Raw genomic sequence first — 131,303 nt, 5'->3', positions numbered from 1 at the left:
CTGGAGAACAGTATTGATATGTGCAAGTTTCAAAAAAAGCAAAGAATTTGTCACATTTTACCAGAATATAAAGCCTAAAGAAAACCTATATTGTTTCCATTTCATGCAATTATACAGCCTTAAAAGCGTGCTGTGGTTTATTTGAATATTTTCCTCAATTGAAATGCAACATTGCTTCCAGGCGCCTCTGGGGCACAAATACAGAACATATACAGTAAATGTGAAGTGTGGAAAATGCGATGTGCAACTTTGACGCAACCTGAGCCAAGAGAAAAACGTGGAACATCAGCATTAAATTGGCGAAGCGAACTTCAACTGCACCTTTTTTTTAAACTCGAGTGTAGTTTTAAAACCATGCAGCGTTCCGACGTGTGTCCTGGTGAAATTACAGCCCAGCAGAGGTATTTCTCACACATCCAGGAGATCCTGGAAATCTCCCCTCCCCTGTGGTTTCCTGCAGCTCACTCTGATCCACTCCAATTTGGCAGAGGAGATGAGGGAAGCCATCAGTGTGTATGATGAGCTACTGTCTCGGTTACATTTCCTCTGCCCCTCTTCTTCCAGCTGCTTTAGCCCTCCGTGCCTCGTATTATTCGAGTGGGACTGGGAGGATTTTCCGGCAGCGTGAATCTTGTGTTACTGGATCCTCGCTGCTGAAACTCCTGCCGCAGACAGGCCGTGAGTCTGACACATCACTTATCTACAGGACTATCACATTTCTCATTCTCCATGTCAACTGCCTCGACGTCCGCTCCTGAATTTGCACTGTTGTAATAGTGTGTGTGTGTGCTCAATACATTTCCCAGTCCAGATTGTTTAACATGTTTATTTCAGGTGATGCATCACATCCATTATGTATCTGGACTGTTTGTGCAATGCATAAAAAGAGCAGTTTGCAGTGTGTGTGTGTGTGTGTGTGTGTGTGTGTGTGTGTGTGTGTGTGTGTGTGTGTGTGTGTGTGTGTGTGTGTGTGTGTGCGCAAAAGATTGGCCACACAGGGCAGATTCTACATTTGTTGATTTCCAAAGTGAATAAAAGCCGCATGCAGCTCAACACATTAAAAAAATTACCTTAAATGTTAATGCACTTGCATTTTGAATTTAATCAACTTAAATTAGCTTAAAATTCTAAGTAATGAGCTATAAATCAATCTTTATATAGATCTCAACATCTGACTTAAATAGACCAATGGTTGAGGAAGTACGCAAATATTTGACTTGAGCAAAAGTAAATTGAAAATAGATAAACATGTACTGAAGTAAAAGTACCACATTAATTGAGTACTTTAGTCAAATTAAGTACTTGCGTTCAATATTTTTCACATCTTTTCTATGTAACTTTTAATAAAAGTACTTGCAGAGTGTAGCCTGTTCCTAAATGCAACAGTCTACTGCACCATCATGGCTGAGTCTTGGTTGTTTTCTCTCCCAAATCCATTTGAAATGTTTCTTCACCAGTGATGCTGCTGCCGCTGCTGCAGGAGGCGGAGTCTAATGTTAACTGCCCACTCTGATTGGACCAGTGGACCACTTCCTCTTTCATTATCGATTGACTTTAAAACATATACTATAAAAACTACAGTGGAGTATAAAGTAAAGATATTTGCTGATATAAGTACTTTTGTTTTTCTTAAAGTACAGTAATGAAGAAAATGTGCTTTACACACCGCTACTAAAATGGACCAAATCGAATCACATAAATTTCACAAAAGTCAGAGGCTGTGCTCAGCGTCCTTATTCTATTATTACTATATTTGGCTCCTGCCTGTGTTATAATAAATAAAATACTACAATAAGCTGCCTGCACTGTGGATGTTCACCTGCTTTGGTTTCTCCCAACACTTTTCTGTCCATCTGTATTTTAAAACGACACAAATGTCAAAATGTCAGAATCTTGTCTCCATTCAATTTTGAATTAATGTTTTGTTAGTGTTTTGGCTTTGTTGCTGAATATGTTATTTATGTCATATAAAGACATTTAAAAAGTAACACGAGGGAAAGCAAAAAGGGAAGTAATGTGTTGATTAACACTATGTCAACTGATTCACATTAATTCAAAATTATGTGGCGCTGTGCCTTTTTGTTTACATACAGCTACGGCCATATTTCATCAAGCTTTACCCTCATAGTTTGGCTATAGAGGTCTAGTTGAGAGGACACACACACAAACACACACACAGCTCACTGTGTCTGGTCTCATTTATGCAGACCCTTCCTCCTCCTGTGTGGCAGAGGGATGATGGAGATGTGGGAGGCAGAGCTTCTATTCTGGGGACTGAGTTAAGCTCAGTATTCGCTTTGCCTCTCTCTCTCTCCCTCTCCCTCTCTCTCTCTCGATCTCCCTTCGAACCTCGACTGGAAATGGTGCCATTCGCTATGTGCCCATTCCCCAGTGTCCCCTGAAGCACCTCCAGATGTATTCAGCTTCCATTTGTCATTCCTGGAAATGTGGTGGCGTCAGCAGTTGTGTCTCAACCTCCACCCATGGCAACACAGCTCCACTACAAGGGGTTCCAGTCGGGCCTGAGGTCACCCTACTCCCTTATTACAGTTTTAGATCTTCCACATGATGGATAATGATGTCGTTGCCCTATTTAGTCTGCTGGGGTAACCACGCTTCAGTCAGATCTGTTATCCACACTGATGCAGCTAATACCAGACAGGAACTTACCAAACAGAATTCCCATTTTAACTTGTTTTCTAGTTTTAACTATTGAGTTAATATGTGCAATCTGATTAATGATAGCATGAAAAATTAATTCGGTTAACAATGGGTCCTTTCTTTTGTCATCGTCATGCGAGTGAACCGGGAGGTACTACACCACAATGTGCATTTTCAGCCACCACATATCTAAACTGGTGAAATAGAAATATCTTCTGGTATTTTAGTGATTTTGATACAGATCCAGTTTACGCTGGTACTTCCTGCCTCAGCTTTTATTTGTCACCAAACCAACTGTCAGATGAATGACGTTACGCTCACATCAGTTCATAAGGTCACTGCTGAAACTCCAGTCCGACAAAACATGTCCAAACCAGTAAACCGGATTCAAACTGCTCAACACTTTCCCACCCACGGCAGGTAAAGAGGACCAGGAGCTTCAGGGCTCAGACTCTTTCCTGTGCCAGGCCCACAGAGTTGTTTAATGTGGAGTGACAATGCAATTATATTGACACTTGTGTTTAATGTGGTCACAAGTGTTCGAGATGGACTTGGTCCGACTGTGTCTGATATGCTGTATAGTGACCATGTGTAAATACAGAGACTAGGTAACTCTCAGAAGGAAATTAATTAATCACATCCTCTTTGGAGACAAATAAACAGATGATTATTTCCCTTCTGTATCAATCACCACATTAGAAATAAGAAATAAGGCACACATGAAGTAACATAACACAAACAAAGAGAAACCAACAGATATACACTGCCAGTGGTTATATGTTAAGTGAATATTATATATTCACACAATCACGAACTATAATTAAATAAATATCTTTCATTACGGGGGAAAAGGTAAATGACATGTATGGATATACGTGGCAGAAAACACATCTGAATTCTTGGAATAAAAACTTAAGACACATCATCCCTGAAGCCTTCAGCCAATCAGATCAGAGGTGTGTCATCACAGAGGTGCAGCTCACGCCCATGATGTTTTAAGGTCATGTGACCTGATGACGTTTTGCAGCGCTGTTTGAGGTCGGACAAAAATTCTAACCATCATGCATTGTGTCAGGACCAGCATATTGTTAATGCGTTTGTTAATTTTTAGAATTATTTTAAAACTTGCTTTACAGGATGATTCAGTAATAATAGTTGGTGACTTGACGGCTCTATAGGTCAAAGATCGGCACACAGCATCTGCTCTGGGTTTGTGTTTGACCAAACAACCCCCAGTAGCCTCCCTGTTGGTAGTTTATCATAATAGATATTCCTAAAGTTTGTTAGTTTGTATGCTGACCTATTCTTTACTCCGAGTGCTGAGAGACTAGTTTGCATTCTCTCTGCCTCTCATCTAACCGACAGACAACCTCACAATGACGGAAGAAAAAAACAAGTCACAAACATTTGAAGTTGAAATTTCCTCCAGAAGACGCAGTTCCCTTTGCTTAACTCATCAGAATTCTGCTCCTGAAAGAAAGATGTGACTTGTATGGAGGGATTAGTGCATAATGCAGCATCACAGCAGCTGGTGAGAGGATGTCGAGGCCTCTGGTAACTTGTTGAGCAGCAACAGTCCCCATTTGAAACTGAGCTGACAGCTCTGCTCTCTCGCCTCGTAGCTACAACACTCGGCGACAGAAACACAAAGACCCGGCAGGCAGCGTACACTGACGGCCATCTAATAAATTAAACTCAATTAATTACCACGTGTAGCATAATTCTGGAGTTTAACAAAGGTCTTTGTGGTAGATGTATGCATTACAACAATTATTCATTTTGATGAGCGGGGATTATAAACGAGGCAATTAACACGCTGTCAGATTGGAGGAGACGGAGCAGCGCTGCTCATTCTGCAAATCCTAGTTTTTTCGCCTGTAAACGTCAGACTTCAGTGCAGCGGCGCCCGAGTTCAGGCTGTCAGAGCGGGAGGGCTGAGGGTCAGCAGCGCTCCGGAGCGACCGGGACACCAGTGTCTCCCACAGTGGACAGTTGACCCCATCAAAAAACACAGAGCAGCCGAGTTAAAGGGGAAACACTTCGTCCTTCCATCCCCTCAGGTTAACCTGATTTAACTCAACAGACAAGACAGTCACACACACACACACACACACACACACACAAGCTGCCAGCAAGTTAAGTCCCCAGGCGAGAGCTGGGGCTGCGGAGAGGGGGAACACATTAGCCTAATAAGGGCCATCTGGTGGCCATTCATTAACTTGACCATCCTTGAAGTCCCCGACCCAAAATGTCATTTTTCACTTTGCAGAGGAATTCGTTAGGTGATGAGAAGAACTTGAGCCAAGTTACCAAAGATGGGAAATGTGAGTTAAAACAGGAAGATGAAGAAAAAAAAGAGAGAGGGATCATGAGTGAGGCCAGAAAGGGGAAGTTAATTAGAAGATATTGTGGGAGAATCAAAGCAGCAGTGACAGTGATGTGTACGGACCTTCTCCTTCTTCATCATACACACTTGTTTAACAAGGGAGGCAACGTTTGATCATTCTTATTTATTCTCTTAAAAAGGAAAAATAAAGACAGTATTTGTACACAGTTCATGGTTAAATGTACGAGAGAAGACCCAAGGCATCTCATATGCATAAATTAATTAATAAAACTGCTAGAGATTAGCAAAGAGGAAACAAACAAACTTGGTTCTGCTCCCCAGAACCAAGTAGACTGGAAATAATGCAACAAAGCTTTGTTTTGGGTTTAAAGACTAGATACTGACAGATACCTGCAGTTGTACAGACTGGTCTGACATCCATGATGAGTGCTTTGTAAAAGAGCACACGCTCACACTCGTGAGCGGAAAAGCTCTCCTGCTGCAGGGGGTTTGCACGGCTTTAATCAAGCCGTCTGATTAGACACGTGCACGGAGAAGCACCTCTCCGTCTCACACCAAAAACACTCCACAAGGTCGTATGCAAATGAGCCCACCGTTTCTCACTGTCCTGGATTCTTTCAAGTGGTAATGGGACTGATTTGTTGTGTTTTTTTTTTTCTAAACCTTGGTGCCGAGTGCTCGTTGCTCAAATGATTTTTGCTCTGCAGTTCCCACAGATCAGCAGCAGCCAGACAAATGTGTTGTTATTTCAAACAGCCATTTCTATCTGTGTTCAAGGTTGTTGTGAATTTATAGAACCATCTTTGGCACATTAGGGGACACAGACAGGTTTTTTGAGAATGACACCACTTTGGTGCCTCATGGAGGTTAAATGTTGCACATCATTTATGTACATGCTGTACATCTTTCTCATCTGCATTTGCTTAACAATATAACAATATTTGGCTCTGTACAGTACAGACCCAGTGTCACAAGTGGGCTTAGCCTCTGCAGATGTGTACCCACCCTTGTTTAAGCTTTATGTATATCTATAGAAAAAAAGAAAAAGAAAAAAATGATTGGCTGAGATACGTTTCATGGCTGTTTCAGAACGACGACTATGGCTATAGTTGTTTCAAAACCATATCTCTCTTGTAACTGCTAAGGCTCATTAAAACACCCATAAAGTTTATACTGTCCTCTGCTTTCACTGTGGGTGTTTCACTTCTGCAAAGTGAGCATTGCCTGATTGGGCTGACGTGTGCACATTTACAATCAACGGCAATCCGCGATTTTTATTTTAAGAAAAAAATGTGCCCCCCCTCACAATTTTGAAGCACCACAGAGTCACTTCAACCTGGTGCCAGGACTGGTACGGTATGGTTATGTTGCTCACAGCTGCATTGGCAGAAAGACTGGAGGTGATACAATTCTGTGTACGAAAAAAAAAAGAGTAAGATCTGTGAGGCCCTGATTCGTTAACTACGGGGCCCCTGCATCGTTTCATAAAATAAACACAGCAAAAGAGAAGCCATTGTGAACAAATAATCATTCCAACAGTACAATTCAGGGAGATTGAGTAGAATGGTTACCAGGCAACACAGACAAGAGTGGAAAGCCCGTTTAAAGACTCGACATTACAGTGGTGTCATTGCCTTGATGTCATTTCAAGCATTTCAGTTTCCCTCATTAATTTCGATTTTCCTCTTTTCTGTCCATCTCCTTCCACCAATCAGCCGCGCTCAGTCCACGGTAAGTATTTTACGACATCTTCGCACGTGGCTCAGCCAATCAGGAACCGTTTTATAATGAGGCCTTTTCAATCGTGGTCTCATTGATACGAAGTAAAGGCTTTGTCACATCAGGCCAGAACTTCTTGCATAACTTTCTTTATATTGTCTCCAACACACAAGCCTTTACATTGGTTGTATTGTTTTTCTCCTTGAGACAGGAAACGATAACCGTCATCACAGTATAGGCTCAGATATATTTATATCTTCATCACTGCAGTCACACCGAACCAAAGCTGTGCAAACATGCCATGCATAATTATTGTCTCTCACACACACACACACACACACACACACACACACACACCTGTTTGTGTCCTTGGGGATACGTGACAGCAAAGCAGGTATTTTCTCCTGCTCCTTAATGAAGCTCTTCCTAGGCAACAAACCAGGGTACCAACTGCATTCGCTCATCAGTGGAGACCAGACGAAGCAGAAGGACGCGAGTTTCAGGAAACAAAAAGATTGGGTGTGTTCTCTCCTTATTCTCTTTTTTTTAACGATGGGTTTCAGATGTTCAAAGATAACGTGACTGTGTTACAAACGCTTCCCGCAACGTGGCTCTGAGACGAGCTTCTAACACATTAATATTTTTACTTTGGAGCAGAGTCGCACAGCCCTCACGCTCAGTGTGTCTCCACTTGTCTCATGAAGCTGCCCTGTTGTTCAGTATTGATGCTAACATTAGATGGTCTGACGCAGATTGAATGTGGCTCGCTAAAGGGCACTCTTAGTTCCTGTAGATGAGAGGCAACGAGGGAGGTTTTCATTCACACTCCCCGGTTGTAGCTGCCGAGCTGCCAACCGCCACTCTGTGCGTTCCAAACCCTGGAGGTTACCCAGCGGTCCAGTTGCCAGCCCGAGGAACTTTCGGCCCCGTCTGTGTCTCGATCGTCCAATAAACGGCTTTTGTTTGATCCGTTGCCAGAGCCTTTGCAGAGATATTCCCATTAGCATGGCTGGACCACAGTGTGTCTGATTATCTCATCCTCATTAGAGCTGCGGGGATGCCAACATACTATTTACAGCACCAAAGATGCCCTTTTGTTTTCCCAAATTAAAACGGGAAGATGCAGGAATTTGGGCTCAGGACGGCACAGATGACCATCTTGGCCCTTATTTTTAGTTTGCAGGCAACATGAGGCGCCGCTCTCTCCCCCAGGCCGTCATCCTTTTACTCACATTTCCCTCTACATGGTGTACCTGCAGAAAACATCAAAGATGGCAGGAATTAGCCCGCCTCTTTGAAGGTGAACAATACTGGAGCGATGCTAATTCTCTAACCTCCGTCTCCTGCTCTATACAGTCAAAGAAACTTCAAATGAAAATGTCAGAATCTGCCAAGTGTGGCCTCATTTTCCTCTGAAAGAATCCAAAAATGAAAAACAATAAAACAGGGGATTATTTTGCAAACCCTGCCCTACATATGCAACTATTACTATGACTGACAAGTTCGCTTCAGTGACTGATTTTTAATTTGCAATTCAACAGCGAGTCCAGGAGCCGCTGTCTCTCCTCAGTGTCGAGAACAAAAGCCAAACTGTGTGAGCCTCGTGTGTGACGCTCCTCTTGCACAGCAGGTGTTTTGCCATCGGCACGGCACTGGAGCTTCTATTTCTGATGAGACAGCTGTCTCTGGTCTTATTAGTGCAACACAGACCGTGAACGGCCATGTGACTTGACTTCATGTGGATGAAAACCTGTTGCACCAACAGAAATCCCCCCTGAGTGATGCTAACACGACAGAGAGGTCTCTTTTTACATGTTTGACAATTTATGTCAAACATGTTTTACAAAAAGGGAACTTTTCTGCGTTTGGGCCTCTCGTCCACAGGAAAACAGCTTTTAAAGAAGGAGAGGAGTAAATTATCCATACGGCACTATATCGTGTTCTGAACTCATGCGAAACAATGATCTATATGCTGGCGCCATGCGAGTTATTCTACATGGGAATCATGGCACATGTGGACATTGCCAAGTTATATTATGTTTGTTAAAGACTAAAAAGGCACGAAGACAAAACTTGCTCTTTTTTGTGCAATGTTTTATCCCAGTTAGTTTAGTTTCTGTCCAAATTTGTAAAACTGACACCAAGTTGCAGTGAGTAAATACACTTGACCTCTTTTAGAGGTATTTTCTATTCCTCTTCACTCAGACAGATATGATTTATATCATGATTCTCTTGCAATTTATCGATTATCGCAGAATCACTGTATCGTGATATTATCATTATCGCATTACCCTGTGATAACCACTCCTAGTAAAATGTAAATAATGACATCACAACTAATTTCGGACTAGTCCACTGTTGCTTTGTGTAATGAGCATGTGCCAGAAACAACAATGACAGCTATGTGTTTCTATATGTTTGGTTAGTACTACTTTGTTTAATTACAGGTTTGCTGCAAAATGTATCAATGCAAAACATTCATCGACATTCACAGGCATCTGCCTCGCCCAGTATTACTTGGACAACAGTGTTCTTCTCTGATATTTGACGGCTTGTTGGTGCAGACATTATTGCCACCTAGTGGCCTGGGTTGGTTGTTTAAGCATTTATCGTCATTTGTGTTCTTGTCTGGACGGAGCTATTTTGTAAAAAAGCCGTGTGGACCGAGATTTTTATTAGATTTTTTCAATGGAGGAAAAAAACCCCTAAAAACTCATCCTCAGTTGGTAGACAACGCCTTATTGGCACAAATTTGATTCTGACGATGAAGTTTCCATTTGCTTTAGAAGCCCTGTGATCAGGACACAACTTGTTTTTACACACACACACACACACACACACACACACACACACACACACATCTGTGGAAAATGGCCAGTGTGTTGCGCACCCATGGCAGAGAGCACATGACATAGAAAAAGCTGTTAATTCAATTCCCACCACTTTTGCTTTATTTTTAACATTGACAAGAGGATTGAGTGAAGTGTGATGATGTGAGACTGATTCACCTCATCTGTTCTCACAAAGCTTCACAGTCTAAATCCTTACAGGGCAGATGTTCTGCTCCTAAAAGCAGAAACACCAGTGACGTGCATTTCTCACTGAATCTTAAATAAAACATCTCAACGTTAAAACTTTTGGCAACAAGAACCTCGGATGGCAACATTTCACTTATTGCCCACACCCACATGAAATCAACACACTTTCACTGTGACATGATGAAGAAGTCTGCTGGACACAGTGTGAGGCCTTTTAAAGGCTCCAACCACACAGGTGTCTCCACCTTTGCCTGATTACACACACACACACACACACACACACACACACACACACACACAGGTGGCTTTCATCATCAGGAATCATGTTGGTTGTTAGGACCTGATGCAACAAATGCTCCAGTACTCTGCATTGAAGACACAATGAAATATAAATGTATTGATAAACCTTCCTGTTCCATTAGGAAGAGTCACTTCAGTCAAACTAACCCAAGAGAACAGAGAATTATGTGCTGTTTATCATTGGTCATAATTATAATGACCAGCACAAAGAAAAAGAAGAAATTAATTAAATGAATAAGATCGATCTCCTTGCAGTAACAGCATCTCAACATGAGAGTTCTCCAGGGGAGTTTATTTTTGGTTCCTGACATTAAGTTTCTGGTGTATGAACAGTCGCTCCATCTCCAGTTCACAACACACAAATTCAAGCAGGTTTTAATTTTTTTTACAGCAGCTCTGTTGCGAGGTGACAGCAGTAAGTGCGGGACAAGCTAGTGATGTAAATCATAGAAATCCTCCATAGAGCGTCTCATTTTGGTTTGGCCTTCACCTACTTCTCGATCTACCAAGGCCACCTACTTAGTGGGCTGCGTTTACTGCATTCTCCAAAGGAGGCGGACCCTGAATTGGGAATTGGGGATTGGGGATTGTTTGATATCCATCCTGTTGCAATTGATTTGGGGCAGATGTGAACACGCTAAGTGCCGGTGCTCTCGAGTGGTTGATGGTAGGTGACGATTCTTACCTGATCTGGAGTGATGCATTTTGGTTTGCTTTTTCTTGTTGTGAAAAGAAAACGCTTCAACTCTGACTGAACTGTTGCAACCAAAGCAAACAAACTGTGTGAAAACACCTTGAGTGCAGAACAGAACCACTTCATGTTACTAGTGACGCATTCGTTTTATCCCCTGAGACAAGTCAGAGCTTGTGCTGTGACATTTGTAGGAAAATCCAATGATCAATTGTTATATCTCATCCTTTATATGTGTATACATGTATATACTGTAACGTACATGTATATGTGGTGTCTTTATGAAAAAAAGCACAATGGTTATTAATATATTTCACTATACAAACAATTGGAGAATAATTTTTTTCCGTGACTCAGTTTATTGGCACATCGGATGGAGCTGGTCTCTGTTTCTCAGCTGAACTGTAATCAATCAAGAGTATCAATTAAAACAACTGTGCAGGAAATGGGGAGCTGAATGCGTATCACATCCCACTGCACAAATTGTGGTGTCTGTTATTGCATCGCAAAGTCTAGAGAGGAGATTGATCGACCCATGAAAACCGTCTATATTTATTTACCATGTCTCCAGAGACGGAGCGGTAAGTATTTATCATAATATCAAATGCTGCAGTCTTCAATAATATGTATCTGATTTAACCCAAGTTCATGGTTTGTTGTCCTCTCCACTTTGTATGTGCGGCTATAACATTACCAGAGCGTCTCAGACAGCTCAGCGCGTGAATGGGATTATTCCTCAGTCCTGTTGTAATTCCATTCAGAGGATTACCAGTTCCACAGGGCGGCAGTTTCCAGTTACAGGTGCATCCACGGCCTCGGAGAGGGTTGTCGACGCCCACGTGACGGAGGCTGATGGCGGTTCCGTGTTTGACATCCTTCAACCACGATGGGATTCTTGCTCTTCATTTGAACATTTCTCCGCACGCAGCAGGAGAGGCATCATGTGTCAAAGTGTTTTGACGTAGCCGGGAAAAAAAAGTATGACGGGGAAAAGTTCGATTCCCGATGGCTCAACTCCGCACAACGGCGCGGCACCTTCCACTTCGACAAGATGTCACCCCCTCAAGTCTGGCTTCTCCTTCACTTTGTCTCCCGTGTGCCGTCTCACTCTGCCGACATGACGGGTCCCAGCGCAGAGGAAACACACTCTACCAACATTACGTGCATCACAAGATAATGACAGTGTCTTTTTTTCAGGTCTGCACAGATACGGCCCTGGATTTAAACCTTAGTACAAACACCTCTAAACATCGACACTGCTACATCAATTATAGTCTAAAGGTTTCTTCTGTAAACATCACGATAACAGTTCCACACCCGGCAGGAACTGACTGACGTGTCCCCCTGGGAAAAAAGAAAGGATACAACACCAGTATGTTGCAGTTGTATGTGAAGATCTGCGATGTGTGACTCTTAATCACCAGCAGGGAGACACATTACCCCGGCAACATTCCTGTGGAAAACTCTCAGGTGTCCCGATCTCCAAAGGAATCTAACCCTTTGAAAAATGGAGCCTTGAAAGTATTCATTAGTTTGCCAAGCACCGAGATTATCCTGCTAATGCCGGAGTGATTTAAAAAAGGAAAAGATGTGGGCCACAGGAAAAAAAAAACTCTTACCTTATCAAAGGGAATATTTGTAAAGGGAAAAAATCGGAGTGTTTGAGTGGAGCTGTGTGCAGGCCCCTTGCTGAGTAGCAGCTTTAGCATCCATTAACCGGCGTAGTACTGTATGTCTGGTTTCAGAGCAGAGAGAATTCAGGGGGAGAAAAAAAAAGCACCGGCCACTCAGCACCCACTGTCAGAAAAAAGAAACACTGATCGATAAGTGCTGTGTGCGGTTCAATAAGTGCATTGATCATCACACAAACAAACACATCACAACCATAGCGGGAATAAGAGTGCCGGGGCAAGGTCAATACCTCTCAACCCGACCTAATGCGAGTCTGCTGGGGCTTGTTTCCACTCGTTCCTCCCACACAGGATCAGACGAGTACAAGGCTCAGAGTTCAGTGTGTTGAAACCTTTTCTATTGAATGTTTTCTTCAGAACATTTTAAATGCTTAATCACACAATGATTAATAGCTCCTAAAGGGAACTTATAAGGATCATATTCAGGTTCGTCATCTTAATTTGGGTTATTACTTGAAAAGGTTTAACTTGAACTTAGACACTAAACCTTTCTAACTTTCTGACTCACGGTAGATTAAGGATAATGATGTCTATACAAAACCTATTTTTATATCAAGGAAAGTGAGGAAACATGGTAACTCCACAACAAAATAATGTAACGAAGGTGGATGGATAGAAATCTCTGACATTTACTTGCTGGCAGCATCAGATGGCGACTTGACTCATGCACAAATAGGAAAATCCCCAGGATTCACTGCAGGAGTGTGTTTACGGCTCAGAGCTGGTTCACGGAGACGAGAAAAACCAACAGCTTTCACTGAATGTAAATGTAAAACACCACGCTCCACCTCAAAGTGTGCAGCTGTTGATTTCTGGAGAACTTCTGACTTCACAATCACTTTTTTTTATGTGTCGGACAAGGATGGAGCTGTGCCCTTCAGCTACGGTGGCCTGTGAGTGACACAGATGTGTGATATTACCGGACACTTCCAGTTAAATACAACATGGATCCAAAGACACAGGTTCAATTCCCTCGTAGCTGAAACGCCTTTGTTGAGTCATTGTACCCTGACAAATAAAGTCCACACTGTTTTTGCTACGGGTGGAATTTAAAAAATAACACACACTGGCCTTTTAAAGACTTTTCATCAGTCATTTTCACAAAGCACAAATTCACAGGGAGATAATCCAGTGGCGGTTGTTTCGTGGGTCAGCCGACAGCTGCTGGAGGTGAGGTATCTAGGATGAAGTCCTCTCCCCGAACGGCGCCAACTCTATTTTAATTCTCCACGCAGCGTGGTGCGTTGACACCTGGGCCGAACACGCAGTTAAAATTAGGGCCGCTGTAGGGGACCTTGACAAACTAGTGACTTTGAGTCCGACACTTCTCTCACACACACAACAGAGCTGCTTCACTTTGTGTTCGTCATCTGCATCTTTAAACTGGTCTTAAATGTGACACAGTGATTGTAGCGCTTTTAAATTCATTTTAATGTCAGAAACTATAATGGATTCTTAAAATATATAACATGAATTATGCATAGATATTATATATATATATTTAATGCATAAGATTAAGTTAATTTTCTTTTATATCAGGTTGCCTTAAAAAAGCTGAAATCAGCTAATATAGCTAACTCTGGATCATTTATAGCATTTTGACTGTTAATTACTGAGTACAAATGAAATAATAACATGCTAAGCATCAGATAATAGAAATACCATAATAATATAAAGTATTTTGTTCTTTTATTTAATTCAGAATAATTCTCGACAGCAAATAAGCATAAATCACACAAAGTAGCTCATTTAAAATAAATAGAATATATATTGTTAGAATGTATCCCAGCACAATAAAGACAGTCTTTTATTTTCATTAATAGTTAAAACGCTACAGTTCACTGAGGTTTCCTAAAAATATGAAGAGTTAAATATCTTCCTGGGATTTGGATGCGATCTGGTGGCTCTGGATCAGACGCAGCACAAGAATAAATGAAGAATTTCTTTGGCATCTCGGAGCGGCTTGGCGAGGAAACAGAAATCTTTCAATCCCGTCATCCTTTTAGCTCCGTTCCCTCCAGAAATAAGAAAATGAAGATGTACAAAACGGAGAGTTTGAAAAAGTCCATTTGTTTTCTCTGCTTAATATTGCACATAACAACAGAGCGGTTTCAATTTACTCTCATCCCTTTATTCCAAATGAACAGTTATTGGTGCTGTAACTTCTTTCCCCTTCCTCAGAGTCAAACTTTGAGAGCAGCAGAAATCTGTTCAGCCGGAATTGGGCCTGAATATTTCAGGTTATGGATGAACTGTTGAGTGTCTGACAAGACCCACTATATAAACTTTGAACACGGGCTCTCTGGGAGACATCGATAGTCGTAAATATTTAATTCAGTGCCTCCGACAATGCGCGGCATTGAAACAAATCTTCACCAGATTGAATTCAAGATAAATAGCACGGGAATATCACTGCAGACTTTTAAGCAGTCATTTTGTCAGCGTGGCCTTGCCGCGGAGGGGGTTTGGTTCCACTGATCACATATTAGTTTATCTCGTGTGTCAGCGTTTCAGCAGCAGCACATTATAACACAATGTGAAGACAATACAACACAGTATGTGAAGACACAAACTAAGATTTCTATTCAGTGTCATTGTATCTTTCCCCTTTAGAAAGTCACGGGAGAGCAAGCGTCGGAGGCTGTAAATGGAATTTCAATCGTCTGGTTTAATATCATTAATAGTCCTGCAGATAGCTTCACTCATCAGGACCAAAGGAATCACTGCACACACACTCCCTATGCTTTACTTGATTGAAAGAAAATGTAAAGTAAACTAAATTTGATTTGCTTTACTAAATGTAATTTAAATAAAAAACATTTTAATTTAGTTCAACTCAATGTGTTGATCCTGTTTCTTTAATAACTTTAATTTAATGAGCAGCATGGGAGTCAAAACTAGAAATCATCATTAATTGCTCACCATTCAATTGAAATCAGTAAAACTTATTAATCATATTTAAATTGGGTTACTGACAAAAGATAATTCCACTACATTTCTATCTGATGTTTAATAGTGCAAACGTAACATTACTCAGCAGGGAGGTAATGTTAGTGAGCACGATTACATACAAACTACTGAAAGGATTTCCACACAACGTGGTGGGTACGGGTCAGGAAAGAGCCAAAATACAGTTTGGTGTGGATCCAGGAATGTTTTTCGCTTTCTAAAATTTTTAACGAGATTGGTTTTTTTGTCAACATTTTCAGAGATTTCTCAGAGAATAATTCATGGCTCTTGATGGGAAAAAAACACTCAGGCATGTTTGGGGGACTGATATTCATGAACGTGAGTAATTTGGTGCAGATCCAAATAAAAATCCAGATCTAGTGAATTTAAATGTGGTTTCATAAGGAGACTGTTGAGACTTTGCAGATGTATACACATCAGTGCCATTCTAGTCATTAGATGTTCCCTGGAAAGGGTTATGTCATTTGTTAAAATTATAATTAGATTTGTGCGTTAAGTATATTGATTCCTTTTAATTTATTGCTGGGTAAATATTCCATATATGCTGTAAGCAGTAAATTATTGTCTTTATGCTCACTGACAGCACAACTGTAAATGATACTAAACTGTGTGAGAAAATCATAAAGGAAATTAATGGATATTTATTCAAACATTGATCCATTAATTCAAACATAAGCAGAGACAAAATCGATCGGCAGAAACAGAACATCACAAGACTCCTTGAATCAAGTGCATGAAGTAGAGTACCTACCTGTGATCGACACATGACCCACACCGTTTTGTTTTTAAACTTTTATTCACTTAAATTCTCGTGTTAAAGCAAGAACAAAACATTTATAATGTCCTTTGGTGGGATTTTATTACACTTTATTAATACTGTATATGTAAACTGATATTCTTTGATGCCAGCACGTTGCCAATACAAAGGAAAATCAACTGCACAACGAAAAAGAAATGATAACAAATAAAGTCAGGGGATGAAAGAAATGGGCAGAAAAAATAAATAAAAATAAACTAAAACGACTGCTTCTGCATGTGGACGACTTAAATAGATACATTAAAGGTTGCCTTTTTTCAATCACAGTTCGGCAAAGATACAAAAGGACTACATGACTCTTTTTTTGTTTGCTCTGTGGAGAAAAGAACTTGCAAATACACTGATGTTTTTTTTCTATGCACTTCCTGTCTGCTCAGGTGAAAACTACCCTCGGACCATGATCGCAGGGAGCGTGGCGGCTCTAAGGTCGGGAAAAAGAATCAAGACACCTTTTACTGGACTATCTTTTTTTAAGAGGGGAGAGGAGGGCAGGGGCAGGGGGGCTTCTTACACATGTGCATCACTAACATCGGACAAAAGAATTCTTTCAACCAACAAGGGTTTACAGAGTAACGTTCACGAAAGCACAAGTCAGTGGCAGCATGGTGAGGGGGCTGGGCATCAGAGGGTGGGGGGGGATGAACAGGAGGGAGGATGAGATAGAGTTCAAAGGAGAGACAGAAAGCTAGAGGGGGCTCGACGGTGGAGGTGGGGGGGGGGGCGAGGTTTCTTTTTGTGTCACAGAGTGGCAGTCCGGACAGATTCCCTTCTATCCACAATGCACTGACAGCAAAGAATGTGTCCCGTGTTTCCTGCTCTCTCAGTCTCGTCCGAAGCATCACCGCTGTAGTTCGGCGAAGGTCATCCCTGGAGGGCGTGAGGGTGAGAGGAGATCGGCGTCCACTGCCGGCTCGTGCGGAAGCTGATTGGTCGCAGCTTAAGTTGCCGTGGCAATAACAGCAGAAGCGAACTGCTAGTCCATCGCCTCAGTTGTCCCCTCCTCGAACTAGAAGGAGCTCAAGAACCTGGTATGGCTTAGAGGAGGAAGGTGGGTGGGTTGGAGAGGTGAGGTGAGGGGGGGAGGGGGGGTGATAATTGTTCTTTGCTCATTTAACTCTTTTCAGGCAAACGCTCGGTCCCTCTATAATCTTTTTTTTATAATAATATCTGGCATCTATAGTTCATTTCTATATTATCTTTGAAAATGAAATGAAAAGTCTTTGCACTTGTCGGTCTGGCACATTCCCTTTTTCGTCAGCGCAAGTGTCCGCTGAGTCTGGCGGCGGAGAAAGCTCGGTACGGTACAGTCCAGAAAGCTCATGGTTGTTCTTGTTTAATGGTGGTTGGTTATTTGAAAAGGGAGGCTGGGGGAGGTGGGCGGGTTGAGGTGGAGGGGCTGGGGACTGTATCGCTCCCACCAGGTCATGGGTCTCTTCAGAGCATGGCGGCCTCGCCCAGCAGCACCGAGCCCAGCAGCAGCAGCAGCAGCAGCCTGAAGGCCGACGGAGGCGTCAGCGGGGCCTGGCCTGAATCGGGGCCCCTGCAGCCCCCCAGCTCCGAACTGCAGCGGGACTTCTCACACAGCAGGCCGCTGTAGGTTGCGGGGCAGTTGCAGCGGACGTTGTTGACACACACGCCGCCGTTTTGGCAGCGCAGGAGCTCGTTGTCGCACACCCGGGCTGCGGCGGGGGGGGGGGAGCAAATGTGAAGACAGGAGAGAGGGGTGAGCGACAAACATGCAGAAGAGCTGTTGGTGACGCTTTACTTGAAATGTATCAGAGGCGTATAATTAGAGTTCATACTCAAATCATCACTGTGAAGAAACTGGGAACTGTCACATGAACTGATTCTCGTATTCAAAGTTTTTCTTCAAGTAAAGTGCCACCTCATTTTAGTCTCTTCTATTACAAAGTCCTAAAGGAATAGTTTAACATCTGCCTCCTCACCTTAATCCTGAGATTGTGACGTTCAGACTGATTCATTCTCGCACCTGTGAGCTAAATATGAAGCTGGAGCCAGGGGCATGTTAGCTTAGCTTAACATAAAGACTGAAAACGGGGATGAACCGCTAGCTTGGCTCTGTCCCCTACTGCAGCAGCACCTCAATGCTCACCAGTTAACACAAACATTTCATTTATTTAAACCAAATGTGCCAAGAAAATATAAATAAACTAAATAAAACCTCTGAAAAACATTGACTGTATAAAAATGGACGATACATCTCAACTCCTTCCAAAATCTCCCGGATACAAACGTCGCCATCTTGCGTATTTGGAGCTAGAGTTAGGAATTGAGTCGTGGTAGCTCTGCCCTGCCGATACACACGCTCGACCAATCACGAGTCAGTCTCAGCTGTCAACCATGATGTTTCAACCTGTTTTTATAGCATCAAATAACTAATCAAAATCAAACTTATATAGAAATAAAATAATAAACTCTTGGACAGACATCACTGTGATGATAACTGGAATTACCAAATTTCTTTCATTTAACATGTACTTTTTAATGTGGTAAATGTACCAATCACCAACATGGAGGAGGCAAGATTTATGAGCTATACTGCAGCCAGCCACTAGGTGACCATCGAGACGCTTTAGCTTTACTTTTGGGGAGAAGTCGTTTCATCCTCCTTTATATACATTTAAAATGTGACACCTGGAAAACAAGAGATAATGTGTTAGTCAGTGAGAAGTAGAGGTGCTGCCCCCTAGCTGCAGCTTCTGGATTAGGACACAGATGTGAGGGTTGTATTTGTTTGAACTCTCAAAATTCCAAATGAATCCTTGAATGCAAATTGTGTAAAATACTAAATTTAGAAGTTCCTGATGCACACAGCAAACTGCAACAGGTTTAAATTGTATATATTATAATATATAATATATATATAATATAATATATTCATCGGTAACACAAACTCTGTCGTGCATGCATCACACTGTAATTACACCTGGTGAAGTCAGGTTAGTGATGTCTGTGCAAACTTTTATCTACAAGCATTTTCATTTTCATTGTCTACTGAGACCAACTCATGAAACATCACCTCCACACACGCTGTCCTCAGAGGGCTCTTCTATCACACCTCCTATTCTAGTTTGAGCCCTCTGTGCTTTGAACATGTGAATTTAACACCACCTTATATTTAGAGTGTGCACATTTCCTCTAACATTATGACATGCGACTGAACGTTATGGCACCTGACATTTAAACAGATACAATTCTCTGTAAAACCCCTTGTAGACACCACTAACAATTTCAACCCATCTCTTGCATGTAATCATTCTGTCTGTAACATGAGTACATTTCAGTAATTCCCCTTTTCTAATCAAGAAAACTTAATTTCACGAGACATAAATCTACACTTTCCTCAAAGCCTGTGAGGCTCCCCCCCCCCCAAAAAAAACAACAACACTGACTTTCGACAAACTGAACGTCAGGTGAAAATTGGTGTATATTTAGAGCCGGGACACCGAGGCCACTCTATTCCCGGCGGAGGCAAGCTGTCAAGCAAGCTGGAGGCAAACAAAGCAGCGCCGCACAAACTAATAACCAGCAGAGACAAATAAACAGTGATAAACACTGAGGCCACTTCTGCCCATTTTCAGCCCTTTATGGGAGTGGAAAACAATGTGGTGAGCAATCTATGAACTCTATGGGACATAAATATCACAACAACAAATAGCAGGCCCCTCTCCTAATACCCCAGAATTGGATGCATGCTGTCTCCCAGGAGTAGCCAAATAGGGCTTTGATAGGAGGCTCGTTAAGAAACATTGACTCTGCGAATCCTATTTGTGCCACGTCTGGTTAGTCGCAGAAAACAGGGTGCTGCTGTTTGGCTCAGTGAGTTCTCGCTTCAGGCCACAGCTCCCCATTTACCACGCACAACGAAAACTTTGTCCCCTTTTCCCCTCTTCCGGCTGACATATCAATTTCACCAGCAAGTCGACCGCTGCGCAAAAGCTAAAGTAACGACTCAATAAATAAGCTTCTCTCCGTGGAAAGTCTGATGAGGGAACAGATAAACTTGGGTCATAAAATGTCCCCTTCAAGATAACAAAGAAGAAGAATCAAGTGTGTTAATTGAGGCTTTGATGTGGGTCAGAAACTCCTTTAATTTGACGGTGGCCTTCGCATTTTTTCTGTGTTTTCGAAAATTCATCATAAGCTTGAAATGTGCAACAGGCGAGAGGCTGAGAGACACAGAAGCCATGTTCAAGTTGTGATAGTTTGATCCAGTGGTGGTCCTAGGGTTTGTCTAAATCAGGGGCCATAAAGGGGCCACCATTTACACAGAGGGGCCACTTATATGTCAAACATCCATGCGCAATTCCTGATCTTGAAGGTGCACACTTAAGTCATACCTGGTTTTACTTTAAGCTGGGGTGACCCCTGGACCTACCACTTGGATCTCCCGCTGCTTTGATCGGAGATACTGGATAATGTGCAGCATTCCACTTCACCCCAGAATAAAGGTGAGGCGCCACGATGAGACTCCGGCCTGCACTTGGTTTGGTTCCCACCATGCTCGGGATGACATTTAGAGGATAACACCATCGGCTAACAATAGCAGTGAGGGATCGCTACCTTCAGCAGCATGGACGTTCTCCTCAGATTGCATTTAGCCTCAATTTTGAACTGGTTCACTGTGTTCCAGAAAGTAGGCTAAGCCCAAGTACACAAAAAATGCGTATTTCCTCAAGAACTGGAAAGACAGATACAGATTTAAAGGAAGGACTAATTTTCTTCTGACTCTCATCAGCCTCCCGATGAGGTCGTTAGCTTGACGAGTAGTATACTTACACCATAGACTACATATAGAGAAGGACACCAATGGACTTCCTCCCACTATCCGGTAATGAAGCCAAAATATCCTTGATAGTAGCACTGCATTCTTATGCTAGTGACATAATTTGGAGCGAGTCGCAATTTGAGAATGGAGTCGTGGAATCAAACACCATGCGCTCAAACAATCGTGGATTAGTCTCAGCTGTCAATCATGGCGTTTCACCTCCTTTTTATAGCATCAAATAACTAATTAATACCAAAATTACTGTAAAAACCAGCACTTGAACAAATATCAGTGTAATAAGAACTACCTAAAATGACCACTATATTTCCACTAACATGGAGGAGGTGGGTTTTATGACCTATACTGCAGCCAACCACCAAGGGGCGATGGAGATGCTTTGGCGTCACTTTCGTGGAGCTGTCGTGTCCTTCTTTAGATGCAGTCTATGGTTTACACAGAGATACTGAGAGAGACATTTCATTTGAAGCCGAGCCATCTGCACGATGCTCAACACTGCCAGACTCTACAGAACAGTTTCAGGTAACAGCAAACCCCTGCAGCGTTATGTCGGCTGCTGAAACCGAGATATTGATTATTTCAAAATGAGCACCGCAAACAAGATGCGTCAGAGATGTCACCTCAGTAAGATTAAGGATGCTGTGGCACTTTGAAGGGATAAGTGCAGCCCTATGCATCGTGGGGATTGATCGGCTCCTCATGCTGTTCCTCATGATTGGCTCTAGCTCTTTTGAGGAGCGGGGACCATTGCTGTTAAAAGCCTGAACAGTCAGTCGGACTAAGAATAATTATCATGAGGGCTCTGCACCTTCATCTCCAATAAACAATCTCTCCACATGTAAACAGAGCCCACACAAATGACAAGCTTTCTTGCGTTTGCTTTTGATATGAGTGATAATATTTAGAGAGGGGGACTGATGGACGAGGTCCCTGTCTGGGATGTGATGTGTTTGACGAGAGATCCGAGTTTTAATTGCATCCTTCACTCTGCATGCAGAGAAGGGTCTTGACCAGGCGTTTGAACACCACAGCAGCAAGTGAAGGTCGAGACTGCACAGTTTTCAAAACTTCTTCTGCCGTGGAACAACTGAGCCGGAGAATCTTCTCGGGAAACGTTGTCTTATAAACTTGAAGGTGTTGAAAACAAACTTCGGGTCCACTTGGAGCTTCTTTTTTTTTAATTCATGAGGAAAGCTGACTTTTAACAGCCAAAACAACATTTTAAGAAATCCACGTTAGATGCGAAATTCTCGTCTCTCCACCGCAGCCTCAGTAGAGTTTTTAAACCCAATGCAGCAGCAGCACCAAAACACCACACTGTTCCCCTTCTGTTTCTCGCTTTCTCGACACATTTACAGCACAGAGCGTGTCCTTGTGTTGGCGTTGCTGCAAAGAGTTGCTGAAAAAAGTAGATTAAGGAAGAAGTGAGTTCATCAAGAGAGTAAATGAGATCTTCAGTTTAAGATGGGACCTTTCAGGAGTTGCAGTTTTACTGAAACCTCTTATGCTACACTCACCACTCAGTTTGAGAATGCCTCAACTCTGCTATGAATACTTCTGGCGTCCCCGCTCCTCCGGAGTTTTAGAGCCGCTAAAATGGACTTCGGGTCTTTTCGGTAATGATGTAGCCTTCTCTGATTCGTCAGGCTTCTATCACATGAGCCCCTTTCTGGGAGAAACTGGCCTTAGCCTCAGCTACCAGTGTAGAAGACAACATTATCAATTACAAGTGGTGCTGATCCTGATGTGTTTGCTAACAGCTGTTGTGCAGTAGAATTCTGCGTTTTACAATCTATTATTATCTATCTATCTATTATTCAAGCAATGCCCAGCATGTGGGTGGTTATACGTGATATTAGTATAGACAGGGATTAAAACGTATACCGAGCCCCTTTATAATATCGAGCCCAAACTTTTGTGTGGACAGAGATTGTTTTAGTTGGAAAATGCTGTTTTCCAACTAAAACTTGTAGTAAATGTAGCCTTAGATCTCACCACACGGAGTCTGAGCACTTCACTCAACAACGTAGTCATGATCCACACTCACTCTAACACATAGAAACCACTGATCCAGAATGTTCTTCCATCTGTTGACTCAGCGCTGTATGAAAACACATATTTTTCCTCCATTTGTTACTTGTAATCTTTTAATTACAGCTGTTACCCGGGTCGACGTTCTCAGCGTTTCACGTGCTAATTCCTCGCGGTTTGTACGTACCCTTCATTAATGATAAGGTGACGTTCGATGTGAGCTGTGCAAACTTATGTCTTCACACCCGCTCGAGCACATGCTGACTGTGTATTCACACCACACGGGCTGAATATATTTGTGCATTTTAATAAACACCCATCTCTGTCAGGCGCCACGAAAATAAACAGATTATTCATTTTGTGCTGAATTTACATCATAATGTGGAGCTGCTTTCCGATCATTTAAAAAACAAGCAGGTTTTAATGGTTGATGATGTTATATTTCATCAAGCCGATGAATTCTAGACATTCATACTAATGCTGTAATTTAGTCTTTGATGAAGCTGTGGTGTCTGTCGCTATTAGATGAGAGAAGTCGTGTCTTTGGTGTTTCTTTTTTTTCTGTGTACGATGGAAAACCACAGCATAGCAGCAGCTTCTGACCTTTCCAAGTTGGATTAATGAATTGATCAATATCCTATAATCAATATTCAATTCTATATAAACAGCTGTCTGATTGAAGCGGCTTTACGCCAGTTGGTTTAGTAACTTCACAATTACTCTGATTTCACTAAGAGCTAATTCATTTAAGTTTAATGCAAATTTCTACCACGTAGAAATCCTCAAACTAAATTATGGTTTGTCTTAAGATTTTCAATAATCACACAATAAAAAGCTGCAGATTTGGATCACTGAAAATAAAAAGAAAAGACCGTCCATGGCCAAGTAGTTCCTCTTTTTTTCATTTTCCGGCTAAGCTTAGAAATAAAACTAGAGATGAGTCCCACAGCTTTATGCCACGTTACAGGATTGTATTCAGGACGCCTTTGTTCGCTGGGACAGAGATTAATGTTGAGCTACAGGAGGCAGGCACAAAGGTGTCACCACCTTGTGGAGAAGCTCTGTAGATCTCAATTAACCTGATCATGGTTGGTCAATTAGAAGCAATTAGCAGCTTGTCTGGCAATAAGTTCTGCGAGCATTTTGAACCAGCACAAGACAAGTGAGAGCAGTGCAAATAATTTGAGTAATTTATACCTAAACTGCTCGTGCAATAGTGGCGGATCAAGTATTTTTCTCAATCGGGCGCCATGAAGGGGCCACATTTTACACAAAGGTCCAACATATGGTAAGGTAATGGTAAGGTGCACATGTAAGTCATTCCTTGTTTACTGTTAGCTCTTTAGCTTTTAGAAACCCACACGTCATTGAACATATTTCGAAAATTGTTCCTTGTTCAAGCACATTGTGTTCTTCAAAAAAGCTAAGAAATAAAAAGTCTTAACCAATTGTCATATGTATTGTTAGCATTGTTAGTGAGTGATTCGTTCATTAAAAAAAAAAAGATTAATGACAGGAAAGAGGGACTTTAGGGAGCATTCAGATTTCCGCTGCACCCCTGGATCCGCCCCCTGCCATTAAGAATAACCAGTGTTTGTGACGCTGGTTTCACGTCTTCAAAGGTCAAGGGGTTCTTTCTCGAACTTGTCAGAGAGGAAGTAATCACCTCGTCGTGAGACGTGCACTTTATTTCCTGTAGGTTTTGTCATTGAGGTTTGAAGCAAACAATGACAAATTGGTGACATTTGAAGAAAGCAAAAAAAACAAAAAACTAGACCAGGCATTGCATGCATTGCACAATGACCAGGGGGAAATAAAGAAGGTAGACTAATAAATGGAGTGAAACTCAAAATGACCTGCATTCCCCTTCAAACAAATGTTGGTGTTGGATGACATTGTCCTGCTGAGGACTAGAGCGAGCGGGTGATGGCTACTCAAACAGATCACACGCAGCGTGTCCAGCGGTCAATATTGACTCAGCTGTTGTGTTGCTGATGTGCGACATGGCTGAATAACTGAGCAGCATGCACGTCCCGCCAGGCCGTTGTTTTTCTCCTTTGCTCTCGGTATTGATAATAAAGCGGGGGTCAGTTAGTGAATCCAATGGAGTGTGTTGGGTTAGTTCATGGTGCGGGTCTGTATTTGTAAAGGCAGTCCTGCGCATGTGCAGCACACACGTCCAGGTGAAGCTCAGGAGTCACACAGAGAGATAAAAGATGAGAGGGAGAGCAGAGAGAGACAGAGCTGGAGGGGGAGCACAGGCGGGAGCTGCGTGGGGAGTTTTTTTTTTTTTTGCGGTTCTACTTACATTTGCAGCCATCGTCCCACAAATAGCCGGGTAGACACTCCTGACACTTGGGCCCTGTAGTGCCCTCCTTACATATACAAAATCCTGTGCCATTACAGCGATCACTGACTGAGCCAAAGGGATTACAATTACACTCTGGAAAAACAAGACACACACATACACACAGGCTGGATACAGGGCGGTGCTTTTGACTTTCCTCCACACAGTGCGGACCGCAGTCCTTCGAGCTCGACTAGAAGCTTTTAACTGGTAACAAATGTGAATAGATTTAAAAAATGCTACCATTTCAACCTTAATGGAGACAGAATGAGACAAGAATGAAGTTGATTCTAGATGCATGAACACATTGTTATCATTTCAGTCTGTACAGAATTAATTTTACTCTTATGTGGATATAAACATCGTGCAATGAGCAAATATGCCAAGCATTTATCAGTAGCTTTGAATTATGGTGGATATAATGAGCTAATCTGCACATGCGTTTCCTGAAATCTGATTCATCCATACAGACAGAGAGAGGAAGATGGAAAGAAGAGAGGGAATGTGATGAGCTTGTGTCAGATCAATGGTGGCAAATGACACAAAGACAAGGGTGAAGGTTTTGTGGGAATGAGAATGCAGAACATTGAAATGGGCATTGTTGTTATCCATCTTACTTCCCGTCTACGAATTTGATATATCTTTCTAATGCCTCTTTAGCATTAATCGTTCCTCACTGTGATTAGTTTGGATATCCTTTAAAAAAGCTACTCAAAAAAAACCCAACCTATCAAGTCCCTAGTTACCTACGCTCGACTGACCTTCCAGCTTTCCACGGCGACTGAAGCACTCTGCAGTCAAGTGACACCTATTTTGACAGCCCCTGACCATCACATCACACCTTCTGCGGCAGCACTGGCTGCACGTGGCTGCGCCCCAGTGGCATCCAGGGGTCAGGCGAGAGGAGAGAGGCGACGGCGGGTGACAAACGGAGGGGGGGTGGTTGGGGGTGTGGGTCGGTGACAGAGAGGCAGGGTGACGGCGAGTTTGGCACGAGGTAACGCCTCGGTGACTTCTAACGCCTTCCGACGGGTTTCAGCTGCTACTCCCGAGGCCACTTCATGTATATGACATGTGCACTTGTGTGGCACCTCGGACTGTGGCGGTGTGACTTCGCCGCGACATTTCTCTCAGAACTGTTGTCGCCTGTCAGACCACCACCCCCCACCCCCTCCTCCACCTCCACCCCCAAGGACTCACATATGCACATGGCACTGAGTGCTCCGAGCTCGCACTCCACATGCCAGCTAAAGAATCCAACGGAGGGAGAACCAAACTATTGCCTCAGGAGCTATGTGGGAATGCAATTTTTCCCACATAAGAAAAACAGACGATGAATGCCTGCATAAAGGTCATGGACAAAATAACGGAAACACCTGATGAAAATGGCCTTACATTTTTTTATTCCTTCCATTGTATCGATAACGAATTAGTTATCTGTCATCGTATGTGTCTGTTTTTACAGAGGCTGAAAGGTAAACTTAAATGATTATCTTAATCGTATATATGAGCATTTAAATGATTAAAATTGTAATACTTTTCTCACAAATGATACAGATACTTAAGGGATGACATTTCTGAGAGATATGAGTATAAAGACAAGAAGAAGAAAGAATCAGCAGGTTTCTGTGTGAGACACTTTTCAGTTCTGGTGCGAAAACAAAAGAGATGGAACCTGTGAAATAGTTAGTTTCAGTAACAGTAACAGTAACTGTTTCCCCCAGGTTCCATCTCTTTATGCTACTGTTTTCCATAGTTTAGGTGTTTTCATTAGTCTGTGCACATACTCTATTATTCTATCTGCTAATCAGAATCATTCTGGCTTCAAATCAATGCTCGTCTTATTGTATTAGATCCTGGCTAGAAGCTAGAAACCAACTGCAGAGTACAGTAAGTACAAGCTAACTACAAAATACTGCATCAAGCCCAAATTTCATTCTGCAGAAATTTATATTCGTACCTGAAAGAAAGACTGACAACCAGTTTCAAGTTCCTGTGTGTCTGACTAAAGCTGAGAGACTAGAGTCCTCCATAAAACACTCATTCTGACAGGGGAGGAGAGGAGGTTAATGAGTGACACCGTCGAGCTGAAGAGGCAGAAGAGGACGATGTGGAGACCACTGAGAGACATGGAGGTGGGAGGGCGCACAGGTGATGGAGCGATGGGGGGTGAAATGCAACACTTTCTCTGGTGACAAATCATAGACAGGAGGTGAGGTGGCGAAAGTGTTCATGTGAAAGCAGGGTGGCGGTGAAAGGGGCCCGAGTGGGGGACTGACCTATGCACACATTTTCATCGTCCAGTTCTGCCGAGGCATTGCGGTAGTAGCCCGGCTTGCATAGCTGGCAGTGCTGGCCCCTAGTGTTGTGCTTACAGCTCACGCAAATGACGGTGTTTAGCACCTCGATGTAGCTGCATCGGTTGGAGTGGCCGAAGCATTCGCAGTCTTGCAAAGAGAGAGGGAGGTGTGAAGGGGGGGGGGAGGAGAACAGAGACAGAGAGACGCGGTAGGGAGTGTAGAAACTGCTGCTGTTGTTGCTGGGAGTGCTACGGCGGTAGGGTTAGCAAGAAACTTGAGCGAGGCGCGATGGCATGCAAGGTTTAAAATGGAGGCTGCGTCGTGAGGGAGGAGATGTCGGGTAAGGGATGAGAGGGGTTCATGTTTAATCCGGCATGGACACAGCCAGAGTCGGAAAAAGGCATCACACAAAAAAGCAGAGCGTTAGTAGGACTAACGGGTCACATCACTTCAAACACACCACAACACGAGGCGAGGGAGACTCCGAAATGATGGCACAGAGACACGGTCACGTCGGGAGCACCACACAGCGTAAGGCGGGTCAAACCATGAATGAAATGGATCTTTCAGCTCAGGGAATAGGCTGTGGGAAAACCCAGTTTTTTATCTGTGTTCCTGAGCTGATCATCGTCTGGTTTGAAGTGATGAGAGAGGATGAGATGAAACTTTTAATCCTGATTCATGTCACAAACCCGTGGAAGGAAATGCCTGATAAGTTTCAAGTCCAAGAAACCCTTAACTTGTCAAACAGAAGCGTTTAAAGTAGCTACGGAGTTTTTTTTTTTAAAGGCTCGTCGCAACTTCTCGGGACAGCGGTCAGTAAAGGCAAGTGAGCGTGTGCTGAGTTGCAGTTGGGAAGAGTGTGTCATTGCCCGCTATGCAGTGTTATGTCATGCTAAATTAGAAATATGGAGTTGTGGCTGGACTGCAAAACCTCACGCTGCACTCCATGATAGTCACTGACAGGCCTGCCCTAAGGGATGCAGGATGGGAGGGGGCAGCCCCAGCTCCGCTCTCTTCAAGTGAGGATCAGTCTGCCACGCTGAGTGACCACTGACACCATGTGTCACGGCGCAGACAGATGTGACCCTTAAGCCTTCGCTGGCAGCCGCTTGGACACAAAGCCCACTCACGGATCCAGAATAGATGGGGCTTTGGTCCAAGGGATTGTGGTTATTAAGGATCTGTATTGAGGTCAGGTCTGGCCACTAACAGTCCGACAAGGCTCGGAAATGAAGGAGCAGCACGTCTAGTCCACTCTACCTTTCACCTGAAGCAGAGAGTCTGACTGTAAGCTATCTGCATTAGATACCTCAGTCTCACAAGACAAATAATCTCTCCTTTCCAGAAATAGGCTAAGGTCATAAATCATGCACGCACGGGGAATAAAAAAGTCTTGAGTCTTAGAAACACATTCCCCCAAAAATAGTTGTGGGCTCAAACACCCACTTCATTTGCCTTGAAAAAGATATGATTCCGGGGGACTTTTATAGTGTTTAGAGACGATTCCACAGACGAATGGATCCTCTGCGTGCCCTCGACAGAGAGAACCATCAGTCCAGCACTGAGCTGAGGATACGGATGCAGAGTGCTCTTGCATTGGGTTGGTGCTGCAGGGTTAGGGGGCTTACAGTTAAACAGAAACATCAGTTCACACAGTGAGAAGGCTTGGGGGATCATCTTTGGGGTGGGGGGGGGGGTCATTGTGTTCAATGAATTCCAGAGCTCCTACCTCGCTTGCTGTTTGCAACGTGGACAGAAGGGGCAGTGGACAATGCAACTTGAGGAGCTACTAGACAAATTAAAGAAGAAACAAACAACATAAAAAAACATGATATTGCAAATTCAACACAAAACATGTATTGTGAAAGAATTAAGAATACGGAGCATCGTGTTTGATAATAAATGTAACTGTAAAAAAAAAGAAAGAAAGAAAAAATAAATAAACATACGCAATAATGATGAATGATGGCATTGGGAAATAAAGAGTGACATTGCCAAGTGAAGTTGGCTGCGTGGAGCAGCATCTGCTACAAATGCCTCAGATGACGAACAATTCAAATATTTTGGTTCCTCTTTTATGCTTCGTTTCATTTACAAGTGCTTTGTATAATTTAAAAGCCTCTGTGTGTTTCCCCCAGACAGAAACTGTCCCCTGACAAGCTACTCTCCACCTCGGGGGAGGCCGGCCAAGAATTTTCACCCTATAAATTTGTGCAGAGGAGCGTGGAAGTAAGGAAGCTGGCTCACAGTGAACACATCTATCCCTCCATTCCTTTCCGGACACATAACAAACAGTGGGAAAAAAGAAATAACAGGCTTAGCCTCTGCCATTGTGCCGGGTGACATAAGCTCCTGATACATTCACCAAGTGCGCTTGGCTGCGGCCATGGGAACACAGAGCCCAGTGGTTGTGCGCTAGTTGTTTGCGAGGTGGCTGCACATCACATCCGCAAGATGGAAGAAGCTAACCTGACACCACTCTGCATAAAACCAACGTGAAACGTCTCCCGCTTCTCCTCCTGATGCGCTCAGACAGGTTCGAATGTCTCGACACCTAATTCAAATCAAGTGCGTATGCGCCAATGTACAGAAGATAATGCACGCCATTACAGGAAGTGACAACGTGAGCGCACCCGTTAATACACAAGCATCCACTAAAGGAGCCCAAATAATCCTTTATCACGTGCCAGACAGGACAATACTACAGCCAAGATTAGAAAGGGGGGAGATGCTACCCACAAATACTCTTTACCAACAGTTACTTTTTTCTTTCTATATGAACACAATCTGTGGAAAAACATAATTGTTGCATAATCTTTGATGCCTACCTTCTTTTCGGTTAGCGACACCTAGGGATGACACATTCGGCCGAACTGCGTGCAATTGAGAGAAACCAGGAGTTATTCATGTGCGCTTGTGTGATGCACTTTACCTGTAAGTCTAAAGGGGGTGGAGGGGGGGGGACTACGTGGTAGTGGACACACACAACTGGAGACATGAACATGTCCAGCATGGCTCAAATCAGGAACTGAGGGAACATCAAGTACATAATGGGGCGGGGCTGACATGGACGAGCAACGAGAATGCATCCAAAGAGCCAGTAAAAGGACACTGGAGAGACGTTGTATGTAATTTGTGTGACGCACATGGGGCTTGCTGTGTATGTGCATGTTCATGGCAATGACGATGAGTGAAAAACTGAAGGAAACAAATAAAAGAGATAAAACCCCTTTTAAACTTAGTATTGAAGTCATGATTAATGCAAGCGGGTCTAAACTATGTATGGCAAATTAAGACTTTAGGGGGCATTTTGTTTAATTCATCACATCGACTATGTAATCAATATCTAATTACAGTGTATTACTGGTGGAGGAATAACAATGAATAAATAATGGCAGGTGTTGGGACTTGGAATGACGGACTGCTGTGGGCAGCATAACCTCATAATTACATACAAGTCGGTATTTCCGTGTCAGGGAAATACTTTGCGGTTTGGAAATGGAGAGGACTCAAGCAGAGGGAGGAATATGGATAAGTTTTCTCATCCTGCCCCTTCATCTCTTCACTTGATCTTTCTGTCCTTTCGCCACTGACTTCATTAATCATGCAATCGCGGGTAATTAACATCCAGCGGCGTCTTGGCAAGACGCCTATCAGCCGGAATATGACGGCTCGTAACGAGGCTGGTTTCAGAGATAATTCATTTTACACATGGAGAAATGCTTCTGACCTTTTTATTTACAGCACTGGAATCTAGTGTTACTTTAGCTTTGACTTTAGCATGGCCACACATTGATACCTAATATTAACAGTCTTTGGTTTGAAACTGAAACATAAGACTATCCCATAATCTCCTGTTTTATTCTTTTTTTTCAATATTTTATCTTCCCCCAGCTGAAACAACGCATCGGTGACAACTGTGGCGTCTCCAGTGGGTTAAAGTCAGCGGAGGCTCTTTGAAAATGACACATTAACAAATAGAGAGCTCAGGAAACAGGGCACAACACATCAGCGCTCACACTCCGGGCTCACAGCTGCAAACCTGTGAAGTGGTGTGTGTTCTTTTTTTAAACAACACGTTTGCATTTCTTTTGTTGTCGTCAAAAACAACATTACATTCAACGAGTGAATTGAGCATGAACGGCACTGCCTGGATCAATACAGTCTCATCTTTAGAGTAACTTCATTTTAATTATTCCATGTTGGCCATTGATTGGATGTAACACACATCTGGCTTCCATTAATTATTTGGATATGGAGAATGTTCAGGTAAGGCGAACTAAATGAGTGGTGATGGGCTTTAATCAATGTCATACCCATAATGAAATGCAATCTTACAGAGCCAGGGCTGCTTTGTGTTGTTTTTTTAAAATATTAATTTCCCTTTAATGGTCCACATTAGACAATTCTGCCTGGTTTAATAAACTTGAAATGGAATTGAGAAAAGTCAATAAGGAATTCAATTACCTTCCAACAACAACATGAAAAGTGCAGTGTCTAGTTTTTTTTAATTGTTTTGCTTTACATCTCGTCCATTTAACAACCTCAAGGACGTCCTCACCTTCTTTTTATGCACTTTATTCTCAGGTCTTTTAAGAACGTGGACGTGAACCGGGCTTGTGTTTGCACGGCAAACATCCTCACCCTCTTCAGCGAGTCGCTGTTTGGTTTTTAGTGAGAGAGACTGCTGTGACAGTACGGCCACTTGTGGGAACTCTAAATCCCTGTGGGACCATCCGGATGATAAGTGAAGACGTTGGTTTGTCGGAGTGTCCTTTATACATCGCCAACCCCCCCTCACCCAACACACACACACACACACACAGATTTATCAGCATGCGCACTCTCCCCATAAAAAGGATTTGAGGGTCAGCCTTTGGACATGATCTGGCCTGGCATTTGGATGGGACGAAGAGGAATCATGTGGATATGTATGCATGTACAAACAGCATGTATGAAGAGCATGCACACGCAGTCATACACACACACACACACATGCACACACACACGCACACACATTAAACTCAGGCCATGCTTGTGGTGGAGGTATAATTCCTTCAGTGTAAGGCAGTGGTGGTGGAGGCAAGCAGTTGGAGAACACCAGGGGGAGGAGGAGGAGGAGGAGGAGGAGGGAGGTTTTGTCTTCTCGGCCACGTGTCCATTTCTGATTCTCGACAAGGCAACAGACTCTACAGCCAGTGTTCACTTCCTGTGTCGGCCGCCACTCTAAAGCTTAAAGATTAAAAACCACCTGGGAACAATCTGTTTCCACCCCGCGTCTGTCACAGCACGTTGTGGGAAACTTGCCCAGCGATCATCTTAGCCCTTAAATGGTGAAAACAAGAGCAGTGTGTGTGTGTGTGTGTGTGTGTGATTCCAACGTGTCCCTTGGTAAAACACCTGAGCATAAACTTAATGTTGAGTGAAAGTAAGGCACTGGCATTGTTTTTACAAATATGAACATTAGCCACATAATAGAGCTTAAAAAACAGCTTGATGTGTTGTGAGATACACTTGTTCCTTTTTTTGCTGAGAGTTAGAGGGGAGGATCAAAACCACTGTCACGTGGAACAGGGAGACTGATACAGCTTGTCTCTTTTTCACACTTTGGTTCTTCTTTAGATTAAATAAACAAGATGTGATGAGTTTAACTGTGAGCTATAGATGTCCATGCATCCTTTATCTATACTGCTTGTCCTTTAAGGGTTGCAGAGGGAGCAGGATCCAATCCCAGCCAAGATTGGGTGTGAGATGGGGGTACACTCTGAACAGGTCACCAAAATATCACGAACAACCATTTACCATCTCACGTATATGATCAATTTAAAGTCTCCAATTAACCTAACCCCCAGTCTGCATGTCTTTTGCAGACATATGGAAACTCTACACATAAAGGCCCGGCCGATCCAGGATTCAAACTGGGTACCTGAGCTCCACCAGCATGCCAATCTTTATTTAGAGCCGAGCTAGAGCTGTACCTCCTGCTTTGAGCCTGTATGATAAGCTGACCCAACTGGCTCCTGGTCCCAGCTCTAGATTTAACACACAGATAGTGATCAGTCCTCTCAACTAACTCCCAGCAAGACACCGGATGTAGAGTTAAGCTAAATAGAAATTAACTTGAAAGTCTGTGGATTACAAATGTTGTGACTCTGACTCTGTTTTCAAATAATACTGCGTGTCTAAATCCATAGCTATTGCATTCAAGCAACAAATCTTTCAACTAATGTTTGGATGAGACCAGTGGACGTCCATGACTCACTAAAGGCTTAGAATAGATCTAGAGCCGACAGTTACGACTACAGGCAGCTTTGGTGTTTATCACCACTTAACAGGAAAGTTTATCACTGGGCAAGTTTATCAGAAACTTCTCTTTAACCAGCCGCTCTATGTGGGTCCAGTATTGGACAGGGAGGGGGTGACATGCCTGATCAATGTGGTGCCCCCGGGAAGCGAACAGACTCAGTGGGAGCAGCTGAGGAGAGTGGAGCCAGGCTGTGAATGCACTTTGACTTGTTCAATACAGTCGTGCGGTTCCTGCACCACACAGCCTTCCAGGCAGCGGTAACCTGAGTCATGGCACCTCTCTTCTTCCTCCTCCTCCTCTGGGGCTACTGGTTGACGAAGATAATACCAGCCGAGGCGCTCGCGGCTTATATTAAAATGACCTCCTGTGACATTATACTGCCAGAGAGGCCCTGGCACTTTAATAAAGTCTAGATGCCATTTATTTATAATGCATTGGGAGAGAGGTAAAAATAACAAATGGCATTCGGCATCCAGAGCCAGGCCAGTGTTATCTGGTTGAGTTGAGTCTGGATAAAGTAAATAACAATACAAAAATTTAAAAAATAAAAATACGTCCATACCATGAAATATTTCTTACACCCCCAACCCACAGCCCACCACAAAAGAGAAAAAGAAAAGGTTATTCCACCGTTGAGTGATTCTTCGCAGGATTATTGGAATCAGAAATGAACACTTGGCACAGAGTTGAGGAGGATGTATGGTGCAGGGTGGCACGATAGGCAAAGCAAAGCACCAAGCATTCATATAGATCCGTTGTAACTGTTTACTTACTAACTGGACCAATGTTATTAGGAATACCTGCAAGAGAGGAAGAGAAGAAGAATTACATTATAGGCATACAACTGTGTTACTGCAACATTTCCCCCTAGAAGTAAACTGTTGATCCCGATCCATCAGGATGAGCTGGAGACACCTGGAATAATTATTAATTATTCAAGCTTCACACTTTTTGTTTTATCCTGCTTTCTAACGTCTGCCTTGATATCTGTACTAGTAGAGCCATGAAAAGGTCACAAAGCAAATGGTAAACATGTCGCAAACTCATTCTGGGCTCACGACAAGTCACACTAGTGAACAGTAATAAAGCAAATCTGATTTAATTTTATGAAAGACATTGACTCTAGAATTGGTGCACAAAAAAAATTTGTTTGATCATGGATGTACCACGGCTTGATTGCTGAAAAACCAGATGAACACAACGTTTTCTTACTTTCCTCTGCACCATGGACTGTTTAGATCAAGCTCTGTACACAACTTGAAGCATGCAAACAATAAAAAGTGACAGTGCATTGTAGAACTGTTTGAGGACTCTCTAATGACAAAGAATAATTCTGAGGTTTCTCTGGAGCATTAGCACAGGCCAAGGAAACAGCCCATTCCAAACAGGCAGAACACCAGTGTTTTAGTAAAGTCGCACACTGCTTTCAGACGGCTCCCAGCACATCAGTCTCTCAAAAATGTGCTGCCAAAGACACATAATGCCGAATGCACACACACATATCAAATAGCATCGTAGATGGCAAACACGGCCCCTGACGCCAAAGGAAGACATGTCTTATCCTGCTGCCTGCCTGTCCCTCCATCAAGCAATCCCTTGTGCCAGACAGCCACTGAGCAGATAATACAGTCTGTCTCATCCCCATGGTGACCAGATCTCCCCCACACCAGGCAGCTGGCGGGCTGTTTGAGGAGGCTGAAACGTTCACGAGCCATCTGATCCAACTACCAACATCTTGGTTTGGGTCATATTTGGGTCTGTAAACGTGAATGGCACACTCACATTTGCGGTGACTTCACTTGTGTTAGAAAACACTGTGTATTTTTGGATAAGCCTTCGTTTTTCAGAGGAATTTGCTTCCAGGACATCAATGCCAGCTCCACTTTTTCCAATCATCCTTTTCCGCAGAAGCCCGCCCTCCCATTCCCTCTACCTCCTACCCTCAATACAGCAGTCTACCCACGAAAAACAAACAACCCCCTCGCTATAGGAGGGGAAGCCTTCTGGGCAGCAGGAGAAATGCACTGATGTAAACTGCAGAAGAAGAAATAAAATAAAAAAAGAGCCCACTCTTCCTTTGCTTACATCTGTCTCGTCACCAGCTCACCGCCAACCTACGGCGGAGGAAGCTGAGGAGGCGAGCAGGCATCTGTGTGGCCTTTCATCTAATGGAGCTATCACGCAATGTCTCCAAGTGCTCAGGGGGAACCTGAGGATTTCCTGAGTGTGTGTGTGTGTGTGTGTGTGTGTGTGTGTGTGTGTGTGTGTGTGTGTGTGTGTGTGAGAGTGTATGACAGTGCGCGTGGACTTTGATCAAACTCCTGTCATTCAATCACTCTCCCTCTGATCTCTGCCTGCCAGCCGTATTTAGGAGCCAAATCTGTGACCTGTCTGAGAGCAGTGAAGTACAGGAGGCTGCGCTGACACGCGGAGGCAGAGCATAATGGATGTCAAACCTCAAGGGGCTGAGCAGATGCTAACCAGGAGACAGGAAGGACAAGGACAAGGACAATCTGAATCGCAATCACCTTAATCACCGAGTGCAGTTTGATCTGGCAGCGTCGCTGTCACAACACGGACACACGGTGGAAACTAAAAACATTTCACACACATATTACCTGTGGCTTGACTATTGTGTTTTTAATAATACCAGCAATTGTTGCAATGGTGTTTTAATCTGATCTCGTTGGATTATTAATTTGCAGAGTGAATGGAAGAGCATCTGAAAATAATCATGATTCATGTTTTCATAGTCGGATCACTAATTAAAAGCATGCATGTCTTTGTGAAAGCTGATTAAAAGTGTAATTGCAATGAGTTCAGGTGACGAGCTCACATCTACAAATAAAAAGTCACTACAGTAAGAAGAATATGTAAATAACATAACTTTCACACTTTTTATTTTGGTTTAGACTTAACTGAGAAGTCCAAAGGTGAAAGCAGCCTATGTGAACATGCACTGCTGAACCAAACATACAATGACAAGTTGAAAATGTGAGACTGGAAGTGTTTTAGCCCTGGAAGTGAACTCTGCAGAAAAGAAAAGAAAAACTTAACCCAGAGCTTAAAAAGGGTCCAGTTAAGTAGCTGATAGAGGAATAATACACAGGCACCATCTACATCTCGTCTGGAAAACTATCAAGTGAACCACTACATTAAATAGAGAAGGATATATAACCAGAGAGAGGTGATTTAATCATGTTATTACCTTGCAAAACTCTGTGTCCATCACAGTTCATATAGAGAATATTCTTTATAACAGTGTTTATACAGAGAACACTATCATGAAGAGCTGCACAGTAGTGACTGTACATGACTGATGTTTGACCCATGAGTGACAGTGATGCACTGGAGGGGTGTGCACCTCCAATAAGACCATGTTCATATCAACATTGTGAAAAATCGACTTTCTTAAATTATTGAGAAATAGTTGCTGCATGTACTTACCTACAGTCCTCCATGTGGTGTGTTGATCTACTGCAGTATATTGACCATCATTTTCCTGATGTGAATATAATGTATTTGTTATATAAATTACGTTGTGGGCAAACAAGTGTTCCTTTAAAAAATGTCCCTTTGTTGAATTCGAGGTCAGATAACCGTTTCTCCTGAGTCGCGATCTGGGACACCAATTCCGTCCGTCGTAATTATCTGCTGCTTTATGAACTACCTGTGGGGTTCGAGCAGATGTCCGGGATCCCATGTTGGGTCATTCGATTAATTTCCAATCACCATCGTTTCCAATCCCGTTCACCTGCCTTGCCCCCGCCATTACGGGGCACGGCTGCAATCTAATTCTGTCCTATCGTACAGGAAGAGCATTAGGAGCCGCTTATATGACGGTGTGCTCCATTGATTTTTATGTTCAGCGATTCACTGAACATGATATGTGTGCATGTGGGGTCAGCACATGCCACACGCACAAATTTGACCATTAAAACACAGTAGAGGGCCTGAGTCACGGAAGCAGCGACTGATGTACAATAAATGTCACTTCACAGAGCAGCGCGGCCACAATTCCCACTGCTGCATGTCCATCCTTCACTGGTTCGGTTCCAGTTATGCTGTCAACCATCCAAGACCATCACTGTAACCTTGCTAATGGGTTATCAGAGAGCCATAGTGAAATGTTCTCCCATGGATCTATTGGCATACATCCCATTTCCTCTATGAACACGCTACTCTGTCATTTATTCAGCCCCAGTGTGTCCTTACATGTGCAGAAGGAAAGTTGAGAGCACATTCAGCTGCTGGTGTGGAAGTCAGTTTGTGTGTGTGTGTGTGTGTGTGTGTGTGTGTGTGTGTGTGTGTGTGTGATATGGGCATTATTACATTGTGTCGGTCACTATCCATTCTGTGTTGACCTTCGATGTGTCTCACCTGTTTGCCTTGGTGCTATACCTGGACTGCTCAGAAAAAGGGCTTATCTACTGAATTTCCACCGCAGGCAAAGTTGGTAATTACTTTCCCTGGCGACCGTCATTTTACAGCAATCCATCATCATCTGCAGCTCTTTGGCCGCGTGCAGCCCAGTGACGGTGACAGGCATTGCTAACTGGTTAGCTTCAGAAAAGGCGGCCAAAAACACAAGCGCGCGGTATGCAACCTGATTGAATTCCTCCAGAGTAAAATTACGGGGCTAGCCTTGCCGGAGTGCCCTGGCCGGCTCGCTTGCGCTCAATGTGTAGATCGGAATTGAAGGTGGCAAGTCTTAAAGTGCCCCGGAGCCGAGTTGGAAGGAGCACAGTTTGAGGTTTCAGGGATGGAATGAGGCGTGTACGTCGGAGGTGGCAGAAAATGTTGGGGAGAGGGAGGAGGGGGAAGGAAAAATCTGGAGATGGAAGAAACAAATATTTGAAAGAAAGATTACCGTCACAGCTGCACAGAGCCGAGATGTGGGAAAGACAGAGTAAACAAGCTCGGTCTCTGGGGTGGATGGGGGTGTTATGAGGGAGAGAGAGAGAATGTGAGCATGAAACGAAACCAAGAGATGGAGCGAGAACAGGCGGAGGCAGCGGAGGCAGGGAAGAAGAAGAAGAAGAAGAAGAAGAAGAAGAAGAAGAAGAAGAAGAAGAAGAAGAAGAAAAAGATGGTGGTATGGAAGGAGGGCAGAAGGAGCACCAGTGTAAGAGGATGCAAAACAACAGGCAGTGAATTTTACAGAGAACAAAAGGAGGAGAAATGGGATAAAATGTAAATTCAAGCATCCGTGGAAAAAGGAATAAAAGCAGAGAGGAGTGGGTGAAGGAGGAAGTGGAGATATGTGCACATATAAGGAATGTTTAAATGTTTATGTGTGAAGACGCATAAAGATGGAGCAGCAGCACAAGGCTCAATGTAATTATATTTAAAGGGCCATGTCTCTCAAAACAAATATTTTCTTTGTAATCAAGTGATGCTTAGAATAAATGGAACAATTCACCAGTTTAACTACAGTTATGTGCTTATAGATGCTTGTTTGATGCATTAGTTGCATCCGGGGCTCATTTAACAATCGCTCCATCGATATATGTAGTCATATGTTGCAAACAAATTCCCATGAAATCTGAATCTCGGTCACTGACACCATGAAGGGAACATATATGACAAACATATACTATAAAAACCATATGTGCATATGCAGTAGTGGTTGTTTGTGTTCACTCACAAAATAATGAGACCAGTTCCTTTGGGATTTGGTCCTCCCATTGAAATATACCTACTCTGCAAGAGGGATGATTAATCAGAAAAGGTTTATATTTGTGTACGTGCAGATGAGCGTGAGGCTATATACGTGTGTATGTGTGTTTGGTCACGTTTCCGTGCTGTGCTGTTCTGCTTGCTTGACATTGAGCTGCGTAATACTTAATTACTGGAAATACACAGTTTTTTAAAACTTCGGTAAATCTGTTTAAAAAATGGAAATTGACTCATTTCCCACAGTCAGAGTCTTTCTCTTTCGACATCACGAAACGCACTGAAAACAGACAACAGCACTCTTGCCAAATTAGTGCGTTTACCCAGGTGTCACTGCCGAAAAAAAGTGATTGTATCTATTCCCATTACAGACAAAAGCCAGATGTGATTTTTGTTTGTGGATTTTTTGACCAGTGGCAAAGGGGCTTAAGTGAACTCGCTAGTTTAAATTTTAGCAGCCAGGTAAACCCATTTCGATTGATTAGCCAAACAAGCCTGTCATGTTTGTGTCAAATCTCGACCTCGTCAGTCGACATGGTTCTTTGGCCTCTGAGGTCTCCAGTTTCTTCTCCATCAGCTTGTCAACCAAATGCACGTGTGGACATCTGTGAATTACGCGTCCCACCCATAGGGGGAGCAAATCCAGCATTGTGTCAATTTAACATACACTGCGCAAAGATGCTATTTGTGTTTGTGACTGTCAACTGCAGATGTGGCAATGCTATTTTCATCTGCAGGGGATATTGGGGCGTTTTCAGTGGGATGGAAGAGGAGGATGAGTGCTGATGTGGATCTTCTTTCCAGGCAGCCGATGAATCATTACGGTGAAATCCACTGCATGTCCACGCCTCTCACCGCTTTGATCACAGGAGATCCATAAACTCTACGGCTGGCTCCGGCTAAATCTGAGCAAGTGTTTCCTAATCCTGCCCTGACAAGGAAATCTATTCCTCTTATCAAGATACAAACAGAACTAATGAGGACAATTTCTCCCTGGAATGGATAGAGATGTAGGACGAGCGCTCCGAACTTCCCCCCCCGAACCTGGCACAGGCCTGGATCCACAGCCACTGAGGTTATTGCTGCCAAAGGAGGTTCGACCAGTTATTAAATCCGAGGGTTTGCTTACTTTTTCCAGCAGCGCAGTGAATGTTTAATGGCTCATGTTCAATAAAGACAGGAAAGATCATATTCTGTGTGTGTTGGCGGCTCGAGCACGCCGTGTTTGTCTGTTGCTTAGACAGAGATCGGATCACACTTTAACACAAATTAATGCAGAGAACCGGCTTATTGATTCAGATGCTTTTTTTTCTTGCCAGTGAAAATAACTTCACCGCTCCTGCCGCCACGCAAAGAAACGCCACAGCCATCAAATAGCTTCTCTCTTTCCGTTTGCACAATCTCAGCTTGTCTTTTACTGGCAATAGCTTTTTCATTTGCACTGATGTTTATCCTGGATGGAGTCGGGATGTGTCTTCAGCTGGAGGAACAGCTACAAAGTTGGCAATCTGCAGTGCGATTGGAAATGAATAATGCATGTCGGGCATGCAGCGAATCCAAGTTTTCTGTTTAGAAAAGAACACCCCACAAATTGGACATAATTAGCAATTACTTTACATTATATTACGTTCCTTGTTTCTGTGTTAGCTTGTTGCAGGAGCCGGATGTGCCCCAAGACTTTCACCCTTCCATGCATGACGCTGCTATTATTTTATTAATTTCTCACCGTCAACACGACCCAAACCCAACAATGTGTGTCAGTAATGTCAATAACAGTGTTGACAGAGTTTTTGTTTGATTGGGCAGCTCAGAATTGTTTGAACAGGTTGTGATCATCTGAGCCGTTTCCAGCAGGGAAGTTTATTTCTGCTCTCCTCTGATTAGTGTGACTGAGATCGACAGGACAGGAGCAGTGACCGATAACCGATGACCATCACAACCAAATATCATTTTAGTTTATTTCAACTGGGTTCAAACTTTTACTACCTCCGCTAAGGAGGTTATGTTTTCATCTGCATTTGTTTGTTTGTCTGTTAGTTTGCAGGATGATGGATTATCATGAAACTTGTTGGAAGAATGCAGGATGAGTCAGGGAAGAACCAAATTTTATTTTGGTGCAGATCCACATCAGGAACTTTTTTCCACTTTTCTTAACATTGCCAGATCAATATTTTCCTTCATTTCTCAGGAGAATAATTCACGTATCTGGAAAAATATAAAAACATAAAAAAAGAGGCATGTTTAGGGGACTAATTAATTTAAATGTGGTTTCATAATTTACATTCAAATTATTATTAGTGAACTCAGTGATTTAAAAAAAGGTCTAATGTGTTTTTATCTACCGTTATCCAAAAGGCAGTCGATTATTCTAGCAAATTCCCCTGGTGTGGGACTAATAAAGGATTATCTTTCAAATTATAACAACACAACACACACATATTTAAGCTCATATTTAACTATATAATTATATACAGATATGAATTAACTTTTATAATTGGGAGACTTCTGAACTCTGCACAGCCCCAACAGGAGTAAACAGTGCATCAGTTGAATCCACCTGGACTTGACTAACTTTGTCGAAAAACGAAGAACTCAAATTCTTCAAAATCCAGTTAACCACTTAAAGACGATACCATTTTCCCCCTTAATGTAACACAGCACTTCGGCTAATGTCCTAACTAGTACGTTACTTCTTTTCCAAAAATATTCTAAGTTACATGTAAATGACGTATTGCATCATGCACGTTACCCACAATGCCATGCCAATTGCAATAACTAAACTAAAAAATGTATCTTGTATATCTTGCGGTATTTAACTGAAAAATACAGCAAAGGTTAACAGTGCATTTTCACCGTTGGAAACAAACTTTTCAGATGCCCCCCTCCCCATCCGTCGTCAGCCCATATCTCCTTCAGCCTCCCTCAGCCCTACAGTGAAATGAACTGCCATGGTTAATTCTCAAACTGATCCCTCTCCTTTTGTCTCCACATCGGGAGGAAGCGAGCGTGAGTGAGCCGGTGAGGGGGAGGTGGGGCGAGAGAGGGAAAGCGAGAGAGACAGAGCCACCCCAGACGGCTGAGTTAGCTGTGACAGAGAGTGATGCCCACTTCTCCTCCTTCTATCTCTGCCATCCTTTTCTTTCTTTATCACTTTTTAAACCCCGCTTCTTCCTCTTCTTCTGCTCCCAACACGGCACCGCTGTAAAACGACATTTCGCCCCCCCCTCCAGATGATGATTCATCGATCTCCATATCGCATCAGACGACTTGATGGGCATAGTAAAAAGAAATTAAATCTTAATTAAATTTTCATCTTTGACAAATTTGTCTCTGCGGAGCTGCCATATGCTCCTCTGGGTTCGGGGGGGAAAACACTGAGGAGAAGGAGATTTTCGGATCGGGAATTGAATGAGCTTGAAAATTACACAACAGCACAAAGTGCATTTTTCTGTCAGGCTTGTGCATTTCTTTCTACTCTGGAGGGACAGCCTTGCATTCCTATAGATTTTTAGCAGAGTTATTACATTATGGATTTGCCCCCCCAAAAGACAAAGTACAATAATACAGTTTATACCAAGACTGTTTTCTCCTCACTTGCAGGGGGAGTGTGTGTGTGTGTCCTAGTGTCATTACGAATGTATGTGTGAGCATGCAGGTCTGGATGAGCACCTGAGTGTGTGTGTGTGTGTGTGTGTGTGTGTGTGTGTGTGTGTGTGTGTGTGTGTGTGTGTGTGTGTGTGTGTGTGTGTGTGTGTGTGTGTGTGTGTGTGTGTGTGTCTCTGTGTGTGTGTGTCACCTTTTTTAATAATGTGCTGTCAATCTGGGCTCTGGGGATGGCCATTTCACTAACCCTCCCTAACTCTCATAACGCGGCTCCTCCGGGAGGGAGAATAAGTCATCAGCCGGTGGCCGAGAGACCTCGAGCACCGGTAGGTAAAAAAAAAAACTGAAATCACAGTGGATGCAATAAGGAGGCAGGGCGGGATGAAACTGAGGGGGTTGAAGTGGTGTCTGGACACTTGAAACTCGTGGCCCTGCTGCAGATCACTCAGCTGGTGTATGGCAAGAACGCTGGCCGCTATGGAGCCTGTGTTAATGTGGTCTCGTAAGACATGATTACAAGTCTCGGATGGCGTTGAATGTTTTTTATGTTGAACATGAAAGATGCATATACCCACACACTTACTACTTCATTACTACTTCAACTACTTCAACGAGTGTTGCCATGTCTATGTGAGGTATTTGAGGTGGATCTCTGCTTGGCTCCTCACGTCAGCACCACAAAACTATGTAGAGGGTACTGGGCGGCGCTGTGTCCTTGTTTGCTTCATTCCTCAGGACAGCTGTTGCTTTTTTTTTTTTAACTGAATAAACTGAGACCCTAATTCAGTATATTTTACATTTTCAATGGCTTGAAAGGCAGGTTGATATACCACTATCGCAAACATCTGGCAGCATGCAAAACACATTTTCCTTTACTTATCTAAAATCTCTTTCAGGCTACGTCCACGCTAATCTTTTTTTTTAAGTTTTAAAATACATAACTTATGCCTTGTTTACATTCACACCACATCAGAGTTTTGGAAAAGAAAACGAGGGTTGTGTTTTAGTGGGCAGTTCCATCTCATTGTCACATGATATCTCTGGTTATTTCTCACCATTGCTACGTCCTGTGATTTGCATTTTATTTTATTGAGATTATTTCTAATACAGAGATTAACCGCTCATCTGGACTGATCTAAATACTGTTGAGAAATAAGATCAGCGTGGAAGCAGCCTGGGTTTTGAGGTAGTTTGCTCAAACAAGTGCTACATGTCTGATTCAAAGATTTCTGCACAAAATAGGAGGTGTGCATTCACAAGATGCGGTCATTGGCATAAACAAGGACCCGACACTGCCACATAAGACTACCAGGTCCTATGTGGTGGTGTCGGGTCATTGTTAAGAGTTTGGTCTGTTTGTGTGAAAACTTTGCCGTGTGTAGCAAGTCCTACTGTCAGAGATCAGCAGATAAAATCTGTGCTATTTAGCATTAGTGGAGAAAAAAATTGAGCAATTAAGAACAAATCTGTTATAATGACCCACATAGACAAAGGTTTTCACCAGTGCTGTAAAATGACAAAATTCCTGTGACGTCACCACAAGACATTAAAAAAAAAGGACTTGGCCCAATTCCTTCAGCTCAAGCTGGAGTAAGTAATCGGTTCTATCCCACATTAGCATTGCAGCTGCAGCTGGAGAACATTATTTATGAACACTAATACATTTAGCGTAGAAGTATAAAGCAAAGCTTGTGTCCCTCAAATAATAATGATGCAATATAATGCAGTCTGCTGCCAGATGAATGGAACTGTGTAAACATGGATGCAATGGAGAAGGTTGACCAGTGCTCCCAGTTCCCAGATGGCGATTGGGAACCCTACGTAGAGTTTGTGACATGCCTCCCATGCTGCAGTGGAAAGACCCTGGGGTCGAGGTTTGTTTCTACCAGGAGTGACAGACTGCCATCATGTAGCTACTTATGCACATTTTTCACCAAATCCTCTTAAATCCCAAATAATTTGTGAATCAACAAGTTTTGTTCCTCAGACTTGAAGTTTCAGCACATTCACTGCGCAGTAATATAATGTAAACTACATGTAACTGCCAAGTTTAAGTTTTTATCTGGGCAGGTTTACATCAATATGGAAAGAATTGTCAGGGGGAGGATACAGCTATTCAAACACAGAGCGCTCAGATATTTGCGTGATGCATGAAGATAAACACCATCATCCTGTTTAATATTTGTAAAATCCTCCACAGTCAGCTTTGGTCGTAGGTTCGCGATGGTTGTTCTGCTGAATGATGAAGTGGGTTGTGATGCTTTTTGCTGAATATTAACACAGAATATTCTTGTATAACTTTACATTCATCCTGTTGTTTCCATCAACAGAGGAATCATCACCTAAATACCACTGTGTCGGTTCCATTCGAGCCAGAATAGATAGCACCACTATGTTGGACAGATGAGGTGGCGGCTTTGTCTTATGAGATGCTTCTGCTTTTCTTTCCTTTTTCCATCATTTTGATAGAGGTTCATTTTTGTTTCATCAGTCCACAGACATTTGTTCCACTGTTTTCTTTCTGAGTGTTTGGGAACTGCAGCCTGGTCTTTCTGAGGATAACCAGGGTTTGTATCTTGTGGTGAATCCTCCGGGGCTCTGGAGTAAACATGTCTGCTCTGGAGAGCACTCTTGAAATCCTGAGCAGCCTTCAAGGTTTCTTTTCATCATAGAAAGGATTTTTCTGCTCATCCTTAAGACTTGTGCTCCTTGGTCAACTAATTTGTTTCATTTAATTCTTTTACTTTCCAGTTTGGTTTGAACTAATTTGGGCTAATTTTGGCAAACCTTCTTGAGCCTCTTTATCGTCTTCTTCACTTGCACGGTCACTTTGTCACTCTGAAAGAAAACTCCACCTCAAAGCTCTTTTCTTCATAAACTCATGTTGAAAGGACACATCTGCCTTTGAAACATTTAGCAGCCAATTACTTTTAAACCCTAACGATTTGGGCACCATGCGTTGAAAGAGCTTGACCCTGTTCTGATGGCAGTCCAATGGCCACACCAAGCAGAACTCTGGCGGTGAGGATGTTTCCTCACCTTGAAAGGGTTTGGGTGATTGGTAAGAGTGTCAGTGTGGCACCTTGTGGCCATGCGCAGAGAACAAGGTGCACAAGAGGGAGGAGAGGCGCAGACAGGACGGAGGTTCAAACACAAACTGAGACGTGTCATTGTGACTGCCTCGGCGTCTTCGGAGCGATGGCAAAAATGATCTCACTGGCTACGAGTGGATTTATTAAACACCACTCAAATTGATTTATATTCCACTTCCCCCGGTTCTTTTGGTCATGCACCTACATTGCAGGCGCACTTAAAATAGGGCCCTCAATCTCCCATCTTTCAATCAGCAGTCCTTTCAATATGTACACAGACCTACTCAAATGAAACTGAGACTTGGCACATTCATGTAGTATTCATTACTACTCACCTTCAGCATTCCTACTTCTACTGTGGCTGGTATGATTAAAAACTGCTACACTCACAATGATAGTTATTTTAATACAAGTTTTTACATTCCGAGTTTGTATAAGTCAGGATCGACATCCAAAAGTCCCTTTCCCAGATGAATACGAGTTATAAAAAACGTAAAATTGACAGAGTGAAATGAAAACCTTGATGCTGCGAATTCGCACTGGTCTTTTCAGTCAATGCGCCGACTTGACGTCATGGATGTTTTGTAGAGGATGTGATGATGGTAACGTAGAGTGAAGTCAGACACATGCACCTGCTGCTGCTGCAGATGCTACAGGGCAGCGTTTGCTAACACTTGTGTCGACACAGGAGTCAGAGAGGAAGACTCACAGATATAACAACCTTACTGCACCCGGCTATATGATGCTAACAAGTTAGAGCAGTGGTTCTCAAACTTGATCTGTCCGAGGCACACCTGTATTCTTATTCATGCAAAACCCTTTGGATCGTCCTTTTTTCACCTGCGTTTCTCTCTTTTCTTAAGTTGCTCTCTTCACACTGGCTGTCAATCAGGGTCTTCGATGTGTCACACACTAATAATTCCCACCATCTGACAACTGCACCAACAGCGAAACTTAGGGTTTTTGTAATGATTTTTTTAGGGTAAAGAATTTACCTCTGTATTGAGAAATTAGTGCATACAAATAGCTGGTACAATAAATAAATAAATAAAAAGTTATTCACAACTTTTTGTATCAGGGCTGCAGACTAACATTCAACATCGGTTGCACTAACTTTTTCACTTTCCCATATGCATTACTAATATATTTACTAGTGCTGGGTTCGATTCCATTTGATTTTTTCAAATATCTCTTTAATTAAGGATATTTCAATAATTTTGCCCGGATATGAAATAAATTCTCAGAGAACAAAAACTGTGCAAGGAAACCTCTGACTTTAAGTGTATGCTTTCGCTAAAAGGTGCTTATGAGCTTCCACCACTATTCTCTTTGCATATGCAATTTTCCTTTATTTTATTTTAATAAGTTAAACCTGTTTTATGAGGCTGAGCCCCAAACACCTCACCTGTATTACCTTCTTGTGTTGGATTTGGATGCATAGGCTTCCACAGATGACAAACCAAATATAGAAAAGTTAGATTCTCGTCCTTGCTTCTTTGTCGTTTATCCCTTTGAAACACTGTTAATAACTTCACGTCACTTTGAAATCTCACAACACAATATCTCACGATTAATGTTATTGTCAGAACTCTCAAACATGACAAGCTGCTGTTAATTGGGATTTAACTGTGATCACTTGTATATGCAGGTGTCTTTGTTAGTCAAAGTCACAATTTCATGGAAAATCTTTCTTTTTCATTTTGTCAGGATGTTGTATTTGTGTCTGTAAGACCCAAACTGATTAGTATTCCAGGTAACCCATCCTTATAATTACTCTGTGTGTGTGTGTACTCATTTTTGTTGCCTCTTTAGGACCTTTCCCAGCATAAACACTGACCATGTCAGGACCAGGAGACTTCATGGGGACCAAAGCTTGGTCCTAATGAGGCAAAACATCTTTTCTGAGGTCCTGGTTAATATTAGGTTTAACTTATGAATTCTGGTTCCATTAAGGTTAGAGTGAGGCACCAATTGGTCATGGTTAAGGTTTGTGTGTGGTACAGTTATGGTATACACTTTACTGCGGCTTGAAGACAAAAAGCTAATTCCCATAACGTAATTCTCACTGAGATTTACGTAACGTAAATGATGAATTCATAATTCATGGTAAGGTAATTCAGGTTTAGCTCAAGGAAAGGCTAAGGTTAGGTTTAGGTTAAAATTAAGCTTAGGTCAAGCCTAGGTTAAAGTTAGGCAAGTGGTGGTAATGTTTTAAGTTAAAGTAAGACTTCGGGAAATAAATGTAAAACAATTGAATGTGTGTGTGTGTGTGTGTGTGTGTGTGTGTGTGTGTGTGTGTGTGTGTGTGTGTGTGTGTGTGTGTGTGTGTGTGCGTGTGTGAGTGTGTGTGAGTGTGTGTGTGTGCACTCACAGATATTAGCTGTGCCCTTAGGGATGGGCAGGTAGGAGCCAGCACTCCAAGCTCGCCCCTGGTAATTCCTCTTGCAGCGGCCGCAGTCAGGCCCAGTGGTGTTGTGTTCACACTCGCAGCCCAACTTGTCTTTGTCATATACGCAGCTGATGGCATGAAGGTTGCACTTGCACCTGTCAAAGAGGGAGAGGGGCAGTCGGGAGGGGGGGGAGAGAAGAAAGGGAGGAGTTAAAAGAGCACAAGCACATGAACATGAGTGAATACTTCCAGCACGGAATGTAAAACAGAGAGCTTTTTTATTTTGTTGGACAATGCGGCTGAAGGGCAGCGTGTCCTTGAGTGGCAGCGGAACACAGTCTGAACGGCTGGCTGCTTCTTCCACTTCAAGAGGAGCCGGTTCAAAAAGGAGGCAGGCGATCGCAAGAGCAAGTCTGGCATCATTATTTTCTCCCTTTTTTTTCCTGTCTCCCCTCTCCACTCGGGAAGGTAGCTCAGTTTTAATTGTCCCACTGGAGAATGCATAATTGTGGTAAGGTCACAGTCAATGGGCGAAGGAAGATTGGAAGAGAGGGAGAGAGGGACAAAGGGGTGCAAGGGTAGGCTGGGAAAAAAATACAAGCCCGATTTAAATTGTGGAACAAGTACTGGTAGAATGGAGGCATTGAGGCTTGTACCTCTGCAAGCGAGGAACAGCTCTGTTTGCCAGAGGGCGGCAGGGAGCAACAGCACGTTCTCCAAGACAAATTAATATGAGATGAGAGCTCAGAAGCATATATTCAGTCTGGAAAAGAGGGGGCTCCCCGAAGGTGCACTAAATCCTCACTCACATCCCGCTCACCAGATCCTTCATATAACAATAAACTCAGCAAGTTCATTTTTTGCTGTGGCCGGATGAGTATTGAGGGGGAATCTGTCTGTTAAATGAATTTATGATCCTCGTGCTGCATAATGTACTCGGAGGAATACAGAGAACTTTGAGTTACTAGACTACCTGACTGAGTGTAGTAAATTAATAGTTTTTTTAAACAGGGGTAAACCCACTAAGGAAGGAGCTCGATTCCGTTCCCATTGCCAGTAGAAGAGTTTTCTTTTCTTTTTTCCCCCAGTATGTACGACATCATGATCAGCGCCACTGCATTGAGACGCATACTCCGCACAACAAGCTATTCCGCTCTTTTCTTACCACTCACACGTAGAGTTGATCTTTATAAAAACTTGGTGATTTAATATTCAGCATTGCTAAAAACGTTGCGCTTGTTGCATGTCATGTTCCCAGGATGTAAAAAAAACAATAAGTACATAAATGTTCATGGCTATTTACGGGGGAAACGCCCGGAAGTTCAATGCAAGTCATGACGTCACGCTGGCGTCTAGACTGCCAAAATCAAGAAGAAGAAATTAGAGCATTCACCCAGGTGCGATGTCATCACTGCTGATCGGAGCCGATAAGAACCTGCGTCTACTGAAGAGACATTTGACCTGAGACTGAATGCTGATCGTATCCATTCCCATTGCGGGCAAAATCCAGATGTTAGTGGGTTTTATGAAATGTGGTAAGATATACACCCACAACATCAGCACCGGGAGGCTGGATTCTCAAAGATAACCTTATTGTTTCCAAAGCATCCCCCTGAGGCACGATCCAACGCCGCTGCCAGCACCGGCTGAAACCTCAAATAAAGACTGGAAATCGGACTTCCAACAGGCATGACTCATCGCAGATAAATGGCTCTGTGGCTGTTTGTTTATTTTGAGAAAAAATGCTGAGAGGCCGACCAAATGGCGCTATTCAAGTCTGTGTGAAAGTGCCCTTTCATTCAGCTCCCTTTTTTGTATTTCTTGAACTGGGAGCCAGGTGAAAGGCATCTTGCATTCGTTCTTAAGGCGGACGGAGGGAGGGTGTTAGGGAGGGGGATGACAGAGATAGCCTGACGCTGGTGTTTGCCACCATCTCAGTGAGAAACTCTGGTGACAGCTGGCCTCTTTCACTCTACTCACCCTGCTTCACCACAGCTTAGCTTGATCCTCAATTTAATAAATTTAATTCATTAGGAGGAGAAGAACAATGTTAAACCAATCGCTGCTTCTTGACCTTGACACTCAAACCACTCAACCGCTGTTTGCCTCAGATTCTAAAGCTGTGTGCTGACTGGGTGAGTTAGAGTCTGTTAGCTGGTTTCATTTAAATCCTGTTTCAGGTCGATAACATACCTGGACTCGCAAAGCTCAGAGGTCATCAAATCTTTTAATCAAACCTTTGTCTCTCCTTGCTCTGCAATCTATTTGCAGAGTATTTAACATTCCTATGAGGCTTCATAATTTCTCCTGGCACTGATTCAACTACACAGTACTTATTAATACTCTACAGCCATTAAATAACATTCACAGCAGCACAGTTACTGTGATATTTTTAGGTTCGGCTTGTTTGCGGTTGTACCGGGAGTCTGAAGGATGGTTTATACCAATGTTGTCTCTGTGGAGGAAGTGGTGTGAAGCATTGTACCTCGTTGCAAGGGATGCAGCTGTGAGGAAGGCAGTTATAGTGTTGCTACGGTGTAAAGCAGCAGCACGTCCAGTCGACCAATCAGCAGCCAGACAGGCCTGTGAATGAGCAGTGAATGTGTGCACCATAGACTAGTTTGAAAAGATGGACGACTCGTTTCCACTTCCAAAATATCCAAGATATGAACTCTGCCATCGTGCACATTTGGAGCAAGGGCAGTTGCAATCAAGGGATGGAGCCATGGTGCTGAGGTCCCGCCGATTCACCCATTCGACCAATGAGGAGTCAGTCTCAGCTGTCAATCATCATGTATAACATCAAATAACTAATTAAAACCAAATTTACTGGAAACATGTGCACTTTGTGTGATAGGAACTACCTAAAATTGCAGAAACCAACTTTCAAACAAATTATTTCTTCATTTTGGCCCATGTCCCATTCACTAACATGGAGGAGGCGGAATTTATGACCTATACCAACCAACGGGTAGCCATCTAGACGTGGAGCAGTCATGTCGTCCATGTTTATACACAGTCTATGGTGTGCACCTCACATGTCCGGGGAATTCTTCTTTGATTTTTGCTGCACATTCAATTTTCAGGTTGTAGTAACACGTTGTAGCCACGGTAACCTTTTAAACAATTTGTCAACAAGTCAACAATAAATTCAAATCAATTCAAATTCCAAATCAAGTTGAGGATACAAACTGATTTGGATCACATACCCTGGTGAGAAGCCTGTAGTGCTGAGCAATAGGATTTCCAAAGCCAGAATGATGACACTGTTGTCGTGGTACACAGGGCTGCTAATATTACTGCCAAGAGATAATAAGGTTCTCACACAAAAATCTACACTTGTAACAGTAATAATAGTAATACTATAATAATACCACATTTTTCTGGATGCTCCCAGTGACTCCACTTTGAGCCCCACTAGAAGCACTAGACTTCATCAGCAATTACAATACAGTCCAGTCAACGCTGAGACCTGGAGGGACTGATCGAGTTAAAAGTGGTTTCAGTTGAGTCCATGAGCGGCTTAAATCAAGACAAGATTAGAATCAAGTCCCACACGGCCCCGTTCCGCAGACTTTCTTTTCTGGGTTATAAAGTCTGGCTTGTTAGTGTGTATATGTGTGTGTGTATATGAGTGTGTAAGAGAAGCGGGTAGGGGATGTGGCTGTGAAATGACTTCACACGGAGCCCTTTGCGGTTTAACCTTCAGCTTCTTTTAACATCGCCACCATTTTAATCACCTTCCAGAAACGATAGCAATGTCGACATAATGAGGGAGACCTCCAGCGAGGCCCGCGGGGTCCCGTGCCCACCAGCGCTGTTGTGCTGCCAATCAACCATGGAAATCAGGGGAGGCTCCCCGAGACGGAGCCAAGTAAACGGGCATTTAACAGCGTCTTCATAGGTTTCCCATTCCGACTATGTTGTGTCTCCGTTTCCTGCGGGGCCTGCTCGGTGGGTCGTCTCCCTCCGACTTCCATCAGTCTTTGTATCGTTCTCCTCATATCTCTCTCCTCCATCCACCTTTTAGTCTGTCATTTTAAACTCTGCTCCAGTATCTCCGACTCATAAATATTCATGGGGCTAAAGCATCTTTGTTTTTGTGTGGTGCTCTCAAAGTGATATTGCTCAAGGCATTATTGAGTGTGCCAGTCGCTGCCTGTGAGCTAAACGTCCTGATATGTATTCATAAAATTACCCAAGAGGCTATGAGCTTAAATTGCCGGAGTGGCAAAAAGAAAAAAAAAGAAAAAGAAACCTTGACTGAAGTTTTGATTCTATTTTGTCAGAGCGAAAGGAGCAAACATATTCTTCTACCTGACAAGAGTTGGAAGTTTTCCTTAAAGTGTGGGAGCCAGGCGATATTGTCTGGCGTAAATTTATTATTATTCTTTATCCTGGTGGAAATGCAAGCAGAGCGGTCCGCCGGGACTCGGCTTACCTGGAGCTCTGTGTCTATGACCTCTGCAGTAATGGGATTCTGATTGACGGGACATATTGTGCCTCGCCACTGATGATGGCAGCAGAAACAGACAAAAACAAGACACAACATAAAGCCTTGTGAAAAAACGCCCCTTTTCTTTTACGTCAGGTCAGCCATTATCGACAGGTTTCCACTCAGCTTTCCAGCATCGCTCCAAATGGCTCATTGTGACGTCAAAGCTAAACGTATCAGCCGCAAATTAATAGTAATTATCTGCAATCCAAGCCTGAAACATCCCCGGCGCACAAAGCTGCTGATCCCGACAAATTGAGCGCACTAAACTCAACATGGTCCTTAAGTGGGTTAACTAAGTGAAGCAATTAAATTTCAATCTAACGCCCAGGTGTTTTCATACGCAAGCCAATTGGGTCAGAACACTTTTATGTTAATAAACGCATTTTTTTTTTAGCTTGTGTCTGCTGTAAATGTGCAAAAACTCACCGGGGGTTAAAAGGGGCGGGCGGAAGGTGGTTCAGAGAACATGCTGGCTTAATTATATGTGAAGAAACAGTAACACAGGAGTGGGCTGGAAAAAGACCTTGAGGTGCCTGTGAGCATGTATGTGTGTGTGCGTGTGTGTGTGTGTGTTTGTGTACGCAGGTGGTTTGCTGAATGGATAATAATAACACAACGCCGACAATTTTAAGTACAATATATTTGTCCCATCTGATCACCCCAAACAAACACTCATGCGTTCTCACACACACTAGTTTACAAACACACACACACACACACACACACACACACACACACACACACACACACACACACACACACACACACACACACACACACACACACACACACACACACACACATCTGTAGCGATGCACACACCACTGGGCTCTTCCCCACTGACTCTCTTGCAGCTGCCATCTATATTGGTTTAAAACAGATCGGCCTGTCTGCTAACGTGTTGCCTGCTAATTACCTCCTCCTCTACCTTTTCCCTCCCGGGCCGCAGTGCATTGTGGGGGAAGTGGAAGGAGTGAGATCTCAGCACAAGCCCTCCTGGGATGTACACTCCATTCCACACACCCCCCCTTCTCCCCAAAAAAAGTAATTATATCCTTCTACCCCCGTCCCTCCTGCTCCTCCTCTCACTACACAGCAGACACTTAAAGAAAAGTGGAGGCAGAGTCTCGGTGTTAGTTTTCTCTTAAGTGTCGGCTTTTGGTTCAGTTGGTTAGCGTGAGGGAATAGATTTACTGAGACGCTGCATGGAGAGATAATACAGACTGATTCACTATCAATACATATACACAGTTTAATGTAAGAGGTCACATATTATAGTACGGATCTTAAAAACATGAAATATCCACCACCGTATTTTGTTACTGTACTTTTCATGTGTTTGTAGTTTAAGTTGATTTATTCTTTGGTACTTTTACTAAACTTCATATCAGCGAATATCTGCACTTTCCACTCCAAAATATCTACCTAATAAATTTGAGGCGACCAGCAGTCATTGGGGGCGGGGCAGTGTGGCGTTGAACGTCCTTGGGGAAATTACAGCAACTGATGGCCTCTAGGTCGAACTCGCTGCCAGATCATCATTTGTTTTTTTTATCCCACCACATTGGACTGACACAGGTATTCACTGGTGCTGATCTCTGTCATGGCAACTACATTTAAAGAATCACTTCCTACAGCAAAATGTCTTCAAAGTAAGAGCGCAACAATTGTTTTGTTGCTGCACTGCTTTATACTGAGTTGCATTGGAGAGCTTTTATTTTTAAAAGTTGTGAACTTGTGTGAAACATTCACAGTTATCACAGCTCAATTACTGCAGGTAACTTTTTACAGATTCAGAGAGGAAGCTGCAACCAGCATCACCACAGCAAAAACAAACAGCCCAGTTCAAATAGGCAGGTTTAGAACAGCACTAGTCTTTTTCAAATCATTGCATTAAATGTAAAGAAGGCAATTGATCCACTGATCCAATCAGAGTGGGCTGTTATCATTAGACCCCGCCTCCTTCAACAAGAGCAAAGAATGCCTGCATCAATCTATGATGAAGAAATACCTCAATGGATTGAGAAGACGCTGAGACACCACGTCAAGTAGAAAAGTCAATGTGGTACTTTTACTGAAGTAAAATGTTTGAGTACTTCCTACACATCTGTAAATAACGCGCAACCTTAACACAGACTGTTCCTGAGTGTTAAGCATCCACATGAGAACCTCCTCGTGAATTTGCAACTGTTACATGTTGGTCTGGTAAGAAAGAGAAAAAGGAAGAAAACCACTGAGAAGAGTCATGCTGTGTTTCTGCTATATGCATTTTTCTGTTTACATTTTGCAGCCACCTGCCAGTCAGTCCTCTCACCTTCAGTGCCGTTGTTATTTATTCATACAGCTGGCAACCAGACAGAGACAAACAGGAGAGGAAGACATTGCAGGAGACGATTCGAGGCCAGAATTGGCGACGCTGGCAAACAACAGCTTTCATCACAGTTTGTATAAAGATGCAATTCATATGAACAAGTAACCACTGTTAAGCTGGAAAAGGACATATTGGAAAAGTAGTCGATTAAAGCTCGAGTAGTGATTAGCAAAAATATAATAAGATCTTACAAAACTAAAAGGTCACAATACTGAGTATGTATCTTTATCGCACTGCCAACACACCAAATGTTTCATCGCCCCGCCAGTTCAGTTCAGTTCATCTTTGGTTTCCCTGCGCTGAGGTAAATGCGCTGCCTGCCAGCACCAATCCACCCAGCCCATCCATCTATCGAATCCTCAGCATTACTAATGTATGGAGTTGGACATGCTATCCAAGCAGGAGTCAATCAAGAGGTCTTTAATGCCTCTGACATGCCAAGGCAGTTCAATAGAATCGACTAGCGGGGGCTTGCTGATACCGCTCCCAGCTCAAGACTGCTGGGGACAGAGAAATGCACTGCGGAGGAGGGAGAGATCGAACTCCATGGTGGGGGGTGGGGGGCGGTGCGGCGAGGCCAGGTGGAGAAGTGACAATAAGCGATCTTGTCATTTCATAAGTGACAACAATGATAGGAGCCCTTAAAGGAAGACGCTCGGCCAAGATCCTGCAGCATTGATCAGTTTGGGTCGGTAGCTCGTCTGCAGACTTACAGAGGTGAGACTGTATTTGACCTCAGTATGTGTCCGTGTGAGAGAGAGAGAGAGAGAGAGAGAGAGGGGGGTGTACTGCAGTAGGATCAAACCTCTGACATTCCTGTTTTCTGCTTGGTACTACCATGTTGTTGTATTATTGTCCTTGCAGAAATAAAAGAGTGCATCATGTTTAAAAAGAAGAAAGACTGCGTTTCCCACAGAATTAAGTCAATCTATGGCGGGGTGCAACAAAATCCTAGTGACAAGTACACAGACTAATAGGGAATGACAAGTCGTCACATGAGAGAAAAAGACTGCATTGCTACAGCTGAAACTATGTTATTATGAGAAGTGTAGAAATGTTTTGATCATAATGAAACTGTGGTGGATAAATGGTGGGAAACACTGAAGGGAACAAAAGAGTAGATTCTGGTGTCACTGGTGTCTAACAAACAACGTCAGGGACAACGAGGAGATTTATTCAAAGGGAAATGAGGAAAACAATACAAGTCACTACATTCCAAATGTCTTTGGTCACCTTGGTGCTTCTTGCTACTGTCACTTTGACAATGTTCTCCCCCTGTTACCTAATCCCACAATCTGGCACAGAGATTTCCCATGGCTACACTCTCCAGGGGCCAGCATCTGAAACCAGGGGCCCAAAGAGCAGGTGTAATTACAGAAAATGTTGGCCGTTTCCCAGCTAGAGCAGGGGTTAACTCTTAGTGCATTTAGCATCTACTTTCCCTCTTAAGCTGCGGCTGAGGGTTATTACAGTGGTTACAGTGTTCACTGTTGAAAGCAGAAAGACCACAGAGGCCAATGTTTCAGCTGAGGCAAATGAGAGGCTGCGGGCCTCCGGTGATTAATGAGAAGGCATGAGATTTTAAGAAGGAGGGCATGCAGGTGTGTGTGTGTGTGAGAGAGAGAGAGAGAGAGAGAGAGAGAGAGAGAGAGAGAGAGAGAGAGAGAGAGAGAGATTTATGGAAGAGAACTGTAGATACAGAGCAGATACAGACTCAGTGACCACAGTCTAACAGTCTAGATGAAGAACGACACAAGTCCTGGATAAATCTATCCGCGAAGCTTAGCAATATTCTTCACCTGACATTCTAAACCAATAATGCAAACTGAAGTAAAGTGCAAAAAACTTAACTGGAAGAAAGAGTGAGGGAAAGAGTGAGAAGTAATGAAGAAGACGAGGGGAAACATACAGAGAGATAAGGAAGGAGAGCGAGACGGATAAGAAACAGGTCGTTCTTATCAATGTTTCACTACCAACTACTGCACACACAGACACAGTGTGTATAGGTATATATATATATATATATATATATATATATATATATATATAATATTATATATATATTTCAAGTGACATCAAAAGAATCCTGCTGAAATAAAAAAAAAGACACAAACAGTGAACCTTGAGGAAGATATCTGTTCAGCAACACAAAACAACATAAGCCAAACACAAACAAGGCATCTATAATAAAATAGTGACAATGCAGCAGTTTTTCAGACTCCACTGAGTGAGATAGCGTTTTTCTATATTTAATTTGGAGTCACATTAAATCTCTGAGCTGGGAAAATGACAAAGAAGTTGCACAGCCATATAGAATTGCATATTAGGGTTAAATGAAACTGTTTTAGACGATGTTCCAATGTAAAACTGCAGAATATATGAGTTTGGAATGAACCATTTATACAAATGGTCCCTGGAACTGATTTGTCTCTGCAGATTGGCCACTGCAACACAGGAATTGTATGTGAATTTTATATGGCTATTGCCTCCTGACTCATTAACGCTTTTCACAAGCAGCTATATTACAATGAACTAAGGGGTGGAAACAAACAAAGTAAACATTGTGTATGTAAAGGGCACTTAAACCCTTTGAAAACGGAGGGTCCCGCAGACCCTGGGAGACTGTTGTTTTTTTTTTTGTTTTTTTTTTAATCGATCAAAAAAATGTAATAGCTTGAACATTAATTATTTTTGTACGAGAATGCTAAGGCATCTTTTTTGCCTCGTAATACTCGATGCTTGTGATGATTTTGTGGTATGAATTGGGTGTTGGCACCATTTCCCCTTAAATCTGAGAACAGATTATTCTCTCTTTTGCCAGCAGGTAGCCAAGGCCTCCGTTTTCTTCCATATCATGTTGTTAACTCATGATAACGTGATTTATTGTGGTGTATAAAGTGTTGAAAGAGTGGTTGGAGAGGAGCGGAGAAAAATGGCCATATCTCAAAAACATTTTTAGATTACATAGTTCAAATACTTTATGGAGTGTTAAGATATATTTTGTTAATTTTTTCTATATTTAGAAATGTTTTGGATCAGTTGTATGTGTTTATTTAGCGAACCATTTTTTCACCCAAACAGTCTGCTTTTGGATTTATGAGACAATTTCAGTAATTTCACCATTTATTATTGTTTATCTACTTATATAACCTTCCAGCTTATGTTCTTTAGAGAGCAGTGATATGAAGTTTTTGAAGTTGCTCCAAGAAATGACACCACAGTCAGCAGAAATGTGAATGTAGCACTGGAGGACCATTTCTGTAACAGAGATTTAACGGTACAGGGAGCTGTCCATTCAGCACCACAAAACCACAGCACAAGCCAGAAGACCCACTGAGCATTAACAGCAGCCTGGTCTGTATTTCTACAGCAGAGACATTAAGTCTATACCCATATTTATGAAGTAAAAAAAAAAACCCCACAAAGATTTCCATATTCATTGTTTGTAATACCAAGAGGCCTTCTCAATTAAATCCCTGACCTCTTAGCTGAGTGCTGACAGCAGTGTTTAAGCAATGTTTAAGTAATCAGTGGCTCATTAGAGCTTAATGGGTCAGTGATAACACAGCAGCCATAAAACAGGGCAGCTTCTGGATGCTGAGAAGTGATATGTCATATAAACAATGGGCACAAATACAGCAGCTTAGACATGCATAAAGAACACAGAGTTAAATCTCCTCTGCACGACCTTCCTTCTTGCTCTAAGATGTATGATTCAAATTCCGTAATTATTTCAGACTAATATATTCAAGTTGAGACTTTTTCTTTTCAAATATGAACGATACACAAGTTAAAGTTAACATCCTTTAAAAGTACATCCTATCAAACACAACTTCTTATACAATTTATGTTGTTTGGACCTTTTAAAGTGTGTAAATTCAAATGGATTAAACGGTTGGATTTGATCTTATTTGATGAAACTGATAGCCTTCAAAACATAAAGTCATCTGAAGAAAAATATAGGAAAAAATAAAAATGGTTCTGTGGCCTTGAAGAACTGTAATAAACACAGACCAATCATTCCATTTGGACAGATTGGTCTGCGCACCTGTCAGTAAACCACCTGCCTGCCTGCACGCACACTGCCTGTGCTGTGACTGCGTGTGACCAGAGATTTCACAAGCCGGGGAGACGCCGCTGAAGCAGGGCGAGCTAGCGAGTGACTCACGAAGAAGTCAGCTTCAGGCAGTTGTCAGGCAGTACACGTTCATGTGTTTTGGGGGTGTGGCTTTGACGAAGGGGCCGATGGGAGGGGTGGGATGTATCTGTTTCCAACCCTAGCTTTACATGGTAGATACATACATTGGAGATCTGCAGGACATGTCACTGTACAAGTCAAAGTTCAGAAGGCACAACGTGGAAAGTGGAACAGCCAGAAGAGGAAACCCTCTGAAGAGGCAACTAATCAGCGGCAAAGTGGAGAAAAGAAAAACATTTGTCTTTATACCAGTTACCTGCCACCACTTACTGATTAATGTGACATTTTATTATCAAGACGTTCTCATTGTTGGCAGCAATAACCCCTGGTGTCAGGTAGTGAATGGACCAGAAGTGAAGGATTAGAACTTATAGCAGCTCAGGGTTCAGCTCCTCAACACTGTCACCGCGCTCACGTGAACTCAGTCAGTGAGCTCGCTGCTGAAGAAGCAGCGGGGGAGCAGATGCGCGCTGCCATTGCTGCTGATTTGTGGTCAGCAAAGAGAGTCAAACTCTGCCCAGACCCACTAATCACCATCAGCCAACATCATAATCACCATCATCTCAGCCATCGCCCCCGCAACGCCACTGAGTCATCGTGCTCCAGTAAGTCACATTACCTGCTAAAGGAGCAAAGGTCTGGAAAATTCAATACAGCAGTTTTTCTTTGTTTGATTGTTATTCTTCGCCTCTTTTGTCGGTTGCAGCTCTATTGTACGCTCCTGTTCTGCTTGAAGGCTAAAGCACCATCCGATGGCCACGCATAACGAGCGCCTGCATTCATTGGCCTCCGCAAAAGATAACTCAGTCAGAATCGATTTTCATGACTCAATGATCCCATTATCAAGCAGTTTTTATTCATCACTCCCTGTCGTCTTCAGAATCAAATATCTCGCTTGGGGAGGTTCAGGACCTTACCACGTCAGTCCTGTGGATGTGTGTGTGTGTTTGTCTGTGTGTGTGTGTGTGTGTGTGTGTGTGTGTGTGTGTGTGTGTGTGTGTGTGTGTGTGTGTGTGTGTGTGTGTGTGTACTTTTAAGGGTACAGACCAAATGACGTTGTTACAACTGAGAGCCGATTCACGTTGAATCAAATTGTCGGTAGCTGAGAGTGTATCTGGGTGAGAGAGTAACAAAGCATAGGAGAGGGTGAACGAGGCTAACATGCCTTTAGCCCCTTTTCTACTGGTTGAAAAACCCAGTAACGCTCACTAACATCTGGCTTTTGTCTGCGATGGGAACGGATACAATCAGCATTCATTCCCAGGTCAAATGACTGCAGTAGTGATGGAAACATCTGAGTGAACAAATGTCTTTTTCTCTAATTTGGCCGTCTAGACGCGGATGCTGCAACCTTCGAGCACATTTATGACGTTAAACATGACTCAGAGGAGGAAAACAGAAAGGCAAACTCCTCTGCCTTTTTTCGCAGGTTTACCCATGTGAAAAAAACATGTATACTTGCTAATTTTGTTAGAAGCATCTTCAACACGCACAAATGTGCAGGATTATGCAACAACTATGAACCAATTTCCATGAAACTTTGTGGAGGGTTGCTGTGTGGCTCAAGGAAGGACCCATTACATTTTGGTACAGCTGCAGATCAGGAGGCATTTCCAGAATTTTCTTCAGATAATAATTTATGGATGTGGATGATAAAACAATCTGGCATTTTCAGCCGACTGATATTTATTAGTGTGTGCAATGTGGTACGGATCCCAGTAAAAATCAGGATCTAGTGAATTTAGTTGGGCCTTGGCGAAGGTATGAGGTCTCCTCAGTGTTCTTCTATTTTTTAAACTGACTGACTGACTGACTGACTGTCTGTCCTGTCTCTCTCTCTCTCTCTCTCTCTCTCTCTCTCTCTCTCTCTCTCTCTCTCTCTCTCTCTAAATAATGAAATTAACTCCTACTGAGTCAAAATGTCTGCTGTAAAAAAGAGCTGCACTGATAATTATCTATCCATAAATCTGCAAAAGATCATCATCATATCAATTTGTAATCATAATTCTGTATTTATTTTCCACGAAGACACAAACAGTGCACACGTGTTTTCTCTTCTATTTAAGCCCTTGGCCTCCCATTCATCTCTGTATTTATCACACATTCAATCATATCTCAATGAAATCTGAATCAGTTTCATTTGATACACATGCTTCCTTTTAAAATCAAATGATTCCACTGACAGCTCAAGATAAATTGCAGGAGATATAATGATGGATTTAACACGTTTTTAATCTTATAATCTTTGTTTGTAGGAAACAATTTCACAGTGGCGATTCCAGAGACTAGAAGTCTCACAGGAACTCGCAAACAACTTCTGCATCACCGCCACCTTCTGAACTGGAGTGTGGAACAGTTGCAATGTTTAAATGTGACTTCAGAAGAAATACTAACACGGGGGAGGACCGACGTTCTGTGTTCTGTTTTGCAGCGAAAAAACAAACAAACAAAACTATGGTTGCAGTCATGGCTGAGAAGGTGCATACATTTTGCAGCATTTAGATTATTTTAGTCAAATCGTGACTAAAACCAGCCCGATTATCCTCGAGTGTGCAGCAGCCTCTACAGGAGTGAGTTGTGTTTTTCCTGATACCACTAACTATATATGCAAGTGTTGTCCCCCACTCGCTTATAGATACCAAGTCTTCAGAGAGGTGGTGGGGGCTGCAAGTGAAGGAGAGGTCAATGAGGATTCGTCCCCAGACCCTGACAGGAGGGGCCATTATGCACGCAAGACAGGGGTGGGGAGTTGAAAAAAGGCTCCTCCATTAATGAAATGGGTCACCACATGAATGTTGAATGTGCTCGGTCGACAGTAAGAAAGAGAAAAATGCCTCAGATATGGACCATATCTGTGCCCGAGACCCCGTTTCTACACAATGGAGGAATCTGGCCGCTCCCTACCCTGGACACAAAAAGGCTTTGTGAGAAATCAGCTCGCGTGACGGCTCAGTGGAACTAAAGACGCTCGTGATTTTAAGAGAACTCTGTGGTAAACGTTTGACTTATCATGTGGTATATATCGATATATATATTCATGTAAGGATCGTGGAGGGAACCAAAGATGATACCTGCCTGCGTGTGTGTGTGTGTGTGTGTGTGTGTGTGTGTGTGTGTGTGTGTGTGTGTGTGTGTGTGTGTGTGTGTGTGTGTGTGTGTGTGTGTGTGTGTGTGTGTGTGTGCTTGTGGGTGGAAGTGTGTCTGAAGTCTACACATATACACACAAACACACCCGGACTTGGCTGTGTATATATTCTGCATATGTTGCCGCTGATTCCATGTAACGAACTCCCCCTTGTGTTTTTCTCCTCCTCCTTTTCCTCCCTCATGTTCTCCCACAGGTGGATGTGATGACAGTGATAAGGCAGAGGGGGATTTAAAGGGAGGCTGGAGAGGAAGCCCCTCTCTCCACCAGTTCATCCTTGTTATTGCATTTTTTTGGTTCCTATACACTTTCTGGGTCTGACGGCTCACTGCGTGGTTGGTCCAGATCTGTCTATCACTCCAGGTCTTTATGGCCAGGCCTCCACACTCCCATAGTTTAATCTAATGATATTTTTTTGTTGATAAAACATGTTTTGCTTTAACTGTTACTCTGACATGCCGTCCTCCTCATGTGTTTTTGAGCCTGTGGTCGTCTCATTCCCACACAACATATACCAGTGAATTTGAGTTGTCTGGTCATGCAGGGCACATCAGCAGTACACTCCTCCAGTCCGAGAAATAAATCCAATTTGTTGCCTGTGCCGGCTTCTAATAATGGTAAACCCATTGGGAGGCAAATCAATGCTCAAAATATAAGATCTGCATTATGCAGCACTGCGGCGCTCAATAGAAAAACAAGCGATATTGTATCAAGCTGAAGTGTAACCTTCATTCTCTGAGGAGGAAAATGAGTGTTGCCTCATCCCTGAGAAGGGGAGAGGGATTTGTTGAGGCGAGGCCTCCTGTCCTCGGCTCTGCAGATAAAATCTTCATGTCACTCGTAGCTTTGCTCCTCATATCTCTGGGCCCAGTCGATTCCTCTGGTCTGTGATAAATAGTGAGGAATTGGCTAGTACACATTCTGTGGGTTCAATTTCAGTGACATGGCGGCTTATCATTTGATTTTATTTGTACATAAAGCTTTCAGAGACTTGATTTTATCTTACACTTGAGCTGTTCTCTACCTCGAACACTGTTCCCAGGATTTCATTTTCATGTTCATCGTCGCTGGGAGACTTCAGACAAGACACCACAGGTGAAGTGAAGAATTTAGATTTTTTGAAGTTGGAATATTCTGTATATGTTTCTACTATAATCACCTTGTGGGATTTCTGACTACTGGCAGTGTTTTGCAGTTATTTTTATTACATCAGCCAAGGAGGTTATGTTGTCAGCAAATTACAACATTACGCAAAAATACTTTCTTCGTGCTCAATCCTGCCGCCAGTTTCAAACAGTTCTGGTGAGCACCAGTTGGTGGCGATGATGTGTGCCCAAAGATAGAAAAGGGCGAACCGAGATGAAAATAAAGGGATTTATAATATTTGCAAAAAAAACTGCTTTGCTTTATGAGCAGGACATTAAAGTTTGTTAGACCTCACTGATGCACACAATACATAACACAACCAAATAAATGACTTTAAATAGGTGCTTACTTTGTATTTTGTGATGCACTAACTACTACTGCAACTGAATCATTCTGACTTAAAAAGATATTTTCTTGACACATGTTTCATAGAGACGTCTGTCTTAGAGCTTGAAAATGCATTTCCTGGTGAAAGTGCAGAGTGAATGCCAAGTTGGTAAACAATGCGGGATGTCACCACTCGAGAAAGTTAAGCAAAGCTGTCCTGAGCAAAAAGAAAAGGAAAACAAACTGCTGAATCAGCTTCCATACAAACCAACCGATCAGGATGAAATCAGATTCTTTTTTCACCTCAGCAATCAGTTTCTTAAATCACCAGTCATTTCAAAGTTTGATCTGCCTGGAAAGCAGAGATTGCCTCCTTCACGTCACTGCCATTCATCACACAACCTGCACCTAAACAGGTTTCTACAGGCAGCCTTCTCTAAAGCACTGCCTCATCTGCAGGGACTTCATTCAGGCTGAAAACAACTAAAAGTCAACACTCGGCTGTTTGTGTCATGAATAATAACAAAAACAAGAAATATCAGGGCTCTTGTGAAAGTACAGCACAATAGGTGTTTTTCCTGATACCACTAACTATATATGCAAGTGTTGTCCCCCACTCGCTTATAGATACCAAGTCTTCAGAGAGGTGGTGGGGGGCTGCAAGTGAAGGAGAGGTCAATGAGGGGATTCGTCACCAGACCCTGACAGGAGGGGCCATTATGCACGACGAAGACAGGGGTGGGGGAGTTGAAAAAAGGCTCCTCCATTAATGAAATGGGTCACCACATGAATGTTGAATGTGCTCGGTCGACAGTAAGAAAGAGAAAAATGCCTCAGATATGGACCATATCTGTGCCCGAGACCCCGTTTCTACACAATGGAGGAATCTGGCCGCTCCCTACCCTGGACACAAAAAGGCTTTGTGAGAAATCAGCTCGCGTGACGGCTCAGTGGAACTAAAGACGCTCGTGATTTTAAGAGAACTCTGTGGTAAACGTTTGACTTATCATGTGGTATATATCGATATATATATTCATGTAAGGATCGTGGAGGGAACCAAAGATGATACCTGCCTGCGTATGTGTGTGTGTGTGTGTGTGTGTGTGTGTGTGTGTGTGTGTGTGTGTGTGTGTGTGTGTGTGTGTGTGTGTGTATGTGTGTGTGTGTGGTGTGTGTGTGCTTGTGGGTGGAAGTGTGTCTGAAGTCTACCATATACACAAACACACCGACTTGGCTGTGTATATATTCTGCATATGTTGCCGCTGATTCCATGTAACGAACTCCCCTTGTGTTTTTCTCCTCCTCCTTTTCCTCCCTCATGTTCTCCCACAGGTGGATGTGATGACAGTGATAAGGCAGAGGGGATTTAAAGGGAGGCTGAGAGGAAGCCCCTCTCTCCACCAGTTCATCCTTGTTATTATTTTTGGTTCCTATACACTTTCTGCGTCTCACTCACTGCGTGGTTGGTCCAGATCTGTCTATCACTCCAGGTCTTTATGGCCAGGCCTCCACACTCCCATAGTTTAATCTAATGATATTTTTTGTTGATAAAACATGTTTTGCTTTAACTGTTACTCTGACATGCCGTCCTCCTCATGTGTTTTTGAGCCTGTGGTCGTCTCATTCCCACACAACATATACCAGTGAATTTGAGTTGTCTGGTCATGCAGGGCACATCAGCAGTACACTTCTCCAGTCCGAGAAATAAATCCAATTTGTTGCCTGTGCCGGCTTCTAATAATGGTAAACCCATTGGGAGGAAATCAATGCTCAAAATATAAGATCTGCATTATGCAGCACTGCGGCGCTCAATAGAAAAACAAGCGATATTGTATCAAGCTGAAGTGTAACCTTCATTCTCTGAGGAGGAAAATGAGTGTTGCCTCATCCCTGAGAAGGGGAGGGATTTGTTGAGGCGAGGCCTCCTGTCCTCGGCTCTGCAGATAAAATCTTCATGTCACTCGTAGCTTTGCTCCTCATATCTCTGGACCCAGTCGATTCCTCTGGTCTGTGATAAATAGTGAGGAATTGGCTAGTACACATTCTGTGGGTTCAATTTCAGTGACATGGCGGCTTATCATTTGATTTTATTTGTACATAAAGCTTTCAGAGACTTGATTTTATCTTACACTTGAGCTGTTCTCTACCTCGAACACTGTTCCCAGGATTTCATTTTCATGTTCATCGTCGCCGGGAGACTTCAGACAAGACACCACAGGTGAAGTGAAGAATTTAGATTTTTGAAGTTGGAATATTCTGTATATGTTTCTACTATAATCACCTTGTGGGATTTCTGACTACTGGCAGTGTTTTGCAGTTATTTTTATTACATCAGCCAAGGAGGTTATGTTTTCAGCAAATTACAACATGATAAAAATACTTTCTTCGTGCTCAATCCTGCCGCCAGTTTCAAACAGTTCTGGTGAGCACCAGTTGGTGGCGATGATGTGTGCCCAAAGATAGAAAAGGGCGAACCGAGATGAAAATAAAGGGATTTATAATATTTGCAAAAAAAACTGCTTTGCTTTATGAGCAGGACATTAAAGTTTGTTAGACCTCACTGATGCACACAATACATAACACAACCAAATAAATGACTTTAAATAGCTGCTTACTTTGTATTTTGTGATGCACTAACTACTACTGCAACTGAATCATTCTGACTTAAAAAGATATTTTCTTGACACATGTTTCATAGAGACGTCTGTGTTCGAGCTTGAAAATGCATTTCCTGGTGAAAGTGCAGAGTGAATGCCAAGTTGGTAAACAATGCGGGATGTCACCACTCGAGAAAGTTAAGCAAAGCTGTCCTGAGCAAAAAGAAAAGGAAAACAAACTGCTGAATCAGCTTCCATACAAACCAACCGATCAGGATGAAATCAGATTCTTTTTTCACCTCAGCAATCAGTTTCTTAAATCACCAGTCATTTCAAAGTTTGATCTGCCTGGAAAGCAGAGATTGCCTCCTTCACGTCACTGCCATTCATCACACAACCTGCACCTAAACAGGTTTCTACAGGCAGCCTTCTCTAAAGCACTGCCTCATCTGCAGGGACTTCATTCAGGCTGAAAACAACTAAAAGTCAACACTCGGCTGTTTGTGTCATGAATAATAACAAAAACAAGAAATATCAGGGCTCTTGTGAAAGTACAGCACAATAGGTTTAAGCTGGATTGTCTATGGAAAGGGTCAATTCAGCAAACAGAGACTAAGCAGTGAAAAGCCATCCTTCTTTCATCCTGCTATTTGTATGTGAGAGTGGTCGGCGGTGTTGGGGGAAAGACGGGCGGTTTTAAAACACAGCGAGGAGAGTCTTTGCCTGGAGAAAGTTAGTTTATGCGTGGAAACACTCAGGGTCACCCACACTTCTGTTCACCTTCTAAAGACGGACAGATGAAATGTGCCGCTCAGACAGACGCCCTTGAACACTGACAATAAAGTTTCCTTCAAGATCATATTTTTTCTCATAATGAAAACAACACGCAGAACAACGGACACCTTGTTTTGCCTCATAGAGAACTTTTCTTTCCCTGAACCTTGGATAAACTGATTGTTTTACTTTTACATTTCCTTCCACGGTATAAAGCGTCTGAGTGGTGTGATCATTTTTTCGCTGAGATCTCAGCTGCACTAAAGCAAGTGTATGTACATGTATCACACTTGTCAAACTCGTAAATTCTCGTAATTTAATCAGCTTGCAGTTTTTACTTCATGGACCAATACTGCAGGCTCAACTCAAATTTAGTTGAGTTTCATTTTAAGACAATACATTCAGAGTAAACATAATGAAATGCCCATTTTCTCTCAAAATTAACTCCAGTTTTTCGGGTTGAGATGGGCTCAGGCTACAAGAGTTTTAAAATCCTGACTGATTTTAAAGTCAGGTTGCATCAGGCACTACCTGCAAATATTCTCCACTCTAATCTCAAACATGCACAGACTACAAGATTTGAAATTATTGGCACATCACACACTGCAGGATATTTTTTTACGATTATTGCTCCAGAGGAAGTGACACGTCACCGCTCTTCCTCTCATGAGGAAGAAGATGCAAACAAAAAAAGCACGATGGAGACGTGTAGTACGACAACTTGCTCAGTCCAAAAGTTTTGCAGTGATGTCAAATGAAAGCAGAAGAAATGGGTCTGGATGATAGAATGCTTGGGGAGATACCTTTCACAACTCAGCTGTCCCCTGCACTCACACTGTATACAATGATTCTGCCGGCAGTAGCCACACGACCAGATAATCAGGACCAAACATCGGTACGACCAAGGTTCCCGACTCCCCTATTAAGTTCACCTCACAGCCCCCAGTGCGACAGACAATGTAACATATCGTTCCCTCATTTCAGACAAAATACAGTTGCCTTGGCAAGGACACATGCCCAGTGTGTTTCAAGAAATGATGTTCCCTTTCCAGTAACCCTGTGGGCTGCAGCTGAAGAGTAATATCACAAAACAAAATAATAATTGCTTAATTAAAAGCAATTTTTGGAAGCAATTAACAGTTTGTTACGATGGAGTATTAAGGCCATTTTGAAGATTTCAAGGATAAAGTCGTAATTAAGAAGAAATCTTAATATTGCAAGAATAAAAAAGTAATATTTTGAAAAAAGTCTGAATATTAGAAGAATAAAGTTGTAACTTAATATGAAATTCATACTGTTATATGACCATCTCATAATACTGTGGCTTTATTCTAGTAATACTATGTCCTCGTTCTCAAAAGCAGATTTTTCGCCCTTTTAATTGGCCTCCACTTTGTGAACCAAGCAATACATTTCATTTCTTCCTAAGTGCCTATATTTAGATTTTTAACAATGGCTGTACAGTGGTAATATGTCTCGGTGCCGCTAGCGTGGTTTCAAACATGTCACCGCTCCCTGATAAAAGCTAATTAATCATCTGAACCGAGGCTTGATTGACAGCAAAAACATCACCACGCAGAATATTTCCGTCTTGCCATCCAGTAATATCCCTGTTTTTGTCCGTTGCCATAGAGGACACAGACGTGGCGACGATGGTTCGATGTTGCCAGCAGCCATATGCAGATGACTGTGCACAGGCAGCTGGGGCCTCTAGATACGGTGCACTGCACTCCTGCTGCTGCCAACGCAATGCACTTCATATTCTGCCTCCGCCTATACACTACCGCAGTTTTTAAATCCACCCCCACCTCTCTTTATTCTTACCTTCACGGTTCACATGTGTCCTGCTTGGGGAGGGGTTTTTTTGCTGCTGGGAATATCCAATTAATTGGATAGAAGGGGTCAACTTCTATATTAATACTTCCTCTTACAGATGCACACCCACCACAGCTGGCTCTAGATGAGTATATGTTTGAGTAAATGACTGTTAACTGTTGGTCGTTGGGGAACATCACTGATAGAAGGGGGCTGCAGGTGGCTTTGTCTTGAGGCTCCACAAGAACAGAGGGGACTAATAAACCACATTACGGTTTATTTCCTACAGGGATGTTTCTCTGTCTGTCGGCTCGTCCCTGCTCCTCTGTAGCCTGTTCCCAAAAACATTTAAGATGACGCTGTCCAAGCTTACGCCCACTTTTCAAAGACAGCCTCATCAAGCAGGCACTTGCAGAGCACAGGGACAGGTTGAGCAAGTTCCTGCCATAAGTGATTAAAATTTCCTTTGAGCTCCTCAACCTGGCAGACGTGGGCAGGGAGGGCGTCAGCGAGAGATGAACCGGGGGCTGGGGGCGATCAAAGGCAGGGAGGTGGAGTAGTGGCCTGGACAGAAGTCAGGAGGAAAAAGGAGGCGAGAGACAAAGGGCATAGACAGGCAGCTGCAGGCTGTTGGGCTGTGTTTGAGGCTGACTGAGTTCTGTCAGTAACAAGCACAGATCCAGATCAGCTGAGGACCGGTGTCATCCTGAGATAAATGAAGGTTCGTCACTGGTCAGAGGCCGAGCGGGACCTCTGTGACGTCCGCCGGGGAATAACATCTTGAAACAAAGACGCTAGCTATCAGCAGGTGACCATGAACCTTCCTTCAGACTTCGAATTCAGAGGCAGTCTATAGTTCAACCATTGAGAAACTAAGATGCCTCTTCGGCTGGAGAGAACATTTACTCAAGTACTCTGCACAAGTACACTTACATGTGAAGTAACTGTACTTTACTTGAGTGTATCTGTTTAAAGCTATTCTACACTTATACTGCATTTCAGAGGGGATACTTATTTGAAGGTTACTACATGGACTAAGATTTTCTTACAGTTTCAAAAAAAGGTTAAGCTCATAAAATACATTGTATCGTTAAAGATCGAACACAAACTTTTTTTATGCTTCTAAAAATGTGTCCAAATAAAGTCCTCCGTCATGTTTCTATCACCTAGAGAAGTAAAATGTATCCCCATATTTATGTTGGCACCCTTTGGAGGAAGCCCCAGCCCATGGTTACCTACTGTACTGTATATAAAGGAAAATGTTATATATTGATGCATTATTGTCAAACCAATAAATACTATATTAGTATATTAGTTATAGGAGACATTTTTCTGCAGATTGAGTACTTTTACTTTTGCTACTTTAAGCACATTTTCATGTACTCACATTAGAGACATTAGAGAAACCTCACTTAACTCAGTGTTCGGCTAACAAAGGGGCGAGGGTCACTTACAGCCATTAAAGGAACATGTGGCGTGGATGTTAACAGATGGCCCAAGTTATCTGAACCAATCACAAGGCCCATCCCACAAACATGGCATTCTCCCACACAATGACTAATGCAGACTGCTGATTCAAAAACAAAAAAAAAAGAGGCTGAAATGCAGAGCACAGCGCAAGGTGAGGTGAATAGATGCTTATGGTGGCACGGGGAGAGGCAGACGGAGTGAGACTAAGGAGGGTAGACAAGTGGAATGACTTATTCAGGGGGGAAGTGGGCAGCAAGAAACATGAAATTAGCACAAATAGATTATCTGTCGACCAGAGGCCGGCCTAAGAGCAAGCCAAGCACTATGGTGGGAGAGGGAGCGGGGAGAAAAAGCAGATTGACTTCTTGTTTGTTCCTCCCTCAGGGGAGAGCCGATAGAGCCATCACTCACCAAACTGCTGATCTGTAGTTGAAACAGCTGTATCCAAAGCACACATGCACTAAAGTACACGGCGATTAGAATGCACCAATAGCATGACCCCTGCACCCCGGGACGGATGAAGTGTCTAATCTCCTACATATGGTATATTTTGTGCGCCTCAGATAAGAGCTCCCCTTTATCACACTCGTGAATATTATTGATTTGTACTCGTGTGGACTTGATCCAAATATCTAAAGAGTAGCAGCGGCGCTTCAGTGCTTATAATTCATCCCCAGTGTTAGTGTAATGTGCCGCGCTGCATTTGGCACAACCTCACAAATACACAGTCCTCTTATTGCAGTTACGCGGTGTAATGTGCCAAATGAATAAATAAATACACATCTGATGGCTACGGATGGATTTCGCCTCACCTTCGGTCAATACGTCAATCAGTTTCCACATACAGTTCAATGTGTTTTGGAGGACTGATCTCAATCCATACAGTGCTTCACCGATGGAAACATTTGCCCCGGTGTAACATCCAGATTCACAGATAGGGTCGAACACTCGACGTGCATTTAGATGTAAATGGAAGCACTTCAGCTGGAGAGCTTCGCAGTCCTGTAACATCGAAGCAGCAGGAGATAGATAGTCTTTTTTTATTTATTCCACACATTTATTCTAATTTCTTGAGAATATATTATCAACATATTATGTGCACCCTGGAGCCGTCATCAGGGAAGAGGTCTGGTAAGCTTGCTTCTTTTCTTAATCCACACCCTTAGTGTACCTCCCTTTAAAAAACAGTCAGATGAGATTTGACACAGTTCTGGAAACGCTAAAGGCTTCAAACTGTGTAACACTCCCCAAACGGCTTTGATGTATAAAGGCAGTTTGTGTAATGAAATGCATCCTGCTGCTGGGACCAGGGTCAATCGGACCCAATTTATCATCATGTCCACTTCAAGTGAGAGGATTACTACTTTACGTGGGATCCAACTCAAATTGGCATAATCCAGTTGCTGATGGAAAATATTAGCGTGAACACTATACGTCTCCTGTTTCAGCTTGTATTAGCAATTTTGGGGGTTTTGGTCGCCAACAACTCCTCATTGCTTCAACCGATTTCAACCATTCAAACTCATATTCATATTTCAAATGTCAGTAAAACATTAAAATAATTTGTTCCCCATGCACCCACTGAGAGAAGCCATTTTTCTATTTCCATCTCCTCAGACGTTTTGAAATATTCAGCTTTGTCTGCAGTTTTTAGGGATTTGGTTGCCAACAGCTCCCAAGTGCTTAAACCAATTTTCCACCATTCAAACATCAAAAATTCCGCTTATTCCAACGTGGATGCTCTCATTTTTTTGTTTCACTTTTCTATTTAATATTTTTTCCATATTTAAAATGTCAGTAAAACATTAGAAAATATATGTTTCCAATGCACCCACTGATAGATGAGATAGAGTTTGAGAGACAAGGTCGAGTGCTGAAAACTCGCTTCACAGAGAAAGGAGAAAAATAAATTAATCATTATTTAAGGACTCTTCATTGAGTGTGGTCAAAAGGAGAGGGGGGGGGTCGAACAGGAAACGTGAACTCACAACTGCAATATTTACTTCTACAAATTCTTGGATTTCAGGGCCTTAAGAAGAAAAGCAGAGACCATTCCTCACCCAAATGAGTGTTGAATATGCAAAGTTATACTGTAAGTGAGCTCAAGCGTACAGTAGCAGTCCCGATGAAACAATTAAAACCAGACCAAGACTATTATCTCGGGATGCGGGGGTTCATTAGCAGCATGGGGATTCACAGTCAAAGAGGTAGCTTCCTTCCGTGAGGCCGCAGGAAATCTAGACCAGAGAAAAAAGGTCTACTAACCGATTCTCCCCCTCCCCTGTCTACCCTGCAGTCAAAGACATAGTGAACCCTTAAGGTTGTTTCTGTTCTTCCCCGATAATGTCCTGCGGCACACATATGCTGTATCATAACTCGGGCTGCTGTAAACTGGCGAAAACAAACTTTTGCTTTCCCTACGTTCTGTTTTCTGCACCCAAACAGGTAAGAACAAGCTGGAAATGTTGTTGATATGGGGCGTGCAGTTTTATTAATGCACTGACAGCAGGAGATGGGGTTGGAAAAATACAGCACAAGTAGAAATAAGTAGAATGGGTTGCCAGATTCAGAGCTCGTCTACAACTTCAGTCACCAAAAGAGCTTTTCTGGTTCATTCTGGCAATTAAAAAGTGCCAAAAGTCCCACTTAGAGTTCTCGCAATTCTATTCTTTGTTTTGTGGTGGGTAGTGTAGTTGCAGCTACACTATGTGGTAGGTGTTTATCCCTCAAATAGCTGTAGAGGTTTGGAGTGGGGCTGGGTCTTCTCTCATAATTCAAGACAAGGACCCAGAAAGGATCCAACTCTGCAGAGGAAAAACTGACAACGACAGGGAGTAGGGGGGCAAACGACAAGGAAACCGAGAGCCAGAACGAGATCTTTTAGTCGCCTGAATCTTCTCCAACTTTAATTACACTGTATTGATCACAAGGTGGGGAGGAAGAGGGGGGGGGGGGTGGAGCAAAGGGGGGAGTGACAGCTGGTGAAATTGCCGGCTGTGGTTACTGTAAAGCACGGGGAAAAAACAGAGGCGGAGCAATTATGCCAAAGTCATACAGTAGATAATTAGAAAATCTTCCCAACTCTCCACGCTTTCTCTCCCCACAAACCCATTTAGCGCGCCTGCTACAATGGAACAGTGAGCGTGTCAGATTCATTAAAGTCAGCGGGCAGTATGCACTGTTCACATCCATCTCACAGCTCCATGCTTGGTTTGATTTGAAATTCTTTGCATTGATTTTTTTCTCCCCCCCCCCAGCGACTTTGGTGCAGGCCTTCCCTGTAATCAAGCCCGATGGAATGGTCATGCATGACACTTCTGGCTTCCCTGTAACAACTTTAGCAACAGACGCAAAGACGACCACTTCTGCAGAGTTGGGCTCCTTCCCTCGCTATCTGTTCTAGGTTGACCTACTTCGGCAAAGAGCTTACGTTCCTTTCTTTGTTTCTCACACTGTTGTGGCAAGAAGAGAAAACCTCCTACTGTATTTACCTCCACCCCCTCGCTCCTGATCCGGGCCAATGACGGCCGAGTCCAGCGCAATGAAATATGCCAGATCCAACCTCACTGCCCCTGCAAAATCGCTCCCAGCGAGTCTCACAGAACTGTATTCTGGGGGTTAAGGAGCTTATGTCTTGTATACGATGCATGGAGAAAGGGGCTGAGCAGTGATTTGCCATGGGAGGGGGGGGGGGAGGAGAGTGAAGCCTCTCTGTGTAGAGTGTATCTCATTATGGCTGAACTGTGTGTTACCTTTGGTAAACAGTGGGGAACATTTCTCAGGCGAGCGTCACTCTGAACGCAGCGGGCTGGTAAACGACCGCGGCCCGATGGTGGCGCACAGCCATTGCTCAAATCTACAGCCCCACAGGGATGTATGAGTGCGGTCATGATTAGTCAGATAGAATAAATAATCTGCGCTTATGACAGCCCCCTTCATTTCAGCGGGTGTTGAATGGATGTCCAATACAGCTCTTTTGTGTGAGTAAATTCCCTCCAGTTGTTTCTGCTCAATGACCTTCTCAATCACGAGAAAAGTCAAAAATTCAATTTTCTGAGTGAGACATTTATTATAATATCCCCATTGTTCAAGGGTACCTGCAGAAATACTCCATTTTAATGGAATACACAGTATAATATTCAGGAAATCAGCAAATCAGAGGTTCATTAACCCATTTAGATTGGATGCAACATATATACCTTTGAGACTAGATGCCGTTTGCACAGGTAAAACGTGTGTGTCATATGAAATAGATCGTAGTTCTCTGAAATATACACGGGGGAAGGGAAATGTAGTTTCTGTGTTGGTGCTCTTAGCCTCCAAGAAAGTTTTTAAAGTAGTGTTTCAAACAATGGCTGACGATCTAAGCGACAGAAATGATGTTGAAGCAGATTACAGCAGAGTTTCATTGATTAAAATAACAGAGAAGAAAATTTTGACCCAGACAATTTTCCGTTGAGCCACTGATCAAGGCTCAGTCTGTGGGATACATGTTTTGAGATTTATCTTAGTATTTCATTTTTTTTCACAAAGTTTAGGGAAAAGATTTATGTACAATAAATGTTTTTATTTCATGTCTCTATCTGCCTCAGAGGCTGAGAAATAAAAGTCTTTGTAAAATTTGGCAATGTGTCAGCTTTTCGGAAATCCTAGGGTTTTAAATGGTTGTTTTAGAGTGCGTTTTATACGTCTTAATGGGCTAACTGAAGTTTGATAGCCTTTGACAATCTGTTCATAAACAATAGCAAACAGCTCCACTGTCTATTAGCCAGTGTAGCGTGAGAAAGACAGCAACTGAAGTCCCACTTCTTTAAATGATCACCTGATGCTAACCCTCTCATGCAGCTGACTGAACTTTGGCTTATTCTTCCACACTGGTTACAACAAGTTTGCTGCTGATGAGCAGGACACTAGTGATGTTTCTATATTTCCTCTTCCCGAGCCACGGGCTGGCATCCCGACTTCCAACGCCTCTACCCTCATCCTCAAATTGTTGTGACGTTCCGCCACTCTGCGCTCCTGCACCGCGACCCTCTCATGTGTGAAGAGCAAAACAAGAGTAATTAAATCTTCATTCCTTCACCCCCATAAAACCATATTCACATCTGTCAAATTGAAAAAAAAAACGTGCAGTGTAAAACAGATCCACTTGAGTTGTATGCCCCAGTGGCTCGCATAGTGTTTTTGAGCAGCAGGGTAAGCTTGCGTCGGCCTCTCCCCTCACGGCATAATGGCGCCTTGTTTTCATGCTATATGACCCCGTGTGGATTCTGTAAATCAAACACCAATTACAACGCGCACTGACCTGCCGTCTGAAATGCTACGTCTAATGTCTTTTACAGGCTCGAAGACAGCTGAGTGAATTCGGCGTCAAAATGTAGAGTGCTTCAGCAAGCTTGGTTAATTAAGACATGCTGACAGCCGATGAACTCTGCACATCGGTATGGATCCGCTGCCTAATTGGAAATAATTGTAACGGTAAACGCATTTTTCTTCTACGACTGTGTGGCTGTACTGTCGCTGGAGTAACACCACAGGAAAAACTGCTGAGGTGTCAGTCCATAGAGTCATCATTACATCCACGGTTGGACTAATCCGTTAGGACACCCAAGGGCCAAAAGTGTCTTGTTGGGGCGTTAATGACCCCACTTTAGTTGATTGGTGAAAATTCCCCTCACAAATTTTCCACTAATCCAGTGACAAGAACCAATTGACAAGCACCCTCAGGACCACTGAGAGCCCGAGGCAGTGAGCAGTCCATTTTAACCATTTGGAAATTCCCTATAAGACGTGAACAGATAAATGAAGGTCTTACCTGCCCTGCACTTTGATGTCAGAGATGGCATAGAAGTATCTGGACAGGTTGGTCTCGTCCACCATCGTAGCTCCCGTGGCAGGCCGGAGCAGGCGGATTCTCAGGTCTGTGATGGTAAAGAAGTCCCTCAGGTTCTTGGTCGTGTCCAGTTGGCCGTAGAGCGAGGCCATGTTGTGGAGCCGGGGCCCGGCGAACAGCGCAAAGCGGTCCTTGATCTCAAAGCGCACAGTTTTGTCGTTCTTCCACACGTAACCTCGCGAGTAGTCCTCAGTGCAGATGATGTCCAGCAGGGTGTGCTGGGTCAAGTCCTGCACCGTCTTGGGCTCCATGGTGAAGGCGTCCAGGCAGTCAGTGGCATAGAACTGGTAGGGCTGCCAGGTTCGGCCATAATCCAGCGACTTCTCCAGGACCATCTGTTCGGGCCGGCCTGACTCAAAGGTGAGGACGATGTCGTCAGTCAGCTCGATGGTCTTGTTCCAAGAGAGCGTGAGGTTGACCAGGAGGGCCTTTGGGTACTTCTTCCAGGATGTGGACTGCCAGAAGGTGGTGGGGTTGCGGCCCTCGATGTCGAACATGAGGTGTGGAGGGTGGGCGAGCTCGTCAGTGCTGGCATCACATTCATTATTACACATGTAAGGATTCTCCTGAAAAGAGAAAGAGAAAGTAAGGAAAAGTTAGTTGTGGTGAGCAGTAACAATACATTAAGTCACTTTAAAGGCAGATGATGAGGCCTGGCACCATATCTCTGCAGGTATTTTTCTGTCACATCTCAATTTGACTTTTTTTTTTTTCATGTTCTCAAGCTCCTTGCATGAAAAAGGTCTTCCCAAAAACATCTGTCCGATTTACCACAAATCATTACCAGGCGATGTTCGCTCCTTCCTCCCTGGGGACTCGATCTAGCTGTCAGGGGGAGGAGGCACTCCTCCACGAGGACCTTTCAAGTGCTACAAGCTCCAATTTATCAGGACAAGATAATCCACTACTTGATTAGGTGGGAGATGTCACCCTGTGCCTGTGCATGTGCGTGTGTGCGTGTGTGTATGTGTGTTGAAGTGGTGCTGAGGAAACAGGGAGAGGAGCCGGGCCTCTGATGTAAGACAGTCTAATGAAGCGGTGAGGCAGAGATCGAGTAAGTTCGAGGGAGAGACGGCTCCATTCGGGCTCATAAGCTTTGCAAGTTTTTCCACGTCCTCCAAGGCAAGGTGACAATGAAACAAGGCTCTGTCAGGCTTTCTGACTGCTGGAGGGCCCCATTAATATCCTGTCTGGACCGTCCCCTACAGGCGTCTCCCAGCACTGGACAGCAGCGGCTGGGAGGAGAAAACGGGAAGGAGGAAGGAGGAAGAAGGCAGTTGAAAATTCCACCTGGGTTTTTCCGTGTACCATCTCGTGGCGGGAGGTTAGGTGTGCTATTAACTGCAGCATCTGGTGCACGGTGTATCCACAGACAGATGTGTAATATCTCATATGCGACAGTTATGCCTGCTTCGGGGGTGTGGAGAGTCTCTAAAAAAACACATTGGCATGCAGGATGGCTGACTGTGTTGCTGCAGTTGTGTCGGGAACACGCATTCATCGAGGGAGACCTAAAACCGTATTTCACTGACAGTGGAGGGCTCTGCCTGAATGGAACTAGATTTATTTCCGTCTTCTTGTCCCGTTAATTATTGGTGATTACTCTGTATGTTTAATGCATAACACTAACTGAGGAGTAGCAGAAAAAACAAATATTCTATTTTAAATTGTGTTAGTGTGCTTAAAATGTTATTAAATGTTGTTAGAGAGATTTATAATTTAATTAAAACTGCCTCAAATGACACAATGTTCTATTTTTTGAGGAGGAGGAGGAAGAGATGATTCATTTCCCAACATTCAGTCTCTTCTTGTGTAATATTTGCTTCACTCTCACTGTATAAACAGAAGTGGATGAAGTCCTTAAAAGTCATCCACCCAAACACTAGCACTTAAAGTTTGATGAAATCCAACAAAATGCCACCTGTTCTGGTTACATTATGAGAGATATTATTGGATTATTATTACTGATACTTATGTATATATACATATATGAATATTTAGCATTTTAACACTTTTTTTATATCTTTATTCACTGTGGGGTAGATTATTCTTTTTTATTTCATATTTGTGTAATTGCCATATTTCTGCAAAAACGATTATGCAAATGTGAAAATGTGATGGAGTTGAAGAATGAAGTAGCAGCAAATGGAAGTGTTCAAAGTACAGGTACTGTTAACCTTGCACTTCAGTATTGTAAATATTAAATAAGGTATATCAGGTAATGTTCCAGCAAAGTGGGGAAGCATTTACCCACAGTGCACCAGTGTGACTGTCCCAAAACGTCCTTCTGTAAACAAGATAATGGATCTTAGTGCGTCTCTTTGTGAGAAACTGTATCATGTCTGTGGTGAAACCTTTTGTACCTTTGTGTCTAAATCAGGGAGATCCAATGATGCAGCTATCACTGCAACACACACACACACACACACACACACACACACACACACACACACACACACACACACACACACACACACACACACACACACACACACACACACACACACACACACACACACACCCACCCACAAAGTGCCGCCCTCACCAGCACATCTCTGTAATCAGACAAAGATGTATCCCTATCGATCCCTGCGGCTGGGGCACTGGAAATCTGCTGTGTGTAGCACCTGGCAACCTTAGCCAGTTGTCCGGAGCTGCCCCGAACACACAGGTTAAAAAGCTTTCATTACTGTCTCCTCCGCTTCTCGCCTAATGACAAAATACTGCCTTTATGAAGATCAATAACCTCACCGGTCAGCCCGGAGGACAGAAAGCAGATGAAATGCTGAGTATACGGCCTCATGAAACTGAGATTTTCCTGTTTTACTGTGGGGGCACTGCGGAGGGCTGACGGGTTGACACACATTAAAATCACTGACAGCACCCGGCACGGCAATTACAGCGTGACAAATGTTGTTTCTATTAAATCCCAGTGTGATGAGAAGTGACCAGTATGAGGAAGGGGTCGCAAGAGCTGAGTTTGCAAGAGCTGATAGGTCACACTAAATCGGCGTTAATAGAGATGCTGACGACACGCCCAAAACACACCGTGGCTTAATCCCATTATTAGCATTGTGACGCAGCTCAATAGAGAGAGAGAGAGAGAGAGAGAGAGAGAGAGAGAGAGCATGAGTCAGGGTGTTCATGTGCACAAGCATGTTGTGTGTTTGTGGGTGGACTTCACAAATCATCAGGAAGCTGCTTGAAATTCCTGTGGCGTTCTCCCCATTATTGTCAAAGTGTTCAGGCTAATTTTACCTGCTGGTGTGAGAGAGGAATATAAAAAATTCCACAATGCAGCAACAGACAGCTGCACTCCACCGACCATGATATCTGTCGCGTTTAGGTCACGGGGGAAATGTTTTTTCTCTTGCTTTGCCAACCGAGGCTTGTAGTTGGTAGAAAACATGAACCTCTTGAAACAACGCGTCAGAGCTCATCCGAGGCAATTTTACTCTCAAACGTGTACAAATCGAGGTAACACTCCGACTGCAATTTTCCATTTTGTGATCTTTGATCGTGCCTCTGTAACGGCCCCATTCGACTGATCATTGATCAATCAGTCAAGCTCCTCTGCTGCACTATTTTTTTTTTACAAAGCAATCGAACTTCATCAACCATGAAATGCTCATGTTTTTATAATTTATTACTCCACTTGAATATGTGAATGATACCACACTGAATGTGTTCTTATTGTGGCTCTGTGTACAACATGACAAGGTGTTTCACCCTCACAACAAAAACCTCTGAATAAAAATCTGTGTTTTTTTCTATTCTCTCTTTGATACTAAAGCAGCGATCACAGTCGAGCTCCATATACTGTACTTATACAGCAGAAGTGTGGAGCAGATAAGTTACTGATGTTATGACTGTGCCTAGTTTTAAAATAAGATATGACCGTGGCGGCTGACAGCCTTGGCCCGATCACACCGTAACCGCTGATGGAGGATGAGGCTTGGGGGAATATAAATTTCCTGACTGCCGACAAGCCATCGAGATGGATGGGCCCCCACCAATCAAACCCATCAGCTTGTGTGACAGATGTCTTGCTCTTGTTACCCAGATAGTGAACAGAACCGCCCTCCATGTTTTTCCTCCTTCTACTTTTCCCATCTCCTCTTTCTTTAGTTCTTATCCTAAAACATTGGATTTCTAAAGGGATCAGACAGGATAAATCAAAGGAATGTCATGTATACATGTGATCTGATATTGAAAACTAATCCTTTGAAAGAGTAAAACGATATAATTCTTGAAGAACTGATAGTGTGAGGTGAAGAAAATTGGGTTTAAATGCACATTTCTGGCTTGTTTTTTTTTATTATTGTTTTGTATGTATAATCTGTTTTTTATCACTTTAGAGAAAATGTTAAATAAAAGGGCATTTATCCAGATTAAGACTGTTTAAAATACCCCAAATCATCCCATCTGACAAGTTTCATACACATTACGCACAATACAAATGCTGTGCAGATCTCCCATTATCCATAGTTCAAAAAAAGTGAGATTGAATCTTAATTTAAATAAACACTGAGTATCACATTAAGTTTTGCATTAGAGCCAAAGAAGGTGCAAATTGTGAGAGTGATGAGATCCTGAGAGAAGCGGCCCATGGGTGACGTGATATAAAACATATAAAAAAAAAACAGGACCCAGAATAAACATCCAGAAATAAATGGAAATAAACATTTATTGTTAGAAAACTCCTGTTCCAACTGTGTGTGGACATTTCATTGCATCAACAGTGTGGATTCCTGCCCAGAAATACACCATCTGTTTTCTTACATCCATTTCTCGGCCATGTTTCCACCTCTCTTTATTCAGCAGGGTGTGTGTGTGTGTGTGTGTGTGTGTGTGTGTGTGTGTGTGTGTGTGTGTGTGTGTGTGTGTGTAGGATGGAGGTGGGGGTTAAAGCTATCCCTGCTGCATTAATGAGACCTTGTGTTCCACGATAGATTTCTTCACCTCGAGCCAGCGGCTTGATTGAAGCAGCGCTCTCTCAATTTCAAAAACCTCTCTCTCTCCCTCCCTCCCCCTCTTTCTCTCTTTCCAGTCTTGCCAACACCTTCACTGGACCCCCTCTCCTGCTCTCTCTCTCGCTCTCTCTCTCTCTCTCTCTCCCTCTCTCTCTCTCTCCCATGGTGATGGGTGGAGCAGACAGAGAGAGGGGCTTAACCTGGACGTGGAAGGAATATTGGATGCCAGTGTGACAGATTACAGTGGTAATAGACACCCAGGCCAAATCCTCACAAGGATTACAATCATATTTTCATATGGCTCAGGGTCGGCCGGAGGTCGAGCGGCCTGGACCACGGTCAACAAGGAGACATGGGACCCGAAACCACACACACACACCCACACACACACACACCAGGTTCTCTTGCAGATTATGTCTGAGTCAGGTAGAGTTAGCATATATTTTCATAGATTTTGATAGAGCATTTAAACAACTAATTACCTGTAGTTCAAACAGATTAAAGCAGAGGACAGAGTGTTATGATTAATGGATAAAAAGAAAAAAGGTTTAGCATGGTTTTTAAGTGTTGAACAGAGATTATGAGTTTTACTAGACTACAATGTTATCTGATTCATTCATGAAAAGATTGACAGAGCTCTCAGGAATTATCAAATCGATCATTATCGGCCAATAATCAGGTGATCGGCTGACTGCTCGGCATTTTGTTTTTTTAAGTATACGATTACCTCATCGGCCATAAAATCCAAAAGGCAAACTACCTGGATTAACACTGCTAGTAGTCAAAGTTAGCTTAGCTTAGCATTAAAACTGGAAACAGGGGCACTGCTAGCCTGCCTTTTAAATGCACAGTTGCACAAGTAGCAGTGATGCTCCACCAGCCCTCAGCTTGAAGTGGACTGCGGTCGAACAGCTCGCAGTCCAACACATGAATTATGCCGTTTAGTGGCACCACAGGGGGAAATCCTACAGTGATCTAAAGGCAGCGAGCTGCACCGTTCAGCCACCTTAAGCACCGCAGTGTGGGCTGTCCAGTCGACCGAGGGGAGGTTATGAGGCGCGACGATGTGTAAATGTCCTCGTGTTGCGATCGTCGTGATCAGTGGCGACGATTTAGAAGATTCATGAGCCCTAAAACAATAGTGAGGAAGGCCTTCAGCACCCTGCTTCTGCGCATTGGCGGGATATAAAAACAATTTTATATTCCATTATCTTTTATGTGGCGAGCCCCACCGGGTGCCACTGTGATACGGTCTGGAGGACAGGACGATATCCCCTGCTTAGGAGATGGTATATTTGCGTGAGCGCGGCGAGTACACACATCAAGATTTACAGCCAAAGTTGTTTGATGGCTGTTAGTATTCCTTTAACACGGGCAGTTAACGTGACAGGATAATGGTGCAGTACATCGCACAGTTAACTATGAGTTAAGGACTCTTATTCATGCAGCACAAAACATGCAATCCACTGCATCTCTATCTAGACACTCATTGTCTTTGAAGGGAAAAGCAAGTTGTGTTTTATGAAAAAACATTCGGCCCTGACCGATATGGATTTCTTGGTAATGATGCCGATACTAATATTAGAGAGTAAAGAAAATTTGAAATACTGATACATCAACTGAGATATATATATTGTAAAAAAAAATTGGCAGTAATTCCTAAGATGTTATCAAAGTTAAGTTAATCCTAAATGTACATCTGTTTTGCATTGTTTATTCCGTAAAAGTTTTAATATTGGCAAGGCTCATATTGGCCAAATTTGATCAGCCAAACGATAAATCGGTCAGGCTCTAAAAAGTCATTGTTTTATTAAATGTAACACACACACACACACACACACACACACACACACACACACACACACACACACACACACACACACACACACACACACACACACACACACACACACACACACACACACACACACACACACACAGATGAGAGTAGCGCTTAATTTGTTGAATAAGACATAGTGCGGGAGGTCAGGTAAAGAAGCGCACTAAAAATAATCTCACAGAAGGGACGAGTGTTCAGGACGACCCGGCTCTCGGAGCATTTGGAAGCTTGTTAGATGAACCACAAATGAGAACAGTCTGGACTGTGATTGTCTTGTGAAGAGGGAAGGCAATGCAGCATGACTATCCTTGGAGGAACACAGTGGCAAAGAGGCACGTAACTTCTGTTTGATTGAGTTCAGTTAGACGTGTGCAGTCCCAAAAGTTGTTCTTGAAACAAACTGGTGACTTGAACTTGCTTCTGGCAGCCATGGTCAACCAGAAGAAGTTGATGGGTAGTAGAGGGACGTCTGCCCTTTTAGGCTGATTGAAGAACAGAGGTGCTGCTGCATTCTGAACCATCTGTAAGAGTTTCACTACACATGAATTGAGGCCCATCGGAAGAGTATTGCAGTCATTGCAATATTTCAACTTTTTTCTAGAACTAGCAAACAGTATTCGTCCATTTTGCAAAATGTTTAGACTTGTCTCGTCACCTGCTGCTTTCACACACTTTCACTTGAAACATCTACACTATTTGTTTTTATTTTGTATGTTTTCTGTGTTAACTGTGTTATTATCTCTTTTCACCTCTGCAGTGGAGCATACGAGTGCTCCTGTTTGGAAACTGCCGATTTAGACATTTGGGTCCCGATGCAGTTGATCCAATGCGAACAGCAATGAATTAGCTGTGTGGAATATTTTAAGAAAACACAGCAGTGGTGGTGGTGGCGGCGGTGTATTGAAATGGAAGGAGAAACTGGGAGTTTTTATTTAGCAGACCAAAGCCTAAAAGAGAAATGAAGCATTATTCATTTATGAGTAAATCAAATAGAAAAGTTAAAAAGGAACAATGTTTGGCTGAGTGCAGTCTGGAACTGGTCACGGACATTTGGATTATACATTATACTTGTTAAATAAAACTGAGTCATGCAGTGAAAACCTAACTCCCAGGTACACAATTTATCTGGTTCTTTGAACTTTCATATAATTTTCTACTACGTTGGCTGCCTCACCAAATCAGGAACAGATCACTGTTATTTCCCACCATCGTCTCGACAAGTGTCATTCATCTTTTATGAAGACGTCCTTCCACAATGAGCCGATACACCAGGGCATAATCGATCCGCTGGCTGCTGCAGAGCTACATCTCTCGATCAAAGTGTCCCATCGCATAACGGGAAGACTTTGGCATTTTTTTCCACTGCACATTAAGACCAGCCTGTGGCCATGATCACCCCTGATCTTTCAGCTGAGGAATCCCTCAGGAGCTGACATCACGACGCCGTCATCGCCGCCCCCTCCCCCATCGCTATTCCTCCTAGTATTTTTAGTGGTATAATAACGCCACGGATCCTGTGTAGCAGCTCTCCGGAGTCACACGCATCAGTGTCACCTTGACCAAGCTAAGAGGCAAACATCAACCGCAAGGAGCTGCTCCCACGTGGAGACAAACCTCAACCTCCTGCAGCAATGACACTACCTCCGCTCCTAACACCTCCGACAGGCAGAACAAGGTGGATCTAAACAGTAGTTGTGATTTTATAACAGTCTATTAGTCTTAGTCTATATAGGGCTATTTTTATTACAACATATATTTTTAACCTTTATTTACCCTATTGATGGCAGTGTTGCTGGCTGGTCAACTACTTTGGTCCAGACTAAAATATTGTACATCAACACCTAATGAAATGAAAAGCCATGACATGGATGAATCCTGAACATTTAAGTGGTCCCCTCATTTTTATCTAGCGCCACCAACAGGTGTAATGTTGCACTCATCCAGTGCAACATTTCCAAAGATATTTTAACAAAGATTCATGTTCCCCAGATTTATGACGATGACTTTGATGCACCACCATTTCTCCTCTCAGGGGCAAATCCAGGAGCAGGGCCAGGGGGGCACTGGCTCCTGCCGAAATCTGATTGGCCCCTGAAGTTCCCCTGTTCCACAATAAAATACCAAACAATAAATACGGCTATTTGTTAAGAAATTTTATTTTCTACGCTTTTTCCTGTACAAGCAAGAATTTTCAAAATATATTGATGATCTGTGGCTTTGCTCAAAGCTATAGAGCTAACAATAAACAAGGGATGACTTAAATGTGCTGAATAGGGAATTGTATAGGAGTGTTGGAGATATAATTGGTTGTAAATTGTGGCCCCTTTATGGCCCCTGATTTAGAAAAATCCCAGATCTGCCGCTGTCTCCTCTAATGTAACCATGTGGCTGAAGTTTGCAGTTTTAAGTGAACTGCCCCAAACAACTGTTAGACATCAATTGTCACATTATGTACATACATGTCTTCAGATGGCTTTGGTGTTGCCTTACTTTTCCATCTAGCATCATCAGGCCGAAATGTGAATTTGTGCATTACATTCGTTTATGACCAAATACCCATCAGACCAAACTGTACACCAAATTTAACTGAAATAATGAACCTACCTGCTTAACAACATGGTAGAACCGTATTCTAGCATCGCTGTAGATCAGAGTTACACAGACTCACACCACGGATTTAGAACTGTGGGTCACATGAAGTGGATGGAAATATAAGGACCATTTTCAATCAATAAAAATCAGTCCTTCTGAATATCTTATTTTGATCCCTCACTCTGAAAATGGCCTCAAATCAATCAAGAGATATGAGTTCTTTGCCAGTTTTCTCATAAAAAAAAACCGAGCAGTGATGAAAATAAATATGATCAGGAGAAATCAGGTCTCATCTGTTCTGCTCCCACTGACACATGAGCGGAGCAGCATGGTTTTTTTCCCCTCTGAAAGCTCTTACAGTCATTTAAGTGCCATCACATTTCACTCGAGGTGAAGCCTTTTCAATCAGGCTCCCGTCATCAAGCTTCACCCCTCATTAGTGGCTCTGCAGAGCGCTGCGAGTACACGAGTACAGAGTCTACGCCTGTTAATGAGCGGTTCTGTGACTCGGTCAGCAGCGACCAGGGCATGGGGGGGATTTAGCACCCTATTATTATCTCAAAGGGGTCTACATAGGAGCTGAGAGGAGTGGAGATGTAGAAAAGAAAAATAAAGAAATCTTCCGGATTTAAAAGATTTCTATTTTCTTTGCTCCGGTCTTCAGGGCCTCTTATATTATTTTTTATTTTTAAACGGAGCTTTTAAGAGATGATTAAAATCAATAGTGTGGTAAAGCTCGGTGTTCCCTGTGTGGATATTTAACTGTGCGCAGCGTAGTTGGGATTCAGCTCCAGGCCTCTCTGTCAGATCACTGAAGGTCTATTTAGTCATTCTACAGGGAGACTTTCTTCTTTTCCTTTTTCCCCCTTTATTCTTCTTCCTCTGTCTCCTCCCCTCCCTGCGTTTTTTTTCCCCTTTCTGTTTCCACTGAATCTGAGAAGATGATTGGCAGACGACTCCTGGGAAAAAAAGAGCCCGGGCCTTTTCCTCTCTCTGAGCTCACGACACTCAAACACACATCTTAAAGGCAAGTCGCACAGAAGGCTGAATATAAATAAGGACACACACACACACACACACACACACACACAGGAATTGACTGAGCACTATTCCTGCGACAGCTCAGTATATTTACAAAAAATTAATGAAACTCTTAAACCCTTGTTCTCTTTATAAAAAGGCTTCATACCCAGTATCAGCAGCAGCTGTAACCACAGAGTACTATTTTGTTCCCTCGCAGTCACCACTTCAAACTTTGCCTTAGGATTTTGTTTTTAAAGTGGTTTCAGTGTGACGATATGACAAATTCTTTTAGTTTGAAGCTACAGAAAAACACTCACCGATACAAAGGCAGCCTAAAAAAAACAAAACATGAATGACAAATCAAATAATGAAATATAAAACTCTCCAACTTCATGTACATACCAGGTCCACAACCATCCGTCCATCTGTCTGTCTTTCTGTCGGGAATGTGGAACGCATGTCTTGTAAAACGTAAAATCTTCACTGCAGATAAACCAGGTAGGATGTACATAAAGTTTTCTAACTTCACTCTGCACCACAGACTGTTTTATAAAAATCTCTGCACTTTACATCCAGCGCACAAATAATACAAACTGACAGCATATTGTAGAATTGTTTGAGGAGACGCACCAATGGCAAGGAATAATTCTAAAGTAGCTCCGGAGCGTCACAGGTCAAAACAAGAGAACATTTCTGCACCACAGGCATCAAAGAGCCACATTGTGATGTTCATTGTCACGTCTTAAAACAACTCTCTCTCTCTTCATAACCTGTCAGGCTCACAAAAGGCCCCGGTCCGTAAAATCAGGACCTATAAAAGGAACCGGCTCTAACCGTCTGCAGCCGGCAACAGCGAATCACAAGCAGACCCACTTGATTCCAACGACAATAACTTCAAGCCTCCATCGCCATTGTAATCACAACCCTTCAAAAAAATAGGGGAGTCAAGGGTTCTCCGCCAGCTGATTGTCTGTGAGCTCTTGATGAGACGCCATTACACGAGATGAGAGGGAAGTGACGGGTGGGGGGTGAAAAAAGGAAAAAAAAAATAGAAATGGAATTCAAAAAACTTTAACAGGGCTTGAGGGAGATACTGCAATAATCAACTCCGCTCTGCTGAAATTATAGATGAATTAAGCACTCTGTTAGTGATTAATTAAACCAAGAGATTCAAACTAATGAGACCACACAGAGCTGTGTGTGTGTGTGTGTGTGTGTGTGTGTGTGTGTGTGTGTGTGTGTGTGTGTGTGCGGAAACACACCGGTTTGGGGCTGCAACCCACTTTAAAGCAGGATTAGAGGCAGCAGTTGATCTTGTGATCGCTGCACACAGGCTGTGCTCATAAGTAGCCAACAGATTACGGCTTAAAATAACTGAAATAACAGGCGATGTGCCAGATAGACAGTTTGCACCCAGAAAATAACTTTATTTTCATTTCACATCCTGAATGTCAACATGTAAAGTTCATATTTGTCTACTGTGTCTTCGGATTCATACCAGACTGCTACATTTTTCATGTTCATTCGACTATAACAAGTTTGGTTCATGTTTACCTGACCTGAATATACAGAACACAATATTGGATTTTTATGATTTGTATTTGCGACAGTGTTCATTGCACCTCTGTGCAGCCTCACAACAAGAAAGTTCTTAGTTTGAATCCGGGTTCGCCAAAGGGATTTTTCTGTGTTCTCCCTGTGTGTGTGTGGGTTTTCTCCAGGTACTACAGCTCCCCCTTACAGTCCAAAGACATTCAGATTGGGGTTGGGTTAATTAAAGACTCTGGTATGGTGTCATTGGTTGTTTGTCTCTGTATGTTGGCCAATGATATGCTGGTGACCTGTCCAGGGTGTATACCACACCTCTGAGCCAATGTCAGATGGGATTGGCTCAAGCCCCTCCCATGACCCATGATCAAAAAGATGATTTGTATTTGAGCACCACCACTGAAAAGTATGTGCAGCAAGACTCCAAATGAAAGTTGAATTTCTGTAGGAAGTTTTAACAGTGGGACAGGCCAAATTAGAACGACACTTGGTCATATTGCATTTGTTTTATTTAAAAAGTAGAGGCTGTTTTTGATTGTGAAGTTAGTTTGAAATGTTTGAAATACATTGCAGTTCAACCCCGATGAACTTTGGTCATTTGTCGGTCAATGTTTAAAACAAAATAGACTAAGGACAATATAATTCAGAAAGCACATGATTTCTGTTGAAACATCAGTGTTGAAAGGTTGTGTTTTAATTTAATCTTTTTTTTTTAATGGATATCGTTTAATGTACAGCACATGTAAAACATAAAGTGTGTTTCATATTAGCTGCTGCTCTGATTGACAGACTGGGAGTCACTCTAAGTTAAAGCAGATAGGTAGATTTCAGAAAGTCGACATTTACTTCTTTCCTGACAAACACAAGAACAAAACCAGAATGACTTATTCATCGTCTCTGACTGTGGGGAAAACACTCTGTAAAACATCAGATTTTCACTATTATCAGAGCTCAAAGCTTTAAAATAAAGCGAAACATTAAGAATTGCCACATTCAAGGAGATTCTCCTTTCTGAATCAGCTGTCCTGGGAACGTGCTGTCATCCTCAACACTTTTAATGTGCATGGAGTCGCTGCTAAATTGTCTTCTTATAGCATTCAGGGTGATCTGAGACACATAAGTGTAAACCTGTCTGAGTTTGGTGAATTGTTGAACATTAAATGAAAAGAGAACAGTGTTGAGTTTAGGTTACATGTCCTGTTTCGGTGCTCCACGGTTGCCAAGCTCCGGCACAGGAGAGCCACTGAAACTGCAGCCACATTAGTTGGTCTTCAGAACTAAAACAGGATTTGGCGTCCAGAGCCATGTACACACTTTCTTTTCAGACACGTACAACCATAGTCTGAGACATTCGTCAGTGAAATCCATAAAGATGGACGACATGTCTCAATTTCCTCCTGCTGAACAAAAATGAACTTGAACAAACCATCTTTTCAGAAATATGTATTTAACGTTGACTTTGACTCTTTTTCCATACTGCCGCCAGCCTCCAGGGGGTGATCAAGCTGATTTGGCTTTACTTTGGGGAAGCTGTCATGTTATCCCTCTTTATATACAGTCCATCTTGTAATCACACACTGTTCAATTAAAGAACCACTCAGGCAGAAGCACCTGGAGCCTCTTATCGTTTTGTGTGGAATTATACCCCGAGAGTCTAAATCATCCCTTTCCTCTGGTAGGCCCCTGGTTTACAGCGATGATCACAGCGTTAAACCCGAATGCTACTTAAGCCATGCAAACATATATAATGAACCTTGAAGATGTTTATTTGGGAACAAGGAATTGATTTACTGAGTCAATTTATGCCATAAAATGTTGAGTCTCTTGTTTTTCTAGTAACAAATCACTGAGCTCACGTGGCTCCATTAGGGAGATTCAGAAGTCACTAATGAAGAACTGCCGTTTGTTACCATTATCTTTTAATTAAAAAGCAAATTTGCAATTTATGAATTACACTGGAATGGCGCTGTGCCCCAAATCTGCATTTCTTTATTTGACCATTTATTACCTGTGGTCATCATTATTTATTCAAGTGTAGAAACTTCCCCAAAAAAAATTATACTCTTATTACACAGGTGATCCTTATTTTCCACACGCTTTGATAAATGAGATTCTAATGTCTGTTCCTGGTGTTTTTAAGTAAATATTAAGAGCAGACGCTGCGTCCAGGATCACGGTTTCTCTCCTCAAGTTAATTCTCACCCTTGACTTCCTGTTCGACCACCTCCGTACCACCCACACGTCCAATCACCCTAAGCTGGAGGCTGGAAGCTTCCACCTGTCACTGACAACAATAACAATAAGTAGTGAAACCAGGGCTGCAGCGTCTTCGTTTGCAGCCCCAACAACATCTCAAACTCGCCAAGCAGAAAAAAGATCTCTCTCTTTCTCTCTCTCTGTTTCCTCCAACTCCACCCCCTCCTCCTTTTTACGTCTCCTCTCCCCAAAGTTGATTTCATCTGACGTGACAGTTGTGGAAGCCACGGGCAGAGGTGTTACAAATGCTTTGTCACCACGCTAAACATGGCAGGAAGCGAGCGCCTCGACAGCTCTCGGATGCGGCACGGGAAATTGGCGTCAATGCTCTGCCTCGCCACCGCCTGTTTGACTTCAGCCTTTATCTCTCATTTCAACTACACTGGCAAACTGCTCCGTGCCTACCCTGTTCTGCTGGCCTAGTTTTGACAATGAATGTGCTGGTGGGGAAGCGCGAGGGGGAGGAGAGGGTGAGGCGAGCGCCGGGTGCTGAGGGGAAATATGTATGGCTTCAATGATGCATAGAAGAGTAAACACAGTTCACTGTTTGGTTAAACACACCTATTGTATGTTTCGGGCGCATCTACAAACGAGACCCATTATCAGAAGCGCTGAGCAGTGCGGAGCAAACAACGGCAGCTTTTCATGATGCAACAGGGATCAGCGATGTCAATAGCACTCAAACAGGCGTTTGATTTCAGGGTAAATAAGGCATCGGTGGAGCGGTGGTGGAAAAAATAAAGTTAATGCATGCCACTGCGGAGTATCAAACTTCCCCCTTTCCTCTGACTCAACAGCATTAGGCGGCTGTAATTCAGTCTTCCTTATAGATCTAATCTCTGTTGCATTATCAGCCCACTGCCTGGATTCGAAAAAAATATCTAACGCCCGAATGTGTGTGTATTTATGTGTGTGTGTGTGTGTGTGTGTGTGGTGGTGATGCTTCAGGATTACACAATGCACCGATGTACATACAACGTTTTGACCTGTGACAAAGGTCAATTGTAGTGCACACTCAGTTAACCTGACACACACAACGAGAGACGCACAGCCGGGACACAACGATCCGAATTCATGATATCACACAGTCAATTAATAACTAAATACATGTGACTGTGAGTATGTGTGCGATGAGGAGACACACACACACACACACACACACACACACACACACACACACACACACACACACACACACACACACACACACACACACACACACACACAAACCTAACAGCTGATCTAAATCATAACCATCACATCCTGTTTACTGAGCTGACAACATATATCCTGTGCCAAGCAATTTTTGTAAACAGAGTCAGAGTCCATTTTATTCATTGCTTCGGTTGTGTGTGGTTTATTTTATTGATGTTTTATCTTTTTAATATTTTAAATTCTGATTCAAAAGTCGCACTGCATATTGTTAGGGATTAAAAGTTCATTGCTCTGTGAAAGGGTGTACTTGCATTTTTACGTTATTATATTATCATCATATCAGTGGTATAACATGGTCTCAAAAATGACGACAATAACAATGTTTATCGCAATAATTTCAGGAACAATAAATTGTGCAACAAAATGTATTATCGTGACAGGCCTAATTAACATTGAAGCTGGAGGACGATACCAGGCCAGCATCAAACTCTCTCTGCAGCTGAAGATTTGAGGGGAAGACGCTCCACTCTGTAGCTCTCCTGTGCAAGAGTTGAGTCTGCGGCCCCACTCCAGCTGAGACATACTGTGTCCAGTGGATTCAGGAGTCACATCCTCCCTGTTAAACTGTCACCCGCATCATATCAACAATTTATACCTGTAAACATCACAGCTTTAATTCAGGACCTCCAGGAAGCCTGTGGAAAGATATGGTGGTCTACATTCAGTAAGATACAGTTGTTTTTTTATTCCAGTGGGCCACATAAATATTTAATCAACATCTCGTTTAACAGAAGTGACACCGAGGAATCAGCAGATACCAAGTGTGTAAGGGCTCCGATTCTCCAAAAAGTTTCACTTGCCTAAACCAAATAAAAATGGTATAAAATACTTGTGTTTCCAACAAAATGGCGACAGGTTCTGTTTGTACCTAAAGAAAGATAATTTAAACATACGATATGTAACTTTGGCCACTAGGGGTCTCTCAATCAAAACAATAACAAACTACCTACTTTAATGATGATGCAGCAGTGTTGGATTAGCATTATGGAGGCTGTCAACAATTACAAAGGCCAGACACGGACTCATAGGTACATTTCACTTTCTTCTCTCTTCTTCTACTTGTGTTCGTCTGAGAGTTTCTCCGGTTTTCAGGAATTAGAAACAGCGATTTGAGGTTTATTGAGTCTTTCTTGTCTTTTAGCAATTAGTGAGACAAAATATGTAAATGTACATTCATTGATAATTCATAAAAAAAAAAAATTGGGTTGTTATGTTACTCTAATCCACAAAATGAAGCACACAAGGCTGCATGCTCGCACAGACACACACAGTGAAGAGGTTTCATTTCACTGGCTCTAAACTGTGTGAGTGTGTGTGTGTGTGTGTGTGTGTGTGTGTGTGTGTGTGTGTGTGTGTGTGTGTGTGTGTGTGTGTGTGTGTGTGTGTGTGTCTGCCTGGAGTTCCAGACTCAAACCCTTGGAGAGAGTCTGTTGGCAGTGAGACAGAACAGCTTTGCCAAATCTCCCTCCAGTTTTAACTTCTTAATGGGAATATGGCATCCAATTTACCTGAATTAATAAACCTCCTAAATATCAATAAACCCCTGAAAGCAGAGTGTGGTGCTGGGTTGAAATTGAACCTAAGCGAGAGTGTGAGTGTCAATTTCACTTCAAACAGTGTGTTACAGTCAGAAGTTCACAGCTGCTGCTGTTGTTAACGGTAACAGAACTGTCTTTTAATAGAAATCTGGTTCACTGGAGTGAACTGAGCTTGTTATGATTGTGTTGCGTTGAATGTCAAGACTGTCAAACATCCTAGATTTGCTAATTGGTCACATGGTGTTTCATTTATCGTCTATTTTCTACAAGAAGAAACTTGTAATTTTACAAGAAAGAAGTGGTAATTGAGAAGAAATGCGTAATCTTAAGAGAATAATAGGGGAAACTATTTTTTTGAGAAAATATGCAGTTGACGTTTCAGCATCAGGATGTAAAGGTAAAGTTTAGGGGAAGTTTTGAGATTTGATGTTGCTCCCAGTGGAGTTTCTCCCAAAGCTTTCTTAATTAGAAGGTGAGAATCTCTGAGTGCATGTTTGTTGCCCTCTGACCTGTGGGTGTGAGCACTGCAGGAGAACACAAAAGCAGCCATGTAACACAAAGTGCACTTTCATGTGTGATGAATAAAGGCTACAGTGTGCAGATGCCGCATTACCTATCTTCAGTTTAGTGTAAAGACCTTGAGGTCCATTGTAAACAGCTGATGTATGTTCTGCACATACACAAAAGGGTAGTCACCTAAAGTACAGTAAGTCTATTATGAAAAGGAAGAGTGTGTTAACGCTCTATTGTAGCTGCACTGGAACAAATGTGATCAGAACACCTACAGTGGTAACTGTTAGAGAGGGGGCGGAGGTGTTGTTCATCTGCCTCCAATCCCATTTCCCAGGAAGATGAGCTCAAATCCTGCTTCTTTATTAATAGCCTTTATATCCTGAGAATGTTCAAATATAATATAGTCTATATGAGTATGGTTGAAAGACACCACCACAAACACACAATATCATTGAATGTCTTTCAAAATGACAAGAGATAATTAGTATGTTGTCAGGAGCTGCTTCCTTCTCCCTCAGTTTGTCTTGTAATATGGAAAGAGGTCGCACGGGCGACCTGATTGGATTCTGAAGGCTTAGCTGTGCAGCAACGGAAGGCGTGTTGTTCTCGGCTGGGTAACAGAGGTCATGTGCTCGTGCTCGGGAGAAATTCAGATGTGGGGGAAAGAATACAGATAAAACGAAGGAGACCCTGAGAGGGGAGCTTCACCCGGTGGGATTTGTGTGTACTGTACTGTGGTTGTGTCGTCGTGCTTGGTTTAAGTTAAAGCTGGGCCAGGTAACATTTCTGGTGTCATGGAGTAAGAATAATCTCATAACAACCTTTCAATATAATGTTTATCAAGTGGTCGGAGAGAAAACAAGAATTCTGCACTCCTCTATGCTCTGTTTCCAGCCTCGGGAAAATCGGGCCCCTTAGACCAATCACAGGGGAGTTCAGAGAGAGGGCAGTCCTATGGGCTGGCTGCTCCTTCTAAGAGAACCCAGCTCTTAATTAATGGTGGAAAATACAAAATGCAGGGAAGGTCGCCATTCCAGCATTGGCAACAACTGCCATAGCAATACACAAAAGGAAGACTGAATTATGAAAATGTAAAAGCGAGTTGGACAATAAGCACAATAAAATGTGCGTGGGTCATCTGTTGCATGATGCGCATGAATCTGCCTGTGCTGATTTGGTGGGAGTGGCTTAGACCGAAAGTCACATTTACGACAGTGTTGACTTTATATGTAACCTCGTCGTTCAAAAAATGGGCTTTGTGCTGTTGGAGTTTAATCGTTTTTAGCTTGGAAAACTCTGAGCAACAACAAAGAGATGCAGAGAAAGAGCGATGTGGACGTGGACATGTTACTGAGGAACCCTGGTGTGTTTACCTCAACCTGAATCTCCTCACAGCAGGAGGATCTACCCGGGGAGCGGAGAGGGTGTGATCAGCGGCCAGGCTGCATCTCAATAATTCAGGCTCGTCTGCTCTTCACCGCAGTCTGCTCCACGCCCAGCTCCCTTTCCCAAAAAAAGCTCAGTTCTGCCTGGTTACTGTACCATCACCACGCCAGGTGACTCACTGTACAACCACTTAACCTTCGCCTACACGCTCTGCATACCGCAAACACCAAAGTCACGGGCCACGGCTGCCGGCAGGCGATCGCGGGCAGGAGGTGAGTGATCACTGGTTGGCCCTGCCTCAACCCGGCAGCTGATTTAATATTATTGTTTGTTGCTTTCAGAACATTAGCTGATGATTCCACAGGCTCCACTTACACTGTGCTTTATGGCCCACAATCACCGGCATAATGCTGGTGTAATTCAACGTAATGATTGGTTTGCGATTTCGCACGCAGCTGAGGAATGACACTTCCCTGTAACTACCTTTCTGGAGCAGAGGCATTGATGAAATAGCCTGTGAGTCGGCTCGCATCTGGACTAGAATGCAGAAATACAAAAGCACGTCTTCAAATCAGATATTGCACAATATTCAGCCTGTTTGCCCAAATTGACGACTGGACACGGGCAAGCGCAGCTATCTAGAAATAAAACTTTGACAACTACCTCACAGGGTTGTTTCAAAATGAGATTGGAAGCTTCATAGTCTCTATAATGAACCTGATCAAAATCCAGATGCAAGCAGCTTGTGAGGTGCACAGTTTACAACAAACGTAAATTTAGCACCACGGGCGCCCACCAGACGAATCCAAACTGCAAAAACTCTGAACTTCAATAATTGCTGCAGCAAACCAAAGTAAATGTCAAATCAAGCTGCCTGTCAATTCTCAGCAACATGAACAAAACTCGCTGCGTGTCTGGTTGCATTCCCTCAGGGCGTATTTCTCCTCTTTCTGAAGAGGAAAAACAAAGACCACGGCGAGAATATCCACTTGCTAATTTGAAAAGCAAACTAAACAGCGAACACGGCTGACTTGATGACAGCTGTCAGTGTGACAAGAGGTATTATCAGGTGGGATTTAAATTGTTATGCTGGAGGCAGCCAGGCGGTGTCCAGAAGGGATTTGAAAAGACAAGGTTTGGGAGGAGAGGGTCTGTTTAGTGGCTGTCACTCAAACGTATATCGTCGCTCCGCCAGACCTTTATGTAGTAGATGTTTCCACCGCTGAATATTCATAAGCGAGGACTTATAACTGTACCGAAAAAAAGGCACAAACAGGAACTACGCCACGAGCAATTATATAACAAAGGTAAACACTGCTTCTGTGAGCAGGAGCTGAAAACACAGAAAGTTTTTCCTTTTTCATATGGACTATAATTGTTTCAGGGAGCAACGTACTGTCCTATACCTAATCATCAAAATGCACAAATGAGCCACAAATGTGAAACTGGTTTTAACCTACAGAGTCCGTCACAGGTTCGGTTCCAACCCGCTCTTAGCTGCATGGCTTCCCCACTCTCTCTCTCTCTCTCCCCCTCTGTCACGCTATTCTATATCTTCAGAAAGATCAAGTGGTTGATGAGTGTATTTATCAACAGGATACAGTTTCCACCGATAATTTAAACAGGATTTTAATATGAGATTAGAGATCATTTAGAGCAGCTTCGGGAAAAAGTGGACTGTAGCCAGAGCACGGGAAAATGGTGCAATTATGTTACATTACATCTTGTGCTTAGGTTCTATTACATTACACACAGTCATCTGCACTGTTGTTAGAAAAACAAACACAGAACAAACATTTTAAATAGAAATCACAAAACACAATATATCTGCAATCTCGTTCTACACGTTCCCAACAGGAAGTTGCGGTACCACGGCGCCCACTCTCGCGCTCCCGAGGCCGGAGCTTCCCACAAACCCACCGCAACAGAACACTTTGCAAATCACAAGCAGTAAATCGTGGAGAGGAAGTGATGAATTTTTAAAAGTAAATTGCCTATGCAATACTTTTTTTGTATTTTACAGGACTGGGGTGAGGGAGGTAAAGCAATCAAATAATGAGCTGCATCAGTGAAACAAAGTGGGATCATCATCAAAATTTGCTGGTGGTCTCAATTTCTTCACAGAAAAATCATCCACAGCGGTTACACAGCAGGCTACACAAACTCCAATAGAACAGACTTTCAAAATAAGTTATCTCACCAATAATATAGATGTTTATATATATATGGACCAAACTAATATTTATATACATTTAACTGGATAAAGGCACAATACAACTACAACTAACTATAAATATAAATATTAACCAGCAGGTAAAGTTGGCATCACCTTTAATTCAGCCCTGAGTGCTGTCTGCAGGTATTCACACAGCCCCAACATGGGAGCTCAGCCTGTCTTCACAGCGCTCGCTGCTGCACACTGCTCTCAGCAGAGAGTAACAACTGAAGGCAGCTCAGGAGAGTATCAACATGTTTACCTCCTCACATCTTCTCCCACTTGTGCGCTGGTGGCAGGACGGTGAGAGGACAACGTCCAGAGAGACTCCAGTGAGAAAATCAACATGCGCCATTAAAAGCCAGGGGGGGACAAGATATGGACTTTTGAAAAGTGAAGTGGATATGTTGCCGCCCAACCAGCATGATTCTGCAGTTAGACATCTGCGTCTGCTCTGAAATTGTCTGGAGCCGGCCGTATGTGAGAACGCAAATGTCTGAGTCAGTTGGTGCGGACATTCTCCCAATGTTCCCCTGGCAGCCCCTGAGTAAGAACTCTGGATAATGTCAGTGTAAGATCATGTAACAGCAGGAGATCCTCCGCAGGATTTAACTCAGTGGGAGTGTGGATGACATTTGAAATGTGTGTGGGATGCGAAACTGAAAAAAACGAAGACAATTCAAATATTTTAAAAAAGGGGAGTGACACATAGAAGACACCAATGTGCTGTACAAAATGTATTACATCAAACAGTTTCGATAAATCTGTCTCGGCAACAACTGGAATGACACATCTTGTTGGGACAAAAAGACAAGAGTCTAAATCACAGTCCCCCCTGTCGGATTGAATTATCTCAGCTCTGCACACTTGGAAACAAGCTGAAAAGGCAGCGTAACAAGGGCAAGCACTAGCGAAGCAAAGGCCTGCGAGCCGCTAACCACATGCCAGACCCCGCCTACACTTCCCAGCAGGCACTGCCCTCTTGTTGCAGACCTGTTGGCCGACTGCTGCCAACATTTCGCTGGCAGAAGTCTTCTGTTAAGGCATGCGTCCAGTCAGCACAACAGTCTAACACCTTGGCTTCAGGAGCCAGTCGCCCTTTTACTTCACTGTGCACTGATCTGCAGTAACACACCAGATTAAAACAGCATCTCTCACATCATCTCTGTGGTGGTATAATGGTATAAAGTGCTTAAGATTAAAGTACTTACACAATGAAAACAATTAGAAAAAGCCTATTACATGATGATATTGCTAATCATCATGTGAACCTGTCATCCATGAACAATGCTTACAACCTTACACTCTCCGGAGGATTTAACAGCTTTTTTCCTCTCTCTCTCTCTCTCACTCTCTCACAAGTGCTTTGTCATTAATAATCTATTTCAGGTTCTCACACCGAGCGTGTACAGCATATGAAGTCAATAAGGAGCTCGGCGAGAACCGTCACATTAGAAATAGAGCAGCTCTACAACTTCCACCGAAGATGACTCGTAGGTGAAATCCAGTAGGCTGGCGCAGCGAGCGGTTTACCCCGTGTTCTTATCTCTTGGCAGAGCAGCGCTGAGTCGCTCAGTGCCACATGGCTCCCGGATACACAGAGAGACGCAGCCACCGACTCACACATAGACACACACTGGCTTTTATGTAAAAGCTGGAAACATGGCCATCTGATCTAAAAACGGTTTGTGTTCCCTCTTTGTGAACTCGCACACAGTATGAAGTGCATTAGACACAATTTAGCAGGAAGAGGAGAAAGACTGGTTTGAATTCCAAGGATGTGAAAATGAGGCTGGTTTTAAAGTGTTTAAGTGAAACGACTGTCTTGTAATTGTGCTCTTGAGCAAGACATTGAGACGTTCAGACGTTCAAAGTGATATCACAGCTTTTCTCTGTCTATTGCTGCCGTGAACGCAGGAAAAAGCGGCGAGACCTCGAACCTCTCGAGCAGTCCAGCTGAACAGCGGCTCGACCGCGGCTCAACCGCAGGCAGCGTGGCGGCTCTAATCTGTTAACATAGGCACGGAAATGAAGAGCAAGCCGTTCTGCAGACATTACGCAGACAGTGTGGCACGGGCGTTGATGATTGCATTATTTAAAATGTTTCTATAATATGCACAACTTCTTTATAAACATGTAATATATCTACTGTTTGGAATGAGTATGCCAAATAAAAAAAATATATAAAATGAGAGACATCAGTCCCGATCAGTCAGACAGGCAGAGGGGGGTGGTGACAGGGCTGAACGGGTTCAAAGAGAGAATTTAAAGGAGGGTGGGGGGGCTTCATTAGGGGAGCTAACTAGGATAATTAGCAGGACCTATTTTGTTTGGTGGGACTAAAACTAATCGCTCAGTCGCTGCAGAGCAAATTTAAAAATGGGTGTCAGACTTTCAGCCAAAGTGCACTGGTACGATTTTGGTGCAGCCAGTTTAGGATGTGGTTACAAATTGAATGATAGATGAGATGTCCTCCCATCCGTCTGGGTGGTGACTCTCAGCGAGAGAGAGAATAAGCATATTTTTCTACATGTCTAACCAAAGAACAAAACAAATCAAAATGTCCTTGACTCCAAAATGTCAAGTTCCTCGAGTGGGAAAACAAAACTATCCACGTCCAAAGTCTTGGAAAATAAAAAGGAAATAAAATCTGATAACAAATCGGACACCAGGTGGGTTTGACCCGTTGCTATGCAGCTATGTGACAGGCAGGAGTCATCAGCTGATAGCAGCCGTGTCTACAAGACCTAAGTGGATTATTTCCTACCACACACATCTGAGACTGCCTCTTGACGACAAACTGGAGATTAAAGTCCTCTGTGTCACCAGCTGCAGGATATTGTTATAAACCAAATCTGGTTAAAAAAAAAAAGAAAAGCTGATTTAACGGAGAAGGGGGTTCTCTGGGAAAACATGCCGCACTTGTCAAAGAAGGAGATGTTTCATCTTCCTGTGTGTTACTGAGGGGAGATGGTACCTGGTCAGGATCAGAGGCATCTTCCTGAGAGGATTACCCAACATGAACAACCAGAGAGCGTCTAGACATCAAGGTAGAACTAGACAGTGCAGGTATCACTCGGATTATCACCTGGATTACACCGTGTGGAAAATGTGAAATAGCATGAGGTGTCAAATTTTAAACCTGTGACACACTTTCAGGTTTAGTTGCAGTAAAGACTTTTGTTGCCTCTTGAATTTTTTTTTACCTAAAAACTCCACTGCGATGCACCGAGGCAGTGTGAGGATTCGTGCAGGCAACAACACAACATGAGGATGAAGAATGTTGCATGTGCTGATAGGCGAGACATGAAGACACCGCACTGCACAAGGCAGGGCGGAAAGAAATCATCCATATAAAAATTTAGTATTTGTGCAATTGACAACGGATCTGTTATCGTCTGCTTCTCAGTATTTCTCTGCTATTCACCAAAGCAGCAAGGGTGATGGCAAGACAGCAAGCCAGCTAATAATACGAGTGGAAGAAAGCCCTTGATGTGATCCAAGGGAATTCAGGCGAGGAAGGGGTAGCAGACTCATATCAAACGCCAACGCTCCCTGCCACAGAGTCTGCAGCTTGGCGTTTTGCCCCCGTGTTTACGGTGTGGGAATAGTCTGAAGCCGCGCTGAACGTCGTTGAAAGAGAGCCTTCAACGTGACAACAATGTCTGTCCCAGAGTAACAGCTAATGTCTGGCACCTCTAACTAAATCATTTCATTTAGAGCCTCTGATGCTCAGACAGAGGGGATGTAAAATGCATTTCCACGCCAAGCTTCTCAATCGCTCGCTGTCCTTGCGAACATAATGAACAGATTACCGTTTGCACCCTTGTCCCATTGTGCTCCTCCGACGAGTGCCTGGCACCTTGAGGGGGGTGTTTTTTAGTGCCTGTCCTCTCGTTCCAGAGAGTGAGGCCCAAGCGATAATGACTTGAAACTAGTTTAGCAGCCACAGGAAATAAAACAACTCACTAATTAGTGGAGAAATGGACTGAGGCTGACAGTATCGCCCGAGTGGATGGCTCGGGAGATGGAGAGGTTGAAATGCCAAGTGTCTGTATCCCAGCACCCTCAGGCCAAAGGCCTGCAGACACTGCAAGTCTACACCCAATTTACCAATTTGCTCTCCCTCTGTCCTGACTCGGGTTAATAAAATGCTAACCATCTCAATATCCATGACTGCACTCTGCTAACCACCTCCCCTCTAGTTAAATACAGCTCCTCCTGTCCTCTTTCTCTCCCACGGAAAGAGCCTGTAACTCTTGCCTCTGCTTAATCAGGAGGATTGCTTATTAAGGAAAAGCTCTCGGGTGCTTACTAAATTGGGGAGAGGACAGTCTCACCAGTGCGATAACTACAGATTTATGTCAGAACTAGGTGTAAATAGCTGCACTGGTTATTCCCCTTCTTTAATTAAGCCAGCACTTTCTCCGGGCCTTCGTCCTGTGCGGCGAGTCGGACCCTCTGCGGGGCAGATGTTAGCTTACGATGCAACTCTGTCATGTGCAGGACGGTGCGCGGGGGGGGGCCATTTTAGAGCTCTCCCTAAAGGTGGAAATGGCTAAAAGTCTCAGTGACAGTTCATAAAGCTGTTTAATTGTGAGTGTGAGTGTTTCTAGCTCAAATTCCACTCCCTTTGACTTGTTTTGAACGTGTGCTGTCTTTTTGAAGTAGTTATCCAGAGTCGATGAGCACTCATCCAAAATGATACATGGCAGCAAACGTCCAATTACCTCTCGGTGCAAGGATCAAGCTGATCTGGCAGGAAATTGTAGTTATCGCTGCCGACTCAGTGTTTTAAAGACATTTCCATCTGTGGCCTCTCATCTCCCCGACTTCTATTTTTGATCCTCCAAGAAAAAAAGGTGCACGTCCCAACAAAACGTTACACCCTCTCAGCAGCTGTCTGTACAACTACCTGAGATGAGCAGCGGAAAAATGCTCTTATGTACTTCATGAGGGGGTACTCATGTTCCGATTCTGCGTTCAATTTCCATCAGTGATAGCGTTGATATTGATTGGGAGTTTGCCCACTGCTCTGCGCGGGCCAGACACAACAGATCTCAGGGTTTGGGAGCTGTCAGTCAAGGTAATCCGCGAGTCTTTCTCGCAGGCTGTCAGGTCGACGGCCTCACATTTCCCCCTCAAACAAGAAGGATGACAGATTGGGCCTAAAAGCTGTCTGAGAGGGGAGGGATGCTCCAGAGGAGGAGGCAGCGAGACCAAACAGGCAACATTAAACGTCTGTCAAAGAGTCTTCCACTTAAAATGATTCAGCTCATTCTTCTGAGGTAAAAGAATCACTAACTAATGCATTGAGTCTACTACTGCTATCATTTAATCACCTCCACAAACTGGGTGAAGGGATGTGGTATAAACATCAGGGAAAACCCTTTTGTGTATTTTTTTGACACTCTCATCGTTTTTCCAAGGTGTGATTCATGGATCTTGATGGGAAAAAAAACAGGCACATTTAAGGATCGTTTAAGTAGCTGACTAACATCTGGCCTCAGTCTGACATGGCTCTGCAGTATTTATTTATTGGCTCCTGCTCTGATCAGCACAGATGGAAATTCTGACACCCCGATGCAAATTTCGGCACCTTTTCCTACTCAATTATATGACGTACGTTTAATTTATGAATGTTTCAGTAACTTCTGTCCCTCTCTGGCTCCTCGGAGACGAGTTCCACTCGTCTCTGTTCGAGCAGCGATCCAACATTGAGTGTGAAGAGATAAGAAATGAAAAGTAATCTCTGCAATATAGTCACCAGCCCCCATGCTGCTATCTACTTCCATGACGTTGAACAGGAAGCACCCAATGGTTTGTTATGCGTTTAAAATGGCAAACACCTCTGACTGCACTTTTCACTTCCAGTCACGACGACATGAGCTCGTCACACAAACCTGATCCCGGGGTGTGTGGCCTACGTGTGATTTGTATCTCAACTCTGCAGTGTGGATTTGTCAGCGTTGCCATGGCAGTGAGTCAACGTTGCCCACCTGAGACAACGATCAGAACAATCGGTGTAATTGCCGTTTTGGCTGATTGTGACTCAAGGGTGTTAAGAAACTGTTACTTTGCACATCTTTGTACACCAGCACAGCAGTTCACATGGGTTTGGCCCTGCACAGTAGCTTGCATCCTAAAATAGATGTGAACAGTCATCTGAAACAGTGAGATGTGAGCTCAGAATCCATGAAAGTTTGTGGTGTGGATGTAGATACAGACACAAATAGAAACGGACAGTGAGGCACGCTTGCACAAGCACACACACGCGCGTCAGAGAAGAAAAAAAAAAAGAAGGTATTTATCGTGCTGATAGAGGACGGGAGGCGCTGCTGCTGCTGCTGCTTTGAAATGCTAAGGAGAGGAGCATGTGCCACGGTTGTGGGAGCATCTGACCCCCCACCATGGATAAAAACGAGGGATGGGATTAGTGGGATTGCTATATTCAGAATACTCCCACTTATCTGCTGCAATTAACATTAAAAAGGCCCCAACACACACACAAATGAAATCATGAGTGCCTGTAAATATGAGTGCAAGGCTTTGGGCTCTGTAAGCTTGTCTGTGTCAGCCTGCCTGTGTGGTGTGCTTACCATTTATTAGCCACGTCGCAGAGAGGCGGGGGGGATATTGTGAAGATGAGCGTTGGAGCAAGTTGGCTCTGGGAATCTGCGCCAGAGGTTCCGAGATCAATTAAAAGTCAACAGATTTCTCCAGCGGCCCACTGCTGCGTCTCCATCTATTCGCAGAGCCACGTGCGCAGAGGTGGATAATGTCGGAGGGGTGGAGGGGCGGAGGGGGGGGGGGGTTTCAAACTATAATTTGCCATGAGTGTTGAACTGTGAAATGCAACAAAAGCCCCCTGTTACCACAAAGAGGACTGAGAGCCCAAAGAGCAATAGAAGAGAAAAGGGGTAAAGGTCATTTGTTAAATAATGGTCTGTACATGAGGGAGAGAGAGACAAACCCCTGTGTCATAGAAAGGCCCATATGGTTGGTTGCTATAACGCATGAGTCCTCAAATCCAGTGAGTGCGCTGAGCGTTTAACCACCAGGCGACACTTTACTTCTGGATGACTTCTAGTTAATAGCGAGACTCTTCAAGATATTCAGAGGCTAAATCTGAGCTAAGAGAGATCTGAAATGAGACTGAACGAGACTCAAACGTGCCGTTGTTTCCCTAAATGACACATTAGCTCCTCTTACGATTTCAGTCTCACGTGTGCAAGAGAATAGTTTCCGAGTTTCAGCTTTGAGCAAACGCGGAGGCTTTTCCATCCTCCAGCCTCTCCGAGCTTTTCCCCCTGCGAAGGAAGAGATGTTTTTCCTCCAAACTTTGAAAGTAAAAAGTCAACAAAAACACCCTGTGGGAGGCGGGAGTCAAGGTGGCCCCCTGTTATCTTGTTATGGCAGTGTAAACGGTGAGACAACACTGAACACCTTGATGGAGCCCAGATAGACGAGTCGCACGCTCGCACAGCGCAACATCACAGAGCAACACCTGATGTTGTCTGCATGCCAACTTCTCACCAACTTCACTTTTGCAAAACTTTTCTCCCTGGGAGTGAACACGTCTCACTGTTTGTTTGCTTTTCTCTTTAGGCGGTACTCTCATTTCCATTCACACTGTTAAAACAGAACAAACAAAGCCACATGATAACGATGTGGAGATGGTAAAGGCTGAAAATGGTGGGAATCGGGATTACTCTTGTATCAGTGTAGAGCTGGGCGTGAATGTTGCCATCTTGTCAGAGTCTGTGCAGCAGCAGTCAGGGGATGGAGCTGCAGCAGCGAGATCCCACTGACAAACATTCGGGACCAATGGAAGCCTCAGCTGTCAATTGTGCATTTTCCCAACTGGGAAAATGAGCACTTGAACAAAAATGTGTGATAGGAACTACTTAGATTGTCAGAAAGCATCTTTGAAAAAGTACTTTGCCTTTTGAGTATGGTCAATGTCCCATCTGTTAACATGGAGAAGGCAGGATTTAAGGCCTATACTGCAGCCAGGTGGTGATCAGTACACTTTGGCTTCACTTTTGGGTCGCTGTCATGTCGTCCATCTCAGTCTATGGTCCTGCCATGTGCCACTTTGACTTCATGTCATTTAAATTGCAATCACAAGGAGCTCAGCAGAAACCAGCGTCAAGGATTGCATGATTCCCGTATTTGTGTATAATGCTTATGAGGTGAGATTCCTACCATAAGCCTCAGGGTTGATTTTTTATATCACATTTTTAATTTTTTTAATCTTTGTAATTGTATTCCCATTTCTTTGTTTTATTGTGCAAATAAATCAAATCGAGGCTACAACTTGACCAAATCTCCTTGCTGAGAAGAACCATAGGCATGTTAACGGACTGTTGAGACAGCAGAATCAAACCCAACACTGTTACAATCCATTCAGCTCATTGTACAGAATCGGGTTTTCTCTTTGTAACAAAATGCAACAACAAAAAGAAGAAACCTCCGGGCGTACAACTGCCACCAGCATCACCCCAGCTAATTAACCACCTTAGGGTTAATGTGTTACACAGATTTGTTCCCAGTCCTTTCCATTCTGCTAGAACGCAAAGCAGTAACGCGGCACTTTGAATTCCCTTGCCGTTGCCGAGTCAGATCTCACAGTTTTCGTATATCACAACCTGATTAGCTGCTTAGCTTAAATACTTTGACAAAAGATGTCAGAGGTGAGAGTTTTCAATTTACAAAAACACGTTTGACTTTACGTTACAAGAAAAAATGCGTTTAGGATGAGGACCGGCCAACCCTGTCTTAGATGAGAGGGAAAGTCCTTTAACTGTGTGTTTGTCAAGGATCTGAATGGAAGCGAGCGTATGCGATATCAACTCTGATAATATGAACAAATTTGTTTCACACGACTTTATCTTTGTTTTTTTTATCACAAGCGCTTAAATTCAAAAGCCAGTTATACTAAAGTCACTTTGTACCTTGATGCACAAGTTTGATTAGAAACAGAGGATGATCAAACATACACTTGATCACACTAATAATATACATTTTCTGGTTGTTTTTGAAAGACACTCTGGGACATAGAAAATCATTCAGTAAATGTGGCACACACACACACACACACACACACACACACACACACACACACACACACACACACACACACACACACACACACACACACACACACACACACACACACACACACACACACACACACAGACGGGAAGAAGGATGGATGTTTCCTCACTCGGTCTTCCACAGACGGTGAACCATGCTGAGCCACAACATGCCCATAACAGGAAGTGTGGGTTTTTCTGCCAACACCTGTTTAATGGACTTCTCTTGAGCCCGGTCTGGGCTGCCTGACAAGTCTGTGTTTGTCTTGGCACTTGAAGGCCTGGAAGAGCCGAGTGGTTGGAGGAAATAAGAAGATGATAAAAATTCAGACAGTGCCCGACGCTCATGCAAACTTTATGGCAGGATGGGTCGGAGTGAATGTGATGAGAGCCTCCTGTGACTGCAGCGCGGATAACCTTCACACGGGCCGGATAGATGCAGTCTGACTGTCCGACAGCTCTGTGCTGTGTTAGACAATATTCGACCTATTCTCTCTGCAGTGGTAGTGTTTCACCTGAATGTATCAAGCTACAAACTGAAAGCTTGTTATGCTGCTGAGTTCAGATTAGGAGAACACGAGAAAAAAGGTGAACAGGCTGCAGGTTTCAAAGAGGCAGATTTGGAGGTTATGACTACAAGGACCCGCAGGAGAATCTGATTGGTGTTTGTCTCAGAACCAAAAAAGGTCAAGTTGGATGATTTAAAGGTTTTTCAATATCTCTGCTTGGCTTTAACCATATTTTTATCTTGTACAAGACACATTTTTCTCACGTGTAGTCTTAAGAAATGACAGCGTTGGTCAGCCATTTTGTTGGTTGCGGGAAAGAGATTTGAAACCCTTATGGGGTTATGAGGCACAGTGAGGCATGTGCATGTGTCTGAAGTAGAGTGTGGATACCTGACCCGTGCTCAGCAGGACAAAAACAAAAACTAGTGATTTTTTGTCATTAACTGTCTGGTTTTGTCCGACCAAGAGTCTAAGACCCAAAGCGATTACAGTTCTTCACATTAAAAAGCTTTAAATCCCTATTTTAAAGCTTTTTTTTTAAACTGACAAATTAAATAAATTATTCCATTCACATTTCAAATTCCATCTGCATTAATGGACTGATCACAGCAATAAAGAATATATATATAGAGTATATGTTTGGTGGTAATTTGACTCGTGAGCTTTAACCTTGTTGAATTAGTTTACTTTATGGCTTCTGCATGATGACAGTTGCTCTACTCATTGAAGAGTTTTCTGTCAAGTGCAATCAGGAATTTACTGTATAGTGCTGTGTTTACTCACTTAACTTCAAAAAAATGTTTGCACAGGGCTGATTACACTGATTAATTAAATAACATAAAAAAAAACGTTTTCCCTTGAGCACAGATTGAGGCCATGTGTGAAAATTCAGTGGCGTTTTTTTACCAGTGTTTTTTTTTTTCTTAAACACTGCCTGTCAGGGAATGATGCAGAAACAATAATGCCAGATATCACTAATCAAACTAAAAACAATGAGTTGTGCTCCAGGAACGTGAATTGCTAATTACCACAAATTTTAAGAAAGCTTTGATTCGGTTTGTTCTGACAAAGATGAGAGGAAACACATAAAATGGATCGGGTCGACTCAGTCCTCTGATGTTAAACCGTTCCGCTGAACGCGCAATTAGGTTTTCAATGCTGGTTAATTGCTACTACATTCCTGAAAAATGACCTTTTCTTGAGTCAAAGCGCAGATCTGAGGAGCTGTCTCTCTGCTCATTTTTCTAATCTGCCCCCGCTCGTGGAAAAAAACGAGGCAGGATAAACAAGTTCAGGAGACAGAATGTCACAGACGCGCTGAAGCCCCGAGAACAACCCGCCGTCTCTTTTCTCTCCCTCTCATCTCCTCTAACCCTTACATTGACTGAGTGTTACAATATGAGATGAGACATACTGCTGCTGACAGCGCACTGTTTCTCAAGGAAATATCAGCATGGAGCCTGTTGAGAGGCGGCACAGTGTGCGAGGGGTGGGGGTGGGGTGGGGGTTGAAATGCTTTGTGTGTCTGAAAACCTCTAATCAGGATCAGCTTAGGAAAAAAGATCAGATTTGTATATCACAATGCAAGAGGGAGCTCATGGCACCATCACCAAAACACCAACAGAATCATGTACTGGTGCTTGAATCACTTCTTCTCTAAAATACCAGCATGAGTGTGGCTTGATTGCTGGAAATATTTGACGGAGCTGATGAACAATGATCCACCTAACAACAGGAATAATTAAAACAGCCAAAGTTCGAGAAAAACACCTTAAAAATCGAAGCGACGACAGCGAAGAAAACAAAGTCTTTCACAATGAGCTCCTGCTTCTCTCCCCCCTGCAGAGATGTGAGCCACTCTTCCCCTGTCTCAGCCTCTTTTCAACTGGAATGTTCCATCTGCTCAGGTAAGCACAGGGGGTGGGTGGGGGGGTTCAACGGGTGCAAGTATTCTAAATTTGAACACTAACAACATTTCTGTACATAACAGATATAAGAACACCAATTTAGCGCACATATAAGTATTATAGAGTGTCATCTACAAAATATAAAACCTTCATGCTTTTAACCACACCGTCCCATCCTTTCCTAAAATTCAAACAAAAACCACAATTTCAAATATTTATATTAAATGGCTGCTTTTAATTTTTGGAACAAGCTACTTTTTTCCAACTTTAAGTATCCAACCTGTACACTTGCAACCAATCAGAAAGCATGCTGTTGACAACATCCCACTCAGAAGCAGTAGAAGTGGAACAGCTGTGCCAGATGTTGCAGCAGTTCTTCAAACTGTCTGCTACTGTCTGAAATCTGTCCTAAAGCAGCTATTGTTAACTTAAGCTAAGCTCGTGAACCAAGCTGTGAAAGTAAACGTTCTCTGCTCGGGTATTATTTAAATTTTTTATTCAGCAAAAGTGACATCATATCTTCATCGCTTGATGCTGATTCTATCTTTTTTTTTCCGAGGCATGATTTTTTTTTTAACCTTATTATCACGCTCAATAATAATAATAATCAGGTGTGCCGAAGTTTGCCTCAGAATAATTAGCTTTTTCGTATTGTTTATTCCCATTGACGTAGAAAGGCCTTAAGACTTTAGGGGATGGTCGGTTGTTTGTTGAGCTCTGTCAATTTATCTTTGATGCATCTCACTGCTAAATATCCTGTGTTTTATTTACCTCACAGCATAGCACACTTTGCCATCCATCAAACATATATACTACACAGTGCTTCCTGCATGAATGAACGATATATAGTATGACGACATCATTATATAACCGTTTCCGTCGAACCCAGATTCAAACATGGGTACGCAGAGTACCGATGAAAGTTTCAGAGAGAAAAGGAAAACATGTTTCACGCTGCAGCTTTAGTGGAACAATAAATATCACATGGTTAGAGAAGAGCCCAGCGTCCACTTTTTACAGCTTAATTCAGTCTATCACATTACTTTTCTTATTAGCAAAGCAGAGGAATAACGAGCACTCTGGTGATCTACCTTCTCTATATCATGACCCCTCATTGGTGCTAAAAAAAAAAAGGAAAAACACAGCCACATGCTGCACAGCCTTTTTAATAATCTGCTTGGTTTCCTCATTTAGATTTGATTGGCTATGAAGTGCACCGGCCTGCCGGGACTCAGGTTTCAGCATTCATCAGCATTTCCTTGTTGTAAATTGATGGCACAAATAGAGACATCGAGTGCTTGCATGCGAAGGCGTGAGGACACTCTACACTATACCTAGAAAGGTGGTTCTTCCATGTTTAATGCCATGTGCATCAAACAGGAACCAACACATGTAGGTGATGTTGTAGTTTAAATCACAGGGGTCTCGTTCACCGACATTTTGACAAGTCACAATAGAAACAGAGCGAAGGTGTAAATTATGAAGTCAGAGAGGGGCTGTGTTAATGTTGTCAGGAACATCGGAGTGTCAGATTATCACTCAGGCTCTAGTTTTAAGTCACTAAAACAGAGATTTGTATGAATTCAGAAGAACAAAGAATTTTCAAATGCTGTGTTTGGGAAACGATGACGTCACAGTTTACTTTGCGCATGCTCACTGTTGCTTTGTTTGATCATGTGCCAGAAATAACGACAATAGTGGTTACGTAACAGTTTCTCTGCTGCATCGCCCATTAATACTTGGACCACAGCGTTTATGATTTATTGTTGATGTAAACATTATCACCACCTATTGGCCTGGCGTGTGTTTGTAGTCGTTCTTGTGCCTAGATGGAGATATTCTGTAAAACAAAGGTCATGTGGATGAAGATTTTTATCAAATCAGAGCACAAATAACCATTAATAAATATATCTGCTGTAGCGTAGACAAGGCCTGAGAGTCCTCCTGTTTACGGAATGGCACAACAACTGGAAATAGAGAGAAAGCACCATTGCTGCTCAGTTTAATCTACCTGCACCAGTCAGCAAAAACTCATTCATCTGTCATGTCACACTTTTTGTTCTAAAGGTTTGAAGGTTTTCAGAACACACAGAGCCGTCAGTCGGTCATTTTGGAACACGAATCGGCTCCCTCACTTTCTGTATTCAAGTCAAAGCCGCTCTCCCGAAGCCGGCACACACTCTGTCATCATCAGCGGTGTTGAGTGTGTGCAACCTGTCCATGTTTCTAAAGGCCAGTCTGAGTCTAACTGGAGGGGACAGTGAAATCTCATATGATGGCAGATCCGTGTGCCAAAGTTCAGTGAATGCCAGCTTATTGCTATAGAAAAGGTCACTGGGCTATAAGCAGAATGAAAAGTCTTTACTGCAGAGGGTTTGTGTGTGTGTGTGTGTGTGATGCCGTCTTCCTCTATCTGTGACCCTGGGACGAAGGCCGCAACCTGAGCTAACCATGCTCATATAAAGCACCACGCCCTGGAGCTGCAGCATCTCCCTCTGTCTCCGTCTCCTCTCGTCAGGCGTTGGTGTCCGTTACCTTCAGCACTCCAGGAAGCAGACACCGGGCTTCAAGATGCACCCCGCCTCTGCGAGCGTAAAATCAATTACCAGAGAGATGAAATTCTCCGATAACGCGGCCTAATGATAATTGCCCCCGAATTTGCAATGATCTGACTTACGATACAAACCACTATTGGCATTGTAGCAGCGTACTGGCAGCCGGAGTAGCTGGAATATCAATGGTAATTATTCCATGTTGATTCGGAGCCATGTTACTGCCAGGGGTAAACATAAAGCAATTAGCCTCTATGGTAAACGGCAGGGGTCATATTTCACTGATGGTTGTGTGATTTGTGATGAGTCGAGTACAGTAGAGAGAGGAAATGGTTATGTGGGATCTAACCGCTGCCTCTTTAATTGAAGCACTTCTATCACATTGACTGCCGGAGACATGCGGGTGGCGGTGTGCGACAAACTGCCCCTAATTCAATAAGCGATCATCAGTTAAAAGGTTGGCAATAATATTAATAATAATCTCGTTTTCAGCCGTGCGTCCTGAAATAGAGCGGCTCCAGTGAAGAATCAGACACGGCCAGTTTACCCACAACACGGTCGCCGCAAAGCTTCCCTCAACTCTAACCCCCGACTCACTGTGCCTTAAACCAACAGTTCCCGATCATGGGAGGAAGTGTTTTCTTCCGCAAAAGTGCCTGAGAGACGTCGGGCTGAATAATGTGTCCTATGAATAAAACACATTAGCTACAAAACATGCTGAATAATTCACATTTCAGAGCCTCCATCCCGCCCCACGCAGGAGATATTAGTTCCTCAGTCACAGTTTGCTTTGCACCGAGTCCTCCGAGTCTCCGTCTCCCCCCCCACGCTCGCTCCCTCTCACTTCTCTCTTGATCATTTAGTCGCTGTCTTTGTCATCTGTGTTTTGTTAATCCCTCTCTGCTCTCAGCTGACTTTCTGCTGATGCGACTGTCTATTTATACTCCTCAAGTTACTACTGTTTTTTTTTTCCTGGAACGTCTCACAGTTTATCTGAAGCGCTCTCGAAGCTGTCGGAGCGAGGGGGTGCGTTTGTTCTGAGAGAATCTTTGATGACTCGGTAACACACGACGGCCCAAAATGGACTCGCCATTTAGCGTTAATCGGAGGCGACCAGCTGCGAGTTTCAAAGCGACAGGGACCCGGAGTAAGGAGCGTGGCGGTTTGATAATTAAATACTTGACCTGATATGTGTCTCGTGCTCATTTTTCCTTTCAGCCCCGCCAGATATTTGTGATTTTCATGATTGCGATGTAATTTGCAGAATCAACAGCATCAGAGCAAACTTCAAAGTGCAAACCACTCAACCAATCACTGCTTTTTATTGCGCTGTTTAAATCTTTAATCCCTCTCATTCAACAAAACAGCCCTTCTGATGCATTAGGATTTTACCAGCGTGCAACCATGTGGAGCCTTTTTATCAACTCAAGTCAATCACGGCAAATTTGCTCTGCGGCTCAACATGGCTTGCACTCAATTAAACAGAAAAAAAAGAGCTAATCAGCTCATTATTTTAAAAAGCCTCATTAGATTTTAAGTGTTCTGGTCATAATACAGCGTTAAGCACAACAGATTTTTAAGTAAGCTGATTGACTCAATTATATCATTTGAAAACTGGAAATGAAGACTCTTTAACTCTTTGACTCAAACAGAACAAGAATGATTTGACCCATGAGAAAAAAACATATCTGTTGCACAGTATTGCATTCTGTTTAGTTTGTTCAGAAACAAGAGAAGAAGAGTCTGCAGCCATGTTAGTTTGAATTAAATGCAAATGTCAACTTGCTAACATGCTCACAGTGTTATGTGACAATGTTAGCATTCTTATGCTAACCACTTTGTACATATTACAAATTACTGCTGAGGCTGATGTTACTGTTTTAGTCACTAACCAAAGTTTTGGATGAATCAAAACAGGATGTTGGTACAAAATTTTATCGCAAATAAATCCACAAATGTTGAAGTGATGATGGCGCTATAGAGGAAAAGTCATCCAAGCTGTAATGTTGGTAAGATTCATCCTCTGAGGACCATGAATGTCTGAAATGGTTTTCTTGGCAATTAATCTGATGGTTGCTGAGGCTTTTCCCTTTGGACAAAAGTCAAAGACATCCAAATAGAGCCCATAGACACTATCCTCCCACTATCCAGAAATGAAGCCAAAATATCCCAGACACCAACACTGCCATCTTGCACATTTGCTGCCAGAGTCTGCACAACATCAAATAACAAATCCAAACTGAACTGAGAAAAATGTATCTGACCTTTACTCCAGCCAGCCACCGGGTGGTGATCAAGACACCTTGGCTTCACTTTTGGGAGTAAACACGTCATCCACCTTTTATATACAGTCATAATAGAGCCACTGAAATTTTGGCCAGAAAAACTGCTTGTGGTTAACAGGAGCACAGAGAATGTAGCTGGGGAGACACAACTGCTGCGCAACTTATTTAAACTTAAATTCAAAAATGCTTAAATAAGGAGCAAATGACTGCAAAGCAAAGTACCCTGGATTCCACCGATATATTCTTATCGTATCGTATAAAAAGTATCAATGATGAACGCTGAAACTGAATATTATGATATATTATATTGGGCTAATGTATTTGAGTGAGGAAACAATGACCACTTACAGCACCACAACGGGAAAAGTGCTGAACCAACCTTGTGTATTTGCACATAAATAGTGCTCCACTTGTGTTCTCATACATACTGATGTTTGTATTTTTATCCACCCTGTGCACTACTTGAATTATTAGGCCACTCACTCATCCGGCTACGGCAAAAGACACACTGGGACGCTTTCTCACTTTGAAAGTCACAGCGACTGAGGCTGGTGTGTTTCTGTGGGAGCGAGACGTGTTGTTTTTCATTGTTTAAGTCACATTATACTGTGTTTTTCTGAGAGTCAGCAGCATCAACAGCACACGAGATGGCGTTCGCTGTGCACACACACAGGGAGGCGGCTCTCTAAGCAGCAGAACGTGACGTCAATGGGCACAAACCTCCTACTTCATCTGCAGCCACGCATCTGAGCCACACAGGCTTTGGAAGTGTCTGTCAGCTTGAGTAGATACACACGATACAGACACGGATAAGAAAGCTGCCCTGTTGTTGTTTGAACTAGTTGCACTTTGTTCTTTTTAATGGAAAGATTTGTGCAACACCCAAACTGCTATTGTTTTGTTTGAAAACGCATCAACTCGGCTACGGATACACCTGCTGTCCAAACTACTCCAGAGTCCTAGAGTACGTAGAGTAGAGTAGTAAGCGGAGGAATTTGGAAACAGTGCTGACTCGTTTTTGTTTAAAAACTCCAGGGCTACGTTTCAGTCTAGATGAACAGAAACAAGTTTTTATCAGTAACAATAACAGAGATGCTAACAACCGCTTGCTGATTGGGTCTTTTCAGTCACATCTTAGCCTTTGCTGATTCCTTTGGCTCCTATCACATGAGCACAGCCGCACATGCTCAGTGCACGTGAGTGGTCATGTGATATAAGTTTTATGGCGTGTTAGTATGGCTGAGGGAGCAAAACCGATATGGAGTCAAAACGCTTGTCTGGACAGAGGTAGTTTTAGTTTGAAAACACAGTTTTGTCACTTTTGCTTGTACTCACCAGGGCGCAGTACGTCTCCGGAGGGTCTCCACAGGTGATGTTGGGGGGATCCAGAGTAACCTTCAAGAACTTGGTCATGTCTGTCGCCTCGGGTTGGCAGGCCATGTAGTCCCAGGTCAGGCCTTCGTCCGTATAAACCTGGGACTTGCACACATCGTAGTGGCCCCACGCTGCAGGGTAGTGCTGCATGGCCGCCTGGCAAACAGCGGTCCACAGCGCCTGCAGCGCCAACGCAAAATGGAAACGCATGACTGGTCCTCTCGCAGCTCCTTCTCCAGAAGCTGTATCTCCCACTGAAGATGGACGGACAAGGGATCCCTCTTCTTCTACTTCCGCTCAGTAAAGGTCACTCAGCTGGAGGGAGGAGGCATGCCAGACTCCCTTCAGGTGGAGCAAGGGTCGGTTCAGAGGTGTCTTCTGAAGTTCTTTGTTGCTACGTCGCGGCCTTTGGGGGGTTTTCTGGAGCGGTGGATAACTACAATGATGCTGAGGTCACCAGCCCATTGAGAAGATAAGAGGAGAGGACTGAGGGAGGGAGGAGGACGGTGGAGGAGAAGGTGGAGGAAGAGGAGGGGAGGTGAGCAGGAGATAGTCCCCCCCTGACACGGAGATAGGAAGATGAGTGACAAGTCCCTTCAGCTCGCCTGGCCGTCAGTCATGGTCCTCGTCCTGTGTGGCGATGCGGCTGCAGAGGGAAACGAGAAACAGAGGAAGGAGAGAGGGGATGAGTGAATATTGACAGTATGGAAACACAAGCTGGCGCCATGGCGAGGGTGAAATGTGCATGTGTGAATAGGGAGCCGGATGGGTTTTGGGACGGCGTTGGGACGGGCTGCCATGTCGGTGTTTGTTGTGCATCCAAACAGAGAGAAATCTGTAAGCGATGCCATCAGGGTAAATTGGATCTTGCTGCTTTCACACCAAACCCTCATCTCACTCAGCGGTGTCAGGCGTACAGTGTTACAGCTTACCCCACCTCCGTCTCCGCACACTGCTCACACCCTGCACACCTCAGACACCACACGCTGCATGGGTTGAAATGATAACGAGCACTCGGAAAGAGGCAATGAATAAAGTGTGGTCATTTTTACCCAACATGTTTCATATTTCTAGCATCAAGTGAGGCCAGAAATCCTAATGACACATACTCAAGAACAGGCTAATGTTTAATGCTTAAGGTTGTACATTATAATCCAGCATTCATCTAATGTGATAACGCGACACCACGTCATGTCCATGTAGCATTTTACAGTTCAACTCTTCTGTGTCAGCTGGTAGAATATCTGTGCACGAAGGAGTTCAAAAATAAAAGCTGGACATATACATCCACTGTATTGAATTCTGATATTGAATGTGCTATCACACAGTGTTGAACACAGAGACTTACCAAGGACTCGGGGGTGATGTGTGTCTGTGGGGCCATAAATGAAATAGAGTAAAATTCCAGTTAAATAACAACCTGTTGCTGTGGAGTTATTAGTGTTTTATCTGGATGTCATTAAGTAAAGAAGATAACATATTGAGGGTAGGCCTTTCAAAAATAAGCATGTGCATTCATTGATTTTATTGGTCCCTTGGGGGCAGTTAAACAAGATGTAAACACCACATATAACATCAACTGATCAGGCAAACTTGTTTGCAGATGTGGTGCCACACTTCTCCTTTTAGCCATAAAATCAAAACGGTGAGCTGAAAGACACCATAGCCTTCCGGTGGCTGGCTGCAATATGGGTAATACACCCTGCTTCCTCCATGTTTGTGGATGGGACCAGGGCCAATCTAAAAAGGGAATTTTAGGTACATTTTTGTACAACTGGAGGAAGTGGAGGAGAATCTTTATTTACAGTCGATGAGAGCCACTGAGCAGCTGAGCACAGCTGAGGGGATCAGCCATGAAAACTCTGTGGGTTCATCTATACAGGCGACACCTTTCACATCACACACACTGATCTGATCCACAGTTCATAAAAAAATAATGTTGACAGCTGCTTTCATTTGATTTCCACTGAACAACTAAAAAGTATAAACAGCAGAGTTTCTCTTTCACAGAATAAAGTGGCCACATTACTTTGCACAGCCCCACTTTGCCACTTAACATAAATATCTTGTGACTGTTTTCAACTTCCGTCTGTTTAAATGGTGGCTCTGTCCACAGCAGGAGTCACTGCACTACATCACATACAGTGATTTACTTCCCAGGATGCAAAGCAGCCATTTATAACTGCCAACCGTTGTGGGCCATGGCCTCACTTTTCCTTTTGTCTAAAGTTTTAGTATTGAAACAGCTGCAGTATTAAACATGATGAACTTTTCTCCTACACCTCGTTTCATCTGTATTAATCGGAAACACAATCACTGAGTCTTCTTTTACGGGTCTTTGTTCCTCTGTTTGGTTTTTTGAATTGACTTTAAGATGTATTTTAAATCAGATGGTTTCCAACCAGCGTGTTCCTTGATCGTAATGTTCTTAAGATTAATCTCTCACATCTGAAGACGATATTTTCTTTTCCCCTCAGGTCTTTTTTTTTTATTCTTTACTTTATTCTAATCACAAGTGTTCTGCAGTACTGTAAAATCATATGGCTCTAAGTGTCTGTCCACTACATTAAAGTCAAAGACTGAAGGTTAAGCTATGAATCAGCTCATCATTGTAACACTGTCTCTGACCTTTAAACATGTCCTGAACAGTGAACACAGACTGTTACCATCCAACCAGAGATACAAGGTTTTGTGTATCAGTCGTCCTAAAATTAACAAGAAGGACACACACCCCCACCACTTTATCACCATATTGTGAATACATTCATTGAGATCGGATACATCCAGATCATTATCTGGATCCGCAGCAAAATTCCTCTGTTCATATCAACAGTTTCAAGTGGCTTCTTGCGAAATTCTCTCGATGTTAAAGAAAGTGAAAAGACTTCCTGGATGAGTAGCCTTGATCCAATCCACTCCAAAATATACATACTCAACCCTTCCACAAAGTTTAAATGAAATCTGTCTTTGTGTAAGCCTTCCAACAAGCAACAATGGAAACACTAGATCGGTACTTAGTCGAGATACCTCCGCCAAGACCCAACAGTCCCCTCAAGAAACCACTTTTAAATTTCTATTTGGATCCATACCAAAATTGTACACACTCATTAATATCAGTCCCCCCCCCCTATCATACGGATCCGTGAATTATTCTCTGAGAAATCAACGAAAATGTTTAAAAATGCACAGGGATCACCTCATATGGCTTGGATGTGAATGTTTTTTCTTTTTAACAGGACTTTAGTGTCAAATTAAATCTTTGTAACCTTGTCTCTCATCATCATCATCATCATCATCATCATCATCATCATCATCATCATCATCGTCATACAGCACCAACAGAAATAGCTGAGTGCAGGTTTCTGGGCTTTAAGCAGCAGGTGACTAATGGAGACCAGAGTCAACGGTCGGACACAGGAGGGACACACTGGTGCTACTTATTACCGCACAGTGAGAATAGCAGCATTACATGAAATTAAAAAAAAAGAGTAGGGGGTGGTGTGTATTTGCATTTAGACCGTACAGCTGTATATAAAGTTTGCGTTTCAGCCTGAGCAGGATGAGCACCATGCTGTGACGGACTGACGAGGTGACAGCAAACCCAACAGTATATGGGAGTTCACATTTAACAGTCTGGCTGTGGCCTGAAGACAAATACAACCACACACCCTCCAGATGATTGACGTCATTACAGAGAGCCAGTGATGAACAGTACAGATGTGAGGGTTTGACGTAAATACGAAGAGACCCCACTGAGGAAGAAGATGATGAACACAAATAACAGCGGTATTTGGATTTGCCTAATCAAAAATAAGCCTAAATTCGACCTATTGTTTTACCAGGCATAATAATATATATTTACTAGAGTTACTTCAGTCTGATAGAATGTAAATCATAATTTTAAGGAAAAGCAAAGATCAAGGGGCAAAGATTCGCTAGGTCCTGTAAAAAGCAGCAAATGCATATGAAAAGAAAAACTATTTAACGCTGCTGGGGAAAAGATGATGGCAGGAAAACTTGCTATGACACGAGAAGTTAAAAAAATATTCTCCAAAACCCAGCAAAGTGAAAAAGAATGATTGCATACACTATTGCATATAAGTCCAGAATTTAATACCATTCATTCTTGTGCAAAAAGAAAAACCCGTCACATCAATCAAAATGAGTGTTACCCACAGATACGTCTGGAAAGTTGGATTAAATTCTTTGCAGAGGATGATTGAGAGCGGCAATGTAAAATCAGTGCGAGGAAAAAAGGAATACAAGAGCGAGTATTGCGAGTCAGAGGACGGAGGAGGGAGGAGGACGAGGTGAGCGGGGGAGAGAAATGAAGCACCTTAAATGTAAAATGTAAGAATGTCAATGGGGGAGATGTCAGCAGGTGAAGAAGGAGCCAATTATCCAGAGGAACTCTTGGCACTGAGCTTCCTGTTCCCATTACGAGACATAATATTACCGTGTTAAGGAGGAGTGTAAGGGATGGCCGCAAAAGTGTCTGTGTGAGTGTGTGTGAGCGTGCTTGACATGCAACCTCTGGATAAAGGGAGGCTGGAGTCATGGGTAATGAGACAACAAGCGCCGGCGAGGCTTCGATAACAAGCAACAGAGATCACAAAAGCGCGGGTCATTATCACCTCGCCGTCCTGGACATAGCGGCCCCCTTCCTCTCATTACTCCCTGCTCATAACCCTCCGTCGCCCCATGGAGTCGAGGTGACGGAGAGGGGAAGGGAGAGCAGATGGAAGAAGAAGTGTGGACGCACATTTTAAGCGAGGAGAAAGGGAAAAAAAAGAGGGGGTTTATTTTAGGGCAGGACGCTTCCTCCGACCATCGATCAAGGTTTGAGGACATCAGAGGGACGCAGGAAGTCTGAAATTCCGCCATTTACGGGAATATAGGCCGCAGGCGCAGAGCGATAAACTCTTACAGTAACTGTGGGAGGTCGCCAGATGGGGGGAGGGTCTGAAAAAAACACCTATTTTCACTTGTTAAGTCGCTGTGACATTTATTTATCAAATATTCTTAATAAAATGAAAAGTTAACGTAGAAAACAAGTTGAGTGCAACAGCAGGAGAGAGGAAGTTTTTACTTGTGTGGATGTAAAACCATTAGAAACATTATCCTATCGTATATATAAAATAATCTGCTTTCAATCATCATTTCGGTCCAGTTACATCCACCATTTACGTAACTATCAATTGATTTTAGTTTTATAGTTTTATTAATTTCATTTATTTACGTTGTCCATATTTTGTTGACTTCAAAACTAGAGAACAAAAAAAAAACAATCAACAGTTACAGACTGTTTGCAGGGGTTGTTTCAAATGAGAGAAAATAACTTGAGAGCATATTTTAAGTTCAAAGAACAATTAGGACTAATGCAAAATATCTTTGTATCACAATCAAAGGAATTAAATGAACTAAAACATGTGACACACTGAATAAAAAAATATGAAAGCAGTATATTAGAGGGGACTTGTGATGTGAAGTGTTTTGAACGTAGGTTTGTATTTATTCTGCTTCTTCTTTGATGTGACTGAGATACATACGTCTCACATTAACAACTAAGATTATTGTTGAAGCGATAAAAAGTGGTCAGACAAAGACAGTTCTTTTAAGACCCCTTCCGACGTAAGAGGGGGGGGGGGGGTTCTCATTTATATATTTAATGCTTGAAATAAATAAATGAATAAATTCGATTAAAATTAGCCTAATGTTATTTTTATTTATTACATCATCTCTTGTTGGAAACATCCCTGAACACTGGCTTCACTCTGAAGGTTTCACACTGTGCCACGATTGGTTCCGACAAGTGGTGATGTCACGCAGTCCTGCTGGTGCGTCCATGCATTAAAATCACAATCAACAAGATGTAGCTCAAAGCTCAAACATCCACGTGAAGTAACAATTGTTTTTTAAATAAACATATATAAAATTGAATGATATAGAGCTTAATTATATTATTGTAGTGAAGCACACACTGTGGAGCAGTTTGTGGTGTGTGCAGGCTGCCGGCAGGTCCCGTCCTGCCACTGCTGCAACCTGCAAGCTCGATTTCTATTTTTTATTTTTTATATTCAAACACATGAATCTTTCACAGAGTCTGCGAGGGTTCGTTTGCCTTGGTGAGGTCACCAACCCGCCCACCCGCCCCAAACCCTCCCCTCGAACAGCCGCCCATTACACCCAAACCTTTCGCCGGTGAAACAGCCCCTGGTGTCCACTTCCATTTCATCCCCGGGGCCACTCGAGCGTGACTGAGTGTTTCTCCAAACCAGTGGGGGAAATGTTACACGCGTGTCCCTGGGGCAGCTCTCTGCCACTGAGGGGGTCGTTTGTAAATCATGCATATCTTCCGACGAACGGATAAACACACGCGTCATTTTACGCCCCGCTCCTCCTACGGTTTTTGCCAGCTACTTGTTCTCACTTCTAAACACGTCTTCATTTCAAGTTGTTTTCCTTCCTCTGTCATCCACCGCTTCTTCTTCTCCTCCCACTGTTCCTCTTTTCAGTTTGTTTTTGCTCATATTGATTGTTGTGTGTTTTTGTTGACCAGAGGTTTGTGTGGGTTCAGCACTTTCTCCTGCTGCTGGCTGTGTGGTGCAAACATTTTCCACGGCTCCACTCTTTCTGTGATCAAAAAGGCCCAATTGTCCAAGTGTTAAGTCCTAATCTCTGAGGGATCATCTACGATGGCCCACAGGGGGCAGTACTTTCACACCTGCCTGTCTTAACTACAAACCAATTCAGCTTTCTCCACTTCAGCTTTAAAGGATGTGCTCATCCATGAGTAAGGTTGCATAATTACATGTTTACTCCTCGTGTCTATGGCTATTTTCCCCCATTTTCATTTTTTATTTTACAGTTTCTGACCCTGCTTCTGTCCTGTCTCTTCCTTCTTTCATCTTTTCTGACTCTACCTGTTTCATATTCTCCACCAGTGCCTCACTAAGAGAGAAACACGAGCGCAGGAGAGAGTGTGGGGCCGAAAGACAGGAGGGCAGGCAGTCAGAAGCAGATGAAAGATGGATAAAGATAGAATCTGGCTGGGCTTCACAAAAGAAGAAAATTAAAAGAAAACAAGCCTCCTGCTCACTCTCCGCGCTCCACTCACCAGATTTCCCTTCCCAGAATCCCTAATCTTGCCTGTTAACAACCTGCCAATCGGGCCGCTGTCCTCATGAATAAACATATGGCGAGTGGAGCATGGTCCTGCAAACATGACAGCCAGCGTTCCCGCCGTAGAGCGAGCGTGCCTATAATGCATCCCTGGGGCTTGCCTCCGAGTCAGCCCATCACTTAGAGCTCTTTCCCTCTCCTTAAAATGTCGCCGCCCTGAATCGGCAGGCTTATGATCTTTTAATAATGATGACAGGTAGTGAATGTGTGGAGCGCTGACAGCTGGTTAACCGACTGTGGTGGGGATGGGTGGGCAGATTCAGGAGGAATCAAAGCTGCGGCTCTGCTCGAGGGTTAGACTAATAGTTTGCCTGTTTCTGGGTTTTTATCCGGAGGTTGTACCTTGGTTTGTTTTCCACCTGCAATGTGATAAATAATCAGTGATCTGTGAAACGTCAAGCAGTGAAAATCCAAGCCGAGTTTCTAACCCTGAAGGAATTATTAGTTTGGAGTTTTGGCTTTTTCTGTCCTGACAATTCAGAAAGAAAATATCAGATCTGCTGTTGCCATCAAAAAGTCGTGCTTGATCCACTGCTGCTGAGGTAATCATTCCTTTGCCAGGGAACGTGTCTGCAGCCTCCCCTCACATCCACACAGGTCAGGCCTCCGAGGACACGGCGAGGTCCCCGAGTGCTCGAGACGTGCTCAACCTGCCTCCAACCAGCTGCATCTGCCACAGTCCTCTATCACTCCCACCGTCTGACGCCGCCTCCTCCTCCTCATCTCTGAGCAGCCGAAGCCGCCACATGCACGATGGTGTGTGTGTGTGCGAGAGCAGCGCGTTTGACAGGGGTGACTGTGGCGACGCTGCCCCCAAGTCGAGCCGAACACCCTCGGGCGTCAGTTACTCCGCAGAGGGCACCCAATGAGACAGCGAGACAAGGCTCTCGCCTCCTCCACCGCCACCCTCCCTCCATCCCTCCCTCTTCCCTCGCCACCAAGCATGCTCTCGTCGCGACACATGCAGGAGCACCTAATGCATTATTGAGGACACTTTTCCTAAAAGGCTGCTAGCACATTATTCTGCAACCACAGTGACATGTGTGGAGAGTGAAAATGTCCACTTTAGCCGCAAAGAATGTGCTCAGCCAGGTAGCTCCTCTCTCTCTGAGGCTGGAAACACTGGGAGAAGGTCGGAGGTTTAAAGCGACAGCTGCTTTAAACCTCACACAGAATGACTCATTGTGGCTGTAAGTGAAAACTCACAAATTACTATGGAGTTGCAATAATCAGTCACCATCAGTAACACGTGTATAGTCAGTGTAAAGGAGCAGCTGCAGTGTCTAAATACTACTTTAAATACACAGATTGTTCATCCATTCAGCACGTGAACCCAGGGGGCAACCGTGTTTAATGAGAAAGCTTATGAGCAACCCTTTAAAGAGAGTAATCGTCGGGTATTATCCAGAGCAAGGCCGAGGTGAAGTCATGGGTGTGTTGCAGATTATATGTGAATAATATCATAACTACTAACGTGAGAGTGATAACGAGCCACAGATGACTGTGTAAAAATAAAGAGCACTGGCATCAAGCATATTGAGACCACAACAACCATCTGTAATAGGCTGCTCATATAATGACGTATTAAAGGTAGGTCAATTGGCTGCAGCATGACACTAATGTAATTATCCGTGATGGATTGGCAACATTAGGTAAATGTGCCACAAAGGGGCCGCCTCCAGAAATGGCCAGAGGAGATGGACGCATTCAAGGTGGCCTCGTGTGTAATCTTTTAAAAGTTAAAGGTGTTTCCAAAGTCTTGGAAGTTGTGGACGCGAGATTGACGCATCCAGGCCAGAGCTGAGTAACATCACCGGCCACTTCAACGCACGAGAGAAGATCTTACGCAAACGAGAAAGTTCACTTTACAATGAAAAGGTGGAACTTACATCTCTCCAGTCGCCCCTCTGCTCTTTGACACGGCTCAACAAGTTCACAGCAGCAGAATGAACATGAATGGAGGAAGAGGCTCTTCTTTAAGACGCGCTCCCCAGCGGGAATGTGATGAGTGCGCACGTCAGTCTCTGAGGAATCGCTGCGCGCACCATCTCTCGCTCTCCGTCGGGAGAAAGCGATGAGGCTGAGGGCGAGGATGATGAGGAGGGTATCCCTGCCACTCGAGGAAACACAAAACAAATGACTGATCACCGTCCTGGGGGCTCAGTCAGCACCGCGCCTGCTGGAAACGGGAGGATTCTCTGCGCGGGAGCCCAGGTGCCAAAGTGTCCATCACGCTCCCTCTCTCCAAGTGGCATTCCATCACGCGGCGTCAATCTAAAGGCAGAGTGCTGTCCGCAGCGAACCGAACCTCCACCACTACTGCAAAACAAACTTTGACCTGCTGCCGTGCGCGTCCCTCCTCTGTGTCCCACCCTGTCTTGAATCCCTTCGTGTCCAAACAGCTCCTGCTCCTCGTCTACTTCTCACTCTCCTGTGGACCGTTTCCAGCCACTTCAACAGGGACCGGGGACAGGAATCACACCAATTGCGCTCAGCTGCTGAGAATATCCGCTCGCATCAGCGCGTCTCCTCCTGGCCGCACGCACGTCTCCTCCCCGGCCACGGCGCACCATGCACCGACCGCCCAGACGGAGATGACGCGGGGAGGGGGGGAAGAAAATGCGCTCCGAGGCTCTTATTAGATGAGACGCACACTCAGCTTGTTTCACGCACACCTATGGTTTCCTCCCCCCACCTACCCGTCCAGTCCGTCTCCACCTCACCACACACACACACACACACACACATTCACATCGACGCACGCACCGTCCTCTTTCGGGACCTTCGTGGAAACTCAGGAGGGAGGAGAATCGCATGTAGTTTAGGTGGAGTTCACCCGAGTGGCGTTAAATTATCCACAGATTGGGGGTGTGGATGGTCTCAAAGGGATGATGGCGTAAAGACAGAATGGAGGATTGTTACAACCAGGCGATGATGTGGAGACAAATCAAAGTGTGTGAGGAAAAGTGTTAATTGTGTTTCTGTTTACGCGCATGGCTGAAACGTAACTTCTGCTGTTTCTTGTAATAAAATCTAATTTAAACTCCACATGGGTTCACACGAAGAGAGAGTGAATGTCCTCCAATTGTCTTAATAACATAATATTATTAATGCTGTTAAGAGGAAGGAGGCGTCTCTCCGGTGCGCAAGTGAAGGTGCCACCCTCAAAAAACGAGGCGTTTAATTAACCGTGGTTAATTGCGCATTAATTACATGTCTATGGGAGAACAGAGTGTTATACCATAACCCATTTATGATAATTTTCCATCCTGAAAGTCTCAGATCCACTGTTTTAAAGTCATGTTTCAGGGTGACATGGGAACGTGTTTCCAAATAATCCCAGATGAAATACAATATTAAATTCATAATAAAAAGGGTGTGTCATGGGACGTGTACGGCCACAGCACCCCCTCACACCTTAGTTTAATCCCACTAACAGTGGGCTAAAAGGGAGGTGGGGGTGGTGCAGAGGTCAGGTCATGGCACGTTGCGCACAGGTCAACCACGCAGCAGGTTGACCAGCTGAAGGTGTCGATGTTTACGCAGCAGCATGTATAGGCCCCAGAGAGGCCCCCAGCCTTCCACCCCCGCACTGTACTGAAAGGAAGAAAGAAAGAAAGACTGAAAGGAAGAAAGAAAGAAAGACAGAAAGAAAGAAAGAAAGAAAGAAAGAAAGAAAGAAAGAAAGAAAGAAACGTGCCTCTGTCTTATTTTAAGCAGAGAGGTTGTTTTTCAAGATGAGGAGGAGAATGGATGACAGGGACGCTGTGCTCCGTGCCATTTACAGTCGACAATGCATCGTGCACGTGTGCTGTTATGTGCACAAGCTTCCATTACACCAGGACACACTGCATGTGAACATACAGATGCATTTCAACACCTTGGACCTGTGCGCTCACAGCGCGTCCATGTGCCTTCATTTTCTCCTGTATGCGACTGAGTTGTGCGTAAAATAAAAACAAAATGAAGTTTTTGTGAAATAAAATGTGAAGCAGGTTTTCCCCTCACATCGGCTTTGAGATATACACCTGATTTATATTTGGTTGACGCACCAAGCGGTTCGCATGTGAGGACACCACGTATGGATGAAGGTGATGTGGGCTGCTGAATGAATGTATTAAACGATTACCCCAAGAAAAGGAGAAACCGCGTCTGTGTTTGTCTGTTCTCAGAATACTCTCTGTCTCACTTTGTGTAATCACGACGCACAATTTTGACCACCCACTCGGCGCGCGTCGCAGCCAAGCTTCAAAACTTTACGCGCCCCCCCACCCCAGCAGCCACCATCAAGGGGAAATGTGCAGCCTGAGCCTCTCACCTCGGTCTCCAGTGCTTCATGCCGTCGAGGGGCGCAGGTCATAGCAGCCAAATATATCCGCTTTGAATCGGGACATCCTACAGGAACCGGAGACTCCGCCGTGTGGAAGCGACCCACTTGTCTCCGGAGCTCCCGGGGAATGGAGGAGCTGCTCCCGGTGTACCCGCGCGACGTCACTTCGACCCGGACACACGCGTGGAGACGACAGGAGAAAAAATCCCTCCAATGATTATTATTTAAAAACAGTGGGATAAAATGAAGCGACGGTATAATGGAGGAAAAAACAGATCCAAAGTGGCTCCTGCGGAAAGATGCTCGGAGACGCACAGTGACCAGACTCCGCTCCCACACACACTGATGCAGGGAGAGCCACTGGCAACTGACTTTCACCTCAAGTTTATTCCTGAGCTGGAGCCTGTGAGGTGCAGCTGAGGGCTCACACCACCACACACAACACCTCCGACTGTCTCCAACTGCCCCAAGTCACTTATGTTCACTGCAGGGATCCGCTGTTTGTTTTATTGTCTTTCAGTCCGCACGTTTCACTGTAGAAACATCACTCAGATCTGATCATCAGCAGCAGCATCATGAGTGGCAGCCATAGGTGGGACATGTGTTACACTGCTTTATGGCACAAAGGGACTGCTGCACTGCACTGATAGGCTACACTGATCACCTCCAAATGATGGCACATCAGGAGACACTGAGCAACAAGGGTTATGGTGAAGGTGGTGTGATGTTGTAATTTAAGAGCATGCCAACTTATTTGACATTAATACTTGGATGCTTAAACTTGCTAAGTCTTCATCGGGGTCCGTAGAGCGCAACAATTTTGGTTCCAGAATTAAGTTCCTTATTAAGTTTCTCCATTGACGTTTCAAACAACCCTTATGAAAGAGTTGCAAGTCTGAAACCGGTCGGCCAGTTACAAGATGACCAAGTGACCATCAAAAATTTGGTACAGTTCAGAGCAAAAAAATATATTTGAAAACTGTAACACAGGTACAAGGCCGTGTACACAATTTATTATGAGTGAAGAAACTATGTATCCCAGAATCCGAATAATCCCTTTTAAACAGCTTCCAGTGGGCTTCTTTCAATTAGTCTTGTTGTTAATATAGTGTTGTAATATATTATAGCTTGTATGTATGTAGCATTTCATTATAGAATATACTGTAGTAACCTAGTGGTGTAATGTTGGGAAATGAGGGCGTCTCTGCACTAAACGTAATGTAACTCTGAAGAATCCGATCGTAGCCGGCATTATTTCCCGAGGTGAGGTAAATATTTCAATGGTAATTCCTCTTACACCTTAGGGTTGTGGGTAATCTAGTGCTTCTACTTGACATTGCGAATAAAACAAGTTTTTCTTAAAACCTAGTTCATATCATACGGACTTGTGGCTTCTACAGGAGCACCTAACATCTTTTTACGATCTCGTAGCTTGTGGTAAGTCTACCATGGATGGTAACAATTTTATGGCTGATAATCAAGACCTCTATTCAGAAGATGAAGTTGACTTTAACTGCTAGAACCACGCTGTTGCTCTATTTAAACTGGAATGTTCAGTCCACAATAGGAGGATTAAAGTGAGTGAAGTTAAAACAGAATTGCCCCTGCAAGAGGCTATATATATACTGTGTGTAATTTGTTCTGTAAAATAAAAAATGCATTGCTTGCTGCTCAGTTGTTCCCATTTCATAGCAGTAAAAGCTGCTAAAAATAGGAAGCAGCAACAATCTCAAAAACCAAACCGGTTTAGTTGAGTCATTGTTATTAATCAGTCAAATCTGTCAGCCCCTGCAGATGTGGAGTACAATGCACTGAAATGCAAACTGTCTACCATCTTGAATAATTCCTTCAATTGATACCACACAAATTCTTAAGTTCTTCAAAACTAAAGTGATCAATTGTGTTAATATATCTTTTATTTGAACAATCTTGATTCATTTATGTGTTTCGAATTGAAGTCATTTTTTTAAGTCGGTAAACTATTTTCTCTTCTTTCAGTGAATATGGTCATTTTTCGTTGTGGGACAGATCAGTCGCTACTTGCAGTGTATTTGTGGCACGGAGTCTGAGGACACGGTGAAGACAGCTCTTCACGCAGCCGCCTCGCTCTCCTCCTCTCTCTTCTCTCTGAGCCCAGGGGCAACTTTTGCTGACATGAACCTCTCTTCTTTCTGTTTTTTTTTTTTTATTCACTCAGCGGCGAGAGAGAGGAGAGAGGAGCGCGCAGTGGAAAGCTACCAACGAGCACATTTAATTCCCACTTATTGACTCACCGCAATGGCACCGTATAATATGTTCCCTCACAGCACATTTCTGAGGCTCGTCTGCACACGGTCAGGCTCTTTTCTGTCTTTTCTTTCGGAGGCATAAAACACAGGGCGCTCGGGCAGACTGCGCTCGCACATGACTCTATAAATGAAAACAGGAAGACTGAAGTGCTTCAATAGACAGCTTGTGTATATTAACATTGCTGCTTTAAAGAGGTCAGCAAGGAGGGTGAAAGGAGGATGTGTTGAAATGATAACACACACACACACACACACACACACACACACACACACACACACACACACACACACACACACACACACACACACACACAAGATGACCACGTGGCTTCAAATCCATCAGCGGGTTCGATACATGGCTCTTAACTTGGAAGACCAATAATCACGTGGCCCCATGTTCCGATATCCCACCTCCACCCTTCTTTCCCTTTGTGTCACATCTTCTGATGGTTTGTAGAAAATTGAATTCCGCACATCAATGTCTGGTGACGCCCGGGACAGAGGTATTGGATTTTTATGCCTGTTCAAAGGAGAGTGATATTGTGTTCATCCGGAGGTTTGTGTTAGTTGGAGGACGGCAGGATATTCATAAAGATCTATTGTGCACTCAGCGAGCACTTTATTAGGGACTCCACAAACCCTGGCCAGTCCTTCCTTTTCCTATCAAACGGCCTCAGTTCTTTCCTTTGAAATTCATGATTTCTGCTGCACATCCACACTGTGCGTCACTCCTTCTCAACCACATCCCAGAGGTGGATTCACATCAGGGCTGAACTCACTGACATGTTCACAGATCCAGTTTGAGACGACTCTAGCTGTGCGGTACGGAGCATTATCTTGCAGGAGGTAGCCGCTAGAAGATGGTTAACTGTGGCCAGAAAGGGACGAGCAACAAACCTCAGATAACCTTTGGCATTCAAACCATGACTGATTGGTATAAAAAGGCCCCCAGTGTGTAAAGAAAATACTCCCCACATCATCAGCACCTGCCTGGGCTGTTGACACAAAGCAGGTTGGGACCATTGATTAATGCTGTTGATGTCAAATTCTGACCTCAGTGTTTACGGGTTTTTCAATTCATCAGCAGACGCTACGTGTTTCCATTCCTCAACTGTCCAGTGTCAGTGAGTCTGTGCCACTGCAGCCTCTTTGACTGGAACCTGACATGGTCCCTGCAGTCATAGACCATCAACCTCAAGCTTGGACGGCATTGTTCAATCTGAGATGCTTTTTCTGCTCACCACATTTATAGAGTGGTTATCTGAATTACTGTAGCCTTTCTGTCTGCCCCAATCAATCTGACCGGTCTCCTCTGACCTCTCTCACCAACGAGATGTTTCCATCCACAGAACGGCTGCTCACAGGAGGGTTTATCCTTTTTGGCTCGATTCTGAGTGAAAAACTGTAGAGACTGTTGTGTGTGAAAATCACAGGAGATCAGCAGTTTTGGAGATACACCAATAATCATGTCAGGGTTAAAATCACTCTCCCTATATCTGCGGGATTTCATTTGTTGCACTGCTGTCACATGATTGGCTGATCGGATATTTGCGTGAATAAACCGGTGTGTTCCTAATAAAGTGCAGAGTGCAGAAGAGGGAGTCGGATACTCAACCTGAAAGTATTGTATCGCGTGAAAAAAATACTAAAATTAAA

At 43.3% G+C, this 131,303-nt stretch overlaps 1 protein-coding gene across 6 annotated transcripts; it reads right to left on the bottom strand.

Moving 5' to 3' along the window:
* Positions 1–16,194: 16,194 nt before the first annotated feature.
* ntng1a (netrin g1a) lies at positions 16,195–127,896 on the bottom strand. Of its 6 annotated transcripts, XM_047337909.1 has the most exons (10): positions 124,919–125,708; positions 115,809–116,493; positions 76,946–77,589; positions 48,772–48,944; positions 34,803–34,829; positions 30,551–30,595; positions 29,452–29,511; positions 27,699–27,866; positions 25,381–25,515; positions 16,195–17,913 (listed from the first exon to the last, which is right to left on the bottom strand). In XM_047337909.1, exons 2-10 carry the CDS (start codon positions 116,055–116,057, stop codon positions 17,669–17,671), a joined length of 1,746 nt encoding a protein of 581 aa, XP_047193865.1. In that variant the 5' UTR covers positions 116,058–116,493; positions 124,919–125,708; the 3' UTR covers positions 16,195–17,668. The 6 variants fall into 6 exon arrangements, with proteins under 6 accessions (XP_047193865.1, XP_034998928.1, XP_034998929.1 ...); XM_035143037.2 differs by lacking the exons at positions 25,381–25,515; positions 27,699–27,866; positions 124,919–125,708 and adding an exon at positions 127,348–127,896; XM_035143038.2 differs by lacking the exons at positions 25,381–25,515; positions 27,699–27,866 and having other exon boundaries at positions 29,452–29,508; positions 124,919–125,706.
* Positions 127,897–131,303: the final 3,407 nt, after the last annotated feature.

The sequence above is a fragment of the Hippoglossus stenolepis genome, chromosome 19 (genome assembly GCF_022539355.2).
Source record: "Hippoglossus stenolepis isolate QCI-W04-F060 chromosome 19, HSTE1.2, whole genome shotgun sequence".
NCBI lineage: Eukaryota > Metazoa > Chordata > Actinopteri > Pleuronectiformes > Pleuronectidae > Hippoglossus > Hippoglossus stenolepis.
The sequence above is the reverse complement of the archived record's forward strand: the minus strand, read 5'-3'. Positions and strand labels throughout refer to the sequence as shown.

Excerpts from the sequence above, each read along its gene's own strand:
- ntng1a (XM_047337909.1), bottom strand. The coding sequence starts at position 116,057 with ATGCGTTTCCATTTTGCGTTGGCGCTGCAGGCGCTGTGGACCGCTGTT. Across the intron at positions 30,596-34,802 it reads TAATAACATTGGTCCAGTTA|TTCGGCCGAATGTGTCATCC; the intron begins GTAAGTAAACAG and ends AATTGCACGCAG. Across the intron at positions 25,516-27,698 it reads CGATGAAAATGTGTGCATAG|AGTGTAATTGTAATCCCTTT; the intron begins GTCAGTCCCCCA and ends TTGTTTTTCCAG.